The following is a 116,604-nucleotide window of genomic DNA, read 5'->3' as shown; positions in this document are numbered from 1 at the left end:
AAAAATATTCTGACAAATCCTAGTTTGTACAGTTGTTTAACTCCAGCCCTCTATAAGTAGTATCATTCAACAAAAAAATGACAAAGTTCCCAGAAGTCATTCATTTTCATTAACACAACAGCAGCTGTTGGTGAAGTTGAGCTGAGTTCAACTTTATGCAAATAACTAAAGATCACAACACTTTGATCAGCTGCTGATGTGTCAGTTGATTAGCCCTTTCTTTCCTAATGTTCTCATTTGCATTTTGCAGGTCCTCCTCTTCTGAAGACGTTAGTGTACAGCGAGGACAGAGAAGATGAGGAACCAGAGCTGGCTGAGGAAGAACTGGTTTTGGGTTGCTGGTGGTGCATTTGCTGCTATTCATTTTGGCACGTGGCTCCTGCAGAAAGCGATGAAGAGTTCGGTGCAGACTGAACGGCAGCTCAAACGCAGGGATGAGTAAAAGCAAATAATTTATGCATTTGAGGGATTATGGGGGTTGTGTGTGGTTTATTACAGTTAATCTAAGTGCTTTGTTGTCTGTCTAGTGACAAATTAAAAATACACACTTTGCTTCTGATGCACACATATGAGACAATGTCATCTGTGGATATCATTTGAAAGTAATATTTTTTTTTAATTCTGAAAGTGGATGTGTTGCTAAGAAATTCTGAGTGGATGAAGCATTTAATGAGGCCAAAACATACAGAACCACTTGAGTTCGCTGGACTTTGAACAGCAGCGTTGCATGTTTTGTGTTTCATGTTTCTTAAGCACCTGTGACACTCGACCAGTTATGGTCCTTTGATGAAGTCTTTTATGATAAGACTGTGCAAATGGGAATATGTTTATAAATGACCATTCTCCGCTATGCACAGATGTAAACATAGGTTTTTAATGGTGTATTTAAAAAAATAAATACAATATTTCAGAAATGTTCCCTTTGGGTGTGAGTAGGACTTGCAGTAGCAACATCAGCACGTGCAGAATCTTAATTCGTGCTGTGTTTAAACTTGTTTTCGTGAGCTGGAAATAGTTTTTCTGCTTGTAAATTTCTGACTTTGCTATAGCAGGAAAGGGATCACAGCCTTTCTTGATTTAGGGTAATCTTTAAATTTCTCCAAGTAATACCTGTGAAGAAAACAAAGCATTTACTTCCAGGTTTGCAAAAGGCTTCATAAAAACATAAACCCTTTATTATAATCCAGAACATAACTTTGTGTACCAGATGCTGGATTCCTTACTTGAAATGAAATAAAATAGCAAGCACCATTAAAAGCTAATGCTGGTGTGCCCTATTGAGCAAAAACATTTCAATTCAACTTTTTATCAGTATTTTTTGGTTTCAAATCAGTTATGTTTATATTTAAAAATACAGTAATCTAAAGCAGGTATCTTTAGAAGGCTGCATTTTGGAACAGCCTTCACATCTGAGTGTGAAAGTGTAGGGCCCTCACTAGATTTCGGAGCAAAGTTTGTGTCAGGACAGCACCTGTGATGGTGGTAGGCTCGAGGCCCAATGGAGCAGATAGTGAATAGAGCAAAGGAGAAAGCAGGAAAGGACCAGCAGGCCACAGCGTATCCACACCATTCAACGATCTCCCCAAAGAAGTTAGCACCAGAGACCAGCTCAAACATTCCTCCTGAAGAGAACACAATGCGAATATTTAGTGCAGAACTGAATTCAGGAATAAGGAGGTTCAGTCTCACTCAGATCAATCTTTTTAAGAATATGCCTGGGTCGTATTACAACTCCAAAATCAAAATAATATTTTGAGACCCATGAAGAAATTTTTTTTTAAATTACTTTTTAAAAATTTAAATATGATTAATGTTTATATTAATTTCATACAATTATTAAAATGATGTATTTAAATTAGTATGTAATGTATATGTGTGTATAGATACACACAGTATAGTAAATATATACATTTCAAATTTATTAAAATATATTATAAATGTATCATATATTACATAAATATTATTAAATTATAAAATGTTATTATTAATTTCTTACTTTCCCCCATATAATTAGCTGACCGAATATATATATATATATATGTGTGTGTGTGTGTGTGTATGAGACCATAAAGAAAAACAACTTTTATTAAAGTTTTAAAAATTATTAGTATTTATATTAATTTATTATAATAATTATTAAAATTATATACATATAAATTACTATTTATTATGCTATATCAAATATGTGGTCATATATCTATAACATTATATAATAATAAGTTATAATTATATTGATTTATTTTCTTACTTTTCCCCCACATAATTATCCATGAATCCATTTGACTGAAGAATATAACAACATAATTAATCTCATCATAATCAAAAACTGACCTCTAGGGATTTTATAGCTGACCTCTCCTGGTTTCCTCAGGTTTCGTAAAATATAGTCGCTGTGGATGTTGATGGCCATTCCAGTGAAGAACATCAACAAACCTGGAAGAAACATTCATTGAGTGTTTTTACACTGACATTCATTGATTCAAATGAATATAGTTCATCAAAAAGATCTCATTGTCTGTTAGCAGCATGTACAGTACCAGTAATGAAGCGTGTGTCTCTGTGCCATCCGCTGTGGTACTGAGTGCAGTGGAGCATGTGGTGACCCTGCAGAAAACCGTTCACAGAGCAGAAGACCACCGCACTCACCACAATGTGCAGAGGAGACGGCCGGCCTTTAGTCAGCAAGGAGAATACAAAAGTCCTGCAGGAACACCAAAGAGTGTGAGGAAACCGAGAAATCAGATATGTTTTCTGCTTTATATTATCGTCTTGTTTAATGGGATTTTTCTCGGCTGAACTTGTCTCCTTTCCCTTTTGTCATTGTGCCATGGGAGAACAATAAAGGCAATTTACTCAAAGAGGCTTCTTGTTTTCTGTGTTGTATCAGGAGCCAGAATAAAAGATCCAGATAAGCGAATGCCTTCTTCCCCCAGTTTGATAGTCCAATGCAACATAGGATCTACACAACACATAGGTTTTTACTGTATTCTAACTGGTGTCTCAAACCACACTAGTATTTACTCAGCTTGCAGAAAAGCTTAACTTTTCATGTGGCTTTTTTATTATTACCACCTCTGTTTTGAGTGGTTGTCAGTGTATGTTAAAGGTATGCCTAAAAGATTGTAGTACTTCAGCAGGTTGGTATATTAACATTATATTAATGAAACATTATATATTAATGAAATATGCATTTTTGTTTGACTGTTTACTGTACATTTAAGCTTAGTCGGTAAAACCAAATATGTAACGTTCTGGCAACCACAGCTGCTGTTTTTCGTGTCTGTGGCAGGATGTTTATTTCAAGTAAATGTAGTGCGTAGTGAAATGACTATTCTCTCTTATGCTGTTTCAGCAGAGACTTACAGGATATGTTTGCAGAAAACGGTATGTTCTGATTTGTAGAGATTTGATTTGATAAGCGTGGTGTAACAAGATTATGTAAAGATTTTTTTTTTCATCAGAAATGTGGCTAAAAATAGAACTGAAAATTAAGCAACCTGACAATTAGGCAAGTCAGTTGCAAGTCACTCTTCAGCCATCTTGGTAATTCCCCGGGCCGCTGTTTTCTGTGTTTAAGCATGCAAGCACAGTCCTGTCTAACTGAAGTGGGCAAACTTAAATAGTGTTATTTACATAATGGCATTTAAAAAAATTAAATGACAGCAAGGAATACAGGAAATATTGCTTCTTTAGCTCAAATCAGCATGTAAACTGTATTTTTCAGACTAGCCAAGCTAATGAGGATGCATTTCAAATGAAAAATGAGATTAGAGAAAGAGGTACAAGGTTACCATGGTGCAATTCACCCTTCGCTGGGAGTTTGATTGACAGGCGAACTGACCAATCATACACTCTAAAAAAATGCTGGGTTAAATATAACTCAGTGCTGGGTTAAAAAGGGACAAACCCAGCTATTGGGTTGTTTTGACCCAGCGGCTGGGTCAAAACACCCCAATAGCTGGGTTTGTCCCTTTTTAACCCAGCGCTGGGTTATATTTAACCCAGCATTTTTTAGGGTGTAGCGTCGAATTTGTCATTTTGTCAACCAGACAGGAGAACAGATTAACGTCGGTGGACCTGAACTCTGACTTCATATCCTCCCTTACGTGTGTTGTTACAAATGATTTTTCCTTCCTGTTCATTCTACTGGACTGAGTTGCACCATAACTGAAAAAGAAGCTCTGCCTGTACTCAGTTATCTAGAAACCTGGCTAACGACATTACCAGCTCAAGTTTGAGAATTTGTACTTTAGACATCCAAAGTACATTTGTGCAGGTCATCATGTCTTTATGCCACTTTGTCAAATTATAAAGACGGAGGCAGTATATTTCAAATATAGTCGCAGCTGGAGATGGACAGTCCTAACTCAAGTGTGAAAGCAGATGGCAATCACTACACAAACAGCTATTTTCAAATACCTAACTGTTATAAAAATCAGCTTAACAGTTTTAGGTGACAGGTGTCAGCCTGCCAAAAGAAAAGGGTTAATTTTTCACGTATAGGCTAATATATATTATATTTTGACTATAGACTTTGACTCCAGCTATTGGGTTGTTTTGACCCAGCGGCTGGGTCAAAACAACCCAATAGCTGGGTTTGTCCCTTTTTAACCCAGCGCTGGGTTATATTTAACCCAGCATTTTTTAGGGTGTAGCGTCGAATTTGTCATTTTGTCAACCAGACAGGAGAACAGATTAACGTCGGTGGACCTGAACTCTGACTTCATATCCTCCCTTACGTGTGTTGTTACAAATGATTTTTCCTTCCTGTTCATTCTACTGGACTGAGTTGCACCATAACTGAAAAAGAAGCTCTGCCTGTACTCAGTTATCTAGAAACCTGGCTAACGACATTACCAGCTCAAGTTTGAGAATTTGTACTTTAGACATCCAAAGTACATTTGTGCAGGTCATCATGTCTTTATGCCACTTTGTCAAATTATAAAGACGGAGGCAGTATATTTCAAATATAGTCGCAGCTGGAGATGGACAGTCCTAACTCAAGTGTGAAAGCAGATGGCAATCACTACACAAACAGCTATTTTCAAATACCTAACTGTTATAAAAAATCAGCTTAACAGTTTTAGGTGACAGGTGTCAGCCTGGCAAAAGAAAAGGGTTAATTTTTCATAATTTTAAGGGGGTCTGAATACTTTCCGTACCCACTGTATATAGCCTAAATAATAAATATGCACGGTAGGCCTACACACACACATATGTAAACAAAAACTTATTAAGATTAATAGTTTGACAGCATTGCTTTAAAGACCGTTTCCACCACTGAATAAAAAATAAAAAAGGTAATTGCGACTTTTTATCTCACAATTCTGACTTTTTTTCTCATAATTGTGTGATACAAACTCACAATTCTGACTTTTTTTCCAGAGAATTGCGTGATATAAATTGCGAGTTAAAAAAATCATAATTGTGAGATATAAACTCGCAATTCTGATAAATAAAGTCTTAAAAAATTTTATCTCGCAATTGTGATTTCATATCTCGCAATTGATATCACGCAATTCTGAGAATTGTGAGATAAAAAAGTCGTTTTTTTTTTTAATTCAGTGGAGGAAACGGGCTTCCATAAAATACACTCTCAAAAAGCTTAAAAATCTAGAATTTCTGCTATTTTGTAAAGTATGAGGGAAGAAATTGGGGAGCTAATTTCAAAAAGAAAAATTGGAAGAAAGACACAAAGGAGAACTTGACTAATTTTGCTTGAGAATGAAAACTTTTGCATACAATATAAAGAAGTTGGCCATGTATTCAACTGATAAATGATCAGGGTTCTCTTAATAAAAAGCAAGAGTAATTATTTCTGTTGGGCTGAAAATGAAATGTATTCTTAATAAATGTCGATTTTTTTTTTTGTGCATAAATACTTTTTTTTATAATTATTTTGTTTAAAGGGGTGCTATTATGCTTTCTCACTTTTTCAACTTTAGTTAGTCTGTAATGTTGCTGTTTGAGCATAAAAAAGATCTGCAAAATTACAAAGCTCAAAGTCCACTTCAAAAGGAGATATTTTATTAAACAGAAATCACTTTTCAAAAACTACAACGAACGACTCGTTTGGACTACAACGATATCACAAAGATCGACAAATGGGACGAGACCTGGTTGAGCTGCACTAGAGAAGGCAACGAGTGTTATCACTATGTCAGAGACACGCTAGCTTTCCCAAGGCAGACGAACTTAGAGTGGTTACAATCATCCAGGTTTAAATCGCGCTCAAATTGATTTAATTTTGATGTAATATTTACACTGAAGCTCGTAGGCGGCTGTGGTAAGGGGCGTGACATTTCCCGACCAGGCGCCGAGTTGCTGCCAATCACAGCACACACTGGCCCAGCTAACCAATCACAGCACACACTGGTCCAGCTAACCAATCACAGCACACACTGGCCCAGCTATCCAATCACAACACACACTGGCCCAGCTAACCAATCACAGCACACACTGGCCCAGCTATCCAATCACAACACACACTGGCCCAGCTAACCAATCACAACACACACTGGCCCAGATAACCAATCACAGCACACACTGGCCCAGCTAACCAATCACAGCACACACTGGCCCAGCTAACCAATCACAACACACACTGACCCAGATAACCAATCACAACACACACTGGCCCAGATAACCAATCACAACACACACTGGCCCAGATAACCAATCACAGCACACACTGGCCCAGATAACCAATCACAACACACACTGGCCCAGATAACCAATCTCAACACATTTTGTGTTTCAGAAGGCGGGCCTTCATTTGATACAGGAACTATTCGAGCCGTTCATGCCAGGCTGGGGAGAGAGGTGTTGTAATAATGTAAAATATGTGAAAAATAATGTGTTTTTCGAACAACCTAGTATGAGAGCCTGTTCTAGTACACCCCCAAAACAAAATCAAGACTTTGTAAAAGAGCATAATAGGACCCCTTTAATTCAATGCAATAATAAATAGTGGTCAGGGGACGTCACGCGCTCGAGCGTCACGTGGGGCGCCGAGGATCAGCTGATCGGCGTCACTTCCTCATTGAGATTCGCGATGTTTTGACGGAGTCCTGCAAATATCGCCGCTGGATCGACATTCATGTAAATACTGTCGCATTTGAAGGTATTTCATTCTTCTCAGCTGTACGCTTCATCAGATGTGGTTTTACTTCAGGCGCGGGGAGGACCTGGGTTTGATGTTGGGCAGTCATGGCTCATGATAAATGCTTTGATCTGGGTTTGTGGAGTATTATTAGAATATGAGAGTATCGTGAGTAAGAGCAGGTGTATTACAGTCATTATGAGTGGGGGAAGCGCGTGTATTTGTCCCAGAGATTATTTTTCGTTTTTAAAGATCCACGTTTTTTGTGTTTTTAACCTGTAATCCACTTCTAGAAGAACAGTGGTACTATCACGGTACAATGTCAGATGCTAATGTCATATTAACATATGATATGGAAATCTAGCCGATACAGATGGATATTGTAAATATATGTTCTTCTGTGTGTGTTATAAAAGTGTTCACACCGAAGCTCCAATCTGTAATATTTCATCCTCAAAAACGTGACTAGAGAAACATGATCTATCAGTTACTGACTTACAGTTTACTTGTTTCTAAAGCAGATTTCACAAGATTATTAACTTTTTTTAATGAGTGTATAATTTCAGTCATTTATCAATTATTGGCCATAACATTCAAATGATTAGTGCATCACTAAAAAGCACGCCAAAACGGTTCAGTGACCAACTTAGCCACAGAAAAAGTTGAACAAGCCCTAGTTTCTGCTTCTAATATTAATTGATTTAGGCAGATGCAGAAAATAATAAAATACAGATAATAATAACAACATTTTAAATAAATGCTGTGATTGTGTATTATGTATTGTGTAAAGAGAAGTTTTCCCCACATTTTTTAAATGTCTTTTTAATGCTTTTATTGTCTTTTTTTTATATAATTTGCTATCATTCTTCCCCCCACAATTTAAATGTATTTTTATAGTTTTTAAAATGATTTAAGAATTCACATTCCATAATATTAATGTTCTTCTCATATTGCTTTGTTACTGTTCTCATACAGCAGGATGTGTCAGTGCTGGGTGCTAAAACTGAAAAAAAAAATGCAGTTCAAAATGAAGGCATATTTTATACTAAATGAACACAAACATATTTATAAATAATTTAATGAATTTATAATAATTTATGCATTTAGCAGACGCTTTTATCCAAAGCGACTTACAGTGCAGTGCATTCAGGCTACACATTTTTTACCAGTATGTATGTTCCCTGGGAATTGAACCCATGACCTTTTGCGCTGCTAACGCAATGCACTACCACTGAGCCACAGAAACATCTATGGATAAATATAACCATACATAGTAATAAACAGCAATATTTACTTGCATATGTTTTTTACACCATTTTAAAGCATGTAAAAAGTCACACAGAGATGAGTTTTAATGAGTTTTGAGTGGTGATGCATATGAATTTTATGTATTTTTATGTAAAGCCACTATACTATAGTATTATCTTTTTCATAAACCATGATACTTAAATGCCATGAGGCATTACTATCATGCTAAGGTCCACAAAAAATATATTTATGCATTAAATGAATATTCATCTGGCGTGATGTGTTTGTTGCAGCTCTGGGCATTTGGCTTCTGTCACCTTCTCTTCATGAATACCTCGGACAGTGAAGAGGACTCTTACAACGAGAGGTCTTCTCTGGTCCAGTGCGAAAGCCCTACCATCCCCTCCTACAACCAAGATCATGATATGTCTCTGCCCCAGGAAACAGACACCAAACGGGTAAGTGGACATGAATTCTCCTTCCTCTCTTTTGAAAGAACTAAGCTTGATGTGTGCTAATATAGAGTTGTTACTTTGCATCCACAAATCTCATTTTTCGCATCCTCATCTGTAATTCGCACAGCGGCGGCCGGTCAGCTCAGGTTTGGACGTTTAAGGGCCGGTGGAGCGAGAGCGAGAGCGAGCGTCCACTCCTGACGGAGAGGAAGAGGAGCTGACCCTCAAATACGGCGCTAAGCACGTCATCATGCTCTTCATCCCCGTCACGCTCTGCATGGTGGTGGTGGTGGCGACAATCAAGTCCGTCAGCTTCTACACGGAGAAGACCTCACAACGGCTGTATGCACTCTATTACCTCAAAGTTCAGCCAAAAATGAACAAATCTCTCATTAATTATTCATCCTCATGTCGTTCTAAATTTACATGCTGTTATTTTTCCATGGAACTGTTTCAAAAGGAGATTTCAAAAGCTATATTTCATCTTAAAAAAAACTAAAATATCAGTGTTATCAGCCATAACATTAAAATAATTATTGTCGAGCACTAAAAAAGCACATGTCGGAGCATGATTTAACAGTTTTGTACCCATCTTAGACAGAAAAAAGTTAAATATGAAAGTATCTGCTTCTAATATTAACCGATTTAGGCAGATCCAGATAATAATTTTGCTGTAAGTTTGATTGCATCATATAATAATTGCTGTTAATAGTGTTCATCGTCTGTTTTATTACGTCTTTAATTGATTTTTTCATACATTTCTGCCATATGTACATTAACTGACAGTCACCACTGATAAGCTACCACTAAATATTGTAGAAACGTAATTTTCTGTAAAGTTGCTTTGCAACGATTTGTATCATGACAAGCGCTGTACAAATAAACTTGAATTGAATTGACAATTTAAAGAAATGCTATTATTGGTACGATAATACGATATACGATATTGATATGCTGAGCATTATGTAATGAAAAGTAAAATGTTTTTTAACATTAATTATTAAAAAAACAATAACAAAAACATTTTTTAAAGAAAGCAGTTGTTCTGTTTTACTGCCTTGGAAATTTTTTTTTGTTATTTTTGTTTTTTTAATATTATGTCTAATATAATTTTCACTTTTTTTAATGCAAAAAAAAATTATTTTGTTTTTCAATTTCTTTCATTTAGATTTTTTGTTTTTTTAATACTATTTTATTTAATATTATAAAATGTGAAGAATTTCCGTTCCACAATATTAATATTCTTATATTGTTATGCTATGTAGGATGTGTCTCAAAAAAAGTAACAGCAAACAGATTTGAGGGTGAATGAATGATGACAAGAGTTTTCTTATTTGAATCAATCCTTTACAAAGAAGCAAAAATGTATGAAGTGAAGTCATGGTTTGTGTGTGTTTTGCAGCATCTACACTCCGTTCGAAGAGGATCCGAACTATGTCGGTCAGAGGCTCTTGTACTCGCTCCTCAACACCATGGTCATGATCAGTGTCATTGTCGTCATGACGATAATACTGGTGGTGCTTTATAAGTATCGCTGCTATAAAGTGAGATCCTCTTTATTACTACAACACTACTCTGGTCTTGTTATAAAAGTCCTTGCTGTATTTTCTGAGAGGTTTTTATCTGTGTGTGTGCAGTTCATTCATGGCTGGCTGATTCTGTCTTCACTGATGCTGCTCTTCTGGTTCAGCTTCATGTATCTGGGGTGAGATTCTGCTGAGCTTTGCTTTCTTGTAATATTGTTACTGTATGTAACTGATCTCTTTCAGCTGGATGTGTCGGTGCAGGACGATATAGCTGAAAACATTTTCTTATGAATTAAAATACATTATATTTTGAGCCTTTCAATAGGGCTGCATTTTAATCGTGATCACAATTTTTGTATAATCGCCTCCAATACAATTTTATTTTAATAGAAATAACATTAACAGAATTTGGAATTAATATAATGATTATGATTTTCGCTTTTAGCTTTTGAGAGAAGCTTCTTGGTTTGACCAGTTTTCATAATATAGAGAGTGTGTTAATGTATGTGATAAATATAATAAATCGATGAGGTAAAATAAACTTAATGTAGGAGCTGACATTCTGTTGATTTGTGCAGTAATTCTGAAAAAAAAAATGTAAAAAGAAATGTCTCAAGTGAGATCAGTCGTGATTAATAATTGTGATGTAATTTTTGAGCCCTACCTTTTGATGCTATTTCATGCATCTTAATATGTCCTTTAACTTGTTTAATGTTAAAAATTCAGTTCTTAAAGATACAGAACTTTTTTTTTTGTAGCGGCACAGATATTGCAAATGTCATTTTTTTTGTCACTGAAAATGCTCATATCTGTGGGATTAGTGCACATGATTTTTTTCACTATTTGTGTGTTTATTTTCCAGATCTGATAGCGGTGCTGTGTCCGAAAGGCCCGTTGAGGATGCTGGTTGAGACCGCGCAAGAAAGAAACGAGCCAATTTTCCCTGCGCTCATATATTCATGTATGTCTTCAAAAATGAAACCCAGAACATAACATACAGCATACAGACTCACAACATTTGGGATTGTCTATAAATGACGCTAGTTTGTATTACCACATGGGTAATCAGCTAGTTTAATCACTTTAAGTCCAGTCTAGATAGGTTACGTACTAATAAAAGTTTCTCTTTCTCAGCTGCCATGGTTTGGATGGTTGGAATGGCTGATTCTAGTAATCCTGATTCCGGTGAGCTGCATTTTTTAGTTCTTTACTATAATTTACAAGCACTTTACTAATATTTTAGTACTTTTTACCAAGACCTTTAAATGCTTTGTGTAGAAAGTGGAATATAATACCCTGTAACCTAGATAATGGTGAATAAGCTGTTGTTGTCCTCTCAGCTGATGAAAGGCTGCGGAATGAGGGCGGAGCCCTGGCACAGGAAGGGGTGGAGTCAGAGGATGATGCGGCTCAGGGAGGGAGGCGGCGGTGTTCAGCAGAAGAGGACCTTGAAGAAGACCGTATGTGGTTTCTGTGACTACAGCCTCGGTGTCATACAGATCATATTCTTTGCTTATAATACTTCTCATATAAAACATTAGGGCTCATATGTAGAGAATGTCCGGTGACAATGAGGTGAACTAGTTAAAGATGCCCCAGGGAATCAAAGGAAACCTAACAAACAGGGTTAACTATTTTTCATTCTAGTGTCATATGCTAAAATGCCTGTTGGTTGGCTTTCTCACAGGAGGGGTGAAGCTGGGGCTTGGTGATTTCATCTTCTACAGTGTCCTGGTGGGAAAGGCGGCTGCCACCGGAGGAGACTGGAACACCACACTGGCCTGTTTCGTGGCCATTCTCATTGTGAGTAGCTCAACTAGAGTGTGAGATCCATCATGTACAGACTAACAAACACTGATGTTCAAAAGATTGGGGTTTGTAAGATTTTTGAATGTTTAAAGTCTCTTCTGCTCGCCAAGGCTGCTCTTGCTTGATCAAAAATACAGTAAAACACTGTTTTCTATTTGAATATATTTTAGAAAGCATTTTATTTCTGTGATGCAAAGCTGAATTTTTTTCAAAACCTAACAAACAGGGTTAACTATTTTTCATTCTAGTGTCATATGCTAAAATGCCTGTTGGTTGGCTTTCTCACAGGAGGGGTGAAGCTGGGGCTTGGTGATTTCATCTTCTACAGTGTCCTGGTGGGAAAGGCGGCTGCCACCGGAGGAGACTGGAACACCACACTGGCCTGTTTCGTGGCCATTCTCATTGTGAGTAGCTCAACTAGAGTGTGAGATCCATCATGTACAGACTAACAAACACTGATGTTCAAAAGATTGGGGTTTGTAGGATTTTTGAATGTTTAAAGTCTCTTCTGCTCGCCAAGGCTGCTCTTGCTTGATCAAAAATACAGTAAAACACTGTTTTCTATTTGAATATATTTTAGAAAGCATTTTATTTCTGTGATGCAAAGCTGAATTTTTTTCAGCATCATTACTCCAGTCTTCAGCGTCACACGATCCTTCAGAAATCAGTCTAATATGCTGATTTGCTGCTCAAGACACAGTTCATATTAATTAATGTCAGAGATATTACCTGTCATTTTTAAGATACCAAGTAAAACTTTAAAGGAGACATTTTATGCCCCTTTTTACAATATGTAATATAAGTCTCTGGTGTCCCCAGAATGTGTCTGTGAAATTTCAGCTCAAAATACGCCACAGATAATTTATTATATAATTTTGAAAATGCCTATTTTGAGTAGAAGCAGAAACGCGCTGTTTTTCGTGCCTGTCTCTTTAAATTCAAATGAACTGCTGCTCCCCGCCCCCTTTTCCAGAATAAAGCTGCGCCATTACAGCTCGGACCTGCTTAAAACATCTGTTTTGGTTCTGATTATCATGTTTATCGAGCTGAAATCATGCGTTTTAAACCACATGAGTTTAAACTTCTGGTATATGGTTTTCTGAGAAGCACACAGACAGAAAGCGGCTGTCACAGCATGCGAGTACTAAACTAAATTCTCATTCACACGTTTACGTTAAAAACACACATGAGTTACAAAAACAGTTATGTCTGTGAAGGTAAACAGCTGGGAAATAAATCACATGTTTATTATAGATCTGTGTGGCAGCTGCAATATACAGTAAATAAATCAATAAATACACTGCTCCCTTTTCTCCTCTGAGTCTGAGACTGTAAACAGTGTTCTGTGCTCGTCTGTGCAGCAAAAGATAGAACAGTTAGCATGTTTTGCTCAAAATTTTGCCATGGCATTAGAGCTGGTACACCATTGTCACTTGCAAAAACACAATAAAGGCGCCGTGGGTGTAAACTTACAGATTAAGGGGTGGCAATATTATAATGAGATCCCTTTGCCACGTTGTTTTCTCAGACGCTCGCAGAAAAAGGCTTACCAAAGCAAAGTTACTGGGTTAATCTTTTTCACGTTTCCTTAGTTGGTAGATGCACCGGGGACCTGATTATAGCACTTAAAACTTGGAAAAGTCCGATTTTCATGATATTTCACCTTTAAAGTTAAAATGGAAATGTTTTAAAACAGATAATATGCGCTGCCATTTTTTTACATTTGCATTTAAAAGTTTTAATTTACAATAACACCTTTTGTAAGGATGAGCCTGTAGCGAATCAGCTCATGGGAAATATGAATAATTAACCATAACTAGTTATAATTAACTATTCATATTTTAGATCCACTTTTGCCATGGCATTAGAGCTGGTACACCATTGTCACTTGCAAAAACACAATAAAGGCGCCGTGGGTGTAAACTTACAGATTAAGGGGTGGCAATATTATAATGAGATCCCTTTGCCACGTTGTTTTCTCAGACGCTCGCAGAAAAAGGCTTACCAAAGCAAAGTTACTGGGTTAATCTTTTTCACGTTTCCTTAGTTGGTAGATGCACCGGGGACCTGATTATAGCACTTAAAACTTGGAAAAGTCCGATTTTCATGATATTTCACCTTTAAAGTTAAAATGGAAATGTTTTAAAACAGATAATATGCGCTGCCATTTTTTACATTTGCATTTAAAAGTTTTAATTTACAATAACACCTTTTGTAAGGATGAGCCTTACAGAGAAAGGTCCTCATTCACTAGTAAGTTCGGACAGAAACTTACTTGGAAGTAGGTAGTTCACAGCTAAATTTAGTAGACACACTATTACAGGCCATTAACTAGTTAACGGTAAAATCTGTAATGGAAGGAAATCCCAACATCCATCGTTACAAGTTTAAATATACCTGTACTTTTCTATTATATTAATTATATTATATTATATTAAAATACCTATACTTTTATAAATTATTAAATATAAAATGTTAAATACTGAAAGTATTGATAAAAATAGTTTCATTTAACTAAACATTGACTGATGTACACAATAATTGTTTGTGTCTTTTTATTGTTGCCTATGTAGACAGCTCACTAGGTTTTGGAACAGATGTTGCTGATGTTATGTTGTATCGTGGTTGTTCTGCAGGGACTGTGTCTGACGCTCCTCCTGCTGGCCATCTTCAAGAAGGCTCTGCCGGCTCTTCCCATCTCCATCACCTTCGGCCTGGTCTTCTACTTCTCCACGGACAATCTGGTACGGCCCTTCATGGACAGTCTGGCAGCCCACCAATACTACATCTGACAGAAACCCACTGACACACCAAGGACTTTATCAGAACACAGTCTTTACGTTTCAATGAGCTTCAAACGTTTTTAGTTCCTATGAATCTGCGCAGGTTTCTAATATTTCTGATACGCTCTAGGTGAGTGAATGAATGTGCACATCAGCTCTTTAGAATATATACAGTGGTTTTACTATTCTTTTGTACTTACTGACAAGGTAAATGAAGGCTCTTTTTCATAAATAACAACTTATAAAGAGAAGAACAGATTGCTGCTAGATTGAGTCGTGAGACAGAAGCCTGTATATGTGGCCTACATGCAGCTGATGCTCCGTGTGAGTGGTTACAGTATAATAAACTAATCACACAAATAGTTTTTCCTGCATACTTTCATTCTTAGGGCCCTTGAAATCATGATTTTGGCAAGCAGGATATGATCCTGGATCAGCATATTTGTTGGACCTACATAGGGCTGGGTGGTATATTTAATATTCACAAAAAGATACCATTTTAATGCGCCATTTATTTGTCATTTACAATTACATTACATTTCACAATGTTGCATTTTGGTTGCAGCACATCAGGAATCACACCTAAAATTGAACACGGTAACTATTCAAGATTGCTAAAAATGATTGGTACCAAACCGCAATCTTGAGAAGTTAATTTAATTCATAAAGACTTTTGGAAATTATGTGTTTAAGTAGCCTCCGAAATAAAATTGTACTAGAAAAACCAAACAGCGTTTGTAGAATGTTTTGATAAGTTTTAGTTCAATTATAAGTCCTGCGACTGAAGAGTGTTAATGCAGAGATGTTTTAATAGTGTTTCTCATTTACCTCTGTAGCAAAAAATGGCATTAAGTATATTTTAATCAGTTTGAATTGTCGACTTCACTAAGTTAATTCAAAAATATTCTGTGATATTCATGCATGACATTTTTTCATGTATTATGATTTAGTAAAAATACATTGGTAAATATTGCTGTTTATTGCTATACTTGGCAACAGTAATACTTTAAATAACATTAATTAGCAAAGAGCAATACATTCAAAATTTATTCAACTTAGTTAACATTAATAAATATACAACTATTCATTGTTAGTTCATCTTAGCTCAGGCCCATTAATTAATATGAACAGAGACAACGTTTGATTTTAATTGTTTCAGTAAATGTTTCTATTAACATGAACTAATATTAATAAATGCCTTAGAAGTCTTTTTCATTGTTAGTTCATGTTAACTAATGTAGTCAATGTAATCAACAAACCTTATTTTAAAGTGTTACCCAAATTCATAAATATCAAGATATAAATTGAATAATGCCAAATGTCTGTAAAATATACAAAAAAATTGGATATATTTGATATTTCCTAAGCTGTATCACCCAGCTCTAGTCCTGAAACATGACCAAAATCATAGTCACTGATCCAACACTTTTTGTTTTTAATATTTTGATTGAAACGCACATTTTGCAGGTATCAGTTTACGAATTTGACCAAGACTTTGGTTTGCATTTATCTACAAACTCTTGCAGACACGGTCCAATTTTAAAACAAGTACACTGGGAACGTATATCTAGGATTTCTTCTAGACCCATATCAGGTATGCCAGCTCTTAGAAATTGTTGGTGCCTTGCTTTGTTGTTTTTCTGTGCCATCGAAATTGCACACGAGAGCTAATGCACTGGAGTTGCAATATGTTACAGAGACGGAATTCTTTTACTCTAGTTTACCAAGTTTCAGGTCAATAATGTATTTTTCTTGTTTTTCACAGCATCCTCAGTTTAACATCATACTCGATGTAAAAAGTCATCTATAATCTTAGTATGAATTTTCTCAAGCTGATTGAAAACATGTTGATCATATACTGTATAGTGCTGAGAGTCATTCGCTGTAAGATGCTCCTCTCGGCTTTATAAATGTGTTCCTTTTTTATCAGCTGTTACCTGAATGGAAACAAACCACTGCTATCACACGTTTTTATACTGCTTTACGAATATAGAGACCTTTCATGGACATGGTGATTACAGCTGCTTGAGAAACGGATGTGCTTTGAGTGGCTTAGGAATATTTTGCATATGCTGAGAGCGTTTAATCTTTATACTGAAGAAAGAAATTATATTTACTACAGATTAAAATTTTAATTGTTTTTATATGTTCACAGTTAAAAGGAATCGTTTCCCTTTCTCTCTCGTTTTTGTTTGTTATTGTCATGCACAATGCTTGGTGTCGTGTAATAATAAAATATCAAGCAAAAAAGTGGGAATGAAGGATTTTTCCTGAGCTGGAATTTTGTATATGCCAAGCCAATTTAGTGTAAGTTGTAGCTGCCTTGTCAATTACCAAATAAAGAAAAACCACACTAGTGAAACATATGGCTGCTTGAACATTTTTATTAGAGCTTAAAAAACTACAAACAAACAATTTGAAGAGTGTGACACCATTACATTTAAGTTCACAACACAAAACAAAAAACTGAAAGATTTAGGATTACATCGCACGCTGTGGCTTTAATTCCGTTCCTCAAACTGGGACTTGTTCTTCAGTAAGAATGCAGCTAAAAACTCTATGGGATTTGGAGGCCTGAAGGAAGATAGTGAAATTAGATGCATGAACTTACTTGATGCAAGGAGGAAATTTTAATTCGATCAGGCTAAATAGTTTCATTATTCATTCACAGAACTGTTTACATAATGTGTAGTTTCAGCATTAGAAGGCATTTAAAAAAATTTCAAACAGCGATTGCAAATGTACCTTTGCTATTTTGCATATGCTGAGAGCGTTTAATCTTTATACTGAAGAAAGAAATTATATTTACTACAGATTAAAATTTTAATTGTTTTTATATGTTCACAGTTAAAAGGAATCGTTTCCCTTTCTCTCTCGTTTTTGTTTGTTATTGTCATGCACAATGCTTGGTGTCGTGTAATAATAAAATATCAAGCAAAAAAGTGGGAATGAAGGATTTTTCCTGAGCTGGAATTTTGTATATGCCAAGCCAATTTAGTGTAAGTTGTAGCTGCCTTGTCAATTACCAAATAAAGAAAAACCACACTAGTGAAACATATGGCTGCTTGAACATTTTTATTAGAGCTTAAAAAAACTACAAACAAACAATTTGAAGAGTGTGACACCATTACATTTAAGTTCACAACACAAAACAAAAAACTGAAAGATTTAGGATTACATCGCACGCTGTGGCTTTAATTCCGTTCCTCAAACTGGGACTTGTTCTTCAGTAAGAATGCAGCTAAAAACTCTATGGGATTTGGAGGCCTGAAGGAAGATAGTGAAATTAGATACATGAACTTACTTGATGCAAGGAGGAAATTTTAATTCGATCAGGCTAAATAGTTTCATTATTCATTCACAGAACTGTTTACATAATGTGTAGTTTCAGCATTAGAAGGCATTTTAAAAAATTTCAAACAGCGATTGCAAATGTTCCTTTGCTATTTTCCTTTTTTTTTGGTAGGGCCTTTGAAAAGGTTTAAAGGAATAATTAACCCAAAAAAGGAAATTAGCTGAAAATGTACTCTGCCTCAGGCCATCCAAGATGTAGTTTCTTTCTTTCTTCATCAGAACAGATTTGGAGAAATGTAGCATTGCATCACTTGCTCAGCAGTGGATGCTCTGCAGTGAATGGGTGCCGTCAGAATGAGCGTCCAAACAGCTGATAAAAACATCACAATAATCCACACCACTCCAGTCCATCAACTGATGTGTTGTGAAGTGAAAAGCTGTGTGTTTGTGAGAAACAAATCCATCATTAAGATATTTTAACTTCAAACTTCTGGCTTAAATATTGTCTCCGTCATAAAGCCTGCTTCTCTGAATCGGTAGAGAAATATGCACAGATCAAGCACCGTTTTTAAGCGAAAACCATCCAAAACAGCTTTAAACAAATATGTCTGTTGATTTTGATGTGAGAGACAACAGTAGCTGGACTTTTCACTGGAGAAAACTGGATTATGGACTCATATTTTGGCCAGATACTACGGTTAAAACGCCTTGATGGATTTGTTTCTTACAAACATGCAGCTTTTCGCTTACAAGACGTTAATTGATGGACTGGATTTGTGGTGTGGATTACTGTGATGTTTTTATCAGCTGTATGGACTCTCATTCTGACGGCACCCATTCACTGCAGAGGATCCATTGGTGAGCAAGTGATGTGATTAGGTTCATTGTTTTGATGAAGAAACAAACTCATCTTCATCTTGGATGGCCTGAAAGGAAGTACATTTTAATTTTTGGGTGAACCATTCCTTTGAGGCAATCATAATCCAAAAAAAATAAAATCATGTTCATTTAGTTTTGTGTTTGGAATGAACTTAGCAAGAAATCTGTGCACTGATGCAGACCTTTCCTTGGCCAGAACTGACAAGCCCTGCAGGAGAATAGGAACCACAGTCTGATCCAAGTACGCTCGTGTAGGAAGGGTCTGCAGGGTCTGAGGGTCCACCTTCTGTTTGGTGACTTTTTCAGCGGTTGTTTTCTCATTCTCCACTATTCTCTAGAGAAACACACAGAAGCAGTTATAACTTATAATACAACCATAGAAGAAAGGCTTTATTCACACCGCAGCCAACGTTTTTTCAAATCCAATCTTTAAGACTGTCAATATAAATTCCCAAAATTGAAAAACAAAGTAGTACTGATGTTGTACCTGGATGTTTTCAGTGAGGCCATATTCTGCATGAGGATTTTCTGGTACCTAAAAGAAACAAGAAACACAATGGCAACAACTGATCGTGGCAATCTGACAGTGCTTTACTTGTATTGAAGACAGAATCTTCCTTTAATGAAATCGTGTAAGGCTGCTCACAGGAGTGTGTCCCTCCATGCTCTGCTCGGCATCAGTGTGTTCTGTTAGGATCAAAATCAAACCATTAAGCCACATTGACATAATAAAACAGTCTGGCCTCACTGAGCAATTACCATAATGATAGGTTTAGAAACTCACGCACAGCAGTAACTTACACCCGTATGTGCATATCTGTAAACTCACATACTGCAGTGAATGGCGGGATTCAATGGGCCACTACAGAAAAGCTCAACGCTCGCATTAATGCTCATAATCAGAGAGATAACTCTTGTTACAGTATCTGAACGCTGACTAGGTCTAGAACTACAGAAAATATAACCACTGCACAATTAAACAGAGCAAAATAAACCACAAAGCTCAGAAACAGCACTTACCGTCCGCCATATTTGTTGTTGGTGGTTTCTACGCAATTGACGTTGCGCATGCGCAAATCGTACGCTTGAAAGACGCGAGCGTAGGTTCTATAATGGGCGAGGCCTGATCTAAATATCATGTTTTAACTATTTACAGTGTATTTATGTTGCGTTTCTTAGTAGTATCATTCAGGTGTAAAGCATTTTCCAAACCACTGATGAAGAAAAACGCTAACGGGTGTGGTTGCGCGAGACGGAACTTTACTCCGCGATTCCGGGTTGCCAGGTTTTCACAACAAAACCCGCCCAATCAGTGGCTAACTGTCACGTTACTGGGGTCGCTTCAACCCGCGGCAAAATCACGGACTTGGCAACACTGCGGCGATTGTGAAGGTGGGCCAATCACTATCGTTTGATCGTTTGATCCATACAAGATATGGATACTCTTTGTAAACACGAAAGAAATAATAATAAATAAACAAATAAAATAATCCATATTAACGTAATGACAGAAATATGAGCATTTTATAAAATTTAGTTAAATTGTGTAAATAACAAATTATGAAAATATGAAAACACAAAAGATTATTATAAAATAAAATAAAAAAGAGGACAATTATGCTTCACTTTATCAACATTATATGTAATAATAAAAGTGGATGCTCTGATAGACTGCTTTCTTATAAATTCATAAATCATACTTGTTTAATAATTCATGTATAAATGGGGGGAAATGGTTTGGAGCCAGGACAATTTCATTTTATGTACTCTATGAAAATGCAAAAAAAAACATGTTTTCGCTCAATGCCCGCGACGCGATGTGGTGTACACGTCATCAGCGTGAGACCATATTACTCCGAGACTTCCGCGGTCGATGCTGGCCAAAACAAACGGGAGAACCGACATAACCGAGAAGTATAGCGCTTCTTTGTCGAACTCCCGCCAGTTATGGTATGGAGAGCCCGAACAGGGTGAATGAATTCTGGGGACCGAGCGAGACGAAGAGGATCAGCGCGTGCAGGAGGACGGGTGTCTGACAGAACCGGACGGACTCCGCTGGACCGGCTGCGCTCCTTCACCCGAACCCTCTACCGGCTCCCGGTGTCCCTGCTGCGAGCTCTCCTTCTGCTCCTCTGGTGGCTGTTCCGGCCGATCCGCCGAACCATGGCGGCCAGGGCCAAAGACCGCGGATCCGAGGGCTGTGAAGAAACCGGAGAGCTGATCCGAAACTACCACAAACAAGCGTTCGAGTTCATTTCTTTGGCTCTGAAGATCGACGAGGATGAGAAAGGTATCTGGCTTTATTACTGTTATGTATATTAAAATACATATGTATACCAAATTAGTTGTTTTATAGATATATTCGATGGATGTTGTATCGAATTATGAATACTTCACAATTATTATTAATAGTATTTTTGTTATTAGTAATATGCAAGGTTTTGATATTTTAATTATTTTAGTATTATTAATGCAAAATATTCTCATATATATATATATATACATTTTTTTTATTTTTTATTATTAATTTAAATATTTTCAAGAGTTTTTTGGTCTTCTTTTTTCTCACTTGCAAATAATGCATTAAGTTCTATTACCTACAACTGCTGTGCTTTAGAGACCCAACAAAAGGCACTATTTATCTGTAGACCTGAAATTAAGAAGAAAAGCAGAAAATGTGAATACCATAGTACATGAGTGCAGTAATCATTAAGTATCATGGTATTACCATGTGATACCATCACTTTACCGTGGTATTGCTATGGTACTTTTTGTAAGGCTATCTTGTGTTTTATGTATGAAAAACAGGAAATATTGCACTGCAGCATTTGAGCAATGCAAATGGTCTTACACGTTCAGTTTTGTGTTTGGTTTTACTTAGGGATGCACGATATATCGGCCACCATATCGGTGTTTTATTGATCTGTGGCGCATTCATTTTGATTCTTTACACGTGTAATGATGTCCAGTGACTTGTTTGCATTATTTATGCATAATTTTATTTATTTGTAAGACTTTTTTATGACTAAATTTGGTAATGGGAGAGTAAAATTATTTTTAAAACGTACACCGTTCAAACTAGGCTGCTTATGTTGAAGTGTTTGGGATGTGGCTTTTAATGATGAGACCTTTTTTGTAATCAGGCTCTCAAAAAGTATATAAAAATTTGGATATAGATTTATCGGCCAACATATCGGTTATCGGCTTTCAAAAATAAAGGATTATCGGTTATCGGTATCGGACAAAATTTTCATATCGGTGCATCCCTAGTTTTACTTTCACTTCATCTGTTCAGGAGGGTCATGTACTTTGTCGGCCACATTGGTTGACGTTTCAGTAGTCTGATGTGAACTAGTACTCAGAAGATATGAATGTCCAGTGCAGATACCAATAACTAGAGAGAGGGCTGGATAATGACCATTAAATGCTGGTTCATTTGTTATGTATGCTAATAATTTATAATTATAGCAACACCTAACCCGTCCCGTCCAGCTGATTAACCACCGGTTTGGACCATCCACAAAAAAATAAAACAACCTGCTTTGGTCAGTTAGAAACCAGAAGCTGGGGTTTTCAGGAGAACCTCTATAGTCATGGTTTCTGTTTTATGTGCTTATACTCTTGACTAAGAATAAGATTCTGAGATGATGATTGATCTGGGATCAGATCTCGGATGTCAGCCATGATTAACCCGGTCGCAGAGCTGTCTCCGCGGTCAGTAGAACAGTTAGGATGCAGTGGTGCTGTTAAACCCCAGATCTGCTTGATCCCTGAGGTCAGTAGAGTTGAGAGGCCTGATTCAGGTTGACCGGGATTGTCTTCATCAGCAGCTGAATGGAAAACGAGGCCCCATGTACTGACACTCTGAGCTGAATCAGTGGCTCAGTTTTGCATGTCTGTCCTCACATTTTTGTATCATGGCACCTCCTGTTTATTTCTTATTTTAAGGCTTTTCGCAGTGCACTTAACTCTGCATTAAAGTCCTAAAACCCTGGTTTAAAGCCACTATTAACCAAGGTTTTCACACTTGTCCTTTTTAAAGCAGGTTAAGACCATGTAAAGTTACAGCGAGGTGTTTAGCAAAAGAGAACCAATCATAAACCACCTTCGTGAGTACCTCATTAAATATTCATAAGAAAAAATTGCAATAGTCTTAAAAACAGTTCAATTTCTTTATTAAAAATAAACCAAAATACAAAGCAGCACAATTGTTTTCAAGATTTGATAACATTAAAAGTTTCTTGAGCATCAATTCAGCATATAAGAATGATTTCTGAAGGATCATGAAGACAGGAGTAATGATGCTGAAAATTCAGCTTTATATCACAGGAATAAATTATATTTTAAAATGTATTCAAGTACAAAACAGTTCTTTTAAATTGTATTAATACTGTGTTTTTACAGTGTTTTTGATTAAATAAATGTTACCTTGTTGAGCATAAACATTAAACATGTTTAATTCTACACTTTACTTTATATATTTTATTATTTTTTATTATTTTATGTATTCTTATTCTTATTCTTATTGTTTATTTATTTTTATGTGATTTTAAAACCTTGTGACCTGGATTTGTTCCACTCGTCATATCATGTGGTTATGTTGTTTTTCGCTCTGTAGTCTCGTGGAGAGAAGCCAGCAGCATCAGTGAAAACAAAGACCTCCGTTCAATAGGTTCATTGGCTGTTGTTTAGCAAAAGAGAACCAATCATAAACCACCTTCGTGAGTACCTCATTAAATATTCATAAGAAAAAATTGCAATAGTCTTAAAAACAGTTCAATTTCTTTATTAAAAATAAACCAAAATACAAAGCAGCACAATTGTTTTCAAGATTTGATAACATTAAAAGTTTCTTGAGCATCAATTCAGCATATAAGAATGATTTCTGAAGGATCATGAAGACAGGAGTAATGATGCTGAAAATTCAGCTTTATATCACAGGAATAAATTATATTTTAAAATGTATTCAAGTACAAAACAGTTCTTTTAAATTGTATTAATACTGTGTTTTTACAGTGTTTTTGATTAAATAAATGTTACCTTGTTGAGCATAAACATTAAACATGTTTAATTCTACACTTTACTTTATATATTTTATTATTTTTTATTATTTTATTTATTATTATTATTATTCTTATTCTTATTGTTTATTTTTATGTGATTTTAAAACCTTGTGACCTGGATTTGTTCCACTCGTCATATCATGTGGTTATGTTGTTTTTCGCTCTGTAGTCTCGTGGAGAGAAGCCAGCGGCATCAGTGAAAACAAAGAACTCCGTTCAATAGGTTCATTGGCTGTTTCTCAATCCCATCATGCTCAGGGCCATATAGTTGGGCCTGCATGACAATTAGCACGTACTGATTTATTTTAAGAGCATCTTTCCAATTTAAAGCTCCTTTTGGAGCTTTAACATAAAGCACTGACAACATGGTATTGACAGTAAAAAGTTCTGAAATTATCTGAAAGTTTTACTTTGAAACCCAGGTGTGTTGGTTTAGGCTTGCAGTATTATTATTTTGTATGTATAATCCCTACAGAATGGCAAATGGTCTGTAGCATTTCTAATCAGCATGTGGTGTTGTAGGTGATAAGGAGCAGGCAGTGCAGTGGTACAGAAAAGGCATCGCTGAACTGGAGAAAGGCATCCGTATCCAGGTCACTGGAGCTGGTGAGATGATTCAGTCATATTGATTTCTGTTAGTGTGTAAACAAGCTATGTGATGTGCTTTAATTACACTAGCTTTTGTTTTTAATTTCATGACAGAATGCAGCCTGTATTGTGCTTCAATACTTTTTCAATTCATTTTCAATAGTTATTTTCTTCTTAATAAGTTTGATAGAACGTCTTCATCTGGCTCTTGTAGGTGAGAAGGCAGACCGAGCCAGAAAGCTTCAGACTTACAATATATATATATATATATATATATATATAAAATTTGTTATTTTTAACTACACAATTAATAACAGTATTTTTACTGTCCTGTGAATGCAGTAATGAAAAGTAAAATGTGTAATTGTCCTGAAAATGATAATAAAACAAATACAAATGATAAAAATAATAAAATGATAGACTTCACTTTTCTTTACTTATTATTTTCTTTTTTTGTACTTTGTGGTGAATTGTGACCTGGACATGCTTTTCACCCTCTGTTCTGTTTTGTTTTTTTCCCCTGGAGTTTTTAGTTTCCTCTTAAATGTCTCTTTTCCTCTGTCTGTTTCCTTTTCTGCAATCACAAAGGCAAACTGCTTTCAGAGTCCCCAGCAGAGGGCTGCTCAGATCACACTGGCCTGTCTTTCTCCAATGGGAATCTGCGTCCAGGTGGGTGTTTGCTTTGGATTCTGGGAAATCTATGTGCAGTGTCAGATTCTGATCAGAGAGATTCTACAGTGATGTTTCTGTGTATGTTTGTAGTTGCAGGCAGTGGAGCAGTTTCCAAAAAGAAGGACACTCTCACGATCACAAGTCAATCCCATCTGCGGCCCAAAAACCCACCCAAATCTGCCCCCGCGGCTGCCCTGCACCGCATGCCTTCAACCGGTCACAGCAGCAGGACCGGCCCTCAGAACAACCTGAAGGTTCGTCTCACAGGGGTCAGAGCTCAGACTGTCTAACTTTATCTAAGCGTGCGTCATCTTAAAATGCCGTCTATGAAGGCAGCTTACTAGGTTTTGGAACAGAGTGCGTGTGGCTGAACTTTGTTGGCGTGCTTGGTTTTTGTAGGGGCCCTCGGCAAGAGGCGGTAACAGACATAACGTTAGAGCCAGCAACACTGCCACTGCGTCACCTCAGAGGAAAAGAGACATGAAGAACTTGAAAAATGTAGACAGCAAACTGGCCAACCTCATCCTTAATGAGATCGTAGAGAGGTAACATTAATATTGTTAAAAATAAATGTAAAATATTTTAATGCATTACTGTTGTTCACTGAATTGTCAGAAATGTGTTGTATATTAATTTAGAAAAAGTCTGCATGTAAATATTGCTGTTTATTACAGTGTTTTAGTATAATAATGCATATAAATGATGATAATTAAATACTGTATGTGTGTTTATTTAATGGAAAATAAACTTTATTTTTAAGTATATTTTAAGTATATAGTTATTGCATCTAAAGCCATCTATTTAATCAGAGTGCATAAAAATGATTTCATATAATAATATGAGATATTATATGTACACTATATGTGTATTATATATGCAGTACATATCAAAAGCTTGGAATCGTTATGGTTTTAAGTGCTTTTTAAAAGCAGACTCACCAAGACTGCATTTATTTGATCAAAAAAATACAGTAACAACAGTAGTCTTATGAAATTGTTATTGCTATTTCAAATAACTGTTCTCTATTTTAAGTAAAATGTAATTTATTCCTGTGATGATAAAGCTGAATTTTCAGAATCATTACTCCAGTATTCAGTGTCACATGATCCTTCAGAAATAATTCTAATATGCTGATTTGCAGCTCAAGAAACATTTCTGATTATCAATGTTAAAAACACTTGTGCTGCTTAATATTTTTGTGGAAGCTTTTTTCAGGGTTATTTGATGAACAGAACATTTAAAAAAGCATTTACAAACTACTATTCAGCAGATTGGTGAATCATGGTTTCCACAAAAATATTAAGCAGTAAAAATGTTTTTCAACATTGATGATAATAATGTTTCTTGAGCAGCAAATCATCATATATATATATCAAACTAATCTGGCTTCCATGCGGTGCTGTGAAAAGCAACAAGCACCCAACCAAAGGGCCCTGGGTTTGATTCCAGAGAGTTAGAATGTCTAAATGGTTTCTGAAATGCCATGGACATTATATTGCACTTGTTCTCATGTATTCTTTCAGGACAGCATTGCACTCATTTTTTAGAATTAAAAATAAAATTTGTGTTCGTTCTCACCTTTAATCTCTCCTCAACATCAGGAAAACTTGGTCCACCTTGTGGCACACCATGATATGCGGCGAGCACCTGAGGTTGCACTTGTTCTCATGTATTCTTTCAGGACAGCATTGCACTCATTTTTTAGAATTAAAAATAAAAAATAAAATTTGTGTTCGTTCTCACCTTTAATCTCTCCTCAACATCAGGAAAACTTGGTCCACCTTGTGGCACACCATGATATGCGGCGAGCACCTGAGATTTGCGGGTTCGATTCCCACGAGTAGTGTCTAAATGATTTCTGATATGCCATCAACATGTTTACCTCTTGTTTTCATGCATTCTTTTTAGTTCAGCATGGCACTATTTATTTATTTTTAGCATGTAAAAAACATTTCGTATTCTCACTTTGAATTTCTCCTCAGCACAATCATTGGCTCTATGTGGCACATCATGAGTTACTTGGCTTTCCAATCAAAAGGTTGGGTGTTTGAATCTAGAATGAAACATTGCACGCTGCTTTAGCACCATAATCTGAGGGTACCTGCCAAATTTCGTGACCGCCACATCTACAGGTCTTGAAATCAGAAAAATAGCTCTTTTTGCTCATAACTTGTGAATACGGGACAAGTGGATTTTGTGAAGCGGCAAGTGAAAAGAGAATAACCTGATTAAAACGTCAATAACAAACAACTAGGGCAGCACCGAAACTTTGGCGAGATTTGATTCTGATTTTAAATATTTAACAGTCGCACATCTCCGAGCAACACGCATCAGTGTTTCGTTACTGAATGATTCAGCATTTTTGAACGAATCGGGTGAGTCAGTGATTCAGTGAGCCATTCATAAGACAGTCACTTGCTTCATTTATTGAATGAATCGGTTGAATCAATGACTCACTCATTTTACTGTGTAAATGCATTTGTAGAACCTCTTATCTTCATTACACAGTCTGAGGAAATCCTTCTGAACGGCACTTTTGATACAGCTTCTGTTTCCTCTGCAGTGGAAAGATGGAGTTTGTTGAAACGTATTTAATTTGAATGGTAACAACCATTCAGTGTCTTATTATTCTAACTCAATGTATTGATAAAATAAGAATTTGATGTAAATGATGCACATACATTTAATAAGGCTATGAAAAATATTTCCCTTCATAAAGTTAAAAAGTGTCCTAGAAATCAATTTAAGGCAAATATCACAAATATGCTGATTAAAGTAAGACCTGATAGAGCACTGATGAGACCATTGCGTCAGAACAAATTACATTTATGGCAAAAAAAAGCTTTTTTTCCCCCCAAGACAAGTAACTTGAAAAGCTGTTTTTTGCTACTCTTGCAGAAAGGCCATCCAGCGTAAAACATGCCAAATTGTTTGTGTGGATTATTCCGCTGTTGTGACCCCTGATGGGAGTTTTTATTTTTAGCTGTTCCTCCTACAACTCTTGACCAGTTTTGTTCAGATATGGCTGAGATGATTTTTGGACCAAGCCACCCAAAAAGATTTTGATATTCGCTGCCGTTAACTCTTGTATTATTCCAATTCAGTTTTTGCCATGCTGACACGGCAAAATAAATTACTACTATTCCCTGCCGTTACGGGTCTGTGTTTGTTGTTCTACCTAACTTGCTAATCTGTTATCATGCTAATTATAAGCTGTTCTTTTAAATATGGCTTGTGGGCGTCAGGCAAACTTATGAGCTTATGTTTATGTCAACACATAGATATGTATACGCAGATGCCTCATTAGCGACTGTTTCTATGGGCCACTAATATGTAAGCCGTCCGCCATATTGGAAGGGTCAACTTGATGTCATTCACCATAATAATCAATGATTATTAGAAGCTGCCACAATCTGTGTGTTCATTCTCACACTGGAAGCTCTCCTTGGCATTAGGGTAATTGTGTGTCCTCTACATGGCACACCATGATAAACGAGCGTCTGGACGGAAGGTTGGCTGTTCTCTTTTTTTCATGTGTTCTTTCAGTTTAGCATTGGACTTATCTTTAATTATTTTTTATCATGCAAAATCTCTCCCCCGCATCATAACAAGCTTGTGTCACATTGGTTAAGCAGCAGGCTTCCCAACCGTATGGCTGTTTGTTTGAATCTCGAGTACTGCGACTTCTGTAGTTTTGCTGTTTTTTTTTCTTATGGCTTTAAATTTGATCTAGAGTTCCCTGTGTTTTTGTGCTTGCTGAATATCACTTTTTTTAATAAATACTGCTTAGTGGTGTCTGAATATTATTTTATGTATCATATTATGGTTGCTGCCATTTATGAAGGCAATAAGCCACTCAGACCCGTGTGTTATGCTCCCTTTGATTGAGGCTTAAGGTTGGCTTGTCGTTGTGTGTGTGTGTGTGTGTGTGTGTGTGTTCAGGTGGGAGAGGGCGAGAAACTGGTTCGAGCTTTGTTTGCGGTTGCTAGGGAACTGCAGCCGTCAATCATCTTCATCGGTGAGAACCGTCAGTCGGACTCATTCATTTGTTTCTTTAAATGCATGATTAATGGTGATTTTGGTGCAGATGAGATTGACAGTCTGCTCTGTGAGAGGCGAGAGGGCGAGCATGATGCCAGCAGAAGACTCAAAACTGAGTTCCTCATCGAGTTTGATGGAGTAAGTGTGTGTGTTTTATCTGAAAATTCACAATTTCTGATCACGGGTGACTGACGCTCCTTGTGTGTGTGTGTGTGTGTGTGTTGTAGGTGCAGTCAGGAGGAGATGAGCGTGTGTTAGTGATGGGAGCCACTAACAGGCCTCAGGAGCTTGATGAGGCAGTTCTTAGGTACCGTTAACCTGCAGTCGCACACTTACTTTCAAAGACTTCATAATGACATCCTCTAATGTGTTTTTCCCTCACAGGCGATTCGCTAAACGCATTTATGTGGCTTTACCTACAGAGGAGGTACTGTGTTCACACCAGGGTTGGGCAAATGCTATTGGTTCTCTTTCAGATCATGACTGTGAATTTTAATTCAACTTAAATATTTCTCTAAACTAAGTCAAGAAATATTTGCCATGGTTATTAATATGGAAGGCACTTTATTAATTAAACACGCAATTAAATATGTACACATTACACTACTGTTCAAAACTCATAGATTTTCTCAGAAATACAGTAAAAACTGTAATATTGTGAAATGTTATTACAATTGAAAATAACTGTTTTATGTTTGAATATATTTTAAAATGTAATTTTTTCCTGTGATGGAAAAGCTACATTTTCAGCATTTTGTTGAATAGAAAGTAAAAAAAGAAAAAGAAAAAACAGCATTTATGTGAAATAGAAATCCTTGTTAACATTATAAATGTCTTTTACATATCAATTTAATGCATTTTTGATGAATAAAAGTATTATTTCTTCCAATAAAAAAGGTACTGATACTGGCACCCAGATTTTTGAACGGTAGTGGTAATAATTAAATTTCATTTTTTTCACTTGTTGATTATATTAATATTATATATTAATATTGATAATTAATAATAACAATTAACTAGCATCCTCTGTTTTTTTATATTCTTTCAACTTGTTTTCTTTGAATTTATTATAAAAAATTACCCTCTAACATTAGCGTTCTCTATTCTTTTTATATTCCGTAGACTTGTTTTCTTTTTATTTATAAAAAAAACAAAAAACTTTGCTACATGTACTGCGTTAGGTTAACCGAGACTTGTCACAGCACTTGCATATTGTTGCTCTTTTGTTGGTTTAATTGCTTCTTTTGTCCTCATTTGTAAGTCACTTTGAATAAAAGCACCTGTTAAATGACTAAATGGAATGTAAATGTAATGCATTGATATTTTTCCGTAAATTTATGAGAAATTCACTGAAAAATTAAATGTTATACAGCAGTCATTTGAATTTAATTTTCATGGTTTTGGTTTTACAGTTAATTAGCCATGAACACAAACACTAATTGACTGTGTGTGTGTGTGTGTGTGTGTGTTTCAGACTCGTTTGAAGCTGCTCAAGAACCTCCTCAGCAAACACAGAAACACTTTATCTCAGAAAGAGCTGAGTCAGTTAGCCAGGTGAAACACAGCTTCATATTTCGGTAGAGTATGCAAATGAGACTAATGGCTCTTAATGCTGGGTAATTTTATATTGTCCGGTGGGTTTTCAGGATGACTGAGGGTTACTCCGGCAGCGATCTGACCTCACTGGCTAAAGACGCTGCTCTTGGTCCTATACGGGGTACATTCATACGACATGCAGATATTGTATTAAAACATACCATGACATTTGTTGACCCTGGAGCACAAAACCAGTCTTAAGTCACTGGGGTATATTTGTAGCAATAACCAAAAATGCATTGTATGGGTCAAAAGTATTGATTTTTCTTGCCAAAAATCATTAGGACTTTAAGTAAAGATCATGTTCCATGAAGATATTTTGTAAATTTCCTACTGTAAATATATAAAACTATATTTTTGATTAGTAATATGCATTGCTAAGAACGTCATTTGGACAACTTTAAAGGTGATTTTCTCAATATTTTGATTTTGATTTTTTTTGCACCCTCAGATTACAGATTTTCAAATAGTTGTATCTCAGCCAAATATTGTCCTATCCTAACAAACCATACATCAATGGAAAGCTTATTTATTCAGCTTTCATGTGATGTATACATCTCAATTTCGAAGAGTTTTAACTTAAGACTAGTTTTGTGGTCCAGGGTCACATTTGGTCAAGAGGTGGACTTCTTGCTAGATAATTGTGTTCTGTTCTTTCTCAACACAGAACTGAGGCCTGAACAAGTGAGGAACATTCCAGCCGGAGAGGTAGAGAAATTAGTTTTTTTTTTATATTTCTGTTTTTAGAAATCTTCACTAAATGAGATTTTCATTTTGCAACAGCAAACGTTTTCATACAAAATTGGATTCAAAATATGAAAACACCTTCTAAGAAATGCCACTTATTTATACAGTGTTCTCTTTCACATACTATTTTAAAAAATAAATTCACGTTCTATTTTTAAACATACCATGTACTAAATATTGTAAAAACGTAATTTTCTGTAAAGTTGCTTTGCAACGATTTGTATCGTAAAAGCACTACACAAATAAACTTGAATGTAGCATGTAGTGTTTCTCCCTCACGTTCCTGTCTTTTTCCCGTTCAGATGAGGGACATCCGTTTCTCTGATTTTGAGGATTCGCTCAAGAGGATAAAGCGGAGCGTGAGTCCTCAAACGCTGGATCAGTATGTCCGCTGGAACAGACAGTACGGAGACACAACAGCTGTATGACACCGACACGCACTATACAAGGAGGACGTCAAATGTTTTTTACTAAAGACGTGGAATACAAATCTTGGAGGGGATTTGTATTATTTTGTCTTTTCTATGACTTTGCGAGTTGTTGGAGCTCAGCTTGTGATTTTCTTTGACTGAATTACGGCCAGAGCTCGAGACGATGTGGACAGCAAAAGACAAAAGATTTTCCTACAAAGCCAGAAGCATTTTCCTTTAATTCAGCACCTTGATTGCTGTGTGAATGATAAAGCACTTGGCGTCTGTGGTGTTTGTGTGCTCTAGATGCATGTTCCTCTTATTTTGTTGCTTGATTTGTTTTTGCTTCATGTATCCAGATAAAGTGAATCCTGATGGGAAATGATGTGGGCCGGGTCAGTCAAATAACACTTAAGGATACCGATGATAAATGAACGATCATAGAATGTATTGTTTGATCTCCTGATGATTAGAAACCATTCAGACTGCATTTGTATTTGGATTGACTAGCACTCCTTATGTTTTTTCCATTTACAGGCACTAGGGGCATGAGTTGAGACTATGTGAATGTCTTCTAAAGGTTTTCCGTTTTCTTAAGTTGCAGCGCGTTGAGCTCTCTCGGCCACCGTACTAGGGGCATGAGTTGAGACTATGTGAATGTCTTCTAAAGGTTTTCCACTAGTGCTGAAGTTATGATATTGCTCCATGTACAAATGTTTTTCAAGTCTGCTGTGTCTTTAAAAATGTTAAATGTTTGCAGTGAGCAATTGGGAAACAATTTGATTCATTTGTAAAGTGATTAACAGATTGACAGAAAGATTGGGATGTGTTGTTTTTGAAAACAATATTTGAAATTGTGCAGCATATTTATAAAATGTAAAAATAAAATACTTTTATGATCTGAATATAATTTAGAAGTTAATGTTTAAGAATTAAAAAATATAATCGGCAATATATTATACATTATTGGCCAACTTTGAAATGTTTGCAGTGAGCAAATTTTATTTGTATTTGAAATGTTAAAAAACAAATTTAAAATTATATTGAGAATCCAAATAAAATATATTTTTTAGAATATTACATTCTAAATTATACTAATAATGGCAATTTAAGAATATTTAATGTAAAAATTTGCAGCGTGCCACTGGGCAACAATTTGATTCATTTGTAAAGTGCATGTTTAAAAATTAAATATTTAAAATGATCATATATATATTTATAATTTGGTTACACTTTATTTTACCATGTCCTTGTTACAGAGTAATTATACATTAAAGTACTGAGTAATATTAATTAACTACATGTCCTTACTATATGGTTAGGGTTAGGTTAAGGGTTAGTCGCATGTAATTATGCATAATTTATTGTTAGTAAACATTACATGCAGTAAGTACGTGTAACAAGGATACTGTACAATAAAAGTTACCTAATATTTATATAAATTTCATTAATAGAATGATAATTCTAATGCTTTTATGCTCACTTGAGTTATTTGGTAAAAAAAAAGCAACATTTTGAAGATCAAAAACACTAATTTCTGTTTTAAAGCATATTTTTAAAGCGTCGTCTCCTGGTTCCTTCCTCTGCCATTTCTTACACTTGTCTTCAGTGTTTTATTGAGTGAGCTACATAGCAGCAAAACCAGTCTGTTAAAAACCCATTATACAGCCCTTTGTAAAATTCACTGTCAAAAGCATTTACAGTAAATTCTGATGTTTTCATACAGGCATTTAATGCTAATCATCAGATGGACACACGTTTCCACACACACACGGTTGTGGTTCGGTTGTAAAGGCCTCAGTGGTCCAGGATGCGCAGGTTTCCTGAAACGATCTTGTTCTCTAGTATCGCTCCGGCCGGGATGTCGATTCTGTCTCCATGATTAGCAATAATGATAACCGTTCCCTGTTGTACAGAAACAACGAGTCACAATATGTACACAATGTGTGCAAACTCACAAATGTCAGACATCCGTACCTTGAGTGTGACTTGTTTTCCGAAGGTAACGTCTCCTGAAACAGTCAGGTGATCCAGTTCCAGCATGTCTGGGATGCTCTCAAACCTTTTCAGGAAGTCTCGAACCTAGAAATAAAAAGACAACAATAGAAAGATTATTCAAAAGCTGCATATAATTAATTAAAAAAGTGAATTAGTGAACAGGTAATTCAATGTTTTAGGCCTTAAAGACACGTTTAAAAACACTTTAAAGAAGCTATTAAATGTCTGTAATTTTTAAAATAATTTTAACATTTTCTACAAATTTCTTTAATAATAATATAAACATTAAATATATAAAATATTGTAAATAATTTAAAAGGACTCAGTTGCTGTACAGCTTTTTAATGTTTCAGGCCTTACAGACACGGTAGCTTTAACTGAATTTTGTCTGTGAAATAACTAACTTTAACATTTTCAGCCATTTCTTTGATGTTTTAAATAAAATAATATAAGCATATTAAATATTTTATAATTAAAAATAAATTATTTAAAAGTATTTAATTATGGAACATCTAATGGAATGTTTCTGGCTTTAAAGACGCAGTAGCCTTTAAATTAGGTCTGTACAATAACTTTGGCTTTATTAACATTTTCGGTAATTTCTTTGATGTTTTAAATATAACGATATAAAATAAAAGATTTCATTAATAAAATAAATAATTTTAAAGTATTTAATTACTGAACAGCTGTTTCTTTAATTGCATTATGTCTAGAAAACGACTAACTTGATTAACATTTTACTTTTTACACTTATTTCATGATGTTTAAAACATAATATAATAAACATTTTAAATATAAAAAATATTTCATTACTACAAATTATTTTAAACATTTAATAACCAAGTTGATTCAATGTTTCTGGCCTTAAAGACAGTAGTTTTTAACTGAATTACATCTGTAAAATAACTTCAAAACCATTTTCTGCTCATTTCTTTGATATTGTAAATTAATATAATATACAAAATTAAATATTTTATTATCAATATTATTTAAATATTACTGAACAGCTAATTTAAGGTTTCTTTAACTGAATTACGTATAGGAAGCAACTTTAACAACATTTTAACTTTTACACTAATTTCTTTGATGTTGTAAATAAAATGTATACATTTGAAATATATTATAAAAGTTACCTAATATTTATATAAATTTCATTAATAGAATGATAATTCTAATGCTTTTATGCTCACTTGAGTTATTTGGTAAAAAAAAAGCAACATTTTGAAGATCAAAAACACTAATTTCTGTTTTAAAGCATATTTTTAAAGCGTCGTCTCCTGGTTCCTTCCTCTGCCATTTCTTACACTTGTCTTCAGTGTTTTATTGAGTGAGCTACATAGCAGCAAAACCAGTCTGTTAAAAACCCATTATACAGCCCTTTGTAAAATTCACTGTCAAAAGCATTTACAGTAAATTCTGATGTTTTCATACAGGCATTTAATGCTAATCATCAGATGGACACACGTTTCCACACACACACGGTTGTGGTTCGGTTGTAAAGGCCTCAGTGGTCCAGGATGCGCAGGTTTCCTGAAACGATCTTGTTCTCTAGTATCGCTCCGGCCGGGATGTCGATTCTGTCTCCATGATTAGCAATAATGATAACCGTTCCCTGTTGTACAGAAACAACGAGTCACAATATGTACACAATGTGTGCAAACTCACAAATGTCAGACATCCGTACCTTGAGTGTGACTTGTTTTCCGAAGGTAACGTCTCCTGAAACAGTCAGGTGATCCAGTTCCAGCATGTCTGGGATGCTCTCAAACCTTTTCAGGAAGTCTCGAACCTAGAAATAAAAAGACAACAATAGAAAGATTATTCAAAAGCTGCATATAATTAATTAAAAAAGTGAATTAGTGAACAGGTAATTCAATGTTTTAGGCCTTAAAGACACGTTTAAAAACACTTTAAAGAAGCTATTAAATGTCTGTAATTTTTAAAATAATTTTAACATTTTCTACAAATTTCTTTAATAATAATATAAACATTAAATATATAAAATATTGTAAATAATTTAAAAGGACTCAGTTGCTGTACAGCTTTTTAATGTTTCAGGCCTTACAGACACGGTAGCTTTAACTGAATTTTGTCTGTGAAATAACTAACTTTAACATTTTCAGCCATTTCTTTGATGTTTTAAATAAAATAATATAAGCATATTAAATATTTTATAATTAAAAATAAATTATTTAAAAGTATTTAATTATGGAACATCTAATGGAATGTTTCTGGCTTTAAAGACGCAGTAGCCTTTAAATTAGGTCTGTACAATAACTTTGGCTTTATTAACATTTTCGGTAATTTCTTTGATGTTTTAAATATAACGATATAAAATAAAAGATTTCATTAATAAAATAAATAATTTTAAAGTATTTAATTACTGAACAGCTGTTTCTTTAATTGCATTATGTCTAGAAAACGACTAACTTGATTAACATTTTACTTTTTACACTTATTTCATGATGTTTAAAACATAATATAATAAACATTTTAAATATATAAAATATTTCATTACTACAAATTATTTTAAACATTTAATAACCAAGTTGATTCAATGTTTCTGGCCTTAAAGACAGTAGTTTTTAACTGAATTACATCTGTAAAATAACTTCAAAACCATTTTCTGCTCATTTCTTTGATATTGTAAATTAATATAATATACAAAATTAAATATTTTATTATCAATATTATTTAAATATTACTGAACAGCTAATTTAAGGTTTATTTAACTGAATTACGTATAGGAAGCAACTTTAACAACATTTTAACTTTTACACTAATTTCTTTGATGTTGTAAATAAAATGTATACATTTTAAATATATTATATAAATTGCCTCTCACAGTATATTATTAAGGTACTGAGTGCTTTACATTAAAGTCAAGCTATCTCTTCCTGTCTAAGTGGGCGGAATAAGCAGCACAGTGTAAAAGTCCTTAGTGAACCTTACTTTAGTGAAGGAGCTGCCCAGTTTGACGTGAGGTGTTGTGGGAAACTCTCTCTTGGGGCTCATGGTCAGAGAGCCCGCGTTCATGCTGTACAGGTTGGACATGACCAGCAGGAGGTCCGAGGTGGTTTTGACGGGCAGGAAGCGGCTGCGGGGCACGTTGATGCCAAGCACGTTGTCGAAGCTCTTCATGGCAGCACCCACAGCCGTCTCCAGCTGGATGACATTCAGACCGCCTTCGAGAGTCTGAGATCAGAACAGAAGCCCGTTTCACACACAAACCTCTACACAAGCGTTGCTCTCTGTAATGGAGAAGGCATGATGGTCACCTTTGGGTTAACAATGATCTCCATGTCCATGGCGTTCTTCACGTGAAGCCTTTTAATGGCCGGCAGGCTGATCCACAAGTTGTTGGTGTTGAAGATCTTGAACTTGGTGACTGATTTAAACTCGTCGACGTGAGCTTTGGGCACCTGTGCGATCTCCAGCAGCCTGAGTTTACCGTCGTACTGTGTCAGCGTGCCACCCTGAGAGAAACAAAAAAACGGATGACTGGCATTAGCCAATCAGCTTTAAAGCCCAGATATACTCGCTCTTCACTTTCAGGTTTGAAATCCATGAGCAGCGGTTTACGGTTAGCCAACATCTCGATAACCCACGCCGATGAGAGCGGCATTTAGATGAATGTGTAAATATGTGCTGCACGCTTTCCTCTCAATAACAAAATGAACACAAAACGAAAAGGACACCGGTGAGAAAACAAGAGATGCCCAAAATTGGCCCATGATGACCTTTGATTTGACCTGTTATCATGCCATATCACAAAATATATAGAAAAAAAAAACATGCCATCAAAGCATATCTTCATTTCTAATTTATACTTTTTGTTTTCACTTTTTTTACTTTTCTGCACTGAAATGTAAAAAACAATACATCAAGTGAATTTGGTTTAAAAAATATTTACATTTATTTAAATTTAAACGCATTTAAGTTGAATAAATTCAACTGTTTAAATTTGTGTTTAATTAAAAATATGAAATGTAATACATTTTAATATTATATAGTTGGATATAACACGTTTCATTTTGGATCTTCAAGTTAGATTTTTGGCCCTTCGTATTAAATAGTTTGGCCACTTCTGCTTTGAAGCAAGCAGCTTTACAATATTAAAGAAAAAACTGTGTGCTTTCAATTAGAATCAACTTCAACTTCTACTATAAATCAGCTCTTCATTGTGTTCATGTTTTGAAGTCCAGAGCACAACTACTGATACCATAATCGCTTGAACCAGTGGTAGTTTGAAGGGGTTTACCAGCTGGTGCAAGCTTTTTTGGCAAGCTTTTTCAAACTCCCGACCTAAACTCCCAACAAACTTTGTTTTGGCCTGATTTTGTTCAAAATGACATCACACCAGTCTGTTCTTCAGTATATCAAGGGCCTTTGGAGGACCATTTCAACCAAAAATGGTCATCAATTATCCCTCAATTCATTTGAAATCAATCTGAACTCATTCAACAAGAAATTCTGAAGAATGTTCATGCTGCTTTTGTTTTGTGTTCCACAGAATAACAGGAGCTATACGTCTGCATGGTAACCCCACTCACCTTCACGTCAGCTCGTGTCTTATCCGTGACCTCCATGACAAATTCGCAGCGTTTGTCACTGGGCTGGTTCATCAGGTGGTTCAAGATGTGCAGGTCCACCGTGGCGCCCAGGTTGTCAATGTTGGACACGAAGATGTACTCTTTCCCTTCTGCGATGAGCTTGTCCAGCAGGCCGGAGTTGAAGAAGCTGGTGTAGATGTCTCCATGGCCAGGCGGGTACCAGGCCTCTTCATTCTCACCGGTCAGGCCCATGTTAGTGGCCACGGGTAACAAAGACTCCTTATTGATCCTGGGATACCTGTGCAGGACAGGAAAACAGACAAGCTGACAATGGAAAAGCAGTCAAAGCTGTGGACTAACAGCTTGCATAAATGTGTGAATAAATCTTGAAATACTAATACCTCAGATGTTTTATTGTAAGGATTGGTGTTCCCAAAAGCTGGCTGATAATTTTTTGCATATTTACAATATATTTGATATTTTGGGGAGATTTTTAAATTATGCCACAATTATTTGTATGTAGCCATTAAGTGTTTTGCATTTGAAATATAACATATATATATATTAAAAAAATATATATAATATTTATAATATAATATATTGGGGATTGTTTTAGAATATACCACAAATGTTATTTTTATGTAGTTAATTGTTATGAATTTGAAATATAACATTTTATATTAAAAAATAAATACAAATAAAATAAAAATAAAAAAGCACTCAAACAAAATGATTTTCATGACTTTTGTTCTATTAACGCTCTACTAAAATACTTAACTTGATAAAATATGAGTACCGTATTTTCCAGAAAATATCATAAGTCACATTGGCTCAAAATTGCAGATAATTTACATCAGTGCATAGGTCACATTTTATTATAACATGCAGAAATAATGTAAAATACATTTTACATTAAACAATTTTAATGTAAAAAAAAAATTATAATCATGTATTTTAGCTCCCGTCACTCCACAACAAATTTTTATTTAATTTAGAACATACAGCGAATGAAAAATGTAATTATAAAACAAACATATGAATCATTTTACACAATATTTATTATAAATGTTAAGCCTAAATTAACTTCTTTAAAGCAAAACTGAAACAACTGGCATGTAGGAAATGTGCAATATAAATAAAATTGCACTCATGTACCTCTTTCATTCAACACATGTTTTGCATGGCTTTATATAAGTCACAGCATGTTTCACATGATAAAAAACTGTGACTTTTATTCTGAAAGATACAGTATGTTCATATTTGAGAAGCGTGTGTGTGTGTGTGTGTGTGTACCTGCTCTGGTTGAAGGTGTGTATCTTGACGTGGTGATGTGTGTACTTCTGCAGGATCTTCTTGGTGTCTTCATCTGTGTTGAAGGAATTCATCAGCACCAGTGGCACGTCTGCATTATACGACTTATTCAAATGCTGAAAGAGAGAGATTCACGCAAGATCTTTAATTTGATACACCAATAATTCTTCAGCCACTTCCTTTTCACTGTCCTTGTGAATTTTTTAAAAACAAATATCAGGTCTGTAAATTCAAGTGCTACACATTTTGTTTGGTATAGCTTCAATAACTTACTGTATGACCATTACACTAAAGCATGACACTCCATAAAAGACGCTCAATTAAATGATTCTGGATGTTAAAATAAGTTTTTTTGTTTTTCCCCCCAAAATTAGGAGCAAAATTTGTGAACAAAGAACGAAAAATGCTATGGCTGTTTGTGTGCAGGTTATGTAGTAAACAGTCAGTCACATCACTGTAGAGCCCTGGATTTGATCCCCATTTTAATGTAAAGGGTGTATCATAGGCATTACATAACAAAATAGTATTTCTCAAGATATTCCTCTAAATGCCTTCGATTTTGTCATGTGGAAAAAACATGATATTATGCAACTTTGGGTTAAACAGTCATTGACACCGAGGGAAACCTTTACCAAGGTCTGAATCTGCAAATACAGTCTTACCTCATTTGACACAGATCGTATAGAAGTCGAAAAAAGGTCTAAACCCATGTACTTCACACATCATTCACTGTTGTTCTAAAGTTATACACAATTATTAAGTATTATGTTCAATTATAATTACTTGTGTTCAAATCCATATACAACAAAAGTTTGGGGTCATTAAGATTTTCTTTAGAGGAATGAATACTCTCTTTCATCAAGGATGCATTAAAATGACTAAAAGTGACAATAAATTGCAATTACATCGGCAATTACAATGTTACAAAAGATTTCTATTTTAAATAAATGCATTTTTTTTTTTTTTTTTTTTTTTTTTACTTTCTATTCATCAAAAAATCCTGAAAAAATATATCACAGTCTCCACAAAAACAAAGCAGCACAATTCAACATTGATAATAATCAGAAATGTTGTTGAGCAGCACATCAGCATATTAGAATGATTTCTGAATGATCATGTGACACTGAAGACTGGAGTAATGATGCTGAAAATTCAGCTTTGATCACAGCAATAAATTTAAATATATTCAAACAGAAAACAGTTATTTTAAATTGTAATAACATGGTGAGCATAAGAGACTGCAGTGATGCATTGACTTATCAATTAACGACTGGCTCTTGTTTGCATGTTATACTTTCTCCCATTCATAAGTAATAGGAGAGCACCGTATTTGGTATATCTAAAGTCTTTGAAACATATGTGGTGTAATACCTCGATCTGCTGTACGGTCAGGTCCAGGAAAGTGTTTTCGTTACGGACGCTGATGAGACTTTTGGGTCCTTTGCAGCCCATGCTGGTCCCCAAACCTCCATTGAGCTTCACCACAGCCAGTTTATTAAGGCTGGACGCCACATCGGCAGGAAGACCCTTCAACTTGATCTTCTCATAGGGCTGAATCTGTTGAGCGAAATACACATGCAAACTGAGCTCTATGATTTTCAGCTGAGATTTACATATCAGTACACCAGATAGGAAACACACAGACGCATTATCAATCACTCTCAGGATACAGAAACCTTGTGTGGAGTGGACTGAAGAAAATTAATGATCTGAATTGTGCTTTTTTCATACTTTTCACTTGATTAGAAATGCTCTGCAGGCCTACAATCTGGTTTTATTAGAGGAAACCCTTTATGAAGATAACAGGACACATATTTTAACCAGAGCAAAACGTTTTGGGATATATAATTAGGTTGGAGAAAGACTTGAGTTGTTTCATTTTTGAGTGCAGGATTTATTTACTCCAGTCAAACAGAGCAGAGCTGATGGTCCTTCAAACTGACCTCGAAATATCTCCTATCTTGCAAAGGCATTAACCTTGAGATCATGACATAAAGAGCAGCAAACTGTGAGTGCTACTGAAATAGAGACTTGCATACAGTGTTATTCTGTATGAAATATGAGCTGACTTGATCTGATCTCTTGAATTTGGGTGTGCTGTTTTTGATAAGAGCTTCCTGCCTGCAGACACACTGACCTCATGAACCATGAGCTAAAATTGTGTAAAGCATTCTTCCTAGTTTCATCACAGCAACATTTGTCACACATTCTGGTGAAGCTTAACTTGTACCAAACAAAATGTCAATAGATGCTCTTTTGGATTGGAGGTAAATTCAGAGTTCATAAAATGTACAATATATTGATACATTGAAAACAACCTGTTTCTCTTCATATAACCCCTTTAAAAGCAGTATATTCAAGGTGACTAACAGTAAAGTTAAAATCACAGGACGAATATAAGGTTTCGAACCGCCTCTCTCTTTGTTTGGTCACGTCTGCCAGTGTGACCAAACAAAACATCTGAGACGTTGAGTAAGAAAACTAAACACACACAGATACTCAGCTGACCGATCAAGCATCCAGCCAATGAGCGCTTCCATGGATGGGAACTGAAATTTCAACCATTGAGAATTACGCTTTAAGCTTCAGTGCTGATCTAGAAGCAGCTGTGATGTTTATTTCGTAATGGGTTTGAGGAGTCTGGATCTACTGGAGCTGATTTCAGATCACTCGTCCTGCATTACTATGTACTGAAACCCTTTATGAAGATAACAGGACACATATTTTAACCAGAGCAAAACGTTTTGGGATATATAATTAGGTTGGAGAAAGACTTGAGTTGTTTCATTTTTGAGTGCAGGATTTATTTACTCCAGTCAAACAGAGCAGAGCTGATGGTCCTTCAAACTGACCTCGAAATATCTCCTATCTTGCAAAGGCATTAACCTTGAGATCATGACATAAAGAGCAGCAAACTGTGAGTGCTACTGAAATAGAGACTTGCATACAGTGTTATTCTGTATGAAATATGAGCTGACTTGATCTGATCTCTTGAATTTGGGTGTGCTGTTTTTGATAAGAGCTTCCTGCCTGCAGACACACTGACCTCATGAACCATGAGCTAAAATTGTGTAAAGCATTCTTCCTAGTTTCATCACAGCAACATTTGTCACACATTCTGGTGAAGCTTAACTTGTACCAAACAAAATGTCAATAGATGCTCTTTTGGATTGGAGGTAAATTCAGAGTTCATAAAATGTACAATATATTGATACATTGAAAACAACCTGTTTCTCTTCATATAACCCCTTTAAAAGCAGTATATTCAAGGTGACTAACAGTAAAGTTAAAATCACAGGCCGAATATAAGGTTTCGAACCGCCTCTCTCTTGACTGCACGTCTGCCAGTGTGACCAAACAAAACATCTGAGACGTTGAGTAAGAAAACTAAACACACACAGATACTCAGCTGACCGATCAAGCATCCAGCCAATGAGCGCTTCCATGGATGGGAACTGAAATTTCAACCATTGAGAATTACGCTTTAAGCTTCAGTGCTGATCTAGAAGCAGCTGTGATGTTTATTTCGTAATGGGTTTGAGGAGTCTGGATCTACTGGAGCTGATTTCAGATCACTCGTCCTGCATTACTATGTACTGAAACATGAGTTTCTCAACGGCTCGTTAAAAAGAAATGTGAGCCAAGTTTGTGGGATGCTGGAAGTGCTGTGCTATTCATAGTCTAACCTTCAGTGTGGGGATATTTGTAGAGGGGCTTTGGGTTATTTGGGGAGGGGATTAACAGGGAAATGTCATGGACTTGATAAACCTCACATACACTGACTGTTTTCTCGCTGTACAGAGGCTTTGTGTATGTGGTGATGGGAAAGTTTGCGAAGCACATTGTAGACTTACTTCAGTCCTTCAAACAACTCATATCCTGATAAAATATTTAAAGTGCCCCTATTATGCCATTTCGAATATTGCCTTTCATGCAGTGTGTAATGTAGCTGTATGTGAATGTAAACGACCTGCAAATTGTAAGCTGAATAAAGAATCAACTCTGAACAGCCTGAACAAGTCGTCAGTAATTCGAATCCCAATTCCGTGATGGCTACACGTCACGGGTAACACATTTGCATAATGCTATGTACTATGTTGGCCGGCCGTGAACAGCTTGACCCGCCCTCAAGCACTTGTTCATGTCGAGAAGATGCTGTGTCCTACACTGTGAAAGCTAATTTGTTTTATTTTCACTTCCGAAAGATGAGGCTGCAAAGAATCAGTGGTTAAAATTCATTTTCTCCACTGTACCACAGCAGTACAACCCCAATCTTTTTTGTGTTTTTTTTTCTCTTTCTATTGAGTGTTCAAAATACGTAACTATGGCAATGGGCGTATCGTTTCCGACACACACTGTACGCGGTAGACCAATCACAACAGACTGGGCCATCTGACCAATCAGAGTAGAGTAGGCTCACGGAAAGGATGGGTTTAGAGAGACTGAATCTTAGAACTGCTTCAAACTAATCGTTTGAGAATTGTTGGAAATTTAGCTGATATTAAATGCATATTTTGAAAAAAGGAAAGCATTTTTTGACCTAGCATGCATCTACACTTATTGTAGGAGACTCCCAAAACAATATTAGAAACCTTAAAAATGGCATAATAGAGGCACTTTAATATTTTATAAGCTAATGATATAAAAAGGACATTGAAATTGGGATTGATAATAATCTTGTTTTGAAGTAAAAAAATATTTTTTTCCCCCTTCAGGAAAAAGTTCAGATTGTTTCAAGAAATAATTTCATGAATTTGATTCAATATTGCTGTAATATTAGATAAATACTTCTGTAATAATATGAAAAAAAATCTATTTAATATCAAATTCTTTATTACTCATCCATTACTCATTTATTACTCAGAAGTCACATAAGGTATTGTGCAGTCGTTGGCCTCACCGAGTCTTTGGGTGGTCTCTGGATCTTGGCCCAGTCAATAGACGGCCCCTTCTCCTGAAGGAAACGGTGAAAGAGCTTCTTGAAGCCCTCAAAGTCCTTCCTGGAGATCTGCAAGAGGCACAAACAAGCACATTACAGTTCAAATTTCAGTAAATTGATCCCTTTTTAGGATATTTAAGTTCAATATAATGTTTATTATTTCAGGGCCAATAGTGAAGAATAGCCTAGTTTTTCTATTTTAAATCAACAAATCAAAATCAGTCACACCAGAAAGAAACATTTGTGAGGATTTTGGGAAGCTTGTATTAAACCTGGAATATTTTATTTTTAGTTCATGGTTTATTAAATTAATTAAATGCTTTAGAGCTGAATCTGAATCAACACATGTCAGTGTGATTAATCAAAATCCCTAATTTCCTGTATAACACTGTGCAGCATATAAGCATAATTAATAATCCGAAGAGTATGGTGCTGCATCATGGGCAGATAGGCTGTAATTAACACACACCTCCTTCATTTGCTGCTGAATAAAAACGAATTAATGAGACTAACTGCATGCTGCGTGTGTCATAACTGCTCACTTAACAGCAGTTTCATTGTGAATAAACAACTCAAACTTGGCTGAATGATAAAGTTTTCCAATCTGTGCATCAGTCTCAGTTAATTTCCAAATTAGTTCTGTAAGCAAATATTAGTGGGTCAATGACAAAAAACAATGTCTTCTGATATTTTTTTTAATCCCATTTAAAATGCATGTACCAATATATAAACATGTTTATGCATGTTAGTTGCATGCATTGTTGAAAAAGATTCATACTAATTTCAAAATAGACTTAATGCATTTGATTTAATGGCTTTAAAAATGTATAAAAATATTTTCCTTATACCATGAATACATGTGAGGGTGCGGCACACATCATAACCATTATATAACCAAAAAAATTCAAGGTAAAAATATGTTTTAAAAAATGAATTCTTTCATTAATAAAATAAAAACATACTGGGCATGACATACAGTTATGGGGATCTTCTGTCATACTGTCTGCATGATTTGCATTTATAACATATTCTTGAATTATTTAATAGATCCAGACAAAAATGAGCATCACATGATTAACGTTACTTTAAAGCACTGTATGTCCTACAGCTTGTTCCCATTCTGCTAGATAAACGCGTGCGCAGTGATATATTTGGAAACATGCATGAGCTGGGGTTTAGATGTACATGGAGTCAAGGACAGAAGCACCACTGGAACGTGCTTGTCACCTCAGCCGAGCACATAGTTTGCAGGACAAGGGTCTTACCTCCGCCTCTGATGGCTTGGCAGTGGTCAGCAGCTTCTCCAGCTCTGTGTGCATGGAGTTCTCATGCTGCAATTTCAGCTTCTCCTGAAACTCCACCATCCCTGCATTAGGGCTGTTTCTATACAGATCTACACACACATGCAAACACAGGGAAAGAAAACATTGACAACAACTTTAAATGCCGTGATGACATTGCAACTGGTGATTATTGTCATTCACTATTTCGTTCCACCATGGTTTTAGGTTTTCTGAAGTGACTTGGAGTATAATTTAAATGATTCATGTAAACAACCAGTCAAAAGTTTGGAACAATTAGAATGTCTTCGAATATTTGAAAATATTTAATATTAGAATATTTTTTAAACAAATCACTTATGTTCACCAAAGCGGCATTTATTTGATCAAAAACACAATAGATAGAGTAATATTGTGAACTATTATTGAACTTTTATTATTATTAATAATTGAGCACCAATATTAATTGATAATTTACCAGCAAATCAGCATATTAGAATGATTTCTGATGGATCATGTGACACTGTAACAATGCGAAATTTCACTTTTGCATCACAGGAATAAATTACATTCTAAAACATATTTAAATAGGAAATATGTCTATATTTCTATTTCTAAATATTACTTAAAATTAAAAAAGAATTTAAAAATGTAAATTGATTGCAATTTTAAATGGAAAATATCACTATGTTTACTGTATTTTTGTTTAAACAAATGCTGCCTTGGTGAGCATGAGACATTAAAAAAATTATTATTCCAATATTTTGACTGGTATACTGTATACCACAACAGTACTTTTTTGTAAGGCTGAAGACACCACTTACCAGCAACAACAGACATGTTTAAAAAAAAAAAAAAAAAAAACTTCTGACAGCTCTCAGGTTTAAAAAACAGTATATATCAATCCTGAATTGATTTCCCCAGTCCAGAAAGGTCGAATCACCACCCTAATACCGTTGAACAGTTTCTACTTTTGCACTAGATGAAACTACAACTGTCTCAATGTAGAGGCAGCAGTCAAAAAGACGCTTTGAGAACCTGAGATCTACTACATAAAAAAATAAAAACTACTAAGACTAGTGTTCAAAACCGTGCAACCAGCTCCCAGCATCCGAACACGAACCGAACCCTCAGTACCGCCTCGGCTCTTTTGAAGTCGGATCAGACTCCAGACAGATTCATGCGCAGGACATCCGATCAGAGCGTTGTAACGCACCGCTGAAGGACATGCGCGGAGAGAGACGCAGAAGAGCGCACGAGTCTTTTAACAAAGTCCAGCACTGCCCACCCGTCACGTCACGGACTCGGGAAAAAGTCAGCATGTCCAGAAACAGCGAAGGACTCTTGTAGACACTGTATGTAATGTGCCAGGTGAATTATTGATCACCTCACATCGCTAGGTCACGTACAGCACCAACTGGACGCTGCTGACACCAGATGCGTTATTTCTGTCATGCGCGTTGGACTCTTCGCACGGAACGCGTTTTGAGTCCGTTTCTGGTATGGTGTCGGGGACTCAGCCTTACTGTGGTTCACGAAATCAACACGGTCCATTAAAAACAAGGAGTTTATGAGGCTACTGGTTCGCATACAGTAGAACCACAGACTGTATGAGAGTAGAACGCGTTCTTGGGTCCAGCTGCTGTAACTGAGGGGATGTTTGATTCCATGACTCGAAGCTTTTAAATTTGGTCACGCAAAAGATTCGTTCACTAAACCTTTCTGTGGGTTAAATCGTTACTATACGAATCCAATTAATTAAAAACACAGGGTTTAGATACTTTTACCGTCTGCCGGTTTAAATGCTCGAGCGCTTTAAAGCAGGAAGGATTCTGATTGGTTGTCAATATTTTAATCGTTAATTAGTTCCTCTGTGCTGTTTAGGATGCGGACTGTTATATTAGATAGCTGTTATTATTATACGTTGCAGCAAGCCAGCTGACCACAAGCGTTAGCCATTTCACCACTTGATTGCTTTGCAATTCTTCTAGCACTTTTGAACGCAATATTAAATGTCAAGTTTGAAAGCAGCACACAGTTAATGTATGAGGGGGGAATGCATGTACAGACCTAACTAACTGCTTGTCTGCCCAAAGTCACAGAAACCCAGGATTAAATCGGTCATGAACTCCAAGGTCACCGACCCCTTGTAAGCAAACACAAGCGCATAGCGCGGGGTTTTGAGGGGTTGGGGAACTATCATACTCAAGTACATCTAGACAGCAGACAGGCGTGCTTGCTCATTTTTGACAAGCCATGCGAGGATACTCACGTCCACTGCAGCACACGCTGTCACGCGCGGAAGTGTCGCATGATGAAATCTGTGTGTGGGTATGATCTTTGTTCACGGACCAATCAGAGGAGGGGGCGGTCCGGCTCGACCAATCAAATACCAGCAGATGGCGTTCGACTGCGTAAATGTGTGAAACAGCGTCATCTCTTGGTTGTGGTTGTAAACAAATACGCTTTTATTTTTATTCCATACTTTTATCTTTTTTACTTTTAAACAAGCGAGAGTGCGTTTAATTAGTCTATGGCAATTATACAGGTTTACATGAAAGCCCCTTTTCGCTACATAAGAAAAAATAATCATACTTTGATAAATCATAATTTTGACTAAAATCTTTTTTAATTAGGACATACTAGGTTATATTTACGAGACGGAGATGGAAGCGGTAGAAATTATGCCATAAAAGTCTAAGTTAACAAAACTTGTCATAATTTCGATGTTTATGGCATAGTTCTAACCTTTTGTTATAATTATGACCATTATAATCAGATCTCAGACTTAACAAATCATTTCCCAGTACTTCTTTATTACTAGGCAAGTATTACGAAAATATTTACCATATTTTATATTCAGGCTTTCAAATAATAATTTTAAAATGTCAGGATATTCAATGTTTTTCTTCCAAGTAAACAGGCCTGGCATTCTGTCTACAATGAAGGATCTTCATACCTTTACAGAATATCTATCTGTGTATTCAGAGCTGGAGATGAGATGGGTACGTCAACATAATCCAAATACACAACAAACATTAATTTCCCACATGGTCTTTTATTGTTATATGACAGATGATCATTATTTTGGTCAGGACAACTATGTGCGTTAACGGTTTTAATTGGACATGTTCTTCAGGTGTTGCCCCAGACACTCCAAGCAGAGGAAGTTACATTGCAAATGTTTCTTGTGAAGTAACGCACACACGCATACGTTAAGATGCATAAATATCCACACACGGTCAGCTATGATATCTACAGGACTTTACAGTCGGGGATTTGGGGACTTTGAAGAGTCTAACGGCTGCCGCATTGTTGTGGAGACGTCACGTCACGCTCCAAGGAAGGTGAGTGCGGTGTCTCTCTCCTCTACCAGCTCAGCGGCGGTGCCATCCATCTTACCGCGGGAGAAATCATTGATGGCGAGTCCGTCAACCACCTTCCAGGTCTTGTTCTGTTGGGGTGGAAATTATTAGTACTCACATAGAAATGACATCTAAACTACTTCCAAGTGCTTTCTTTTATTCATGATTTAATTTCAGTGTTTTTTAGGAACTTAGAACTTAGCGATGAAGACAAACCTTGATCATAACAGGGAAGGAGTACATGAGGTCATTAGGAACGCCATAGGAATTACCAGTGGAGTAGATACCCATAGACACCCACTCACCCTGCTCAGAGACGGAAAGAGAATTATTTAGCATTAACCCTGTAAACCTGACATATGAAATAAGTCAGAAAAATCTAATTTGATGAAATTTATTACAAAAATAAAAGGCCCTTTTCTTGCTAAAAAAGTATAAACTATCAAGCTGAGGTACACTGTGTACAGCAGATTTTCAGCAAAGTGTTAATCAAGCTGATTTCGAGGCCTTAGACATTTGACGAAGTATTCTTGACAAAGGAAAAACGAGAAATGTTTTAGTCTTCCACTCTACTTTAAACCAGAATCTAACAGTCCAGACACTCAATGAATCTCTAAAGGGTTCATGTGGTGCAAACTCACATCTGGAGTGCCGAACCAGATGTCCCTCATGTGGTCACAGATGGCTTTGGCAGCAGACATTGCACTGGAGAGCTTCCTGGCCTTGATGACAGCTGCGCCTCTCTGCTGCACCGTCTGGTGTACAACGAAATTAAAAGAAATGCAGATTGGTAAATTAAAACAATAAGCTACAAAAGGTCATGTGTAAAGCTGTGGTCATATCAGGGCAATTAGAGCAATACAGTGAAATTTTGTGGGTAAAAAAAAACATCCATTGTCTACTATCAATAGCGTAGAGATGAATGAGGCACAGCTCACACAGAAATCACTTTCAAAGCAAGCACCTTTCTGTTGGTAAACGTGGTGAATCTGATTTAGCCTTCATGCAAAATTCTAGATTGTGCAGATTTCAATGGAAACTTGCCTAACAACGACAAATGTGACCGCACTTTAACAGTGATTTTACCACAAATCTTTGCATTTGCGGCATAAAACAAACTTTAGCAAGAGTTGAATTTATTATACATAATAATAATCAAAAATTGTTGCAAATCAGTTGTTTATGGTTGCTAAGAAATTAATCAAAACTTGATGCATTAATATTAGGTGCATTCGTCAGCTTTTTTCAGATGCTTCAAACATGCATTCGAATTTAATGGAGGAACTATCCATTTTATAATAACATTATAAGCCCTGCTGAGGGCAAATGTGCCAACCAAGTAATTTCATTGTTCTTTCCTTGGGGATGATTAAATCACAATTAAACTCATAAAAAAAATGGGATTAAATGAACAGCAAACTGCTTCATCTAATTTTCTCATGCAAAAAAAAACACCTTTTTATCTCAGTTTAGAAACTCTACAGGTTCAGATGTCGGACTCACGCTGATAAAGTCGCCCTTCAGCCAGCTTTCATCGTTCACTGCGTCAAAACCTGACATCTCCTTCCCATGATTGTTCACGATAGCGTGGTGCACATCTGGGTACTGAGTTGAGGAGTGATTTCCCCAGATAATCACATTCTTCACACTGTCAGAGGGCACACCGACACGTATCGCCACCTACAGTCATGGAGGAACACCGCAGATGAGCAAAGCACTCCTATGTGTAATATGTGCCAACTATGCCACCTGCAGAGAGAGCTAACAGTCCCTCTAAAATTAGGTCACTGTATTGGTCTATGAACTACTCCAGAGTACATAACTAAATATGGCTGCTCTAGAACTAAGCTAGATATGGATGATGGACGATAAAAAAGCTTGGTTACCTGCAGCTCTGGAAAGCACAAAGACTGAGTTAGAGAACTTCAATAAAGCAGAATAAGAAGTGAAGGTGAATGAGGCGGTGGGGTTCGGACCTGAGAGCGGGCCCTGTTATGGTCCAGACGGGTCAGGCAGGAGAAGTTCTCCTTAGGAATAGAGGGAGCTGATTTGGAGGCGATCAAACAGTTGGTGTTGGCTGGGTTTCCCACAACTAGCACCTATGAAAGCAAAGGAAAAGTGAACGGCAGAACAACAAACACCAAATACTGACCAGTGATTGATTCGGCCTGCTTTGAACTAATCGCAGTGTCGGCTAAATCAAAAGCCGGAGGCTAGAAAACTCATGAGAATCAGAAATCAATTGCACACAAAACTGATTCAAGCTGCATTATTTGTTGCAATCTTGTACCTTGACGGTCTTCTTGGCGTACTTCTCCAGTGCTTCACCTTGGGTTTTGAAAATGGCCACGTTAGCCTTCAGTAGGTCCTTCCTCTCCATCCCCTCTTTTCTGGGCATAGAGCCCACCAAGATGGCAGCGTCAAGATCCTTGAATCCCACCTCAACCTTATCAGTGGGAATCACCTCTGTAAAAGAGTTGGAGAGAAAAACAAAGGATACAGAAGACTTATTTCACAGTAATTTTTAGGCCAACAAATTTCCAAAGCAAGTTCATTATTACTGCTTATTCAACAATTTTCAACTATTATCGCAAATTATTTTATTTCAAAAATATTATATTATATATTATAATTTGTATTTTTGATAAATATTTAGCTAAATAAAGTATATTTTATTTTTAGCTAAAAATGTGTTAACTATTAAATGAAATAATATCTTGTAGAATTTAAAAAAAATCCTCATTGCTTATAAACAAGTTATTTTTTATACTGCAACTTTTTTATAGTGTTCAAGGAAACAACTTTTGAGCCTCAAGACTATTTCAGTTGAGCAAATGCCTGTGACTGAATAATAAAACTCACATAATCTGCACATGCAAACATTTTAGCATCAGTATTGGGAAATACGGCCTCATTATGTTTGTACCTAGACTATTATTCCTCAGGAGTTTATGCTGACATTATCTCTTGACACTTTCATCACCATAAATCATTTATCAGGCAGCCGATATTTCCTGAAGTGGCTCATTTCATTGATAATCTTTAGAATGAGATTTAGTACAGAACTATTTATCAGACTGGACTTCAACCAAAGCAACAACTTCTGAGACAGAACTTGTTCTTTGGCCTCCTCCCCTCCGCCTCCCATTGTTGTGGCACCATCACGTTTCTCATTGGTCTGTGACTATCCTACAGCATGAGCCAATAAGATCAGTCTGCGCCGGTTACACCTCCCAACTCCTAAAATACAGTGTAGGACATGCTATTTTCTGCTGCAGATCTCTTCTGCAGAGTCATGCTTGCTCTTCTGCATTTTAATACATTCCAGATGCTGGCTATAAATAAACCAAGTTGCAGTACAAAGAGACAGTGGCAGTAAAACTGTCAATTAAGAGTCCAGTGAAAACTGTTGCACTACCACTCTTCCTCTACCTGATGTCCTATTATAATCATTCACTGTGATAAGGTCTAAACTGATTAAATCAAGAGAAGTAACCCTCACCCCTCAGAAGTGGAAGAGCACAATCCTGCAGCTCCATGACGACCCCATCCAGCACAGGCAGCATGGGAGTGATATCCAGAAGCACCAAGATGATTGGCTGACAGAGGAGACAAACATTAAGCATGTTACACTGCATCAAGTATATTTGCATTATAACATATATACTTTAGACCAATGGTTCTCAATTCCAGTCCTCGCGTACCACTGCTCTGCACATTTTATATGTTTCTCTTATCACTTCAGACGTTTGTTCTATTCTACCGTCAGTGGCCTGCGAAGTGGACATCACAGGGAGCATATACGTTCCATTCAAAGGGCATTAAAGTGTGTGAGACGTGAATTTAAATTGCATTTATTTATAAAGGTATATGATGTCACACTTCTCTAGTAAGTTTCGTCTGTGTGTGAAGATGCTGCAGGCCGTGGCGTAGTGCAAATCCGTGAATGAATGTTCCGAAGTGAAGTAAACTTCAACAGATTTCCCATGCTCAGGGAGTAAGGACCAAAGAACACTCTGTAGGGACCATGATAATCGGAACACAGTTCATGCATGGAGCTCTCTTCTAACGAGCTGGTTATCCGAATCAGAGACATGCAAAATATGCAGAGTGGGGGGGTCGCGAGGACTGGAATTGAGAACTGCTGCTTTAGACCACAGACATACAATGATACACATTTAATACAGTATTACAATGCGTACATGTCCTCGTATAGTGGGATCCAGTATAGGTAAATGCACATTTTGAAAGGCGTAGTATATAGTGGTGGTCAACCAGTATGGCTGATGTTGATAGCAATAACCAGAGAGCAAGACAGCCAATATAATGCAATATATGATATAGGCTAACATATCTGAATTAAGCAATTGAGCTGTACATGTATATTTTTTTCTATAAACACAACCAACTTTTTTTTTTTACACAATATTTACTCAAGACTCAAGAACACTTTAATATTGGCTATTGATAAGCACCATAAATTGTATGCATAAATAAAAAAGTAAATGCAACCATCTAAATCTCAAAACCTCTAGCAATATTATTGCTGTTTTTTTTGTGTTATTAAAATATTCAGAATGTTTCAGCTAACAAAAAACATCTCTAAGAACGCTTTCCCAACATTCCCATTAAATTATAAAAACATTCTTTTTTGAAGGGTCTACGAATGCACAAAATTAACAGTTTTTAAAACGTTTTAAAAACATAAACGAATGACCATTTGATTGAATCATTTTGCGAACACTATGGGAATGTTACTTTTGTATGTTCCCCGAATGTTCTGAAACATCTAGCAACAAAAAAAAAAAAAGTAAGATGAATGTCCAACTAAAACTTTTTAGAAGACAAATGTTCCATGAACGATGTATAAATAACGTTTTTGTTCTAACATTTTAAGAATGTTATTAAAGATTATTAACATTACTGGAAGAGCGTTTGTTCATAACTTTGACTGAACATTACAGAACGTTAGCCAGCGTTCTCAGAACGGTCCCTGGGAATAAGGCCATTAACCATTGCTTCATTGCACTTCATTTATGTTATCAGAACATTCATTTGAATCGGCCGGTTTCAAACAATAATCTCGAAATGACTAAATATCGTTATTGTTACATGCATACATGCTCATATATTATATACTGCAGAAACAGAACATAGACATGCATCACAGAGGGACCAAGAGAGTCGCATATTTTAATCACACATTCTTATATAACACAAGAGTGTAGTTTAAAATCCAGTTCCCTCCAGTGTCCCGTTATGCAATAACACAGCCAGTCTGTCTCACCTGGTCCTTGCCGAACACATCTCCTTTAGCGATGCTGTAGAGCAGAGAATAAGCGATCTGTCCAGCTGCGCCAGTCACCAGCACACGGATCGGTTCGGCCTGAAATAAAACACAAGTCACTGGCGTCAATAACATGACCTATTTCTGTGAACAAAGGCCTAGCGGTCTGGAATGAGCGTAGTCACGAATTATATCAGAAGATTTGATCATTTGCACATAATGTCTGAGTGAATGGGAGTTCATTTCTGTGTATATCCTCAATTAATGAGTGAGTGAGTGAATGAATGAGACGGTGATGCAGCTGATGCTCCGCGCGACGCGACGCACTGTAACGATGGTAACGTCCCTACGCGCCGAGACTGTAACTTCGACGCAAATTTCCGCCTCGGAAGTATTTCTAATCTGACAGAATGGCTACAAAATAGTGCCAATGTGTAACTTACAAAAGGTGCCACCCCAGACACCCACTCCACAAACGCGGAAATGGCCGTTAAACGTTGATACAAACAGCTTCACAATAATTCGATATGAATCGTTAGGTGGTTCGTGACCACAGATTTCACATTACAACAGATTTCTTAAAGTAAATCTTCGGATTAAATTAGCCCGTCATGAGCACAAAACGTTGCGAATTTGAGTTGCGCTAAAATACCGTGCAGGACTAAACTGGAGGGATGAGAATCTCACCATGTTTCAGGTCTGATTGTGCAGGTTGAGATGTGCTGCTCTGCTCTGCCTCTCTCAGACTGCACGGACTGACGGGTCACCTCTAATCTTATATGGAAATGTCATATGCTTTCACAGGCACAGAAATGCTGTACACTGGGATATGTAGTTGATATTGCTGCTTTACTCCACCAATCAGCTCACAGAAAGAACTCAATTTCCCATGAGCACCCGCGCTGACGACCTCCCATCATACACGCCCGCTCAACTTCAATGCCACATATATTGAGATGGTCCTAGCTGCAGAACACAAGATTCAGGGGTGAGGTTGGATCCATATCCTACTCCTCCCACCTTACATATACCTAAACCTACCATCTCCACCCCCTGATCCCTAAACACACCCATCTCCACCCCCTAGATGTGGATCAAACCCCGCCCCCTGGATCTTTGTTCTGCAGTGAGGGGCTACTGCATATATTCGCAAAAGAATTGAAGTATTGCAAAAGAAAATAAAGTTTTGCATACGAAAATGAAAGTATTGAGAAAAAAATAAATGTGCTTTTTGCAAACAACAATAAAGAACTGCAAAATTATAAATGAAGTATTGTTAGAAAAAAATAAGTTTTGCAAATAAATATAAATGAAACGGAGCAAAAGCAATGATTTTGCAACACATACTTTCCATGGCCATAGCTAATAATTTATTTGCAAAGCTGCTTTTATTTTGCGTTTCAGTCAAGTGTGAGCTCGCGATACCATTTTTCTCTTATGTTTCTCTTATCACTTCAGACGTTTGTTCTATTCTACCGTCAGTGGCCTGCGAAGTGGACATCACAGGGAGCATATACGTTCCATTCAAAGGGCATTAAAGTGTGTGAGACGTGAATTTAAATTGCATTTATTTATAAAGGTATATGATGTCACACTTCTCTAGTAAGTTTCGTCTGTGTGTGAAGATGCTGCAGGCCGTGGCGTAGTGCAAATCCGTGAATGAATGTTCCGAAGTGAAGTAAACTTCAACAGATTTCCCATGCTCAGGGAGTAAGGACCAAAGAACACTCTGTAGGGACCATGATAATCGGAACACAGTTCATGCATGGAGCTCTCTTCTAACGAGCTGGTTATCCGAATCAGAGACATGCAAAATATGCAGAGTGGGGGGGTCGCGAGGACTGGAATTGAGAACTGCTGCTTTAGACCACAGACATACAATGATACACATTTAATACAGTATTACAATGCGTACATGTCCTCGTATAGTGGGATCCAGTATAGGTAAATGCACATTTTGAAAGGCGTAGTATATAGTGGTGGTCAACCAGTATGGCTGATGTTGATAGCAATAACCAGAGAGCAAGACAGCCAATATAATGCAATATATGATATAGGCTAACATATCTGAATTAAGCAATTGAGCTGTACATGTATATTTTTTTCTATAAACACAACCAACTTTTTTTTTTTACACAATATTTACTCAAGACTCAAGAACACTTTAATATTGGCTATTGATAAGCACCATAAATTGTATGCATAAATAAAAAAGTAAATGCAACCATCTAAATCTCAAAACCTCTAGCAATATTATTGCTGTTTTTTTTGTGTTATTAAAATATTCAGAATGTTTCAGCTAACAAAAAACATCTCTAAGAACGCTTTCCCAACATTCCCATTAAATTATAAAAACATTCTTTTTTGAAGGGTCTACGAATGCACAAAATTAACAGTTTTTAAAACGTTTTAAAAACATAAACGAATGACCATTTGATTGAATCATTTTGCGAACACTATGGGAATGTTACTTTTGTATGTTCCCCGAATGTTCTGAAACATCTAGCAACAAAAAAAAAAAAAGTAAGATGAATGTCCAACTAAAACTTTTTAGAAGACAAATGTTCCATGAACGATGTATAAATAACGTTTTTGTTCTAACATTTTAAGAATGTTATTAAAGATTATTAACATTACTGGAAGAGCGTTTGTTCATAACTTTGACTGAACATTACAGAACGTTAGCCAGCGTTCTCAGAACGGTCCCTGGGAATAAGGCCATTAACCATTGCTTCATTGCACTTCATTTATGTTATCAGAACATTCATTTGAATCGGCCGGTTTCAAACAATAATCTCGAAATGACTAAATATCGTTATTGTTACATGCATACATGCTCATATATTATATACTGCAGAAACAGAACATAGACATGCATCACAGAGGGACCAAGAGAGTCGCATATTTTAATCACACATTCTTATATAACACAAGAGTGTAGTTTAAAATCCAGTTCCCTCCAGTGTCCCGTTATGCAATAACACAGCCAGTCTGTCTCACCTGGTCCTTGCCGAACACATCTCCTTTAGCGATGCTGTAGAGCAGAGAATAAGCGATCTGTCCAGCTGCGCCAGTCACCAGCACACGGATCGGTTCGGCCTGAAATAAAACACAAGTCACTGGCGTCAATAACATGACCTATTTCTGTGAACAAAGGCCTAGCGGTCTGGAATGAGCGTAGTCACGAATTATATCAGAAGATTTGATCATTTGCACATAATGTCTGAGTGAATGGGAGTTCATTTCTGTGTATATCCTCAATTAATGAGTGAGTGAGTGAATGAATGAGACGGTGATGCAGCTGATGCTCCGCGCGACGCGACGCACTGTAACGATGGTAACGTCCCTACGCGCCGAGACTGTAACTTCGACGCAAATTTCCGCCTCGGAAGTATTTCTAATCTGACAGAATGGCTACAAAATAGTGCCAATGTGTAACTTACAAAAGGTGCCACCCCAGACACCCACTCCACAAACGCGGAAATGGCCGTTAAACGTTGATACAAACAGCTTCACAATAATTCGATATGAATCGTTAGGTGGTTCGTGACCACAGATTTCACATTACAACAGATTTCTTAAAGTAAATCTTCGGATTAAATTAGCCCGTCATGAGCACAAAACGTTGCGAATTTGAGTTGCGCTAAAATACCGTGCAGGACTAAACTGGAGGGATGAGAATCTCACCATGTTTCAGGTCTGATTGTGCAGGTTGAGATGTGCTGCTCTGCTCTGCCTCTCTCAGACTGCACGGACTGACGGGTCACCTCTAATCTTATATGGAAATGTCATATGCTTTCACAGGCACAGAAATGCTGTACACTGGGATATGTAGTTGATATTGCTGCTTAACTCCACCAATCAGCTCACAGAAAGAACTCAATTTCCCATGAGCACCCGCGCTGACGACCTCCCATCATACACGCCCGCTCAACTTCAATGCCACATATATTGAGATGGTCCTCACTGCAGAACACAAGATTCAGGGGTGAGTTTGGATCCAGATCCTACTCCTCCCACCTTACATATACCTAAACCTACCCGTCTCCACCCCCTGATCCCTAAACACACCCATCTCCACCCCCTAGATGTGGATCAAACCCCGCCCCCTGGATCTTTGTTCTGCAGTGAGGGGCTACTGCATATATTCGCAAAAGAATTGAAGTATTGCAAAAGAAAATAAAGTTTTGCATACGAAAATGAAAGTATTGAGAAAAAAATAAATGTGCTTTTTGCAAACAACAATAAAGAACTGCAAAATTATAAATGAAGTATTGTTAGAAAAAAATAAGTTTTGCAAATAAATATAAATGAAACGGAGCAAAAGCAATGATTTTGCAACACATACTTTCCATGGCCATAGCTAATAATTTATTTGCAAAGCTGCTTTTATTTTGCGTTTCAGTCAAGTGTGAGCTCGCGATACCATTTTTCTCTTTGCGCTTCATGTTTCTGCGCGTTTCACTTTCTGGCATTGTTTTGGCATGGGGCGGAGTCAAGGGACTGGGGCGTGTACAACAGGCCTGGACACGCCTCCCTGGCATCATCGGCCTGAGATTCAGATCACAACTGATGAAGGCACCGTCGTTGGGCAGAGGCATGCAGGTGGATCGTTTCCTTTTATTCACTATAACATTAAAACATGCATGGTTTCGTTTTATTAATTATATGTGTATTAACAGCATTTCATTTACATTTATATTTTGCAATTCTTTATTTTTGTTTGCAAAAAGCACATTTATGTTTTCTCAATACTTTAATTTTTTTTGTTTGCAAAACTTTACTTTCTTTTGTAATACTTCCATTCCTTTGCAAATAGCCTATATGTGGCATTGAATTGACTCCATACACAACGCATTACAAGCATATTAAGGTCGAGTTTTAAATCTCCCATTGAGTTATGGTGATAAATTTGGGTCCTTGATTGGTTTATGAACACAAATAGCCTACTGAAACAGATTTGGTAAAGTTATGCAATTTGAACGAACCGACAAACAGAAGAAGCATATAATTTGTAATGCACATTTTTACATTGCATTAAAAAATAGAAGCATTTTTACTTGACTCATACTTTGGATCCTCATTGACATATACGCTCAGTTCTGAAATCATGCTCATGCACTCCGGGAATTTGTGTGAAGAATCTATAACAAGCTCCCGTTCTGTCAGAACAGCCACAATTCAGCCTGAAACATCTGCACATCTATACACAGAATCTCATGTAGCGTGTGATGGCAAAATCATGTTCTAAAGATATTTCACTTTCAAGTATCAATTCATGAACTCCACTGTCCTTGATTGAAAATGTCCTTTCTGGCTGAACAGGAAGCATGTAAGACCACGTGCTTTTCCTAAAGAGATCAGTGAGGTCAAATAGCTCATGTGCTTTCACTTCTGTAGTGCGCTTTGCTGTGTCTGCATGTTTTTAACCCTACTGTATTATATTTGATGCATGAATTTCTCCTCTAAAGGCCACAATCTACTGCATGCCTTCTGTTGTCTGATTGATGGTTACTTTTTCATAATAAAAGTATATCTTTTAAAAAAGGTATAATTTTAAAAACATCCCCTTTCAGGCTGTGGTTCATGTGTTTTTTGCAGTGAAATTTGTAATTATTTTTATAAACCAAACATAAGAAAAACATTAGTAATATTTCAAGATGAACATTTACTTGACTGAAGCAATTTATAGGTTTACTAGATTAGATTATCTAGTCATCTTTTTTCTTTTTAAATCATGTTTAATTACAGATTTCAATTATGATACATCTGGAATGTTATATTTGTACATCTCTCAATCATCATTGCATTGAATGATATGTTTTGTCCCCAACAATAAAAACTACAGAGCTTTGATGATAAAACTAAGCAATTAAATAGCATCTTTCTATTGAAAGATATAGAATGACAACTGATATTTCTAGAATTTTAAGTAGTCTGCTATATTGTTATAAAGATCTACATTGATTTATAAATACAAAACATCTTTTTTTTTAGATTTTCACTTAGTTTCACTTAAAATACATACACATTTTTCGAACTATTATTTTCAGGGTATTATTTTCAGCTTTGCAGGGTTAAATCCTGGTTTTATGATAGTGTTAACTCCAAATTGTGGTGTTGAAGGTAAAGGGGAGATCAAGGCTTGCTGTCACAAGAGCTATATCTCAGTATTATGACAATTTTTGACAATAATTTGTTACCATTTTTACAATTTTGCCGAAAAGCAAATTAAATATTTAATGGCAGGTTCCCATTGTGATCTAACTGAATCTCATAACTTACTCTAAATAATGTCTATATAATGTGACAACATTCCCCAACTTTAGAGTATGTTGTCACATGTGAAACAGACTTTAAAAATAAACATAAACTGAGAAATATTCTCTGAAATATACTGTGCTACTAACCCCGACAAAAGTTTGCCTGATGTGAAAACAGAGCAAGATAACCCATGATTACACTAACTCAGGATTAAAAATGACCCTGGGTTAACAATTCCAAGTGTTAAAAGACTCTAATGGGCTTGGATCTGTTCCACGACCCCTTCTCCTTCAAGTTACATGATGCATTATACTATCATAGCACCAGAACAGATTCCCTCTGCATTTCACTGGTGTGATCAGCTGCAGCATTGGTGTGTTCAATCAAAACGGATAGCCTTTTAGACTAAAGCATTACAGATCAGCCACAGCTTGATGCAGATAGTTGCCGAAAAACACAGCGGCCTAGCGTGAGCCGAAGCCGCGGCTTAGCGTGCGCTGAGGCCGGGCTAGAGTGAGCTGAGGCAGAAGACCAAACAAAGTAGTTTCGCTTTCACAACGAAAAACACAGCGGCCTAGCGTGAGCCGAAGCCGCGGCTTAGCGTGCGCAGAGGCCGGGCTAGAGTGAGCTGAGGCAGCGGGGTTGAGAACGGCGCGCCCGGCGGATCCGACGAATGAGCGGCAACCACATGTGACGGACCCCGGGCTGGACTCCACTCCGGATATCGTCCTCTTTTGAAAGACCATACAAAGTAGTTTCGCTTTCACAACGAAGCACACAGCATCTTCACGACATGGCGTGCAGCAACAATACTACAGCGAGAATAAAAGTTACGCCTTCTTTCTTTGCGTGAACATTTGGGCGGCGTTATGCAAATCTTCCCACATAGTGAGGTAGACATGTGGGGGCGTGTTAGAACGAGCCGTTTTAGGTAGGCGTGGCTGACTCTGAACTTTTATAAAGAATATCTCTTTGGATTTGAGACTTTAGTCTTTGCAAATTTACAGATCTTCTTTATGCACCAAGAGCTTGTAACACTCCGAAGAGAAAGGAAAAATTGAAATCGCATCCTATGACCCCTTTAACATTACATAACACGCTGTTGGAAGGGTAGAGATCCAGACCGGAGAGAGTGCTATCCATGGTGCTGGACTCTGCTTGCCAAAGCATCCTAAATTAATCATCAAAGAGGTCGCTGCCCTCCCGCACTACTAGGTTTTCAAGGCGTACATAATGAATGAGACTAATCATTCAACCAATCCCTGCTTAGTAACTATGTTTTTGAATATACTAGCTGGTTTCTAGGTCCAAGATGGTTTTTACCTAGTCTAGCATGGCAATTGACTGGTTTACTAGTTCCTAAAACTAGCCTGATCCCCTTGAGTTGGTATGATTATATATGTTGCTGGTTTAGACCAGCCTGACCAAACCTAATGACCACTTTGGACCAGGAAAATACTAGTTTGGCTACCTTGGACCAGCTATAAACCAGCTACCACATTCCAAAACACAGCAACCATCTTAAGATGGATTTTCCAGCATGAAATCACTTGCTTTATAAATGGAAACGATCAGATATATGGCGAATTGTACACTAGCATGCAAGGTGGGGATACATCCTCAGATACAGCTCCGATATTTTACCGCATACTGACGGTTTTTAAAGAAACATCGTAGGTTTGGTGCATTCATGCTGCATCTTACACCTCCGTTGTCAAGGAGAGGCGTCTTACCTGCGCCGAAGCCGTGCGGGACACCAAGTACATAGCCGACAACAGGGTCAACATTTTCAAGCAGTTCGTCCCTCGAAGTGTCCGATGGAGTGTGTGTTTTTTCCCACAGAACGCAGAAGTGGCTGTTTTGGGACGCAGAGCGACGTTCGCGGTAACCTGAGCTCAAAGGCGCGAGACACAAGAGCCGCGTCCCTCGTGCGCGTGCTGTGTTTTCACCGTCAGCCTTCCGCACCTAATGAGCTTTGGGAGACAAAAATAGCTGGACATCGAGTAATCTTTCCGCCATTTCTGATCACACGCCTAAATGAGCGAGGTAGTGATCGGGGATGCGAAATTTGGGGGTGACGTCAGTGATGGAGAGCTACTGCAACGCTGAGCTGAGCTGAGCTGCGCTGAGTGAATCAAAACATCTCGAGCAGGACATGATGCGGAGTTTCCAGATGAGGGGACACACATTGACAGGGACAAGTGCTTTGGTCGTCTAACATAAATTCTAACAATGGCATGCTAGGCATTTCTTTGTTGTTTGTTAATTTATTTATGAAAGAATGCCATCAGGTAGGCCATTCCACTGCAGTGCATACTCATGTCCCATTCATAGTTCACCCAATATATGTACAACTTTCTCAACATATAATAATATATTTTGAAGAGGTCAAAAAAAAAACATTCTTTCATATTTCACATAAAAATAGAAGGTAGGTTTGGATGCGTAATGATGACAAAATTTCCATTTTTGGGTGAATTGTCTTTAAAATAATGCACAAGATATTAAACTCAAATAAAATCATGATTTTAAACCATAGTTAGTCATCTGTGGTCGCAATATTACAATTAGCCTAACTCGGGTGAATTTTTTACTACTAGCCTGAATTACTTTTAACTAATAAGTTACTAATAAATGTCCTATTTTTCCTTGATCTTGTCAAAATGTTTCATAAAAGACATGTTTTTCTTGGCAATATTGGAAGATTCTTTCCCCTTGAGTCCTCATTTTGCAATAACCTAAAAAACAATAAGTAAAATGGACTCTTTGGAATTTTTCTTTTGCAAGTTTTTGCGCTCAAGGAAATTTCATACTTGGAATTAAGAAAAAAAAAACATTTGTTAAATAAGTATATAGCCTGCTTGTCTTTTCTCACTGCAAACATTAGTACAGCTACTGTATGTTCTTTGAATGAAACAATGAACTCCATTCATATAACCATAAACATAAACTTTTCAATGGGAACCACAAAAACTTCAACAACAGAAACTCTTTTAAACACCCAACCTAACTGAACATTGAACACTAACATGTCTTTGCCTTTATTAAAAATTACACGTAATTTCAACACTTATTTCCAACTATGAAAAACATGCTGGGAACGAAAAACCTCCCATGCAGTTTCAGTTAACACAACAAAAATGATTAATGTAGTCCCAACACAAATGATTTAGGAAACTTAAATTGGACTAGTTACTTAAAGCTGCAGTCCGTAACTTTTGGCGCTCTAGCGGTTAATAAACAGAACGGCGTGCGTCTTGCGGAAGAACATTGTAGCCGGAACTACTTCTCTCGGTTTATGTCTATGGCGAATCACGCAGGTACTGGGTTACTCCGCAGCGGTACCTACCTGAACCAGTCTAAAATAGTCCGAATATAAACACTTATTATAGGTGTACCGTAGTGATTCAGGACAAGCCAGAAACACGGAAAATGGATTCATGCTTATTATATAAATGTTGTAAATTTTGAACACAAAAAAAGTTACGGACTGCAGCTTTAATGACATGATCACCTGAGTGTGCTGCAAACCCTTATAGCAATAGCACACTCGCATACTAATCTTATTGACGCCGCAGTAAATAGTATGCAAATACTCATTTTCAAAAATGTGGCATATGCAATAAAGAACAGTCTGCCAGTATTGCAGACGGTATGGTCTGTTGTAGTCTTGATAATTCTGGCATATGTATTGGTAAATGTATATGCATACATTTGCAATTTGTACATACTATATACTACAGCAATAGTATATGATACTATGACCATTGATGTGTTCGATAGTTGGCCACACGATGGAGGCAAAGTGCCTTTCTCAAAGTCAGGTAGAGTTCTGCTGCACTGCTTACATCCACCAGAAGAGAGAAGTATAATGTGGTCGTAAACGCATTTGAGAGTCAAGTAAACTTCTTAATCATCTATAAGAGCAGCCACTTCTGTTTTACAGTAGGAATAACCCTAAGTTGTTCTCAGGCCTGCTTTCAACACTTGCCATTCGAAACACTGTCACTTCACAGCCAAACAAACTTCTCTGAGCATTTTAAGCACGCAATGTCAACAGCTCGTTGAATCAGTCTGCCTGAGAAGAGAGACAGCATTCCTCACTCAGCACATCATTGACAATCATCTTATGCTTGATTAAACAGCCAAGAGCCATTTTACACAAGTCATAACCTGACCTCCCAACACACTACCCCACTTTACACATTCACAGTACACCTTATTATCACCTGTCAGGAGTGTGAACTATGAGCCATTTTTATGAGCATCGTCATTTTTTTTTGGATTGTATAGAACAAAACTTTTTTTCTGCAATGATTGACAGTTTGAAGAAACGGAGAAGGCCATCACTCATTCAGAGCCCGAGACAACTCTCCTCTCTCTTGTTTCTCTTCTTCTGTCAGTCAGTGATAAATGGCCAGAAGAGAATTGAAAGAGCTATTTTCAATAGTTAATGGGTGTGAGTGACTTGTTTCTGTCCTCTCTCTGTAATTACACTAGAAGTGACAGAGGCTGTCAGTACTAGATTAGAGCACCGAGGCATGATGGGAATGTAGTTTTACTTGCATATTGTAAGAATTGTATTTTTATAGTTTTCATTTTAATTTTACTTTAAGTTTTAGTCATTCTGTTACATGCGTTTGTCATTTTTAGTAGTTTTAAAAAATATTTCTATTTAGCTTAATTTTTATTTCAGTTTTAGTAATTTTAGCAATTCAACTAATAACTTTAGATTTAGTCATTTTTATTTAATTTTAGCTTTAATTTATTTTTATTTCAGTTTTAGTACTTCAGCTTATTTTATTTCAGTTAGTTGCCAAGGCAGAATTTCATATTTGTAAGTTTTTCATCTAATATTTTTATTTGATTTAATCTTTATTCTATTAACAACAATGCATTTTAATAGTTTTAGTTAACAATAACAACACTGTCATGGAGCTCATTTACATATTGCAGTTATTAGTGACCACATACTGTATGTAAAAAAAAAAAGAAAGAATCATGTGCTATATTTCAAGTCTTCTGACACTATATGATGCTTTTTGAAAGGAACAAACTTATATTGGAGTTATTCACTGAATAGAAAATTCTCAAGAAAATAGCTGTGTAAACCTTCCTCAGAGCATCTTCTTTTGTGTTTTATGGAAAAAATGACAGAATATGGGTTTGAAACAACATGAGGGCGAAAACATCGTTTTGAGCTTCCTAATCCTTTAAAGCCGATCATTCTCATGATTACGACATCTTTGCGAAACAGCTTGTGAGATTCAAATGCAACTAAATGGAATTTTGGATTTATCACAATGGAATCCATTCATCTGGTTCTCTGAAGCTCCTCATCGTGTGTTATTATGGTCAGAATGTGTTGCTGTAGGAGGACAGTGGAGAACGGTGGGCATTCTATCCTTGACACACACTTGAACCCTGAGCTTGTGATCAGAGCTGTGATTGGTGGGTTTATCTGGAGCTCTGCATGAGCGCGAATAGCTGCCCCACGAGCTCTACGTGAGCTGTTTGCGCCGTGACCCGATGACACTCGGTGTCTTGAACTTACACAGGACTGCACAACTTTTCATCTCTCATTCTTCAGCCCTGCTGTGTCCTGCTGGTCGAAAACACAAAGCCAAGGCTTTGTTCAAAACCAAATCTTTTAAGTGAGTGAGTGAGGTGACTTGTGGCCAAGTATGGTGACCCATACTCGGAATTAGTGCTCTGCATTTATCCCATCCAAAGTGCGTGTGTGCATGCGTGCATACATACACACACACACACACACACACACACACACACACACACGGAGCAGTGGGCAGCCATTTTTTGCTGCAGCACCCAGGGAGCAGCAGTGCCTTGGGTGCCTTGCACAAGGGCACCTCAGTTGTGGTATTGAAGGTGGGAGAGAGCGCTGTTCATTCATTCCCCCCACCAACAATCCCTGCCGGTACGAGACTTGAACCCGCAACCTTTGGGTTACGAGTCCAACTCTCTAACCATTAGGTCACGACTTCCCCTAAATGGGGAACGCATACATCGCATACATGATGTGTATGTGATCAGTAATGACATTAATGACATGTTTCAGATGATGCAAAAAATGTGCTTGGTATCCAACACATTTTTTTTTCACAGAAAAATAGAAGAGATTTATTACAAAAAGTTTTACTATTATTAAACATTTAATAAATATATAAATTAAATGAAAATTTTCCCACTCTGCTATTTATGTCTAGAGGAAACATTTCTCACTAATTTTATGTATCATTTTTATTCTTTTCCATAATGATGATTTTTTCAAATTAATTTGATATTTATTTATTTATTGCACAATGGGTAAATTTCACATTTATACTACAAAGGGCCTTAAATTAAAATCCAAATGTTTTCAATGGATTTATTATTGCTATTGCAGTCTTCACTTCAGAAAATCTCCTCCAGTTCAATGCTATGATTGAATCGTTGTGGATGACCTTTTGATTTAGGAATTTCCTATTATTAAATAATAAACACAATGAAGTAGAATGAAAATAATTTAAAATAACAAATCAAAAGGTTACCAAAGCATAAATGATATTCACTGACAGAAAAAAGGCACAAAACAATTTGCAATAAGATAATGTAGTGAATATGTAATGAATGTCACAATTCTGTAGATCTCTTCCTCTTTTGACCTGTTTATGGAATACAAACTTTGGGTTACAAGTTCAACTCTTTAACCATTAGGCCACGACTTCCCCAAATTCAGGGGAGAGCGCGAACGCAGTCCCCCACTACCAGAAATTATGCAGTCGAGATTCCCACATTTGGGGAATTCGCAGGGGTCAGCACAACCGGAGTGCAGTGGCTGAGGCTCACCCTGGGTGAACCACCTTCTTGATCATGGTGTCTCCCCTGCCAGGTAAGTATCATAGCTGTCTTGCTGTCTACATAGGCGGCTTCCTCCTAAGGCAGCGTTCTAACTGAAATGGAACCTCATAAAATCTAATTTAGTATATTTATTGGCATCTATAGTTCCATGAGGAACCTTGACCATCCATGGAAACTTTCCATTCCACAAAAGGTTCTTTATAGTGAAAAGAGGTTCTTTAAATCTTCTTCACACTTGCTTGCTTACGCTAGTTTAACATGGTGCTTTTACATGCTTTAACATCACTTTTACTCAAGAGTTCATTCAAAGGTAATATGTGTGATCAGTATCTTAATACGGGTAATGCACAAACATTCCGACAGGGATTAACAAACAGAAGCTGGATTGCTATCTTCATCCGGATTATCGTAGACCAGTTGATAAAACCGATATGAGATGCTCATGGAACACAGAAACAATCGTTCCCGGTTTTGTTTGGGATTGGATGTTTTCGATAGTGCATCAGACACAAATGCTCTCAGACATCTCGTCGTCTCAACGACAATGTTGAAATTCCCGCATTTACCTCTCATGACACGAAGATTACGAAGGTTAATGTGTGAAAAAGTCAAATTTGAAGAACAAAACAGTTTTTTTGCACATCTAATAGCACCAAATGCAAGTGTCTGTGTATAATAATATAATATAATATAATATAATTGGGGTCAGTAGAAATTAAAACTTTCATTCAGCAAGGATGCATTGAATTGATCAAAAGTGTCAGTAAAGACATTTATGGTGTTACAAAAGATTTCTATTTCAATTAAATTCTGTTCTTTTACAGTTTTTATTCATCAAAGAATCTTGTAATTTTTCATCCTCATGCAAAAATTCCAGATCACACAGATTTGTATTGAAATGACTGTATTTCGCCTGTGAAAATTTGTTTGTATCCATGAAGGGTAGCAAGATTGAATATTTAAGACTTTTTGCTGCAGAGGAAAAACAAAGACATTTCATTAATGATGTTTGTTGTTCCAAACCTGTATTAATTTTCTTTGTTCAGCTGAACACAAAAGAAGGTATTTGCTGGTAGCCATTGACTTCCATAGTATTTTTTTTCCATATTATGGAAGTCAATGGCTACCAGAATTGTTTAGTTACCAACATTCTTCCAAATACCTTCTTTTGCGTTTAGCAGAATAAGAAATTCATACAGGTTTGTAACAACATGAGGATGAGTAAATGACACATATTTCATTTTTGGGTGAACTTTCCCTTTAAATGAACTTTACAGTTCAGAATTAAGCTCATTCACTGTGTGTGTCTGTGTTCACCACCAGGTGCTTTAATCTTTGTTTATAGTCACGAATGATATCTTGTGTGCTTCTGACAGTGTTGAATATATAAATTTGTTCTGTTGTTATTTTCTTAAAGGCAGTACGTTTGTTCTGCTGTCATCAGGGTGACGTGTGTCAAACACTGACCTTCAGCCGCAACATGAACTCTTCATCTCATTTTCTGCTTTCAGGTGCTAAAGAAGGATTTCTTTGCCACGGACATACATGTGCTAGCATGCAAGCGTGAATGCACGCACATGACAATACACTCTCTCACACATGCATACACACACACTTACACTGCGAGCTGTCTTGTCTGCCATTATTTTTAGAAGGAGACACTTGATCGGCCACTAGGATGCTTGGGGTTTGAAACACTGGCTCTCACACATACACAGTCGCCGTGTGCTGGCGCCGCTCTGTCCCTGTCCGGGGCTGAATGGGAATCCTGTGCCACCGGGCGCGGTTGTGCGGTTGTTTTCCTGCCCTCCTCATCAGCCTTTTCTTTATCTCCTTCATGTCTCCTTTCTTCTCCTCACCCTCCCTCGGGGCCCTGCAGAGAGAGTGAGAGAGAGACTCTGAGGGACTGTAACTCTAGAACGGAAATTAGTGTGACGCAAATTGGGGTTGGATGTCTTTTTTTTTTAAGGCGTGCAAAAGCATCAAAGTGATCAGTCTAACTAGCAAAACAGCCCAGCCAAAGTCTCAAAGGCCTGGTACGCATTGCAAATGTTTGGCAGGGATTCCCCGATTTCTTGTTCCAAATGTGAACAGAATAGAGTCACTCCTAAATGTGTAAATATTGACATAGTGGACACTATGTATTTATATTTGCACAAATATTCAATATCTATTGATAAATATACACTGCTGGCCAAAAGTTTGGAATAATAATTAAGATTTTTTTTTTTACTGTTTTTTACAAGAGGTCCGTTGCTCACCAAGGTTGTATTTATTTGATCAAAAATACAGTAAAAACTGTAATACTGTGAAATATTATTACAATTTAAAATTCAGATTTCTGCAGCAAATCAGATTTCTGAAGGATCATTTCACAGTGAAGACAGGAGTAATGATGCTGAAAATTCAGTTTTGCATAATAAAAATAAATTGCATTTTAAAATATAATAAAATAGAAAATACTTTAAATTGTATAAAAGTTCACAATATTACTGTTTTTACTGTATTTTTGCAGCCTTGGTCCATTTTTCTTTTTGTAAATTATATTGTGATGCCTACATTGACTTGCAGCTTTTAAAATGATTGCTGTTTTTAGTGAAAAAATAGTAATGCTATTTAATATCGGCCATAGCATAAAACAACAATGAAAGGTATTTCTCTGTTCCTCATGATATGACATAATGAAATATTAATGTACATGCATTTTCTCAGTGATTTATTTCACATACAGCCTGTTTGTCTCAGCTTTGCCATTTCAGGACAGATATTATCAGAAACTTTAATCAAATGTGAGACTGGTGCCATCAAATATTTCATTGTTGTTTAGGACAACTGCAACCAATCAGATCCATCTGCCTTCTCGGTCTGAATGAGATTAGACTGGATCCACACACCACAATACAAGACTCATGAGGGTTGTAATCCAGATTACTGTTAAAGCGATCGTTAACTCAAGAGATTGCACTGTAATCGTTTTGTTTGAGCAGTCATCAAACGGGATCGATAGCATTTTAAAGCATATTAATCCCTCCGATGCTCATTTCTTTGGCTGGTATTGTGGCTCTGCTCTTTCTAATGGTCAGATAGACTGATAGAGGTGTAATCTATCATATAGTATGGTCTGGATCAGGAGCGTGAGAGTGATAAGACTTACACCCACACCATGGGCTCTGTTTTTGGCCCAAATCCCTTAAAAAGCCTTGATTATTTGATTACTTGATTATTCGAATTTTGTAAGTAGGAACTTACATTTCCTGAAGGAAATTCCCTATATATTTATTTATTTTGATGATTGTATTTGTTGGTTTCATTAAAAACCCTCAAAAGAATCCCCGCTTCCTCTCTCTCTTTTCATGTTGCGTCCTTTACCCCTAGACGGGGTGTAACAGTAAGATAAAAAGTTGCACTTACTTTTTTATTCCAAGGCAGAAAAAAAAATTATAATTTTGAGATGTAAACTCAGAATTCAGGAAAAAAAAATCAGAACTGCAAGAAGTAAACTCAGAATTCAGAGGGAAAAAGTCAAAATTGCCAGATGTAAACTCAAAATTCTGAGAAAGAATGTCTGAATTGTGAGGTAAAAACTCGCGATTGTGAGAAAAAAAAAAATTACCCACAATTGCCCTTATAGATATTATCAGAAACTTTAATCAAATGTGAGACTGGTGCCATCAAATATTTCATTGTTGTTTAGGACAACTGCAACCAATCAGATCCATCTGCCTTCTCGGTCTGAATGAGATTAGACTGGATCCACACACCACAATACAAGACTCATGAGGGTTGTAATCCAGATTACTGTTAAAGCGATCGTTAACTCAAGAGATTGCACTGTAATCGTTTTGTTTGAGCAGTCATCAAACGGGATCGATAGCATTTTAAAGCATATTAATCCCTCCGATGCTCATTTCTTTGGCTGGTATTGTGGCTCTGCTCTTTCTAATGGTCAGATAGACTGATAGAGGTGTAATCTATCATATAGTATGGTCTGGATCAGGAGCGTGAGAGTGATAAGACTTACACCCACACCATGGGCTCTGTTTTTGGCCCAAATCCCTTAAAAAGCCTTGATTATTTGATTACTTGATTATTCGAATTTTGTAAGTAGGAACTTACATTTCCTGAAGGAAATTCCCTATATATTTATTTATTTTGATGATTGTATTTGTTGGTTTCATTAAAAACCCTCAAAAGAATCCCCGCTTCCTCTCTCTCTTTTCATGTTGCGTCCTTTACCCCTAGACGGGGTGTAACAGTAAGATAAAAAGTTGCACTTACTTTTTTATTCCAAGGCAGAAAAAAAAATTATAATTTTGAGATGTAAACTCAGAATTCAGGAAAAAAAAATCAGAACTGCAAGAAGTAAACTCAGAATTCAGAGGGAAAAAGTCAAAATTGCCAGATGTAAACTCAAAATTCTGAGAAAGAATGTCTGAATTGTGAGGTAAAAACTCGCGATTGTGAGAAAAAAAAAAATTACCCACAATTACCCTTATTATTTTTTCTTTCTGTGGCCAAAACAAGCTTCCATAGAAATATGGACAATGATCCCAAACACACCGCCCGGGCAATGAAGGAGTGGCTTCGTAAGAAGCATTTCAAGGTCCTGGAGTGGCCTAGCCAGTCTCCAGATCTCAACCCCATAGAAAATCTTTGGAGGGAGTTGAAAATCCGTGTTGCCCAGCGACATCCCCAAAACATTACTGCTCTATATGAGATCTGCATGGAGGAATGGGCCAAAATACCAGCAACAGTGTGTGAAAACCTTGTGAAGACTTACAGCAAACGTTTGACCTCTGTCATTGCCACCAAAGGGTATATAACAAAGTATTGAGATTAAATTTTGTTATTGACCCAATACTTATTTTCCACCATAATTTGCAAATAAATTCTTTAAAAATCCTACAATGTGATTTTCTGGATTTTTTTTTCTCATTTTGTCTCTCATAGTTGAGGTATACCTATGATGAAAATTACAGGCCTCTCTCATCTTTTTAAGTGGGAGAACTTGCACAATTGGTGGCTGACTAAATACTTTTTTGCCCCACTGTACGTTCTTGATAGTTGGACAGTGGTTCATAAAATAAATTTTTTTTTTTACAGAAAAACATAAAACAAAACTAAATGTCAAAAAACATTTTGTTTTTGAAATTTCCTGCCCAGATGATGTAGTTATAACATCTACGAGCAAAACCTTGGTGACAATACAAATGATTACATGAACAGCATTTTAATACGGGAAACTGAGTAAGCAACAAAAACTTTTCTTTCTTTTTTTTTGTGTGTCAGAGGAGCCATATTTGAACTAGATGAGTTTTGTGACATAGTCGCTTCCTCTGGTGTGTGTGAGTCTTTCCTTTTCCCCACATATCAAATTAAAGTGTGTGTTGTCAAACGGCTGATCTTTAGCGTGAAATCATCTTAGCAGATAGAAGGCCTGGGAGAAAGAGAAAGCGGCAGAAAGAAAAGAGACAGGGACTTCAGTCAGCTCCAGCTGGGCTGGAAGTTTTCATTGTTGCTTGTATTAGCTGTAGTTTAAGCCTGTTTTCTACTTAGAGCTGCAGCTTTTGCACAAACGTTATTGGGAGTGCTCTGACTGCGCTCTTCACCTGCTCTGACTACTGAAGCCAGACATTTAGACAGCACTCACCAAAACTCATCCACTACCATCATAAATACTGGATCACAGCAACACAAGCATGATTTGAGTACAGAATTGGCGCTGGCCTATTTGTGTGGTTCCTTTATTTTAAAGAGGTCATATGACATTGCTAAAAAATAACATTATGTGGAAACTTAACACTGGACTTCAAGCAACATGGTTTCTGTGCCTCTCCACTCTTCCTCCAGATTCTGGGACCTTGATTTCCAAATTAAATGCTAAATTTACTTTCTGAAAAGAGGACTTTTTTGTTCCACTGTGTTTTCTGAAGTCCACAGTCAACGCAGCCATCTACCAGGAAATTTTAGAGCACTTCATGCTTCCTTCTGCTGACAAGCTTCATGGAGATGCTGATTTCATTTTCCAGCAGGACTTGGCACCTGCCCACACTGCCAAAAGCACCAAAAGCTGGTTCAATGACCATGGTGTTACTGTGCTTGATTGGCCTGCAAACTCGCCTGACCTGAACCCCATAGAGAATCTGTGGGGTATTGTCAAGAGGAAGATGAGAGACACCAGACCCAACAATGCAGATGAGCTGAAGGCCGCTATAAAAGCAACCTGGGCTTCCATTACACCTGAGCAGTGCCACAGGCTGATTGCCTCCATGCCACGCCGCACTGATGCAGTAATTCATGTAAAAGGAGGCCCAACCAAGTATTGAGCACATGTACAGTAAATGAACATACTTTCCAGAAGGCCAACAATTCACAATTTTTTTTTTTTTATTGGTCTTATGAAGTATTCTAATTTGTTGAGATAGCGAATTGGTGGGTTTTTGTGAAATGTGAGCCAAAATCATCACAATTAAAAGAACCAAAGACTTAAACTACTTCAGTCTGTGTGCACTGAATTTATTTAATACACGAGTTTCACAATTTGAGTTGAATTACTGAAATAAATGAACTTTTCAACGACATTCTAATTTATTGAGATGCACCTGTAAGGTCAAAGCTGAGGAACTTGAATACATTCTACCACATTCATTTTGATCTGAGCTGTGTGAAACAAGGCTAATGTTAAACGAGGCATTTGTTGCATCCAGTGGGGACATAATTACTGATTATAATGACTTAAACTTTTTTTTTTACGCATTGTGTTGCATCGCGCCGCGTAAATCTAAAACCATGTCTGCATTTGTGATCGGAGAAATGACAAACAACAAGCGCTACTCTACACTGCTCAAAACTCGCGTTTGAATCGTCAGTGGCAAATTCGTTAAATATGAAAACATACTTACATTCTGTGAGTCAGAACAGCCGGCACTGTAGTCTACTCTACCAGGATCAGGAAACAGTCCTCCATAAAATGCGCTGCACACATCTGAATATTTGGGTTGAACTGTTCTGGAAGAGTGTTGTAAATACAACTTAACCACTGATTTCTAGTCGTGTCCTCTTTTGGAAGACCAAACTAAATAGTTTTGCTTTCACAACGAAACACAGTGCCTTCACAACACGGCGGCAGCAGCAGCAACAATACTACAGCGAAAATCAAAGTTACACCTTCTTTCTTTGCGTAAACATTTGGGAGGCGTTATGCAAATCTTCCCACATCGTGACGTAGATATGTGGGGGCGTGTTTAAACAAGGAGTTTTAGGAGGGCGTGGACGAGTCAACTTTTATAAAGAATATCTCTTTGGGTTTGAGACTTTAGTCTTTGCAACTTTAGGGATCTTATCTATTCACGAACAGCTTGTAACACTCCAAAGAGAAAGGAAAAGTTGAAATCGCATCACATGACCCCTTTAATCACTCATCATTAATTATTATTATTAAAATATTGTTGAAAGCATACTTTTTTGTATGCTTTTATATTACTTTAGATTATATTTTGTTCATGTATACTTTCTATAATGGTTTGTATTTTTCTTGTATTCTGTAAAGAGTCTTAAGAAGCTTACTTTAAAGGTGCTACATAAATATAAACTTTATTAATATTTATTATATACAGTGGTAATGTTTTGAATTTTTTTCTTTTTATTTTCCACACATTTCTACAGTTAATTCAAACCATGTTATGTAAATAATTTCAGGATTAGGTGTGTTGTCATATTATGGTCTTTACAAATGTTTATTTATTTATTTTTAAACACTTAAGATGAAAGTTTGAACATCTCCAGAAAATCTAAACAAAAGTTATAATGTCATTGTACATTATACTGCATAATTGCATACTGACTGATTGCAACTATCATATAAGAGTCAAAGATAAAACTTTAACGCTGTTTATTTCAAGCATGCATATTTACAGAATCATGCATACTAACAGAATTTTTGAAGTGTTTTCCGTTTTCCTGAATCTATTATTTTCTGCTCTCTGTGACAACATAAAAACATTTTTAAAAAATGTATTTAATTATTATTATAATAATTTTTTAACATTGTTAATGTGGCCTGGAAATGAAAGCATGTTGTGTCAATTACCTGTTTGAATACAGGTCATTTCGTTATATACTTTACATATTTTTTTTTATATTCCTATATTTTAATCTTTTGTTGATGTATCCTTTCTATTGTTTTGTATTTTGTTTGCACTCTATTAAGAATCTTAAATATTTAAAGAACCTTACTTTAAAGTCACTACCGAAATATGCTGTATTAGTTTATTCATATTTATTTTTTAAAGTACCACTGTTTTAAAATTACTTTACTTTTCTTCAATTTTAGTCCATTTAAAGTTTAAACTGCTTAATATATATGCTTCGTTCAAACTTTTATTCTGTAAACTGTAACTTTCTAACCATAATATTAGATAAAACATTAGTTATTAAGAAGCACATGATCCATAGAGGGCATAGTGAAATTTGTATAGCCTTCTTGTTGTGTTACAACCCCAAAAACACTTAAATATCTACATAATTTTATCAGTGCTGTTAGGCTATTTATAAAATTTTTTCACATTGCCAATGTGGCCTGGAATGTAAAGCATGTATTTTAAATGTCAGACACTGTTTTTTTTTTTTTTGAATTCCTAAATGACTTATAATTCACAGTATTGATTCTTAATGATTCATACATTTTCCCCTCCTCACACTTATTATGATCATAAGAAAAACTGTCAATCCCTGGTCACCATTGTTGACACTATGTGCTACTTGTTGGCCTACAAAAAATTATTATTCATAACATGCCCTTCAAGGACAAAATGAGGGATGTGAAAATCTTTGAATTATGAAATATGATATACATATTTCCTAATGTGTTTGAGATTAACATAAACTTTACTGGGCCTAAATGGTCTAAACTTACAGATAAACTTTGACTGTATTCTCTTAGGGAAGATTCCAAAGATAGCAACAGTTCCAGTTGAGCCACTCTGAGAGTGTCACTGCACCCAAATTGAAAGGGTGGGACTGGTGCCGCCAAGCATGAAAAAGGATAGAAACGAGGTAGAGAGAGAAAGAAAGCATGAAAGAGAGAGAGGAACAGGAAGGGCGGCACCCTTAAAGGACCCCATCCCGCTGTCTTCAGGAAGATGAGAGAGCGCGAGTGACGAAGGATGAAATAAAAGGGAGAGGAACAAATTATTAACACCCCACCGACCACTTTAAAGAGCACAAAAGCAGGGAATGAGAGAGGAGCGGACACTGGGAGAGGTGAAGGCACAGAGAGGAGGATGAGGAGGAGGAGGAGGAGGGAGGGACACTAACGTTTCACCCACCGGGGTTTCCACCCGTTTAATTTACCACTGTGGATAAACTGACCAGATCAGTGTGTATGTGCATGCTTTCTACACAGGTTAAAACTTATGGGATGACCATTATAATAAATTATATAAGAAATAATAAAAGTAAATCATTTATATATAGTATAAAAATAATGTGTATAAAAATAAAAAAATATAAGAATTAAAATAACATTTAATATAATATTTATTACTATTTATTTATTTATTTATTAATAATATTTTATAATCTATATTTTCATATAAAAATATAATAGCCTACTTTAATATTCAACTGCTGATTAAGGCTTGTATTGTTATTTAACATTTAAATGTGAATACCAATTGACATTTGCTATTTTTCCACACTGTACTGATTCCGTTGCTGATATATTGTTAGACTTTGTTTAGCTGTTTTTTTGTTCTTAGTTTTAATTTATTTGAACTTATTTATTGTTTTATGGTACTGTATAGGTGAGCTGAAAACGTAATTTTGTTGTATTTGTGCAATAATAATTACAATAATGTAATTACATTAAATACAATGACAATAAAGATACTGCATTCAATATTTTTATTTAATATTGATTACCGTATATGTTACATTAAACCTCAGCAGTTCTGTTGCATTCATTGCTTTTTTAATATCTGAAAATGAGGATGATTTTTCTTTCTCTTTATTTAATTTACATTGTGAAAGTTAACTTATTCACACTTTTTCCACACTGTTTCTGAAGATATAGAAATCCCCATTTACACCTGTGGCCATCCGATCACAAGTGGACATCTCCAAATACAGGTCCAAATGGTTTTGTGAGCCAAACACTCAAACCACATTCAAGTGAAATCAAAAATGCATGCGACCACATTGCATTTGCAGTGTAAATGCACTAACACAAATTCACTGCAAATAAAAGAGTTGCTGCTAAACAAATAAATACAGATAATGTGAAATACAAAATTTCTTAAACTCATTTAAATCAGGTTCTTAATAAAAAATTATTCGAAAGCAATATTGACTATTTTTGGTATTAAACATATTTTCTATAAACATACAACACTATAGAGTTTAGTTGGGGGAAAACATGATTAGACCTCATCTATCCCGTCAAGGACACATGTTCATCACCAGCATGTGTCGTGTTTTGGGTGCTAGTTCCCTGCATGGGGTGTGTGTGGGTGTGCTGGTGTCCCCAACAGGCCTCTTAACTAGATTAACCAGCAAAGCCCCAGCTAACAAGGAACATTCTCAGAACTTTGGCTCATGTTCTGGTAAAAGTTAGGAACATTCTTCCAGTGACATTAATAGAGCGTTTGTTCAAAGTTGGCTGATCTTTAATAATGTTCTCAAAACGTTAGCACAAAAAAATATTATTTCAATCATGACAACTCTCTGAAGATTTTAGCATGGTGATGGATATGACAATGTTAACGTATTTGGTCTTGGCGGAACTGATCTGCTACGCTGCTGCTGAATTGCTGCTGCTTTTGGTTATTGCTGTAGTTGTAGATTATTGCTGCTGCTGCAAGCAAGTACAGGAACTTGCTACTGCCAATGCATACGGCGATAAGGTTCCGTGAGTATTTAAGACATACTGCTGCTGCACAAATAGCATATAAAATAACCCCGTAGCAGATCTATACAGCTGGAGCTGGGGAAGGTGGAGGGTTTCAGAGAAACTCTGAAAGCGCGCTGCAGGAATCTCAAGTGAATGCTAGCCAGCCATATAAATGCAAGGCAGTAAGCTCATGAACCAATCAACTTGTGCCAAGTCATTTAACTCTCCGAATATCATCAGTTACGTTAACACCCCGTCAGAATGCGCCATCTAGAGTTTCATGACTGAACTATATATTTATACATAATTCCTGGAATGTTTTTATTTCCGTCATTCGTAGACATTCGTCTAATTTAACTAAAAATTTTACTACGTATTACTTGTTTCAGAACATTTAGAGAACGTTCCCTTATTTTTGCAAAATGGAGAAAATAAGATGGGACATCCCCTTCCCAAGAAATTTATTTTCTAAAACATTTAAAAAACTGGACATTTTGTTCAAAGAACATTCAGAAATAATGGTTTCATAGCTTAGACGCTAGCCAAACATTCTTAGAACATATTTTATTAGCCGAGTACTTGTTTCAGAACGGTCAGAGAACATTTAAAAGTAATGTTCCAATAATGTTTGCAAAATTATAAAATGTAATGTTCTGTTAATGTTTTTCCTTAATGTTTTCTGTAACGTTCACATAACCAAGAATTCTGTTTGTTTAATGTTTTGAATGTTCAGAAATAATGATTTCATAACTGTTTTCACACCAGGAACATTATAAAACCCTTAAAACAAATTTTTGAGCTGGGATGTACTTGGGCAACCAGCATTATAATGAACATCTGGACAAACCAGTCCAGCATAAACCAGCCTAAAAATTCTGACTAATCTGGTACTCTTAAACAACTCAGTAACTAATGTGTCATATATCAGTAGAGAACAGATAAAAAACGATTTAAGTCAACCTTCTCAAAAACGGTTTCATGAAGCATAATGACCACCAACACTCAAACCGCTCACCGCATCAGAGCCCCTTTGACCCATCAGAACTTCAGAAGTTCAAAGGTTCCTCTCAAATATTGTCCGAGTCTCATTCAGGACCATAAAAATTCACAGAATGTGTGCGAGTGTCCCTCCAGAACTGTGGCGGATGAAACCTCGGGGTTTGTTTATGCTCGGCCAGCCTTAATCCTGCAGCTCTCTGCTGTCACTCAAAGTCTGACAGCACCCAAGGGCTGCTCGGAGATCCATTTACGCGCTTGCTCAGACACGCATCCCAAAGCAAACACACAACAAGATCAACTGTAAACACATGTTGGGCAGGGTTGTGGTGTGTGGATATAGTTTCAAAGTCTGAACATTGACGTATGTGTGTTCAGAAAACACACAAACAGATTGGAGAGGTCGAGGGAGTCATCTTTAGGGTGTTTGGGCGTTTCGGGCGTTATGGTCCGACCCTATCATAATTTATTCACCCTTGTTTGTTCTGACTCTTTCTGCTTTGAAATAGCACATGTACTATAGGAAATCTGTTACCTGGGATAGTTTAGTGCAGGTGTACAAAAATATTCAACCACAGAATGCTGTGACTGACCACAGTGAGGAAGAGGAAGATACTGAAGCTCTTATTTAGTGTTAATCATCTTTTTTGCACAGATAAACACACATCCCACCATGCAATCCATCAGCGCTTGCATGATGGAAGCAGTGAGCACAGAACAGGTTTTAGGCCAATGGAGAAAATGGACTTCATTTAGGTATTTCTGTCCTTTATCTGAATTATTCAAGCAGAGAGAGAAAGAGAGAGAAATAAGATAGAGCTGACAGCACACATGCTATTACACGGCTATTTTGAGACAGGATTATGCCATGATCAAGGACTTCAGTGAGACAATAGAAAAAAAGGCAGAAACGGACTAGAAAGGAAGAACTGACAGTCACGTGGCATGGAAAATACCAGTGCTAAATAGAATAAAAAACAGCTAACCACACAAACGTGCAAACCTAGGGTAAAATATATATATATATAAACAAACAAATATAAACAGGTACTGTACCGTAGCGATCCACCGCCTGAGCAGCTCTCATTTAATATATAGCCAATCAGAATCCATTTCTTAGAATATTTGATTATTCTCATGACATGCCTTATCAAAACGAACATCATTTAATTAATCTGATACTATCAGCTAACTTTCAGCAATTTCTGAATGAAATTGAAAATGAAAAACAAGAACGTGTCAATATTTTTAAACATTTTGTTTTTGTTTACATTTAGTTCTTTATATTTTTTATTTTTTTTTAAATAATTTTTAATAATAATTCCTAAAAATTGCTGTCCACCAACGTTTACCATCCAACCTGCCAGAACTGGAGAGGCTCTGCAAGGAGGAATGGCAGAGGATTCCCAAATCCAGGTGTGAAAAACTTGTTGCCTCTTTCCCAAAAAGACTCATGGCTGTATTAGATCAAAAGGGTGCTTCTACTAAATACTGAGCAAAGGGTCTGAATACTTAGGACCATGTGATATTTCAGTTTTTCTTTTTTAATAAATCTGCAAAAATGTCAACAATGCTGTGTTTTTCTGTCAATATGGGGTGCTGTGTGTACATTAATGAGGAAAAAAAATGAACTTAAATGATTTTAGCAAATGGCTGCAATATAACAAAGAGTGAAAAATTGAAGGGGGTCTGAATACTTTCCGTACCCACTGTATATATATAAACAAACAAATATAAACAGGTACTGTACCGTAGCGATCCACCGCCTGAGCAGCTCTCATTTAATATATAGCCAATCAGAATCCATTTCTTAGAATATTTGATTATTCTCATGACATGCCTTATCAAAACGAACATCATTTAATTAATCTGATACTATCAGCTAACTTTCAGCAATTTCTGAATGAAATTGAAAATGAAAAACAAGAACGTGTCAATATTTTTAAACATTTTGTTTTTGTTTACATTTAGTTCTTTATATTTTTTATTTTTTTTTAAATAATTTTTAATAATAATTATAAATAATTAATGTATATGTGATGTATAATAATGCATAATATGTAATTAATATATTTATTTATTTGGATTTACAGCTAGGCCTAGATAGATTATTCTGATATATGACTATACATTCTGGGTGTTTAATTATACATGCAGAATCTATAAGCATTTATGCACATTTATAATTATATATTTGGATTTATGAATATACTGAATACATAATCACATGTTATTGAATTCCTTTCTGTTTTCTTTTTTTAAATAATTTTTAATAATAATTATAAATAATTAATGTATATGTGATGTATAATAATGCATAATATGTAATTAATATATTTATTTATTTGGGTTTACAGTTAGGCCTAGATAGATTATTCTGATATATGACTATACATTCTGGGTGTTTAATTATACATGCAGAATCTATAAGCATTTATGCACATTTATAATTATATATTTGGATTTATGAATATACTGAATACATAATCACATGTTATTTAATTCCTTTCTGTTTTCCCCCCATAATATATAATGAGGGAAATCCAAGCCCGCCTGGACCACTGCAGCCAGAAGTCCCTAGTGAGGAAAACTGAGCTTCTTCCCTCAGGTCCGGAAACAGCTCTAAGTGTGGCTACACCCATCATGCCTGAACCACAGAGGAGCTCTCCTGCAGACAAACCAACTCACATTAGAACATATACAAAAAAAACGGAGAGGGAGACCTGCCGTAGACCTAGTTTAGGAAAAAGTCATTAAGAAATCAAGCTCTCTGTGAGTTACTCATGTCTGCTTAAGGTGAGTCATACATTTACCTACTAATGGGTCTGTGTTCAAATACACACCTACACACAGTTTATTGGTGAGCTCTTTAAGATACAGATTCTTATAAAGGTCATCATGAACAAGTGGTCCAGTTACTGAAGCACCACAATGACGAGTGTCTCTGCAAGCTGCTCATCACTGTTGAAAGCCCCTGGACTGCAAAGGTGAGACCAGAATAAGACCGGAGTATATGTGGGCTGAACATGACCCTGAGTTTGCAGAGAATTAAGTGCCTGGTTTGTCAGCAGAATAACAGTGCTGTAGATAGCAGTCATTTAAAAACAGTGATTTATTTAATTATTACACTACAGTTCAAAAGTTTGGGATCAGTACGTTTTTTTCTTTTCTGAATAAAAGTAAAAATACATTTGTACTTTTATTCAGCAATGATGCATTTAATTAATCAAATGACAGTGAAGACATTCATAATGGTGAAAAATATTTGTATTTAATAAATGCTGTTCTGTAGCTCTCTGTTCCTAAAAAAAATCCTAAAAATTAAAAAAAAAAAAAATTTAAGTAGCACCACTGTTTCCAACATTGATAATCCCTTTATTCTGGAGCTTGGTCATTCCTGCATTTGCTTTAGAATTTGTTTAGTAAAATCTCAGATTTAAAAGTAAAACATTAATTCCTGAACAAGTTTGTATGTTTTCAAATAGTAAAAATGTAGTAACATTTTAGTAATTTATTAAAGAAAAAATATAGATGTAAAATGTATTATTATTGAGATTTATTGAATTTTTAGCAATTTTGTAAAAGAAATGTATGGTGATTTTGAAACGGTTGGTTTTAGCACATACAAGGCCCATAATGCTTGTTACGTCAGAAGTCAAAAAGGAAATGAAAAACAATTTGTCTCAATTTTAAGCTTATATTTATTAAATGAACATGAATGCAAATTAGTTTTTAACATCTCACATGAGCTGTAAGGCATAAGTCACATTCTCCTCTGTAAAGAAAATCATATAAAATTATTATTGCCTTCATTGTTTCAATCACCACATGTCTCATTCGTTCAGTGCGTCGTGTCGGGAGTGCGACAAATTTGACCTTCGCTTTTTAATCTGTCCGCCGAGGGCGTCAAAGAACCCGTCTCGCTTTTGCAACACACAAGAAACTTTGGTTTCTGAACCCTTGTTCCTACGGCTCTTCACCCGCAAAGTGGGAAAAGTTGGCACAAAAGTCACTACTTCTTCCCTGTGGTGTCCGACATTGAGGAAAAGACTTTCTCCAAAGGAAAACAAACAAGTAAACATCAGGAAACAACATGAATAGTCCTTACAAAACCTGAAAGCGCCAGGCGGCCTGGTCTTTGTAGTCCAAGCAGTCGGCCGCCGCCGAACTGAAGTTCAGTTTCCAGGATGAAGCCACGGCAGCCTGATCTTTGTAATCTTTGTAATCCAGACAGTCCGAGGAGCTGAACGTCAGTCCAGCGCCACCATACCCCTGGTGAGGGTGGTGTCCGCCGCTCTGCCCGATATGGTGAGGGTGATGTCCTGACACCGCGGCGGTGCTCAGCTGTGTGTGATGGGTGTGTGGGTGATGGTGGGTGTGGCCGGGCATCGGGGCCAAGTAGGATCCGCAGTCCATGCCGCCGAAATAAGAGGCAGCATTTGAGGTCGGGTAGCCCTGGGCATAGCTGGAAGCCTGGTTGTAGGGCATGGGGTACGACGGCACTCCTGTGGTGCCCCCGCCGCCCGAGATGGCCCTCTGCATGCAGGACGCACTGGCCGGGGGGGGGATGTCTGGGAGAGAAGAGGGAGCGGGAAGCGGCGAGACCGGAGCGGGACTCCAGATGGACGAGACAGGTGTTGTTTCTGAGGACGAGCTGCTGATCAGGCCCACTCCGCTAAGACCGGAGGGGTTGGAGCCTGAGGACGAAGACGAGGATGATGAGGTGTTACTGGAGATGGCGGGAGGAGTGAAGTGGCCGCTGCTCTCTGACCCCGGGCTCTCGCGAGATGGAGAGGATTTCTTCTTCGCTGGACGGATCTTGGAGCTGCTGCTGCTCTGCTGCTGCTGACGACACTTTGCCCGTCTGTTTTTAAACCAAACCTGTCGACAAACACGTCACAGGTTAATGACTGTCATGCAAATCAGCAAATATCATCTATGAGCTGAAATGTTAAGATCTGAACACCTAAAATATTGATTTAACTGCACTGACACTATCAGATGAGAACAAAATTTGAAATGAATTGAGTTGGATAATGACACTATTGTCTTTATAGCAATTTACAACGACACTGACAGTTACGGAACTGATTTGAATCAACACTGAATCTGAATTAAGCTGAATAATCTCCTTTAGAACTACTGAAAGTGAACTTGTTTTATTATGGATGAACTTTGCAGCACTGATGCAGTAATTGAACTGATTTGAATCAACACTGAATCTGAACTGAGCTGAATAATGACTATTGTTTTTTGTAGAGCTGCTGTAGCTGAATTGAAATTGTCTCATATTTGATGAACTTTGCAACACTGGCCTAGTTACTGAACTGAATTGAATCAACAATGAACTAAATTGAGCTGAATAACGACGCTATTATCTTTTGTAAGGTTGATTTACAGCTGAAATTGAATTTATTTAATAATTGATTAACTTAACATTGACAGAGTTATTAAACTGAATTGAAGCAACACTGAACTGAATTGAGCTGAATAATGACAATAATGACACTAACATTACCATTAATATCCTGTTTATGACTGTAAAGCTGCTTTGAAACAATCTGTATTGTATAAAGCGCTGTATAAATAAATATATGTGACTTGACTTGACTTAAATCTCTCAGGATTAGAAAAGTGGCACAACAACACCCACCTGCACTCTTGACTCAGGTAAATGGATTTTCAGAGCAACCTCCTCACGCATGAAAATGTCTGGGTAGCGCGTCTTAGCAAACAGATTCTCCAGTATGTCCAGCTGAGTGCGAGTGAACGTTGTTCTCTCTCTTCTCTGTTTACGAGAATTTGCTGCAATAAGGAAAACAACTTAAGTTACTAAATTATGTCTACAGATCTTCTCCTGCCTAAGTTTGAAAAGTCATACATGCACTTTAAAGTCAAGGTGCTTTTGAATCATTTTCGAATCGACATTCATTGCATGCTTAAAAGTACAGCAAAGTTCTTATTTGTTGCTATTTTTCATAAAGACACTGCATGAAGAGACTATTTAAATGTTATCTTTCATATATATAAAAAAGTGCTTACCCGGATATCCCACAGAGGGATGGAGGAGGTCCATGGTTGCCCCGCTGAGCCCCAGCCCGTTCATGGCATAAGGGGCCTGTTTGAGGTATGACATCATTGTTAAGCTCCAGAGAGACACCTGCAACAAGAATCAATTATTAAATATATAAATAAACCAAAAATAAATATGTGTTTATTTAAAAATTATATTTTTCCCCTATTGTATTTCCCCCCAAAAATTGTTAAAAAAAGCATGCCAGTGTTTGGAACTGCCTGTAATCTTATTAACTGTAATGCTGTTAATAAGAATGCTGCATAATAAATAGTAGGCTATTTGGATATATTCAATACACAGCCCCATTGTAAAAATAAATAAATAATAAAAAACATGTAAAACGCATGTCACGATAGTGATCAGTCTGAATATGACTAACGTCTTGCCTTAAATTATCTCTTTTTTCACACTCGACTAATCAAGGCCTTCTCACACTAATTGGCCATTTACATGTCATGCCCTGTTAAGCGCTCCTGACGGACGCGACGCCGCCAGATGTTTGATCTTTTCTTTTGTTTACCAGAACGTTTGAAAGTTGGCGGTGCAATTATGAATTTAATTAATGGTCGTTTTAATCTAACACATGGTAACAGATAGGCCTACAACGAGCCGTATATATTTTTATATGATTTGAAATACAGCCTAATATTTATAAAACAAGTTAATTATTAAGATCCAGTCCATACGGAATGACTGAATCCACTTTGAATGAAGGCCCCAAAAAGCGATAATAGATAGTTATTAAAGAAAGCTAAAACACAGATTTTTTTTGGGTTGTATTCACAGTACTTTTTAAATGTGTTTAAATGGGCATGTATATATATATATATATATATAGCCTCTTATCTTACATCTTACAGAACGAATGAAAAAAAACAAGTAAATAGATACCTTAATTTTTTTTAAACGAAATTTGCAGCATAGAATCGAATACCTGAATTATTGTTCTCAAGCTGAAGCGCTTGTTTTCCTGGACAGAAGGCCGCTCGGGATAAACTCGAGGCTTATGCGCATTTGGAATTATTTGGGAGGACCAAACTGTGTTTCGTTGCAATTGTTATGAGGCAATAGTACAAATGTATTAAGACAAAAAATGACATGTTGCGCTTTTTCTCCGTCGCTCATGCATATGAATGGCCCCATTACTCCCACGCTGAGGACAGATAACATGGGCCTAAAGACTCCACAATCGAGCTTTAACTATATGTAAATGGCCAGTAAGTGTGCAAATTATTCTCCATAGCCATTTAGATTAGACCCAGAGGGGACTCCATTTGCAGAAGAAACCTTATCAACTAAATAAACGACAAACTCTCCTTTTCTCCTTGCACTCAGGCTCTGCAAAGTTTGTTAAATACGACTGCAATCGCGAAGTTCTGAAAGACAAGTACTAATTCAAGCAAAATATTGCATATATATATAAGGCATTAATTTGTCTTTGACTTAATGCAGCGCAAATTATTTTTACAAAAAGGGATTCAAAGTAAATGATCTTGTTTTATTTTCCTAAAACAAGATCATTTACTTTGAACCCCTTTCTGTAAAATAGATCGTTAAACTAAACTCAACGAACCAACTAAAACTGGAAAATTCATTTGAACTTCTGCCTTATATTTTACGGAAAAGCAAAGTGATGCCTAATTTACAACCTCAACCTGCAGTGAAGTTTACTGCACTTTTAAACCATTCTGAAAACTTTGAACAACTTAATGAACCAACTAAAATTGCAAAATTAATTTTAATAGCTGCCTTATATTTTACGGAGAAGTAAAGTGATGCCTAAGTTACAAAGTTTGCAGCACTTTTAAATAATTCTGAAAACTTAAAAAAAAAATTATTTGGTCGAATTGACTAATTAGTTTCAAAATGGATGTGTGTGTATATATATATATATATATATATAAAGAAACAACCTTAATTATGCACCTTTAACCTTTAGATTGGAATTTAAAATTAAAATATATTTGAAACATTTTGCTTTACCTCTTATTCTTCTGTGCTCTGTGCTCTTTTTTTCCTTTGAGATCTGTAAAGTGAAAATCCACAAAACCAAGAAACTCTGTTTGGAGAGCAGTCTGGACTCCAGCTGATGGTTGGAATTGTAAGAAAACAATTAACCACAAACTTCACACCAAGTTCCCAATATGAGCACAAAGCCCGTCCGCAGACAGTCGGATGCAGTGGCTCAAGAGGCTCGTTGTATCCACGCGTAATATTGAGGTGATAGCCAATGCTGACGGATTGAGATTGATCACCTTCTTGATGGCCTGTCCGTCTATGTGCAAAAGACACCTGCGGACCCGCCCACCACAGCCAATCAGAAGTCTCGCTTGTCCTCACAGACGACCGCTTTATCCAATCAGAACGAAGAAGCACTCATTAACTCCTCCTTTCGACATGACGACATATTAACCTGCAGTGTGAATGTGCGAGGAGAGAAAACTAGTTGAATACACTTTTAATTCGAGCCTTTAGTGTAACACTGAGGCAAAGCAAATACAAATGATATGAATACCATTTTTCAATCGATTTACCGTTTGGTCGATTAAATGCGTCGTTTTTTAGTGACCAAATCTTTTCTGAGCATAAAATTATAAAAGAAGCTCATCCACGCATGCTTTACAGAAAATATTTTTGAGGTATAAACGTAAGTAATTATTATAAACATGCTTGAATAAACGATTTTAAACGAGATGGTTACAAACTCTGAAGTTAGACCGTTATTAGACATGCACCTTCCTTATGGGTCGGATATATTTCTTACGTCATTCAAAACTAAATTTAATACAATTCATACAAAATGAGTGAATTTATTTTTAGATGCCAGTTTCAGAATTAAAAGTAATTTCGATTGCTTGCGAAGCTTAAAAGTAACTGTGCGGAGAAAAAGCGTCAAAGGCTGCAATTCTAATGAATAAATATAGATGTAAGTATAGTTTTATATGATCATGTACTTTTATTATTTATTAAGACAAAACAAGCAATGAAACGATTCTGTTTTAAAATCTTAATAGGAGTAGGCTATTTAAAAAATATTTGTTCGCCAAATCAAAGTCTGGTGTAACCAACATGCAGCTGTTTTGTCGTTCAAACAAACAAACAAAAAAAAACTTATAAAACCATAAACAGAGGTGAACCCCTTAAGTGGAAAATTAAGTAGGCCTAAAAAGTTTTAGTCAGGTCACATGGATTTACAAACTTATTGATAGCCCATTCTGAATATTGGTAAATAAATAAAAGAACGAGAAAAAGAAAGAAAAGAAAACACTCTTTTGTAAAGTTGAATGTAGGCTATATGAGTTTTTTTTGACATTTTCGTGTACTTAAATTACTTAGGCTAATATAGAAAACGGTATAAACCTTTATGAATAGCTACAAAGATTTACATAATCAGTTAAAGACACAAAGTCACGATGAGGCCTACAGACAGAGCAATCGATTGATAATTACAAATGATCATAAGGGAATTTGCCTACAAGTCATATGCGTACTATAGGCCTATTTACAAAGTGAATTACCAGACTGCTGCTCCAGATCTGGCATTACGTTCGCACCCAAAAGAACAATGATGAGATAGCTACATTACAACATAAACCCAGGAAAAACAGCACCAACTTCTGGGAACAATTTAGCACACACCTAAAGCTGTTAAAGAGGCTCGTTCCCGTAAAATCAAGATATCTGCTGGCACTAACCTATTGTCCAGGGGTATTTGTGTAATCCCAAAATGCAGTAGAGTTTCCTGAGCAGTATAAACCCGTAAAGCCGCGGGATCAGCCGGCCTGAAGCGAATGTGTGTGTGTGTGTGTGTGTATGAGAGAGAGCCAGCGACAGTGTGTGTGTGTGTGTGTGTGTGTGTGTGTATGTGTGAGAGAGAGAGACAGCGATAGTGTGTGTGTGTGTGTGTGCATGCATGAGAGAGAGAGAGAGCCAGCGACAGTGTGTGTGTGTGCATGAGAGAGAGAGAGCCAGCGACAGTGTGTGTGTGTGCATGAGAGAGAGAGAGCCAGCGACAGTGTGTGTGTGTGCATGAGAGAGAGAGAGCCAGCGACAGTGTGTGTGTGTGCATGAGAGAGAGAGAGCCAGCGACAGTGTGTGTGTGTGCATGAGAGAGAGAGAGCCAGCGACAGTGTGTGTGTGTGCATGAGAGAGAGAGAGCCAGCGACAGTGTGTGTGTGTGCATGAGAGAGAGAGAGCCAGCGACAGTGTGTGTGTGTGCATGAGAGAGAGAGAGCCAGCGACAGTGTGTGTGTGTGCATGAGAGAGAGAGAGCCAGCGACAGTGTGTGTGTGTGCATGAGAGAGAGAGAGCCAGCGACAGTGTGTGTGTGTGCATGAGAGAGAGAGAGCCAGCGACAGTGTGTGTGTGTGCATGAGAGAGAGAGAGCCAGCGACAGTGTGTGTGTGTGCATGAGAGAGAGAGAGCCAGCGACAGTGTGTGTGTGTGCATGAGAGAGAGAGAGCCAGCGACAGTGTGTGTGTGTGCATGAGAGAGAGAGAGCCAGCGACAGTGTGTGTGTGTGCATGAGAGAGAGAGAGCCAGCGACAGTGTGTGTGTGTGCATGAGAGAGAGAGAGCCAGCGACAGTGTGTGTGTGTGCATGAGAGAGAGAGAGCCAGCGACAGTGTGTGTGTGTGCATGAGAGAGAGAGAGCCAGCGACAGTGTGTGTGTGTGCATGAGAGAGAGAGAGCCAGCGACAGTGTGTGTGTGTGCATGAGAGAGAGAGAGCCAGCGACAGTGTGTGTGTGTGTGTGTGTGTGCGGGAAAGTTTTACACTTGGATTGCGGAGTTCACGGAGGCGGATCTGGTAGCCTGGCTTTCCATGCGCTCCTTTAAAACCATTTACATCTAGCGGAAATATAAATATGCCATGATATTTCCTAAAACTAGAAGTTTTAAATCTATTTTCTCTGTTTGATCTACCTCTGTGTTCTGGCCTGTTTACGCTCAGTTACGAACTATTGCAGGTTTATTTATTTATTATTAAGTTCTTAAGAAGTTAGTCCTGGACTGGTAGTAACTTTTTGAGAAGGTAGTCATGTCGACAATATCTATCAAATATGAAAATAAAACGTGGGCCTACGTCTGAATCGGAAGGGATTTTTTTCCCAGTGTTAGTTCCTGTGCATCTTATGAAAAAAAAAACTGAAACAGAAATTTTGAGGTCCCTGTTCATAATGATTAAAAAAGTTTTTTTTCACTTTAATTTAGCTATTCGGCCTAATTTAAGATGCAACATTTCACACATAATTGTAGATTTTAAATCATGTTGTTTTTGTATTTGTTTGTTTTAAAAACTCATGTAGGCCTACTTTAAGTAGGCTATAATAGTTATTTACACTTATTTATATAATAATATCAATAGTTATTTACACTAAAATATTTCCATACTGAAATAGAGTAAAGAATGACACTTGATATTTGTTCGTTTTGTTATAAAATAATGATCCAAAGCTTCATCCTTAATTGGAGAGAGGTAACAGTTGCAAATCTGCTTAAGCAGATTTTCCTGCGAAAGGAAAGTGTCTGAAAATAAGATGCAATTAGTTCAGATGTGTCATAATGCCTTGGGCACAACAAAAATGATAACTGCATTTTTATTTTAACATTATTATTATTATTAACAGCACAATGACACCTCCAAAAAGTACTAAACATAAGCATATTTAATAGGCATTTAAAAGTTTACTTTAAGAGAAATGTGCATATATAACATAAGCTCAGTATCAAAGACACCATGACAACTTCGTAGTGAACAAATATGCACAGGACAGCAGTGATTAGATATGAGAGCTCACTAACTGATCTTTTGTTCAGGGGAAAATTAAACTAGCTGCTGCCAGCTTCCGTGAAGAGAAAACACAACCCGCCTGCAGCTTGCAGCTGATCTCAGTTCAGAGTTTACATTTTAAATCCAGATAATGTGACTGCTGCTTAGAGACATAAGCCCAGAGCCCAGATCAGAACCATAACCTGAGACACATACAGGCCCTCGACACTTAACCTAAATACATTATTCAGGGTCTAATAATAGGTTGTTTGAGTTGTGTTACATTGCAAACGCAGTACAGCATGGTGTAATAATTCACAAGGAAGTGCATGTTCACACTGTAATTTAATAAGCATCAGTAATTAAATTGAAGTTGTTCCAACTTTTCTTGCCTGTTTTTCAGGGTTCACATAAACCAATGACTTTCTGTGACCTTTCCAGCTGTCCCAGTTGTTGTGCATTTTTGACACTTGTATTTCTTTTAAAAAGTCTATTTAGTTTTTATTACTTTTTATTAGTTTGTTTAGTTTTTAGCAGTTTAAGATAAACTAAATGAAACTAAGAAATGTTGACTCAATTGGCAACCAGATGAAATCTAATTTTGTTATATTTTATTTTGGTTAATGTTTTTGTTACAAGTAACGAAAATGTTTTATTTTTATGGTTTTGGTTTTAGTATTTGTTAATGATAACGATAACCCTGGTGACGTCTCTTAATGATTGAGGGGAAAAGCCAAACACTCACCCTGAGTGTGGACATGAAGATAATGGAGAGGAGGGGAGAGCAGGGGAGTGTGGAGCTGTCAATCACAGCATGGGGGTCCCGCCCCCCTCATTAGGAGGGTAAATAGAAGGGAGGAGTGATGAGAGATAGAATGAGAGAAACAAGACTCAGGAGGAGAAACCAGATACACAGCTAAAACACACACACACACAAAATGACACACCACACCACAACACCTCAACAGCAACACTTAGTTTGCTTATTTTCCATTTGAGAGCATTTTAGCTGTAATATAACATCCAAAATTGAAAATCTTAAAATTAATTACTACAAAAAAGTCCATATGAATTGTTTGCTCTATTCTAAATCATACTGTCTTTGAGAAATTTAAGTTGCTATTTAACCCAAAATGAAAATTCTTTTAATCACCCTAATGTTGTTCCAAACTTTTTTTCTTTTGTGGAACATAAAAGAAGATATTTTGAAGAATGTTTGTGACCAAACTGTTTTGGTCCCCATTGACTTCAATTTTATGGACAGAAATTACATTGGAAGTCAATGGGAACCAAAACTGTTTGGTTACTATTCTTCATATATTTATCTACTTGATTGATATTTTGAAGAATGTTGGTAACCAAACCAATTTTGGTTCTCATTGACTTGCATTATATAATGCAATACATTGTCCACATAATGGAAGTCAGTGGGAACCTAAACTCTTTGGGTATAAACATTCTTCAAAACATCTTATTTTATGTTCCAAAGAAGAATAAAATGTATACAGGTTTGGAACGACATGAGCGTGAGTGATGACAGATTTTTCCTTTTTCTGGTGAACTATCCCTTTAAATTTGAGTCTGTTCCTCACACAAACCATTTGACTCCAGAGCTACTTTAAGACTCTTCAGAGTGCCTACGGGTTTTTTTAATCAATGTCAAAGTGAGAAAATAATGACAATTTTAATTCCTGCCTGAGCCGTTCCTTTTCAAGCCAAGTTCATTTCTGTCACTCCAGCTTTCCTCCTAAATATACTGTCTCGGCATTTCAACTACATCTCAACACCTGCTAACAAACACGAGAGGTCCATCTTAACAGGAAGAGCACATGATTTAGCTGCCAACAGATGGAAGACTGCATTTGGACTCCTTCAGGTCTGTCTTTCTTGGCTTGCAAAGGCTCACATTATAACTTGCATGGCTGCCATAATCTCTCTCTCTCTCTCTCTCTCTCTCTCTCTCTCTCTCTCTCTGGGTCTAACAATGTGGTTCACTGGTTACCATGCAAGCTCACACAGCTCCACAAGAATGTGCAGGTTCAGATCCTCATGACCCGCCCCACAGAAACCAGAGAGAAAACAAAAAAGAAAGGGATTAAGACCTGCCTGCAGGACCCAACGAAAGAGAGGAGAGGAGAGACTTGAAAACGGCTCTATTGATAGACAGTCTCAAAACTCGCTTCCAGTGAGAGGAAAATGCCATTTTGGCTGTCATGATACTGAGTCAGTTGTAGTACTAATGTGCTTGTAAGGCAGAAATAAAAGAATACTGTTGAAGTTTAGCCGCTTTGATGTTGTCATGACACTGAACATGCATCTTGGTTTCTATTGGCTGTGTATGAGAATTAACACAACATGATACTTGCATCTTTGCAGTGTAAAAATGCACCTATAAATGCTTATACAGATGCCAGATAGAGGAGACCAATAACAATTCAGTAAAGGTGTTATTTTAGTATAGATAGTATTAAATTTTTTTTTATATTTTGAATTACTTTTTTATTTTCATTTGAATTTTATTTAGTAAAGTTGTTGTTTTTATTTTAAATGTCTACACTGTAAAAAATAAAAGAAACCCATAAAATAACAGAAAAAGTGGCAGCTCATTACACGGGACATTATCCATTAATTTTATGGACATTTCTGTTACCTCTAAAACAATGCAGTGTAAAATTCAAAATACTAGTAAAACAACTGTAAAAAACAAATACGGAAAATTCTTACAAATTATTACAGTATTGGGCACTATTTTTACAAATAGTTTTAATTAATTTTTATTTCAGTTTTAGTTATTTTAGTACATCAAATTAAACTAAATGAAAATTGTATTTAATTTAAGGTTTGTTTAAAGTAACAAAAATCATTTTTAATGGTTTAATTTAACTATAATAACCCTTCTATGCAAATAGAATCCAACATGTTATGATGACCTCATCTTTATCAGCTACATTCTGAAAACTGAACATTCCATCAATGTCCAAAATAGGTCAAAGTCAATTGGAGATCTTTAATTTCTAAATAGCATTTAGAGTTGACTGCTTGAGGAGCATCAATGCGTCTGTGCATGTGCAAAACACGCCATCACGTTCCATCTGAACATGTACCTTCTGTAAATACACAGTATATGGTGCCCATAATAAATGATGACATATGGAAATTACAGACGTAAGGAAACTCTTCCCGAATCATATATATTTACTGAAATAGAAACACTGTAAAAAGTGAAATTTTAAGAGGAACTGACTTTGAGAAGCCATTTCTTCCTGAGCTGACCCTTAAAAATGACTTTTGCTGGTATATCCTAATGTTGTCAGATGGATTCAGTCATATTATTTAACATATTCCAGTTCATTGTGATGGCCCCACATTTGCAGTGCATTTTAAGTAATCTAACAGGTCACTTTGTAACCATATTCAGAAACGTGAGCAAACAGCAGTCACTTCTTCCTCGTAAACACCTAGTTAATCTCTGTTTCATAATCTCATTACTTGATATCACACCAACAGATTATGTCAGCCAATCTCCTAATTACCATGTGCATTAAAGTGAATTGAAAAAGTTAAGCCGTCCGGTCATCAAACTAATTACAATCTATTGATTATGGATCCGAATCTTTATCTTGAGCTCAGTGGATTCACCATGGCAACCGACACGGCGCTGGCAGGTCGCCATACAAATGTCAGAATCGATCAGATGGAAATTGACTATTTGAAAAGGCTGTGCGACATATGGACGAACCCACTGGAATAATGCTTTTGTACAGGCCGGTGGGCCCGCTACCACTGTTCATAATCAGCGGCCAACGTGTTTTGTCTGGGTTAAGCCGGTTATTGTCACTGAAACATATGACAAATTCAGATAACAAAGACTGTGATTTATGTAATCAGTGTTTTGTTCTCTGCATTTTTTAAAAATCCTTTAGTGTCCCAAGGCAATTATCCATCAGGAACCACTGATAAACCAACTGCAAAGTGTCAGGAGGCAAAACCATGTGACATATTCAGACAAATATATAATTAAACACATGGACAGATGTATAGGCAAATAGATAAATGACACATCACCAGCTCAGTGTCTGGTCTTATTGTTCACTAGCGTGCATCAACTTACCTGGCTGCTTACCTGCTCTACCTACCTGTTCGTTGTCTGCCATCATCGTCTGTCTTCATCCCAGCACACTGTCTCAGCCTCACCATGCAAAGAGACCCACAGTGACTATTCAGCTAAGTCTATGCTCAAGATTCTCAGCCATATTATCTCACCTGTGATCATCTCTTGCTCTCTCCTGAAGCCTGTAATAAAGCTCTCGTCATTTACCTGTGTTGTCTCCTTCTGTTTACTCACAGATATATATCAATCAAATTATTAATCACTTGACAAAAGACCATTTTTGGGGAAGTAATTTTGCACAAATATTGTGTAAAATAATATTTACATCTATTATATCTACACAAACTCTCTCCTGAAGCCTGTAATAAAGCTCTATTAGACAGTCATTTACCTGTGTTGTCTCCTTCTGTTTACTCACAGATATATATCAATCAAATTATTAATCACTTGACAAAAGACCATTTTTGGGGAAGTAATTTTGCACAAATATTGTGTAAAATAATATTTACATCTATTATATCTACACAAACACACACACACACACAATAAATATTACTAGTTGCACATACAAGTAAAATAAAAAAAATGTGTGATTTGCTTTATATATGTCTGCATACTTGCGCACACACACTTATCCATATGTAAAGTTACTTCACACTCACTTACATGCAGCCAGATATAGGACAGTCCTGCCATATCATAAATGAAAATGATAGCAAAAATTATTTGACTAGCAGGTTTATATTTTCCTGGCAGGCAGCAACAATTAAACCTGAAATAATGTCAACAATAATAGCAAACATCCAGAAACTTTTCGGTTCATTTTTGCAACACGTCTTGATGGCTTTCCACCTTTTGTGAAAAGCATATATTACAGGCATACGACTTTCACTTAATCTGCAAAGCTCTCGAAAGCTCCTTAAAAAAGCTCCCTCTAAAACTTCAGTGCTTCACAGTCTTTTGTGCATCTGTTTTATTGCGCTTCACCCTGTTTGCTTTAGATAACAAATCTGCTGCTCACCCTCAGGGTAAAGGGAGCATTACAAATTAATCCCAGCTTTAATAAGTCCAGACTAAGCCTGAGTTTTGGGAGGGTGGGTCAGTGGGGAAGATGAAAAGGAAGAAGGGAAAGAAATATATTAAATCCTGTGATCACAGCCGGCTTGTCTTGTTTGTCATCCCTTCTTTTTTATTTAATCCTTTGCTCTGTAATCCAATTTATCCATCGGAGTTTCGTCAGGGCATCAACCTGCCCCATCCACATTTAAAAAGCTTGCGTTTACTGTCTAAAATGATATTTCCTCTTTCTACTTCCATGAAGGGACCCGGTTTGAACCTAGAACACACAATCTTATTGACACAATTATTTCTGTTTATTTGAATTTATGTACACTGCCATAAAATTACGAATTTTAGTTTTGTTGACTCAAATCAAAATGTAAAGCTTTATGAAAACATAACTAAAATGGTATGAAGGTTTTCTTGAGGATTTCAGTTTTTACAGGAATGGGAAGGCGTTGTGGATCAGTATAACTCTGTTCGTTTGCTCTCAGATGTGTGAGAGAGGATTAAAGATCTTGATTTAATTACTGTGAGAGGATGAGTGCTCAAGCACACTAACTTAAGAGCCGCGCTCACTGGCAAATGAGTGGAGAGGAGGAAACCACAGAAAAAAGATGCTATGGATCTGGTTAATTAATTATATGTCCTATATCAGGGGTTTTCAAAATGGGGTCCAAAGACAAGAAAACTGAACATTTCCTGAAGTTGTAATTATGACCATTTCACGCTTTTTAAAGACTGGTCAGAAATCATGTGATATATATATCATTCAATCTGGCTAGAATTGTGGAATGATGGATGGATGGGTGGATGGATGGATGGATAGATCGAACGAACAAATGAAATTGCAGATGATAGAATTGCAGGTAGAATATGGAAGTATGGATGATAGAATTGTGGATAGAAAGAATTATGAGTTAAACGAATAAACAAATGAATGGATGGATGGATGGAAGGAACTGTATATAGAATGAATTATGGATGGATGGATGGATAGAATTTTAGACAGAATTGTAGATAGAATGGTGGATGGATGGAATTGTAGATAGATAGAATTATGGAAGGAATGATGGATAGAATTGTGGATAGAAAAAATTATGAATGAAATTAATAAACGAATGAATGAATAGATGGATGGATGGAAGGAAGAAATTGTATATAGAAAGAATTATAGATGGATGGATGGATGGATTGATTATGGATAGAATTTTAGACAGAATTGTGGACAGAATGGTGGATGGATAGATCGAAAGAACGAATGAAATTGCAGATAAATAGAATATGGAAGTATGGATGATAGAATTAAAGAATTAAAGAATTATTAGTGAAACGAATAAACGAATGAATGGATGGATGGAAGGAAGGAACTGTATATAGAATGAAGGATGGATAGATGGATAGAATTTTAGACAGAATTGTAGATAAAATGGTGGATGGATGGATGGAATTGTGGATAGAAATAAGGATGGATGGATGGAACTGTATACAGAAAGAATTATGGATGGATGGATTGTGGAATTGTGGCTGGAAAGAATTATGGATGGATTATTGAAGGTTGGATGGATAGAATTTTAGACAGAATTGTAGAAAGAATGGTGGATGGATGGATGGAATTGCAGATAGATTGTACTATAGAAAGGATGGATGATGGATAAAATTTTAGACAAAATTGTAGATAGAATGGTGGATGCATGGATTGACGGACAGAAGTTTAGATCAAATGGTAGATAGATAGAATTGTAGATATAATAGAATTACAGATGATGGCGTGATAGAACTGTAGAGAGACAGAATGGTGTATGGATAGATTTGAAGATATATAGGACTATGTGAAGGCTACAGGTGGATGGATGGATACATGGATAGATAGATTCTTGCATTACTGTATTATTGATGCATGTTGTGGATACAACAAAAGCTCAACAACAGCTTTAAAACATCACAACAAATGAAGGCTTCAATAACGGTACACTTCAATCTTCTGAGGCAGGAGCCACACACACACACACACACACACACACACACAAGCACAATGACAAACCCAGCCTGAGCTCTCTCTGTCTCTGTCTCTGCTCAGTAGGTTATAGACTGAACAGAGCGGCATAACAGATCCTCATAATCTCATGACAAAAGCTAAAAGGTGTCCTCCTGTTCAGCGAGCAGGCCGAGTGTATGATCCGCGCAGCCTCCCGCAGCTCTGGCTCTCTGTATCAGAGCTCTCAAAGACACTGGGACGGGAGCGGCGGGGGACAGGGAGCTCTCATCTCTGTCTTCCTCGCTTCCCTCAAAGAGCTTGATGCTTCAGATATTGCAGAGTGACTCACGAGGGAGTCCTTGTGTCTGAGGACGTCCAATCTGGCTTCCTTTTCAGAGCGAAAGCTTATAAAACACACTTGTGGATCTACTTGTGAGTGTGTAATGTCACTGCCTTTCATGTGAAGTACATCATTTCTGAGAGAAAAAAAGAAAAGCCTCTTTCCTCTTTTTCTTCTCTAAAATGGATATTGTTGAGGTAAAAACGTGGTTCATATCTGGGCGTTATCACGGTATATATCTTGCTGTGACGGCAGAAATGTGTCGACCTGCTGTACTAATTATACCATGGTATATATATTTGCACATTGTACAGTGGCCCCAAAAATATTTGGGAGCTTTAGTCACAATTAAAAATGTGTGAATTTCATTAAAACCAAGTAGCATCTGCAAACGTTAGAGATTTAATTATTTTTAACCAACTGGTGTCAAGGTGATTTTTATATATAAAGATAATAATATAATATAATATAATATAATACAATATAATAAAATATAATATAATATAATATAATATAATGCATTTATATTAATATATAATTGCATTATATTTTTGGAAACCACTGACTAAAGAAATTATGTTAATTTTCCTTTTTGGGTGAACTATGCCTTTAAGGGGTGTTGCTAGGAATAATAGGAAATGGAATTTAGTTTCCCAGTTGCAAAGTATCATCAGAACTTGCCACATTAATATAAATTCAACTGATCATAAGTGTGAGTGTCATTATTGAAAATAAAATAAAAACATTTTAATTCAATGTTGCCAGGGTAACATTTGTCACTTTCATTTAGTTTGAGTTGAGTTTTAAGTTGAAGTATAAATATATAGACAAAACTATAATAAAAATTGCAAACCACACAAGAAAATGATTAAAACTAAAATGAAAATGAAAACAGAAAATATACAAATGAAATCAAATTTGTGATATTAACAAAATCTTAATAATAAAATAATAATAATAAAATAGTAAAATAATAATAGTATCATATAATAGCTCTCTCTCTCTCTCTCGCTCTGTGCATACATATATATATATATATATATATATATCGCTAGTTAGACTCATGCAGCGCCAGCATGCTTTTTGCTGAGACTTATAGCTGATGCGGTGTGTTTGCATCGGCCCCTGGTGTTCGGCTGTTCGTTTTTGTCCAATAAGTCAAATAACTCTAATAACTCTGAATTGCTGAAGGAAAGGAGGTGTTTGCCCGTGGTGCAAAAGTTGCCATAATGATGTTAGGGTGTTTTGGGTGTATATGTAAACTATTTACCCAAGTAGCACACAAGTAGCAGCACTGATATCGTACATTATATTTGGCTTCTAGCTAATACACACTTGGCTTTAAAAGGATAGTTCACCCAATAATTAAGATTTGTCATCATTTACTCACATTTGTGTTGTTACAATTTTTTTCTTTCTTTCTTCCATTTAACATATTGGTGCAGAATATTCTGGCTGATCTATTCAATATAATGAAAACAACTCGTCGCTGAACAAGGTTTTCTGTGAAATTTCAGGCTGCTTCTCACACAAATAGCACACGAGTCATATGGACTACTTCTATGATACATTTATGACACTTTATTTGAAATTTAGGAGGTTTGGTAGCACCAGTCCTCACTTTGAGGGGAAAGAGCATTCCAGACAATCAGCCTAATTTGTATTCTATGGAAGAAAGACAATTATATGGCTTGGAACAACATAAGGAGGATAGATTTATAAAACCACAAAAATCCTGATAAAACTCAATAACGTTTGTCCAATTGGCCTTTCGTTATCATGCTCACGCTCGCCGACTCCAAAAAGAGCAACATTTCACATCTAATTACCCAAAGCTTCTTCTTATGTTCTTAAACTCTAGAGAGAGAAAATTTTATACAAACAACAATAAAAGGATCTGCGCTTCTCCGCAGACGTCACTAAAAAGACAAACGCTGACCAGCACCAGATGTTACTGGACCGAGCGACATTGAGCGCAATCAAAAGCGTCCGAGAAGCGAGGGAGGAGGGAGCGAATAAATTAATCACTTGCTTTTCTCTCTCTTTGATGGAATTAAGCTCACTCGCTTCTCAACGATCGGCCTTGCTGTGTGAATGTCCGTGCATTTAACATTTTTTTCACTCTCTTTTTACTGGCACCCCCTCCAATCTCTCTCTCTCTCTCTGTCTCCATTCCTGATGGGAAGCATTAGGCCACCCAGAGGAGATGAAGAACAGAGAGAGAGAGAGAGAGAGAGAGAGAGAGAGAGAGGTAATCCCTCCGTTGTGTAGGGGTGCATGCCCCTGTCCTTTACCCCCACATTATCCTCTAAAAAATCCTCTCTTCATCCCCCCCGTCTCTCTCCTAGTGTGTCTGCATTTACATACAGCAACAATGTGTGTTGCACCGGATTGATTAGTTGTAGGGGGAGGTGTTTGGTGAATGCCTGTGTGTTTGTTAGCATTGGGAATCGAAAACCGGTTCTGGAACCAATGATTTCTGTGGCGTTCTGTTCTTTTGTAACCAGATGGATTCGGGTCCCATTGACTTCCATAGTATGGACAAAAAAAAAAAAAAAACTTACTATGGAAGTCAATGGGAACCACAACTGTTTGGTTACCATCATTCTTCAAAATATCTTCTTTCATGTTCCACAGAAGAAAGGCAGTCATTCAGGTTTAGAATGACATAAGCATGAATAAATGACAGAATTTTCATTTTTGGGTGAACGATCCCTTTAATGGTTCTTGAGTCATTTTGAGTTGTGGCGCCGCTGAATCTATAGCTAAACATCTGTTGTGAGTTTGCAATCTGAAGCTGCATTCACACTGACAGCAATGTAGAGCAATCAGAAGTCAAGTTTATGCAAATGAGCAGTGATCACCTCAAAAGGAAACAACAAGAGTATTCAAGTTTGAAGAGGAGAGCCTTGTACATATCACAAACGAAAGACTTTAAATAATCAATCAAAATTACTCGACTAACGACTGACTCATTAACTGCATCAGTCAGAGCGGTTCTCAATAACTCACAGACATGACTTTAGTCACTTCTAACTCGTACATTAACCGACAAATGTTACTGTTAGATGTGATTAATTAGTGAAGGAAGTATAGATTTTGTTTAGTGTACTTGTTAAGAACACTACTGTTAAAAAATATATATATTTTTTATGTTTTGAATGAAGTCCCTTATGTTCACTAAGGCTGTATTTATTGAATCAAAAATACAGTAAAACAGTACTATTCTGATACTATATTTCATATTTTTATAATAATTTATATATTTCATTTGTAAAATAATTTCTATATTTATAATATTTTATTACAATTTAAAACAACTGTTATCTATTTGAATTTCCAGCATCATTACTCCAGTCTTCAGTGTCACTTGATCCTTCAGAAATCATTCTAATATACTGATTTGCTGCTCAAGAAACGTTTCTATTATTATTAATGTTGAAAACAGTTGTGCTGCTTATGTAAACTCTGATATACTTTATTCAAGATTATTTGATGAATAGAAAGCTCAAAAGAACAGCATTCATTGAAATAGAAATCTTTTGTAACATTATAAATGGCTTTACTGTCACTTTTTATTTAATGCTTCCTGGCTGAACAAAAGCATGAATTTCTTTAAAACAAGAAATATATATACAGTATACTTTTCAACAGTATACTGTATATAATTTAGGCCAGTTTTACAGGGCTCTTTTCCAAAGCACTAAAAGGATCATTAAAGGAATTGTTAAGGAACTGAAATGTTTAAGTGAAATGCATTTAAAACAAAATAATTTGATATTGAGATATATTAGCTACACTGTAAAAAAAAATTCCGTAAAATGTACGGTAAAAAACCAGCAGCTGTGGTTGCCGGAATTTTACTGTAAAAAATACGGTAGCAACATTTTAGGTTTAAAATTTACAGTTAAATACCGTAATTTCATTAACTGATATAATGTTAATATACCAACCTATTGAAGCACTGACATCTGCTTTGTACCTTTGTAATACAATTCTGTTACTTAATGAATTAATCTCATTCTAAGGCATCTTAAGCTAACACTATTAACTAAAGTTGACTCAGGGGTGTAGGGGATCTCCAGAGACCCATGTGGAAATTTTACTTTGTTAAATCCTATCTGGTTATGGTAGGATGAGAACATCTTCTCTCTGGGACTACCAAATAAACATATTCATGTACTGTAATTTCAAGTCCAATCCATTTTTTTTTTTAAATCCTTGTTTTGTTTATAACAAACACCATTTTCTGAGTCCCATCAGGACATTCACATGTCAATCAGCATCCCATCTCAGCGGACGTCCCTCAAAACACAAAACAAACACAACAGCCACTAAAGAAAAACAAGAGCACTGAAGTTTGAAGAGCGGCGCGGTCTGTCTTTATCAGGCGGCAGGTAAGAGCGTCTGTGCTGGTTCACATGTGAATGGGCCTCTAATTAGCTGCATATCTAGCTTTGAGAGCTCTGTGGAGTAAATGATGCTCCATTTAGGACAGAGCCTTTGGCTAAGACTTCAGTTTCTTCAGCATATCCTGAGTGTTTGTTTATCTGATACTGCGGTGGGAGGGAGAAGGAGGGAATGAGGAAGAGAAAAAAACACTTATAAAAGTTAGCAAAGGGAGAGAAGTGTTACCATTTCACTTGCAAAATAGAAAGTCCTGTGGGAGTAATAGCGTTGAGGAAGCTATTTTGAACCTGTTTGCCAAGCTATTCATTACCAAGCTCCAAACAAAGTGGACAAAGAAGATTGAAGCTATTTAGTGAGTTAACATATTTTAAAATACATAAATCATCTCATTTATTGTTATAATCAGAGCAGTAGTTTATGCCACTCATGTCAACTCAATTGGCAGATCAGATGAACGGCAAATCCAAGTGAGCATCCGGCGAGTTGGGTCACATGTGTCGGTTCAGCTGGACGGTGACTGTGCTGAGTAAGAACATACACTCTGCTAATGAATGCATGTTTGCCCCCAGCCTTTCAGATCAGCACCCAGAAACACACCTCCCTCCCCCTGCACTCTGACCACCTGCCCCTGCCTTCTTTATCTCCAGATTTCCAGACAATGCCCAAGGGATCCTGATGCCTAATCCTCTCCATCTCTCTCTCTCTCTCTCGTTCTCTTTCTCTCCATCCCCCATCTCTTTTCCCAACACCCCCCAATGTACCCAGACTCCCCCTCATTTTTTGTTTGGGCATTTGATGCCAAGAATTTCCTAAAATGTGATAACAAAAACTATGATGAAGATGCAGGGGAGGCAAAGAAGTAACATGAGGCTGGAAATGTTTCTCTGGAGTGGAAGTTTAGTAGGGTTGGGAATTAAGGTGTCGGGCTCCATTTCCTCAAAAATACTGGGATTAAATGATTTATGATAATCAGTTCGGTTAAATGAATTGTGTAAAAAGACTCAGAAACAGTGCATTGGACTAATAACTCACAGAATCCATCAAAACGGTTCTTGATTTCTGATCTTAACACTGCAGCTGAAGCTCATTAGAGTTAAATCGGTAACTGTTGAATGATTGTTCGAATGACAATGTATAGTAGTAAATTATACTTTTATTTAACAAAATGATATGTTAGTATTCTTGTTTTTTTAATCTAAATAGGACAGTTGGTGCTTCCTCAAAAAAAAAAATACAAAAAGAATCGTTCATGGAATTATTAAGGAATCAGAATTGTTAAAAGGAATCAGAATCAGAAACTTATTTAAAGATTCCTTAAGATGTCCTACAGTTTTTGCCTCTTTCTCATCGTCAAATCTAAAGAATTTGACATATCTCCATTTTCATATTTCCTGGTTAAAACATAGTCAAGCTATTCTTTTAAAAGCTTAGTTAGCTATTCACAAAGTCACTAAAGCAAAGTTGCTGACTACACTGAAGCTATTTAAGGGTCAATACCATTTTAAATACATAAACTACTGTTCAAAAGTTTGGGGCCAGTAAGATTTTGTAATGTTTTCTTATGCTCACCAAAAGCTGCATTTATTTGATCAAAAATACAGTAAAAACAGTAATAATGTGAAATATTGTTATTGATCATTTAAGATAATCATACTGACACAAATATTCTGAACGGCAGTGTAATTATCCAATAAAATGACCCATTTTTACAATCTGAGCTGTATTTATCTGCCAAAAAATCAATGTGTAAATTTACATCCAAACACAACTAAACACAAAATATTTATATAAATGATTTGAAAACATAATAATTAACCACATTTAGAAATTATGCTACAAAAAACAAGACATAACCACAGAGACTGTACAGAGATTCAAATGAATCGGAAGAAAATAGAATCTTTCCAGAATCTGAACCAGAATCATTAAAGAATCCCAAGCCTACAGTTTGTCGTCTCTTTGCCATCTTCAAATCTAAAGAAACATGACAATTCTCTTTTCCATATTTCCTGCTTAAAACATCCTTCTTTATGTTCCTCTAGAGTTTCATAGTTAATACCAGACCGGAGAACTCCCCTCCCCTCCACACCCATCCAAACTCAAACATAGACTAAGACTAAACTAAATCTGCAGAGGCCTGTGAGGGACTACAACACAGATTCCCCACGAGTATCCCGTTCCCAGTGCGCTCCTCCTTTCCATTCTGTCAGAGGATTTGGACTTGAAACTCTTAGTATGTCTAGCTCTTGAAAGATTATAGCAGTTATACAATTTGAGTTGTTTAAGAACGCCATTCTTGCATGGGCCGGGTCAAAAAGACCCCAGCGCTGATTACAAGCTGAAGTCCAGTGTAAAGCTTGGCACAGAACTTTAATGAATGGTAAGCTTCTTTGGCCGTGTGCTCCCTAAAGAAGCGGCCTGATAATATACTTAAGGCAGGACGCAGAGTTGTTTGTGTCAAAGCCAAGGCAGTGTTTGGCTGTCCCGTTCACGTAGAGGGGCTTAACTCCAGACGGACTAACAATTTATATCATTTACATCGCAAGGACGCTCAGGGTTCAGAGAAGCCTCCAATAGCAACTAACACGAGCTTTTATTGTTCAATTAAAACAGCAAATATTGTCCTTGACCTATTTTGGAAGCTTTTCCGAAGATCTGCAATATTTATGTACAAAGAGCCACTGATTTATTCCCAAACATCTATCTGAAGTGAAAGTTTCTTACACTTTTGTTCTCAACGGGTTTTGCTTTAGGATCCAGATTTCACATTAGACATAAAATGGAAACCCAACACTGTACCAATATGTTTATCATTCAAAATTAGACATTGCCAAACAATTAAAATGTCACAATTTGGTTTCCAAATGTCCCTTTTAATGATTTTATAATCTTGGTATAGTCATTAACTGACAAACCATGCAAATACAGTTTGATTGGATAGAAATTGCTATCTTAAAGGCACAGTTCACCCCCCCCCCCAAAAAAGAAAATTCTGTCATCATTTACTAATTTACCTTTTTATTTTGAAAAATGCCTGTGCATGGACAAAAACAATTCTTCAAAACAAAACAACTTTTCAAAAAAACTGTCTTTTGTGTTCCAAAACGGGTTTGGAATATGGAAGCCCATTTCTACCATGGAATTAAAAAATTAAAATAAATAAAGGTGATTGTGATTTTTTTAACTCTGCCCTTTTTCCTTACAATTCTGAGAATTTCTCAAAAATTTTGCAGGATATAAATTTCAAGATGTACAGTAAACTTGCAATTCTGAGAAAAAAGTCAGAATCTTGATACATTAACTGAAAAAAATAAAAATAAAAATAAAAAACAGAATTGCTAGATGCAAACTCAGAGTTAAGAGAAAACAGTCCAAATCGCAAGTTTTGAATTGCAATTCTGAGATTACAATTCAAAGTATAAGTATAATATAAACTTTTCAGGCCATGTCTGAAAATGATTGTGGCACTTGGGTCATTCCAGTGTGGAAAAATCACGGTCATCCAGATGACTGTCGCCTGTTAATGTCATTAATGAGCAGGGTTAATTAGCACCTATGTATCAGTATAAACATCAGTCAACTGAGCAATTACCAGCTTTGTTGTTAATGAAAGAGTCGTGTTGGGACACAATCAGCATACCTACTTCTACTCACGCTGACATATCCAAATCCCAGAAGAATCCACAACGTGAAGATGAGACAGGAAACAGAAGTTTAATTATACCCACCTCACTGAAGTGGGTTTTTACTCTAACCAGAGGATTCATCGAATGTAAAAAGCAATTACATTTGATCTTTTTGTAACAGAGATACTAAAAATATAGGAAAAACACATTAGACCAACTATTTCCCAAACAACATATTTTTCATATTCTTCAGTGTTGCTGATTTGTTAAGGCTCTGTATGTTCCCAGCACGCAGTGCAGCATGAAGAAATTATATGTTACTGTTTTAAATTGCTGTTACTTAAATTGCTCTTACTGTTTGATATCGAGCAATTGTTTCATTTGTGTTCTACATGTGTCTATATAAAACTACTGAACATAATATATTTGATTGCAAAATGTTTTTTTTTTCAGAGACTCACTTCATATTTTAAAACATACAAACAAAACCACAAGAATAAAATGCTAATTGGTCATTTTTGGGAAAAAAAAGTAAATGTATTGTTTGATTTTTTTTGAGCCTTGACTTCTCAATAATTTTTTTACAAAGAAAACTGTGAAAGCAACACAAACAGCTTGGTGTCGTATGCACTAACGTCACCACTAAGCCACTAGGAAGTGTCCTCTTGCCATTAACGGGACACAATAATGAAAAAAGCACTTAATCAGGATTATTCAGTGCTTTTGATGAGGTCATTAAAATGTGTCATTTCAAGCCAAGCCGTTAACAATCTCCAATCAACAATCAGCCGGTTAACACATGATAACAAGACTTGTGGATTCACACCTGTGAAAGAAGACGATAAACAAAAGAACCAGACACGGGCAAGTGAAGGAAAAGACCAAACATTTGTCTGCTGGCCAAAACATATGAACAAAATTGAGAGGACGTGTCATAGGTTCAGATGAGACATTGTGTTATTCAAATACATGAAGAAAGCTGCATTTGTACTAGCTGGAGAAAAGAAAATTAAGAAATAATAAGTTTAAATATTAGAATAAAACAATTTTAAGTTTAGATTTATTAAAAATGATTTAATTCACTTTCACAGCAATGTAACAGTTAAAGTGTCTCAAGTTTTAATATAAAGACAAAAAATTGTATGACAAAAAATGGATTACTGGTACCATTAGTAAGACGCAAATCAACATTAAGATTAAAATGAACATTAAGAAACTATTTTACTGATGAAAATAATTGAGTTAAAATGTTTACAAAAATGTTAAATATCTATGCAAAGATATATGAAAATAAAGTGTCTGGCTTTTTAAAATACATATATGTAAAAATAAACGTTTTAAGCGACAACAAGGGAAGAAAACGAGTAAAAGAAAAAAATGTTAAGCAAAAATTAGTCAAGTCACCACAACACTAAAGTAGGAATTTGTGTCCACCTGAAATGTGTTGTTAATTCTCTTAAAGAGACCGACAGAGAGCTACAATTATCCACCCCCGCTCCCTGCTAATAGTCCCAACACAGATAACTAATTAGCTACATTACAGTCATTTCCATTTAATGCTTTATTTGCTGCCATTGTTTAAGAACACAATGGGAAGAATTGCAAACAGGAGAGAACTGGTGAGACTCAGCTAATGAAACTGGCCATACACTGCCCTACCCTCGGGACAAAGACAGAGAGAGAGAGAGAGAGAGAGAGAGGGCTCTGACTTATAAATGGAACCATTGATAGTCATTTAATTGGCAGATATATGACTGTTAATGAACTAGGCCTCTGAAGCGAGGACACACTGACGTCTTCATGATTTCAGAATAAAATTGCTTGATTGAAGTTTGATCATGTAATAAGCCATCAGAAGGTTCTGCTCCTCATTTCTGTCCCAAACTCAAATTCAAATCAAATTCCACCTCCAGTATCTTTTTCTTCCGCAGCACCTTTCTTTAATCTTTAAAGTGTTATTTTAGTATTAACAATGTGTTTACATAAATTCATTCAGCAGATACTTTTGTTCAAAGTGACTAACAAGCAATTTGTCACGTGAAATAATGTAAAGGTAAACACGATGTTTAAACTGCAGATGACACCTGGCTGGAACATGATATGCTACATATGTAACACATATTCATGTCTTGTAAATGTGAATCTCAGGAAAGCTGTCAAGAACATGTCTAGGTCATATTTCACCAAATATTCAGAAGAAAGAAGAAAACAACACTCAAAAATCTAGATAAAAGTTCTGTTTATACATCATGACATTTGTTGTACTTTTTTACTGTCTCTAATCAAACAATTAATTCAATCATTGAATTATAGCAATTTTTACTGTATTATTGTATGAATGAGAGTTGAATAAATAAATAAATAAAATATTATTTAAATTGTAATGCATTTATACATCATGGCATTTGTTGTACTTTCTTTAATTAAACACTTAATGCAATCATTGTATTATAGTATTTTTTACTGTATTATTGTAATGATTGGAATTAGAATAAAAATCAAACAAAGAAATACATAAAATATTATTTAATTTGTTTTTATACATCATAAATTTAAATATAAATTTATATATTTCATAAATTTTTATAATGTACTATCTTACTGTCCTTAAACAATTAATTCAATCATTGTACTACAGTATTTTTTGTACTACAGTGTTATTGTAATTAAACTAATGAGAATTGCCATCAAAAATGATAAGAATTACAATAACTAAGTAAATAAATAAATTAATAAATACAAGTAAAATGTCCAGATGCATTGTGTTAATTAAAAAGTTTTATTTTCAAAAGAAGGTAATGAGAATTGGGAAGAAAATGGATTTAACTGTCACGAAAAGCAAATGGCAAGATAAAAAAATAAAAAAAATAAATATCTATCTATCTATCTATCTATCTATCTATCTATCTATCTATCTATCTATCTATCTATCTATCTATCTATCTATCTGTCTGTCTGTCTGTCTGTCTATCTATATAGGGGTGAAATATGATTGGACTTGGTTATTTGAGATTCACCAATAAATACATGAAGCACATTGTCTTGTTTTTATATAATTTACACTTATTGTTCAGAACAGATGTATGGTCGGAGAATGTTGTTGTTATCTGAGGTTTTCTCTGGTTGAAGTCATGAGGTTTTCAGTGTGAGGTAAAGTCAGAAATCAGGTATGTGAGGAATGCTGGTGACGGCACTAATCTCTAATCCCCCTCTGAGTGCAGACACCGGAGGACCTGGGTCACTTACTCTGACTGCCATATATGTGTGTGTGTGTGACTGTGAAAGAGAGAGAGAGAGATGAAGGATGTGAAAGAACAAAGTGAACAGAACTTGCCTCGGCTAACCTGCTTCCTGTACCTCTCGTGTCTGCTGACCAATCAGCTTTGAGCTCACCTTTATGCTAGTTTACTGACCTACACTCACTTTTCTCAGTTCCCCCACACAGTGCGTCATATATTTAAATTTTATGTTAATGAAAATAAGGCTGTGCAAATTGATGTATGATGTTCAATGGGACATTGTGCAATATCTAAAATTCTCTAAAAGCTTTTTTCTCATGTGCATGTTAAAGTAAGTATGGCATCTATTCTGACTGGGTCTATTGCATCCGTAAAAATGAAGCTGAGGTAACCCAGTTTACCACAGCGCTGGTCAGCGGGGGATTTCAACCGCCAGCACACTAACAAGAGCCCTTTAATTTCTTGTGTTGTAAGTGTTGGAAGATTTGGCTTTGAGTTTTGACATAGCTTGTGGTCCCCTAAAGACTTTGAGGATTACGAGGGCCACCCAAGAGGAGCGAGGGCCAGGAGACGAGCGGAATACATGAATTAGCAAAAACCACCCTGGAAAAATCTAAGATACAGATGGAGGCCGAGAATACGCCACCTAATGAGAGGTCAAAGGTCAAACAAAACGTAGCATATGACTGCAAGAGATTGGCTCAATTAGTCTCCCTCTTTTTCTGTTTTAAACTCTAACACAAAACAGTACAGTTTTGCTTTAAAATATGAGCTATAGCATATGAATCAAGCAATCTGTGCAAATGCATATCAGTCTCACAATTATGAATGAGAGTTTTGTTGCTCAAGAGTGAAATCACATCATTAGCATTAGCTGACAGCTTGTGCCCCCTATTGGTCCCAAAATATATAGTATTTGAAACTTAAGTTGGAATGTCATTGCTTTAGATTATAAAATAGCACAAGAAAGTGGCACTAATTTTAAAGACAGATACAACAAGCACACTTTTGAAGTAAAACATGCCATGAAAATATGTTTGTTTTACTCTATAAAGTACTTACTTCAGCAGAAAAAATATCAACAAAAAACGTGTAACCAAATTCAAAGTAATCAATATTTATTATATATGTACGAGTAATAATTCTAAATTCTAGTATGATAAAAAAAAACATGTCCGCATTGTGGCACATGTGCCGTGTATGATTGCTTACAGGCTGATTCAAGCTCATCATCAGAGTGTCTGTGGTTCAGTGGGCTGATGGTCTTTATTCCCACCAATCGAATTACATCCATAAATCCATTCCTGTTATTGAGGCTCCACTCCGCAAAATCCAATACAACCACTTCACTCTCATCTCCATCCCTCTCGTCCTCTTTGGGTGCTGATGAATATAAACAGCTTAGATTGGAGGAGAGCAAGTGTTAGCTGTGGTTTTAGTGTTTAGTGCTCTGAGGGGTTTAAACAGTAAGTTGCATTGGCATGAAGAGGAGGAGACGGATCACTCACTGAAAAATGAATGGGGAAAATCACAGCACTAAATATGGAAGCTGTAAAAAAGGAAGAGTCTTCAGTCAGATTCTCTTTGTTCAAAGAGTTAATTGCCATTTTTGATACAGGGGTATTGTTTGATTTTTATCATATATATCCCGATTTGCCAGTCTTTTTTTTTTTTTTTTAAATAAATAAATTATTTTATTTAGCAAGGGTGCATTAAATTGAATAAAGTCAAATAAATGCTGTTCTTTTCAACTTTCTATTGATCAAAAAAATCTATCACAGTTTCCACAAACATATTAAGCAGAGAAACTGTTTTCAACATTGATAATAATCAGAAATGTTTCTTTAGCACCAGATGAGCATATTAGAGTGATTTCTGAAGGATCATGTGACTCTGAAGACTGGAGTAATGATGCTGAAAATTCAGCTTTGCATCACAGGAATAAATTACAATTGAAAATATATTCTAATAGAAAACAGTTATTAGAAATTGTAATATTATTTCACAATACTACTGTTTTTACTGCATTTTTTACCAAATAAATCCAGCCTTGGTGAGCATAAGAGACATCATTCAAAAACATTTTTAAAAATCTTACTGACCCCAAAACTTATTATATAAATTATATATGTATAAACTATTCATATAATTGTATATTTATACATTTTAAAAGTTCTAAGTCTTGAACTAAGTTGAACCCAAGATTAATCACAACATTGACATCTTCGAATTAAAGCAAAACACATGAAAATTTGAAAAAAAGACAAAGGTAAATGATACTTAAATTAAGAACACACTACTCTTCCCATGAAGCTATGTGAATGGCATAAATAAATCAAATTATGAATTACATGAATGAAAAACGAACAATTGGCTCATCGTTATAAAAATTTTTTTTATGGCATTTATGACTCTTCATGAAAGTGGACAGCCATTGCCAAGCTCTTTAAATGTGATTTATTCTTTTAGGATAGTAGCTTTTTTCCAAAATTACTGAAGAATTTGGCTACTATTTTAAACTTGTTTTGGCAAGGTTTAATATGTTTATAAATTTAGGCATGTTATTAAATTAATACAAGTAATCATATCAAGCATTTGTTTACAGAGAGCTTATGACTTACTAGATAAGTCTGTTTTAACAAATTACAAATGCTAATGGCGCACTAAGCTCCTAAAGTGAATCTTACATCGCAAATGCAAAGAAAACCTCACAAACTGCTGGTGCAACCCAACCCAGGTTTGGTTCTGCGGCAAGCAGTGCATCTAATTAAAAAGTGTTAACGGTTAAAGTCGCGAGCAGAAATGCAATCTAAGCTAGCTGTGGACCCGGAGGGGTGGAGCCGGAGTTAATCCGAGGCCCTGGGCCCCTCTCTCTCGCAGATCCTTGGCCTCAAGATGTGTATTGATCCTTGGGGTGAGATACAGAGAGAGGTTTGGGTCAGACTATCCCCATAAAGCCAGAGGGCCACACACACACACCTGTGAGAGAGTGTGTGTGTGTGTGTGTGTGTGTGTGTGTGTAGCAGCGCTAAGCTTAGATTAAGCTAAAGTTACCCGTCTCTCTCCCCTCTTGCCATGTCATTCAAACCCTTGATAGTTCTGCGGCCACACGGCACAAACAAAGCCCCTTTCTGGGCCGTCCTCAGCAGCGCCATCAGCTCTCAAACATCAAACATAGGGGATTATGAGATTGCGAGAAGTCCCGAGGGCGGAAAAAGAGACAAAATGGAGTTTTCCGAGGGAAGCCCTTGGCCCGAGCGTCTTCTCTCAGGAGATTATTCTACAATTTGTTTCCTTTTATTCCGCCATTTTGTCGGACCTTAACTGCGCTAGCGTGGCCGTACTGTAATCCCTGTGCTATGACAGATTACACACGGCTTTGTCAACATGTCTAATAGCTGACTGTGAGGGAATTGCGAGGTCTTAAAGCACTTAACTCCTTAAAAAGGTTCACCCACACCTGATGCATGAGCACAATCACGCGGCCAGATCCATGACGTGAATCACTGCATTGTGATTCACTGCTAATGAATCAGCAGAGAGTCATATGCAGGCCCAGATGGAATCTTTTGGGGCATCTTCTGTGCTTTTTTAGGGGGTAAAGTTAAAGTTAAGTTAAACATGGTAAAATGTGGTGAATGGAGGAAATCTTTTTCAGAATACTTCCTGCTTTCTGTAAAGTTCTGCACAAGCATAATTCATATGGGTCTTGTCATATGCAAATACTATTCAGTTATGCATCATGGAATGAAATCATTGCATGTTTGTCCTTGAGACAGTCTAACCTCTGTGTGAAAGTGGTTTCCGAGAAGAACATGAGATGTGACATTCACTTAATTGTCCTTGATGTCTAATAAAGAAGAGACCAGTGACAGAGCTGTTGGAAGGACAATCATTCTGGCTTGACTGTTATCAAAATTTTACATAAAACCGACATTATCTGAAATAAATCATATCCATTAAAAGTTCTAGCATATCACAGTCTACTATAACAAAAGAGTGCATGTTATTATTTACTGACTTTCATGCAACGGTGGGATGACCTTAGTTTGAATAAAGTCAGAGCGGATTAAGAGGAGGATGTGGGGTGGGGGTGTCTCCATGGCAACAGCAGGTCCAGTCTGGGAGGAAGGTTCAAAGAGTAACAGATGCTGTCTTTGTGGGACATGCGTGGAGGGTGGAGACCTTCTCCACTTTAGGGGCCAATGATCATATGTCTACTCGAAGAAAGTGTAACGTAACGTTTCCTCAGAAAGCCAGAGAAAACTGGGTCCCTAAGCATCATTTTGAGAGCTCAAATATGATAAATAAACTAACCATCGTATTCATTCTATAGCAGGTTTCCTCATTTCAAAATATTCTTATCCTCACATCACTAAAACGCTAGTCATTGTGGACTCAAACACGTGAGTGCTAAGACCAAAAACCAGGTTTGATCAGAACTAGTGGACATAGGTTTATTATTGGCTAATAGGGAGTCCAATGGCAATATATATCTATTATAAAAACACAGACATTATGATGCAGCACAATATCCTATATACACAATATACACTGACTGCATGATGTAGCCTATTGGAATGCTGTTATATGCCCCTAAAATTAGTTTAGTTTAGTTATAGTTATACTTTATTGTTCAGCCTTGGCTTTAGTCTCTCTTTACATACAACAATAACAATACAAAACATTCACATAACACATCAAATTTAATACATTCACCCCTCCTAAAACACTGCAGTCACTCTTTATTCAAAAGACTTATTGCATATGGCACAAAGGTTTGTTTATATATTGCTTTAGTTGCCTTCAGCGTCCTATAACGGTGTCCAGATGGTAACAACTCGAAGGCATAAAAATTCATCATAAAATTAAAGATTTGAGGGCAAAAAAAATTCCATATGGGGTTTTGTCTTATATTTATATGATGTAGTTTAGCAATATCACACGAGGAAGAGTGCTGTTTTTTTCCCCCCAAATTTCTGCATGATTGCAAATATGATATTGATTTTATACAATAATTTAAACATTTTTTTAATTTTTAGACACGATATTGTCTGTCTTGCTCAATTTCGCAAAACAATATAACGTCTCTGAGAAACTCAGTGGTATTTCGTTACTGAATTTTAATGAACTGAGTGAGCCAATGATTCAAGGACCCATTCATAAAGACTTGCAAGCAACTCACTTGCTTCATTTTTGAATGAATCAGCCGTTTGAAGGAATCAGTTGAATGAACAACTCATTCATTAGTAATGATAACTTTCAACAAAATTAGTTTTTGATGATTTAAATGCTATATTGCTGAGCAGAGGCATATCTTAGTGTTTTAAAACCTTTTAATGGTAGCGTATATGATACAGAAAAAGAAAATATATATTAAAAATTATGAAAACATTTTAGTTGTGTGAGGCATTGGAGACAAATCCAAAATCTCTTTCATTTTTAGAGTGTAAATAAAACACGACTATTATTTCAGAATAGAATAGAATTGTGGGAAATAGTTTACAGTGTTTACAAAATCCTGACTGGACTAAATCAGAACTGTCTGATAATAGTGACGCCTAGCCATGAAAATGCTAGTTGAGAGGGTTATGCCATCAAAGAACAATTTTAAGCAACATAAACCGAAATAACACAAACCGAAATAACCTAATTTGCCATTAATGCAGATGGATTTCGTAGGATTCTAGAGTTATCCATACCTCAGTACAAACAGTGAGAGTAGAGTCCTGCAGGTCACAAAAGATCTTCCTCACAGGTCTGAGGAAAAAATCTATTATTGCTATTTTATTTATTAACTAATTAATAAGTGTTAACTGTTTCAGTAGATGATTTAATCATAAGCCGATGGCTTTACTTTGCATGATGGACTCATGCAAATGACTTTTACTTTGCAACTTTTTATATCACAACTTACCGTCCGTTCATAAAGTTTATGAAATCCAAAAGAGTGGTGGATGTTTCACACATGGGAACATCTATGTAACCGCAGTAAATGCTTTACTAAGAGTTGTTGGACCTGTAAATACAAACAGATGGG

The 116,604-nt window shown here is 36.4% G+C and overlaps 6 protein-coding genes, 1 long non-coding RNA gene and 1 pseudogene across 11 annotated transcripts; 2 read left to right on the top strand and 6 right to left on the bottom strand.

The window, feature by feature from the left end:
• Positions 1-853: 853 nt before the first annotated feature.
• On the bottom strand, positions 854-2,821 carry LOC107583229 (3-oxo-5-alpha-steroid 4-dehydrogenase 2-like). The gene is made up of 6 exons (XM_016269376.1): positions 2,799-2,821; positions 2,538-2,701; positions 2,332-2,433; positions 1,472-1,622; positions 1,008-1,110; positions 854-956 (listed from the first exon to the last, which is right to left on the bottom strand). Exons 1-5 carry the CDS (start codon positions 2,819-2,821, stop codon positions 1,044-1,046), a joined length of 507 nt encoding a protein of 168 aa, XP_016124862.1. The 3' UTR covers positions 854-956; positions 1,008-1,043.
• Positions 2,822-6,986: 4,165 nt separating this feature from the next.
• Positions 6,987-16,116, top strand: LOC107583191 (presenilin-2-like; annotated as a pseudogene).
• A 1,854-nt stretch (positions 16,117-17,970) lies between these two features.
• Positions 17,971-20,336, bottom strand: dpy30 (dpy-30 histone methyltransferase complex regulatory subunit). Of its 3 annotated transcripts, none has more exons than XM_016269316.1 (5): positions 20,117-20,336; positions 19,743-19,783; positions 19,584-19,631; positions 19,279-19,430; positions 17,971-18,190 (listed from the first exon to the last, which is right to left on the bottom strand). In XM_016269316.1, exons 1-5 carry the CDS (start codon positions 20,124-20,126, stop codon positions 18,118-18,120), a joined length of 324 nt encoding a protein of 107 aa, XP_016124802.1. In that variant the 5' UTR covers positions 20,127-20,336; the 3' UTR covers positions 17,971-18,117. The 3 variants fall into 3 exon arrangements, with proteins under 3 accessions (XP_016124802.1, XP_016124804.1, XP_016124805.1); XM_016269318.1 differs by lacking the exon at positions 20,117-20,336 and adding an exon at positions 19,898-20,105; XM_016269319.1 differs by lacking the exon at positions 20,117-20,336 and adding an exon at positions 19,926-20,105.
• A 579-nt stretch (positions 20,337-20,915) lies between these two features.
• On the top strand, positions 20,916-33,079 carry spast (spastin). The gene is made up of 15 exons (XM_016269375.1): positions 20,916-21,386; positions 24,682-24,765; positions 24,962-25,002; positions 25,281-25,416; positions 25,510-25,673; positions 25,819-25,964; positions 29,316-29,437; positions 29,507-29,598; positions 29,688-29,767; positions 29,845-29,887; positions 30,935-31,014; positions 31,107-31,177; positions 31,724-31,764; positions 32,106-32,793; positions 32,884-33,079. Exons 1-14 carry the CDS (start codon positions 21,071-21,073, stop codon positions 32,229-32,231), a joined length of 1,542 nt encoding a protein of 513 aa, XP_016124861.1. The 5' UTR covers positions 20,916-21,070; the 3' UTR covers positions 32,232-32,793; positions 32,884-33,079.
• A 718-nt stretch (positions 33,080-33,797) lies between these two features.
• Positions 33,798-34,297, bottom strand: LOC107583189 (uncharacterized). Its single transcript, XR_001609019.1, has 2 exons — positions 34,191-34,297; positions 33,798-34,118 (listed from the first exon to the last, which is right to left on the bottom strand). It is a non-coding gene; the product is annotated as an uncharacterized lncRNA (long non-coding RNA).
• A 1,205-nt stretch (positions 34,298-35,502) lies between these two features.
• ugp2a (UDP-glucose pyrophosphorylase 2a) lies at positions 35,503-47,544 on the bottom strand. The gene is made up of 10 exons (XM_016269315.1): positions 47,119-47,544; positions 46,280-46,407; positions 44,976-45,083; positions 41,447-41,632; positions 40,058-40,191; positions 38,765-39,062; positions 37,490-37,687; positions 37,164-37,406; positions 35,896-36,000; positions 35,503-35,823 (listed from the first exon to the last, which is right to left on the bottom strand). Exons 1-10 carry the CDS (start codon positions 47,132-47,134, stop codon positions 35,716-35,718), a joined length of 1,524 nt encoding a protein of 507 aa, XP_016124801.1. The 5' UTR covers positions 47,135-47,544; the 3' UTR covers positions 35,503-35,715.
• A 1,788-nt stretch (positions 47,545-49,332) lies between these two features.
• LOC107583187 (malate dehydrogenase, cytoplasmic-like) lies at positions 49,333-63,248 on the bottom strand. 3 transcript variants are annotated; one of them, XM_016269312.1, is made up of 9 exons: positions 62,944-63,248; positions 57,947-58,045; positions 53,162-53,258; positions 51,950-52,125; positions 51,636-51,758; positions 51,163-51,339; positions 50,301-50,414; positions 49,876-49,965; positions 49,333-49,748 (listed from the first exon to the last, which is right to left on the bottom strand). In XM_016269312.1, exons 1-9 carry the CDS (start codon positions 62,995-62,997, stop codon positions 49,626-49,628), a joined length of 1,053 nt encoding a protein of 350 aa, XP_016124798.1. In that variant the 5' UTR covers positions 62,998-63,248; the 3' UTR covers positions 49,333-49,625. The 3 variants fall into 3 exon arrangements, with proteins under 3 accessions (XP_016124798.1, XP_016124800.1, XP_016124799.1); XM_016269314.1 differs by lacking the exon at positions 62,944-63,248 and adding an exon at positions 58,634-58,729; XM_016269313.1 differs by lacking the exons at positions 57,947-58,045; positions 62,944-63,248 and adding exons at positions 54,947-55,045; positions 55,634-55,729.
• A 20,406-nt stretch (positions 63,249-83,654) lies between these two features.
• Positions 83,655-88,252, bottom strand: LOC107583244 (homeobox protein OTX1 A-like). The gene is made up of 4 exons (XM_016269391.1): positions 88,015-88,252; positions 85,998-86,115; positions 85,609-85,760; positions 83,655-84,836 (listed from the first exon to the last, which is right to left on the bottom strand). Exons 2-4 carry the CDS (start codon positions 86,092-86,094, stop codon positions 84,060-84,062), a joined length of 1,026 nt encoding a protein of 341 aa, XP_016124877.1. The 5' UTR covers positions 86,095-86,115; positions 88,015-88,252; the 3' UTR covers positions 83,655-84,059.
• Between the last annotated feature and the right edge of the window lie 28,352 nt (positions 88,253-116,604).

Source organism: Sinocyclocheilus grahami, unplaced genomic scaffold, assembly GCF_001515645.1.
Source record: "Sinocyclocheilus grahami isolate Dianchi unplaced genomic scaffold, SAMN03320097.WGS_v1.1 scaffold51.1, whole genome shotgun sequence".
Lineage (NCBI taxonomy): Eukaryota > Metazoa > Chordata > Actinopteri > Cypriniformes > Cyprinidae > Sinocyclocheilus > Sinocyclocheilus grahami.
This window is presented reverse-complemented; position numbering and strand designations above follow the sequence as displayed.

Bases quoted from the DNA above. Each gene is read 5' to 3' on its own strand.
- ugp2a (XM_016269315.1), bottom strand. The intron at 40,192-41,446 runs GTATTACACCAC...TCTCTCTTTCAG, and splicing joins TGACCGTACAGCAGATCGAG to CATTTGAATAAGTCGTATAA. The intron at 36,001-37,163 runs GTAAGGTTCACT...TTTTATTTCTAG, and splicing joins TGGGCAGCTCCTTCACTAAA to GTTCGAGACTTCCTGAAAAG.
- spast (XM_016269375.1), top strand. From the start codon at position 21,071: ATGAATTCTGGGGACCGAGCGAGACGAAGAGGATCAGCGCGTGCAGGA. The intron at 29,438-29,506 runs GTGAGAACCGTC...ATTTTGGTGCAG, and splicing joins GCCGTCAATCATCTTCATCG to ATGAGATTGACAGTCTGCTC. The intron at 29,888-30,934 runs GTACTGTGTTCA...TGTGTGTTTCAG, and splicing joins TGGCTTTACCTACAGAGGAG to ACTCGTTTGAAGCTGCTCAA.
- LOC107583229 (XM_016269376.1), bottom strand. From the start codon at position 2,821: ATGACAAAAGGGAAAGGAGACAA. The intron at 2,434-2,537 runs GTACTGTACATG...TGTTTCTTCCAG, and splicing joins AGACACACGCTTCATTACTG to GTTTGTTGATGTTCTTCACT. The intron at 1,623-2,331 runs GTCAGTTTTTGA...TGTTCTCTTCAG, and splicing joins CAGCTATAAAATCCCTAGAG to GAGGAATGTTTGAGCTGGTC.
- dpy30 (XM_016269316.1), bottom strand. The intron at 19,632-19,742 runs GTGAGCAGCCTT...TGTTTCTTTTAG, and splicing joins GCATGGAGGGACACACTCCT to GTACCAGAAAATCCTCATGC. The intron at 18,191-19,278 runs GTCTGCATCAGT...ATCTTCCTTCAG, and splicing joins TCAGTTCTGGCCAAGGAAAG to GCCTCCAAATCCCATAGAGT.
- LOC107583244 (XM_016269391.1), bottom strand. From the start codon at position 86,094: ATGATGTCATACCTCAAACAGGCCCCTTATGCCATGAACGGGCTGGGG. The intron at 85,761-85,997 runs GTAAGCACTTTT...TCCTTATTGCAG, and splicing joins TCCCTCTGTGGGATATCCGG to CAAATTCTCGTAAACAGAGA. The intron at 84,837-85,608 runs GTGGGTGTTGTT...GTTTGTCGACAG, and splicing joins TACCTGAGTCAAGAGTGCAG to GTTTGGTTTAAAAACAGACG.
- LOC107583187 (XM_016269312.1), bottom strand. From the start codon at position 62,997: ATGTTGACCCTGTTGTCGGCTATGTACTTGGTGTCCCGCACGGCTTCG. The intron at 58,046-62,943 runs GTAAGACGCCTC...GTTTTATTTCAG, and splicing joins CCCGCACGGCTTCGGCGCAG to GCCGAACCGATCCGTGTGCT. The intron at 49,749-49,875 runs GTTTGTCTTCAT...CCACCCCAACAG, and splicing joins CCTTCCCTGTTATGATCAAG to AACAAGACCTGGAAGGTGGT.